The 144,179-nt window shown below is 37.9% G+C and overlaps 8 protein-coding genes and 2 long non-coding RNA genes across 13 annotated transcripts; 6 read left to right on the top strand and 4 right to left on the bottom strand.

Annotated features, from left to right (window-relative positions):
* The first annotated feature begins 45,282 nt into the window (after window positions 1-45,282).
* Window positions 45,283-46,479, top strand: LOC120769749. The gene has a single exon (XM_040096908.1). The coding sequence runs from the start codon at window positions 45,466-45,468 to the stop codon at window positions 46,465-46,467; it is 1,002 nt and encodes a 333-aa protein (XP_039952842.1). The 5' UTR covers window positions 45,283-45,465; the 3' UTR covers window positions 46,468-46,479.
* Window positions 46,480-46,532: 53 nt separating this feature from the next.
* LOC120769748 (cryptochrome-2) lies at window positions 46,533-48,403 on the bottom strand. Its single transcript, XM_040096907.1, has 2 exons — window positions 47,657-48,403; window positions 46,533-47,599 (listed from the first exon to the last, which is right to left on the bottom strand). The coding sequence occupies exons 1-2, from the start codon at window positions 48,318-48,320 to the stop codon at window positions 46,662-46,664; spliced, it is 1,602 nt and encodes a 533-aa protein (XP_039952841.1). The 5' UTR covers window positions 48,321-48,403; the 3' UTR covers window positions 46,533-46,661.
* Window positions 48,404-48,782: 379 nt separating this feature from the next.
* Window positions 48,783-100,929, top strand: LOC120769747 (SUN domain-containing ossification factor). Of its 3 annotated transcripts, XM_040096904.1 has the most exons (6): window positions 48,783-49,236; window positions 49,379-49,888; window positions 93,789-93,970; window positions 94,313-96,474; window positions 98,185-99,673; window positions 100,626-100,929. In XM_040096904.1, the coding sequence occupies exons 1-6, from the start codon at window positions 49,178-49,180 to the stop codon at window positions 100,634-100,636; spliced, it is 4,413 nt and encodes a 1,470-aa protein (XP_039952838.1). In that variant the 5' UTR covers window positions 48,783-49,177; the 3' UTR covers window positions 100,637-100,929. The 3 variants fall into 3 exon arrangements, with proteins under 3 accessions (XP_039952838.1, XP_039952837.1, XP_039952839.1); XM_040096903.1 differs by having other exon boundaries at window positions 98,185-100,929; XM_040096905.1 differs by lacking the exons at window positions 48,783-49,236; window positions 49,379-49,888 and adding an exon at window positions 93,290-93,545 and having other exon boundaries at window positions 98,185-100,929.
* Window positions 100,930-107,256: 6,327 nt separating this feature from the next.
* Window positions 107,257-110,438, top strand: LOC120767754 (splicing factor 3B subunit 2). Its single transcript, XM_040093969.1, has 5 exons — window positions 107,257-107,344; window positions 107,401-108,741; window positions 108,814-109,578; window positions 109,646-109,890; window positions 109,948-110,438. Exons 1-5 carry the CDS (start codon window positions 107,333-107,335, stop codon window positions 110,315-110,317), a joined length of 2,733 nt encoding a protein of 910 aa, XP_039949903.1. The 5' UTR covers window positions 107,257-107,332; the 3' UTR covers window positions 110,318-110,438.
* An 84-nt stretch (window positions 110,439-110,522) lies between these two features.
* On the bottom strand, window positions 110,523-113,381 carry LOC120767755 (eEF1A lysine and N-terminal methyltransferase homolog). 2 transcript variants are annotated; one of them, XM_040093970.1, is made up of 11 exons: window positions 113,199-113,381; window positions 112,999-113,121; window positions 112,697-112,933; window positions 112,406-112,619; window positions 112,219-112,348; window positions 112,030-112,159; window positions 111,778-111,958; window positions 111,536-111,716; window positions 111,289-111,478; window positions 111,090-111,229; window positions 110,523-111,025 (listed from the first exon to the last, which is right to left on the bottom strand). In XM_040093970.1, the coding sequence occupies exons 1-11, from the start codon at window positions 113,288-113,290 to the stop codon at window positions 110,616-110,618; spliced, it is 2,028 nt and encodes a 675-aa protein (XP_039949904.1). In that variant the 5' UTR covers window positions 113,291-113,381; the 3' UTR covers window positions 110,523-110,615. The 2 variants fall into 2 exon arrangements, with proteins under 2 accessions (XP_039949904.1, XP_039949905.1); XM_040093971.1 differs by having other exon boundaries at window positions 113,218-113,323.
* Window positions 113,382-113,702: 321 nt separating this feature from the next.
* Window positions 113,703-119,304, top strand: LOC120768012 (protein brunelleschi). The gene is made up of 9 exons (XM_040094448.1): window positions 113,703-114,304; window positions 114,361-115,188; window positions 115,251-116,333; window positions 116,399-116,952; window positions 117,026-117,555; window positions 117,611-117,804; window positions 117,878-118,069; window positions 118,143-118,350; window positions 118,406-119,304. Exons 1-9 carry the CDS (start codon window positions 114,112-114,114, stop codon window positions 118,674-118,676), a joined length of 4,053 nt encoding a protein of 1,350 aa, XP_039950382.1. The 5' UTR covers window positions 113,703-114,111; the 3' UTR covers window positions 118,677-119,304.
* Window positions 119,305-121,863: 2,559 nt separating this feature from the next.
* Window positions 121,864-124,186, bottom strand: LOC120768565 (cleft lip and palate transmembrane protein 1 homolog). Its single transcript, XM_040095312.1, has 3 exons — window positions 124,139-124,186; window positions 123,111-124,070; window positions 121,864-123,041 (listed from the first exon to the last, which is right to left on the bottom strand). Exons 1-3 carry the CDS (start codon window positions 124,184-124,186, stop codon window positions 122,121-122,123), a joined length of 1,929 nt encoding a protein of 642 aa, XP_039951246.1. The 3' UTR covers window positions 121,864-122,120.
* Window positions 124,187-124,676: 490 nt separating this feature from the next.
* LOC120768595 (ubiquitin-60S ribosomal protein L40) lies at window positions 124,677-125,575 on the top strand. Its single transcript, XM_040095358.1, has 2 exons — window positions 124,677-124,765; window positions 125,010-125,575. The coding sequence occupies exon 2, from the start codon at window positions 125,023-125,025 to the stop codon at window positions 125,407-125,409; it is 387 nt and encodes a 128-aa protein (XP_039951292.1). The 5' UTR covers window positions 124,677-124,765; window positions 125,010-125,022; the 3' UTR covers window positions 125,410-125,575.
* Window positions 125,574-126,737, bottom strand: LOC120768597. The gene is made up of 2 exons (XR_005704778.1): window positions 126,646-126,737; window positions 125,574-126,585 (listed from the first exon to the last, which is right to left on the bottom strand). It is a non-coding gene; the product is annotated as an uncharacterized LOC120768597 (long non-coding RNA).
* Window positions 126,738-127,347: 610 nt separating this feature from the next.
* Window positions 127,348-128,243, top strand: LOC120768598. The gene is made up of 2 exons (XR_005704779.1): window positions 127,348-127,698; window positions 127,874-128,243. It is a non-coding gene; the product is annotated as an uncharacterized LOC120768598 (long non-coding RNA).
* The last annotated feature ends 15,936 nt before the right edge of the window (window positions 128,244-144,179 follow it).

Below are 144,179 nucleotides of genomic sequence, written 5' to 3'. Positions count from 1 at the left end.
ACCTTGGTTAAGTAGCTGTTCACAAGAAATGCGGTGTGAGCCGGGGCGTTGTCTTGGTGCAACTTCCAATTGGTTGTAATATCTGCTCGGATCTGATTGACCTGACCCTTCGTTTGAGACTCTTGAGGACTTCCACGTAAAACTTGGGTCAAAAAAGACATCGTTTTCACTTTTGATTTGCTCCCTCCAAAAAGGCTTAATTGGAAAACTGTTATCAACTTACAAACTACTTTTCAACCAGTTACTTTTGTAACTAGTTTCTTTGAAATCAGTCACTTTTTAAACTAGTTACTTTTGGACCACTTACTTTGGAACTAGTTACTTTCGGACCAGTTACTTTTGGACTAGTTACTTTCGGACCAGTCATTTTGTAACTAGTTACTTTTGGACTAGTTACTTCCGGTTCAGTCACTTTGGAACTACTTACTATTAATTAACAGTTTTTTGATCAAGATTTGTTTCGCTTTCAATGAATTTAAAAACATATATTTCGCATACTTTTCCTTTCTTCTTCCTCTGCATAGCTTATTGGCAAATTGTTTCCACTGGCTTAACTGCTTATTTGGCTGTCCCGAAAGTAATAGACTGAGTCGATTTAAAAAAAATTTATTGAACCGATCGTTACAATTCTTTAAAAACTTTCAAAATGGGCTACTATCAATCAAAACAACGGCAGACCACACAATCGATAGAAACTCGCCAAAAGTTCCGAAAGCTTGGTTAGAAGTTGCTTATGCATCCAACTTCTAGTGCGGAAATTAAGTGACCCCTACCGGTTCCTGTCTATGAAAGTTAAAGAAGTTGGTACTAGTTCTAGTAAAAATTGTATACCGCCTGCAAACTAGCCATACATTTTCAAGAAACCATATTTATATTGCAGTTTTAAATCCAGTACTCCACCTACGCTAACCACCAACCCCCACGGGGGTTTGAGAACCAACTTTACATATTTCGTGAGTCGTCACATACATATATGGTATGTATGTAAACACTTGAATTATATTTTGACAAAACTCGCTAGAAAACCAACAAGGCAAGTGACACAAGTTCCTCTTTGTTATTTTAGCTCAAGCCAAGTGTACCTATGTGCATTAATACGCACAATCAAGAGTCTACGCATGAACAAAAACAAAAACACACACACACACCTACCCAAACTAAATCAATCATGCATGACTACGCTGGCTTTTCCCCCGAGCTCGACACCAACCCAACTTCCCTGCTTGAATTTATGGTATGATGGGTTTGAGCAAGGACAACATTTCAACACAACACCAAACCAGCTACTGATTGTCAATTATTAAGCAACAACAACAAAAGTAAATATAACAAGATTATATATATAATGTACAAGAAATATATGTGCATATATAAGAAAGTCTTTTGTTTTGTACTTCCCTGAAATGCTGCCACTATCGTCTGCCGAGCTGGCATTATGAGTCTACCTAACGGTGAATGTGTAAAAAGTCATCTTTGAAATACAACGCGTTCAATGGGGACTTTGTAACAGTAACTTGTTATCGCTACCTTACTGTCAGTTTCACAAGACACTCGAGCAAAGAAAAGGCTGTAATATGAAGTACAAAATTGGTGAAACTATCGGAGGGAGTGATGGCGGCCGGGAGAGTGGTTGGTTGTTGTAAGAAACATGTTGTGCGAAGACACAGCTGGTGTCAAGGGAAAATTAAGGGAAACATGAAAAACAAAGCGGCCAGGTGGTTCGAGTTCAAGTGATATGAAATTACAACAACAACATTAAACTTAAAGGCATTTGTAGTGAAAGCAACAGCGTGCAACAACAAATATTTATAAGTAAGTGAGCTATGCGATAGCTCGCAACGCGTAATAGCAAAAACAATGCAAAAGATAATAAATACTATAATATTTACCCAACCCAACGAATGCCGGACGAAGCTAACAAACAACAACAACTAAGTAAACAAGAAGCATACAACGTAAGTAAACAAAGCAAATCTTTGGAGGGATGAGCTACAAGAAAAAACAGCAAATTGTTAGGGGGAATCAGAGTTCAGAAGGCAAACACACTGACATCGCGACCTCTAACACGCCGACGCTGACGTCAAATCCCTTTGGTAGCAACGTCAAAAGTGTCTTGCGGCGCTGCGACATAACGGAAACGGAAGTAATCATTGTCATCAGCACGCTCACCTTTATACACAGCTCAGTTCAGCTCATTGCTCACCTCGCGCACTAACATATTTATTGGATATGTTTTTATTTTGAAAACTGTGTACTCCCAGCGGCAGTGCCGCTCTCAATGCCTTGGAGTGCGTATAATTTGTGTTGTTAGAGACAAAGGCGTATGTCGTCCGCCTCGGTATATTATAGCCTCCATAAGTGTTGACACACGCACATGCTTTGGTGGGCGAAATGATGTTTAAATGATGCATGAACTCATTTGAGTTATGCATTAGTGTTTAAGGCTTCATAAATATGTTTATGATGATGACGATGGAAAGTACCCCGTAAGATTCGGAAAGTATGAATATTTTTATTGATATACTATACATATCTAGAGTATCTAGAGTCAGTAGAAGAGGTCTGTGCACGAAGCAAACCTAAAGTTTACAGAAGAAGAAAGAAAATCATCAAGTCTTCGTCATCGCACACTCTTCATTATAATAATGGGCTGGAGCATTAATTAGATCCTGCCTTAAACTTAACTTAATGTTCGATTTTCAGATTTTGATAGAATTTTCAATTCTCGCAGTTGGACTATTTTAAATTTTATTACGTTAAGTTAAGTTAACTTAACTTAAGTAACTTACTTAAGTTAAGTCAAGGAAATTTTAAATTAAGTTACTGTTAGGGAAAATTAAGTTTAATTCCGTAAAGTCAATTAACGATAAGTTAAGTCAATTTACGTTAAGTTAAGTTCGGCCGAGGAAACATTAAATTAAATTTAAGTATAATTAAGTTACTTATAAACTTTGCTTTCTTACTGTCAGCCTAATTTAAGTTTGATTACGTTAAGTTAAGTCAACATACGATAAATTAAGTCAGTTTACGTTAAGCCAAGGAAGTTTTAATTTAAGTTACTTTTACGTATAATTACAATATAAATTATAAACCTAATTTTCTTACTATCTGACTAATTTAAGTTGGATAACGTAGAGTCAACTTAAATAAGTTAAGTCAATTTACGTTATGTTATGTTAGGTCAAGAAATATTAAATTATGTTTAAGTAAAACAAAGTTAAGTCTAACTAAAACTAAGTTAAGTTTAAGTATAATTAAGTTAAGTAAAACTTCATTTTCGCACAGTCAGACTAATCTAAGTTTAATGCCGTAAACTCAACTTTTTATAAGTTAAGTAAATTTACGTTAAGTTAAGTTATGTCAAGGAAGTATTAAATTAAGTTAATTTTGCGGAAAACTAAGTTTAATTATATTTAAGTTAAGTCAATTCAGTTTAAGTATAATTAACTTAGCCTAATTTAAGTTTAATTCCGAAAATGTCAACTTTTGATAAGTTAAATTAATTTACGTTAGGTTAAGTTAAGTTAAGTTAAGTCAAAGAAATATTATATTAAGTTTAAGTAAAACAAAGTTAAGTCTAAGCAAAATTAAGTTAAGTTTAAGTTTAATTAAGTTAAACGAAAAGCAAAGACACAACGCTCCAATTAATTTTTCTGACTGCATAAGGCAATCTCCAAAATTTTGGCAAAGGAATCCTGACATCGTAGAAACTCTAACCTAAACTATAACTCTAATCTAAACTGCTAATAATTATTTGAGGAACTGTAAGTACAAAAGGCAAATATTTTCATAATTTTTCCAATCGGGTATCCTCGTCTACAAGTATTCTCGTGATGACAAGTTAAACGTTAATGAGAGCCGAAAAGTTAAGGTTGTTTCAAAAGCTCATCAAGCATTATTTGCATGTATCATCAGTATGTTTTTGTTATTGACATTATTGTTTATATTTTTCAACGTGGCTGAGTGCGTGTCTGTATGTGTATGTGTTTGTTGAAGTATGCATAAGATATGCCATTTTATCGTGTAGAGGCTAGCAGGCGGGGTTTAAATGACAAGGTAATTGACGTGTGACACAATACTGTCGAGAGCAGGCAATAATTGCCATAAAAGCTAATGACAAATACAAATCACATACATAAATATGTACATATGAACGCACAACAGAATGAGAAAATTAATCAATTTTGTGTAAACCAGATAATTACTAGTGATCGAAATATTTTCATTAACAAACTGTGACGTCATTCATTCTCATTATGAGATTGAGGAACTATCAAGGTTCCATTGATCGAACTAGAATAGGGTATGGTTCAATGGTTACACTAGTGAATTTAGGTAATACTGGCTGAAAAATTCAATATATTAAGCGAATTTCAATTAAAACAACGATAATCAGCCTCGTTCTGCATGCTTTTCTGTCTTTAATTTAAAATTTTGAAAGTGAGTTATTCAAACCAAGAGGAGGAGCATATCCTTTACTCCATCCAAGGAGAGATGACTTTCGCCAACCAACGGAATATATGTATATGCTCCAGAGAGCAGCAAATCATAAGAAAATCTATGAGATGATGATTAAAATAAAAATATGCAGAGCGATTGTGGCACGCAATGACCCTCACAAGTTGAAGAAAAAAAAATCTTAGTGTAAAAGTTCTGGCCTCCAGACGCATATATGTAAATTTACAAGCCTCTCAGCTAGCTAGGCATAGCTAAAAGCTGAAATGGAACCAAAGCCAAAGCAGACAGTCAAATAAGCAGTTAAGCCAGTGTAAAGAATTTGCAAAGAGTTATGAAGAGAAAGCGAAAGAGGAAAAGTTGACGGTTATGCAAAAAACTCCTAATTTTTTATCGGAACTGTTTTCAAAAGTATCTGGTTGCAAAGTAATTAGTTTTAAAAAACTAGTTCCAAAAGTGATTGATCCGAAAGTTACTGGCCCAAAAATAACTAGTTTCATAGTAACTGGTCCAAAAGTAACCAGTTATATAGTAACTGGTCCGAAAGTAACTAGTCCAAAAGTAACTGGTCCAAAAGTAACTAGTTCCATAACAACTGGTCCGAAAGTAACTAGTTTCAAAATAACTGGTGCAAAAGTAACTAGTTGCAAAGTAAGTGGTTGAAAAGTAACTAGGTTGTAGTTGATAACAGTTTTCCAACTAATTTGCGCGTAGATTTCAAAGCAATTGTATTTAATTTTCAGTTAGTTTCAAAGTAACTAGTTACAAAAGTACTTGTTTGTAAATTGAGAACCTTTTTTAGTTTTTAGGTTTTCATCGGAAGTGTATTTGAAATTTCACCTAATTTTATAACAACAACAACAAGCAAAGTAACTAGTTTGAAAATTATGGAACATTTTGAGTGGTGCTAAATTGCTTTATTTTCGAAGTCATAGCCACATCAAGGTCAATATTCATTGATTCAAATAAGATATTCAGTACTAAAATAAAGGTTTTTATGCATGGCTGTCTCTATTAAAGAGTTTGATTTTAAAGCTCAGCTACAAGATACGGACTAGATATTAGTAAGCTCCATTAAAACTGAAAGATATAAACTTATATAATCTTCAATATTTCCGAAGTATCTATGCTGTCAGGATACAACTCTCTCTCAAGGACCGCACCAAATACCTTGGGCTAGGTTTGGATAGCAAACTGCTGCGAAAACACAATGTGGATGAAAGATTACGAAAGGTCAGCAATGCTTTATATGCGTGTAAGCACATGCTGGGGCCTTCCACTCTCTCGTGACCTGGTGCTACACAGTAATTGTAATACTCCACCGTGCAGTAGGATGGTAGACAGGCTTACCAAAATAAACCTACCGGAAAGCAATGGAAACAGTTCAGAGGCTCGCTGCACTGTGCATAACAGAAGCCTTAAAAACAACTCCGACGGAGGCTCTTGAACCGGTACTAAACCTGCTCCTATAGGCCTCCTCGCTGAAAACTGTGCAGCAAAATCGGTGGCACGACTACTGGCTGCTGGTGAACGTATGTACATAAAGAACCTTCGGTGGGTAATGGCGGTTGGACAAAACGAGACGAGATTTCCAAGGGTGGTGTACGGCTATCATCCGAAAATGTGATCAAAATTGGGAAACTCGTACATTGTCTTTACGACGATCTCGACAGAAGTATGGTTAAAAAATCACGACCCGATGGAATGAGCTACCTCGGTGCAAAACTGCAAAAGTCATGTGCAAAACGGTAGATCGGAAGTACACAAAATTTTTATTGGCAATCGATAGAAGAGACTGCAGGAACATGATGGGAATACTAACTGATCACTGTCTGTTGGCGACACACGCCCGCAGGATGGGGCCTGACAGAACGTGAAGACCGCAGAAAATGTCTAAAGCAGGGCACCAGGAAAACAATGGAACATCTTTTGTGCACTTATCCCGCACTGGCAAGGCTACGCTGTAAGCATCTGGGGTCTCCACAGTATGATACACTGGTGGAGGTATCAATAGTGAGGCCGCAGAGTCTATTAAAATTCGCGCTAAGCGCAGGCATGCTAAAGAATGACTACTCCTCTTGGTCCTGGCGAATGGACTCCATCTGGTATCGCAAAGGACCAAAACTGGTCTATGCGTGGCTTATTGGTCTACCAGATTATTATATAATATAATTAAATGAACTAATATCCCACTTTAAGCGGTCTGTCATTATTATTGAATGTTAAGGATTTTTTGTAAAATTATTTAATTGCACGAAATTGCATATTTTCCAGCTTAAGAGCTTAATTCTTTGCTAATTCGCTGCAATTTTGGAATGCCAACTAACGGTATTTGTATGCGAGTGCACGAGTGATTCATTGGAATTTCATGCGCTCATTAATTTCAATATTCATTATAATAATAATCGTCAGCATATGGATTACAGCAAATAAATGTCAATATTTATAAATCAAGAGTAGCTCACATAACCACAAAATGGTGAAAAGTAGGTAAAGAAGTAGTTAGATGTAAATGTAAATATGTATTACTCGTACATGCTTACGTTTAAACATGCTGCATTAAGGTCCCATTATGTAGAAGTGTTCTCGTAAGTACTTTTTGTGCTTTCTTCCAACTAATTGGTCAGTGCTGTTAGTCATATGCAGGCGCTTGAGTATTTTTTCCTGGAACTCATGAGTCCGAAATTCAATAACCATCAATTTGAATAGCGTTTTTTGCAGGAAGTACGAATAAGCACAAACATAAAAAAATATATAGCGAAATTAATTGAAGCTTCGTCTTAAAAAATATATCGAAAATCAAATTCATTTATTGGCACTTCGAAGAAGAAAAACGAAATTGCGTTACTTGATATTTTAGCAATTACGCCAATTCATAAATTCTCAAATCAATTCGCACATTAGCGGAAATTCTAAGAAAATATTAGCGCGCTCACTTTCAATTTGAATTATTCTTTTAAATACAACATACAATAATAAAGACATATTTCTGAACAAGTGGAACACCACCATGAAAAGACACATGGATTTTATGTTGGCTGCTACTAAAACTGACTAAATGTTGTAGGTCAAATATATATTATTTCTTAACAGCATTTACTATATATGAAGCTTTTAGCTGAGTCTTGGCTTAATATTATTTTACTACCATCATGGTTAAATCTCAGCAAATAGCAAAGCGCCCTGTTCATACGCTGCAAAATCATTTCCTGTTATTGACTGATGAATGACACTATCAATTTGCTCGTCTTGCGTATTTAATTAATAATCTCCGATTAAGTAAATAAATGATGGACTCATAGCCTTGGCGTTCACAAAGTCTATCAGCAGTAATGAGAATTTCACTACACACAAGTACCGTTGCTAACTTTATGTAAATTTAATCAGCAACCGAGTTCGCTTCAAAGCGCTGACTACCATTTACCACAGTGTTTTCAACTTAGGAGTGAGTGTGGGCGGGGGAGAGACCTTTATTGTGTTTGTGAGCATAATGTCTAGTTATACTAATTTCATACTAATAACCGTTGAAGTAATTAAAGGGCTAATTTATTTGATTAATCAACAAGCAATGCGAGGAAAATAAATTATTACTGTAAATTGTGTGACAACGAAAGCGGAAAATGCGCTTAAGAAGCTATGATGAGACTGCAGAATTATTTCATTAAATTGATATCGTTTCTTGCCGTAGTGAAGTGGTTAAGACAAGTTAAAATGGCAGACTTCTCCGTTCGCATGACTATTTATCAATCGACATCGAATGAGTGTCCTTAAGTTCTGAGAAAAACCACATGGACCAAAGGCTTTGTGGGTGAGGTCGTCTGCGGAACCAGCACTTTTGCGGTGTAAATATTTTAAATGTTTTAAGTGGGTTGTTAGGTGAAGAGTTACACAATAAATAAACTAGTGAGAACTGGGAAAAGGGGGTCTGCCAAAGAAACCATCCAGAAATCTATCGCAAGAGAAATGTTACATAAGCGCTTCTTAAGTTTACAATGGCCAGTGTAGAAGGAGGTAAGTAGCCTGAGTTTTCCCTTAGGATGTTGATTACATATTTAAACATTTTAAGGTTAACCACCGATTAGCAACTTGGTATGGCGCATGCCTAGAAGTTGTTGCCAATGCTTCTCTCTATCCACTGTTTCATCTTTTATGGTGTGAAGACCAACCGCAAATGAAAGATACCATATTGGTGGATGCTGTGGAGCGGGCGGGCTCATCAGCCAGTTCATTCCCGGCTATACCTTTATGACCTAGGACCCAAATAAGTTCCACTTGATTTCAATCTTATAGCGATTTGATCTCGTACTCAGAGATTGTTTTGAGTGCCGCTTGACTACGCACTGACTTATAGCAAAGACCCCTGCTCGGAATGTGCTCGGAAAACTACCCATAGATATGGAGTGTTTTGTGCATGGTCTTGAGACCCCTGTGCCAATTCCCTTCGACGTTTTCGAGCCGTCGGTCTACCACTTGATTGTACTTGAGGGTAGACTGTTCTCAACAAATTAAAGAATGACCTAGAGGATATTACATTTGCAAGGATTCAGCACGTCTTTTCAAAATTTTGATTCATTTTAGTTTTGAATAAATTTTATATTCTTACGAATTCAGTATTTATAGCCAATTTCGACAAGATTCTTTAAATTGCTCAGCATTTCGGCTGACAGACTTCAACCCCACAACCCGAAATCGTCCACTTCACTAACATTCTTTAGCATATTCTCGCACTATTCCGAGGTCAATGACATCAAAGCTAAATTCTAGCAACACCAGCACAATTAAAACCACTTTCCGTCCATGTGATTCACGCCATTTAGGTAAAGCCAGATCATTTTATGCATTAAGCTCGTAAATGAACTCATTACCTGTAAATAGCTTCATTACGCCTACCTATAGGAACAACAACAGAATCATTAGCAACTAGAATGTACGTGATTAGCATGGACAACAAAGCAACAAAAACAAGGGTGGTATTGAAATAAATTCATTGATGACTGTGTACGCGATTTGGGGCACGAATTGGTAAGATGAAAAGAAAGCAGCAATTTCGGGAATAAATGAAATATATGCAACCAACGTTGCTTTCAAATAATAATAGTAATATATGTACATATATTGTTGCGACAGTAAGGTCGCGCATCCATAGTTTTGTAGGTTAAGTTCGAATATTTTAAAAATTTATTATTTTGGCTCCAGTACATAAGTACTGCGTTGCGATCGAGAGAAAATCTAAAGATATTTGAATAAGTCTTCAAGAAAACGGTATACCCTGCGTATGTCTTTTATATTTCTATATTTGGCAACCCTGATGTTGCAATCTGGCAACTCACAACTTTATCGTAAAGTTTGATATTTTTGAAGTTATACAAACTCGGAACGCTTTGACGTACCAGCGCTATTTGTGCTGTTTACAGTATCTTAAAACATTCATCTCAGCCAAAAAATGGAGTTAATTCGGGAACATTTTTTACAACTTTCGACGTGGATTATCCCAACAGCATTACATCGATGAGCTTAATCCACCTTGTGCCGCTGAAGCTCCATCAAGAACCATTGTTTATCGATGCTATGTGGCATACAGTCGAGGTCGTAGAGCTTATTGTTCCGGAAACAATCGACACGGAGCGCAAACTGATATCGCAAGATCATCATGTCACTTGTCGTAAGATTGAGATATTGCATGAACATTTGATTGCAGACGTTTTTTCACGTTTTTTGAACCATTTAAAAAATGCTGGCTACAAAAAGAAGCTCGATGTTTGCATACCACATGAATTGTCCGTGAAACATTTAATGGACCGAATTAAAAAATGCGATTCTTTGCTGAAACGAAATGAATCCAAACCATTTTTGAAGCGAATGGTAACAATAGACGAAGAGATCATGGTCCAAGGGTGGTGAAGCTCAACAAATGGAGCCAAGGCCAATATTGACGCCTCGAAAGGTTATGTCGTGTGTTTGATGGGATTGAAAGGATGAGCTGCTCCAGCCTGGTCGAACGATTAATTCTACATTTTACTCTCAACATCGGACTACTTTTTCTTTCGGTCAATGCAGAACTCCCTTAATGGAGTAAAGTTGGCTTCAAGAGAAGCCTGTGAAAATTACTTGTCGCAGTTTTTCGCCGAGAAATCAGAAAAGCTTTACACTGATGGAATAATATCGCTAGCGGAAAAATGGCAGAAAATGGTAGACCACTTTCATTTCATGGTTCATTAAATTTCATTATCAATATAAAAAATGTAGAAGTTTGATTAGAAATACGAAAAGATTTCTTGCATTTGAAACTAGAACTAACTGCTTGCTGTTCACCCACTCCTCACCAACTTCATAAAGAAACCACAATATGCACAGCTCTTACATATACCTTAGTTTATTTGGATTATGATCGAACGCTCATAATTATTTCTTCCTCCCAATTATTTTCGTATTAATTTGTATTTTGTTTTTTGTTTTTTTTTTCTCTCTCTGATTTTATTGGGCATCAGCAATATTTTGCAATACCGAACAAATTACAAATTGATGCGTGTGTACTTTATTTTTCGCCAAATCAACAAATTCGAAGTGGAAGTGAATGGAAGTATGCGTAGGGGAACAAGTAAGTCGGATAACACAGATATATGCACGTATGTATGGAAAATATAATATGTGTGTGTACAAATTTTGTAACTCAAATCTACTTTGAAGGTAAGCGTGTGCATCTATTTATGTTGTTAAGCTTATTTTCCGCATTTTCGTATTTGCAAATATTTCGCTTTTCATTTCGCTTGCATTTCTGCTGCTTTCACTACGCAATTTTCCAGCATTTTGCGGCATAACACACAAAGCTGTGTAGACATTTTTGCAGCTAAGGATTTGGGGAGCGAATTCGCACAACAAAAACAAAAAAGAATTAAATGAAAATAAAAACAACAATAAGAAAAAAGAAATATAAAAATAAATTAAAATAATAATAACATAAGAGAAAAGGATTAAAATTTAATAAAAAAGCTATGACAAGTAAGGATTATACAATTTAAGAAATAAAAATAAAATATTCCCTCAACAACCACTCACACGCACACCCACTCATAACCATTAAAAATACATAAAAACCGCACTGTCATTTATATGCCAACACAATAGCCTTGCCTCTGCCGCCTCCAGCCACTTTTTGTGCATCATAAACGCACCGCTACTCCAACGTCGCCGCATGTTACTCATACGCACCGTTGCACAACCATTGAAATGCCAGCGCACAATTGCAGGCGGCGATTGAGTGGGGAGGAGGAGCGCGATTAATATACATTTGCACAAAATAATTGGCAATTTTTGCAAAATAAACAAGAATAACAACAGCAACAAACAATAACGACAATAATAGCAGCAACAACGCGTACATGTTCCATGTTACAGCAACAGCACTAACAACAGCAACAAATGTGTAACAATAAAATCGCGCACTTTGTGCTAATGGTGCAAATATCCATTTGAGACCATCATGGCTTGCACGCAAATAGCAGCAAACATAAAAAATTACAAACAAAAACAACAAAAATAAATAATAAAAAAAAACAATGAAATACAAGAAATTGGCCTGAAATTGAGTATGTGAGGCTAATGTATGTAGATGGGTACATAAATAGCAACATAAATGCACGAAAAGTCGGCAAAAAAGTGGTGAAAAAGGTAAATTGACGCGTACGGCTTTTTAGTTGTTGTTATTTTTGGTTGTATGCTGAACAAATTGTAGCGTTTAGGCGGTTTGCGGTTAATTCGGTCGAAGACATGGAGTCACACATATTTGTAAATAGTAGTGTAAGTAAGAAGATTTGCGCTTTAATGTGTGTGGTGAAAATCTGTGCGTTTGCATACAGTGGGTGTCAAAAAAATGGACTTTTAGAAATTTTTTTAGTTTTTGCGTTTATAATTTTGTTTCAACACTACTAGACCAGGGTACATAATTTTTAAAAACACACAAAATTTGGTTTCTTGAAACTCATTGGAAAGAAAAGATAGAATAACAGAAATAAAACTAAAAACTGTTTATGCACGATCTGTGGTGGAAAAGAGGTAGCGGAGTGGCTTGGTTGAATTTTTAAAAGTTAAGTACGGCAGGCTTATCTCCAATAGAAGAAATTGATATGACAAAGTTTGAGGCACTAAAAAGATCTACAACATAACCTCAAACTTTATGTAACAAAATCAATTAACGAGTTTTTGGATTTTTTTATTATAAAAATAATAATAAACCATTTAGCGTCATCTACCGGATATTTTAAAAGCATGGTCTAAATATATTATCCTTGGCAATTTGAATTTCAACCATTGGGTAGTCGAAAAAGTCTTTTCGTATTTCTAATCTAACTTCAACTTATGTATATTATTAATGAACTTTAATGAACCAAATATGTACCATTTTGGTCGACTACTTTTCCACTCGAGACATTATTCCATCATTGTAAAACTTTTTTGATTTCTCTGCGAAAAACGCCGACAAGTAATTTTCACAGGTTTCTCTTGAAGCCAACTTTAATCCATTAAGGAACTTTTGCATTCACTGAAGAAAATTGTAAACCGGTGGTTCAAGGTCAGGGCTATATAGTGAATGCATCAAAACTTCCCAGGCAAGCTCTTCCAGTTTTTGCCGATTCATCAAAGATGTGTGTGGTCTGGCGTTGTCCTGATGGAAGACGAAGCCCTTTCTGTTGATCAATTCTGACTGTGTTTTCGATAGCTTGCTTCAATCTCATCAGTTGTTGACAGTAAAATGTAAAATCAATCTTTCGATCAGCATGGAGCAGCTCATAGTAGATGATTCCTTTCCAATCCCACCAAACAATCAGCATTACTTTTCGAGGCGTCAAAAGCATGGCTTTGCGACCATTCCTTTAGCTTCAGCATGCTTAGACCAAGACATTTTTCAATATTATTGTCGTATTCGATCCATTTTTCATCTCCTGTTACCTTTCCCTTCCGAAATGATTCGATTTCATTTCGTTTCAGCAAAGAATCGCAGATGTTAATTCGGTCCATTAAATTTTTCACAGACAATTCATGTGGTACCCAAACATCGAGCTTCTTTTTGTAGCCAGCCTTTTTTAAATGATTTAAAATCGTTTGATGATGAATGTTAAGTTCCTTAGCGATCAATCTTTCCCATAATTTCATCGACTTTTTCAACGATAGGTCGACCAGAGCGAGGTACATCTTTCACATCGAAATTTTCAGAACGGAAGCGAGCGATACATTATTGTGCTACACGATACAACATCGTCTCTGTAAACTTCACAAATTTCATTGGTGGTTTGGGTGGCATTCTTTTCTTTTTTATACACAAATATAAAAACATAGCGAGTTTCTTCATTATTTTTACTCACTTTTAAGCAGCTGTAAATTTTTTAAACTACCCCGATTTTTTTTCTGATTAGGTGAAGCTTAAAATCTCACCTTTCCAACACTATATGGTATGACACAGTGTGATTGGTAGTAGTGGAGATATACGAGTGCAACGACATCTATTGACAAAATACGAAAAGCCTTTTTCGACTACTCAATATAATTCGATCGGAAAATAAATACCATTTTTGCAAATACGACACTAGCGTCATCTAGCATATTTGTACTATTTTTGAAAACCAAAAGTAAGTTCAGTTTGTTATATGAAGAACGCTCACTTGTGCGACGCAATTTTTAATCCTTTACATCAAAGCTATTTGAAAGGTTTTAAGCGAACCCAATTTTTATCACATCCTCTGTATCCTACAGTTCATAATCAGAACATACATATGTATGTACACCCACCCAAATACCTGAGCACACGCTTTGTCAAGTGCCCCATTGTATGGTAAACCGTCGCACGTGCGAACGCTGCAGACAAAAGGCGCAGTGTTGCTTGGCCGCTCGATTGGCACAATTCTGTAGACATTTCCGGCTCACTGCGCATTTCTTGGCTTCATTCATTTACTTTATTTGCGCTTTTACTTTATTATTTTTGCCGCACACATTCCTTTGTTTATTTATGGTATTACGCCCTTTATGTGCTCCTATGCCAGGATTCTACCTTTCGTTCCTTAAGCTTGCATACTTTTACGCGCGCACAACAACAACGAGCATACAGACGAGTCAATTCAAGCATTTTCTTTATTCCAACGTTAAATCTACAAAGAGCGCTCTTCCTTGTGTAAGGGATTTAGCATTTCGTGTTTCAATTGTGATATGGGTTTGCGTTAAGATCCGCTTTCACTGGTTACACATAGCCTCCTTGGCTATAATGTTGCTTTTGTTGCTGTGTACATTTTAGTTAGTCACATTAAATGGTCGAAATTAAATAATTCATCAAGTTACACAGTGTTTATTTTGTGGTTGCCTGTCATTATAGATGGTACATAATATCTGTGCACAAATAAAGGGTGTGTTTTCGGAGAAATATATATTTTCATTTAAAGATCTCACAAAAAAGGTCTAAAAGAGTTTCGGGAACTAGTTGGCCAACTGGCAGGTGAACTTCTTGATATGATATGGTCTTACGCTCTGTGTTTTATTCCGTTATAAGTCTTGAAATTGGAGTGATTCGCCAAGAGAGAATGACAGCTATTTTGCCAGCTCTTTCGTTTGTTATTCTTTTAGTTAACTCTATTTATCTGAAAAGTAAGCCCTATATACTGGTTCATTTCTTTATAGAAGAAACAAGGTTGATGTATTAAAGTAGAAAATTAGTTGCCATACCCACGTCTGTTTAAGTTTGATAAATTGCATTTAAACCGGAAGTCTAATTAAAGAGATTTAAACCCATCTTTAATTTAAATTTAAGACCTTAATCTTCTTTTTTGACCGCCTGTTTAATTAAAGCCATTACTGAAAAGGCTTCCTAGCCTAAAATAGCTTAGAAATTTGTATCAGCACAGTGAAAATTACTGCGAATACTTTTTACTATTTTCTTCGTAAGCCTTTGCAGCTCTCATACGGGTTATAAAACTTTGTGATATTTATGAGAGAACACTTTTTTCACTATTTAACTTATAAAATAAAGGATGGAGTCATATGTAGAAGTTCACGAAAGTGGGTGATTGCCATTCACTTGAGAGTGGCCAGAAACGATTCTTTTACATATGACTAAAGCATCACACCACTTCCGGCCTTAGACCAAGTATCCTCTGCTTAGCTAAAGAACATCCGTTGGAAGGCGAGCTAAAGTGAGAAGGCGAACCATCCCTCGTAAGGGTTGTGCGCTGAGTTTGGAGCCCACCACGTAAAAAACACCCCCAATGAAAAAACAGCCTAGGAAGAGAAATCCACTTTCTAATGACGACCACAGCAAACGTAATGTGGACTGCGATTTAAGGGCATGCACCTGGAATGTCCGATCACTTAATTGGGTGCCGCTGTCCAGCTGGTTGATGTCCTCGAGTGAAGGCTGACATCACCGCCGTCCAAGAAATGCGATGGACGGAACAAGGACTGAGGGAAGACAGTGGCCATATAAAGGAGCGCAAATTCGGTGTGGGATTCGTGGTGGGGGAGAGACTCCGTCGACGAGTACTGTCATTCACCCCGGTGGATGAACGTGTAGCCACAATCCGCATCAAAGCGAAGTTCTTCAACATATCGCTAATTATCGCTCAATCCCCGAAGGAAGAGAAGGGCGATGTGACCAAAGATACCTTCTATGAGCGCGTGGAGCACACCTATGAGAGCTGCCCTCGACACGATGTCAAAATCGTGCTTGGCGACTTTAACGCCAGGGTGGACAAAGAAGGTATCTTTGGCACAACAGTCGGTAAATTCGTCCTTCATGAGAAAACATTACCAAATGGGTTGAGGCTGATCGACTTCGTCGGGCACCGAAATATGTTTGTCTGTAGTACTAGATTCCAGCAAAACCGATGTATTAGCATAACCGATTTGTATCCGTTCTTAAGAATATTAACCAATTAATTATATTCGAATAGTCGTAACATTGAGACTATTCAAATGGTCGCAGCATAGCAATGGTTAATATTATTACGAATGGTTACAAACCGGATAGTCGCATAATTGGCCAATAACTTTCGTGTATTTCGTATTCGAATAATTTTAAAAGCCCTCCTTTTTACGAAGCGCGACAACTGGGAAAAAACGTGGCAAAAAAAGAACTTTTCATAAAGACCACATTATTCTTAACCGGCTAATGTTGGATAAAATAACTTGAATTGTAAAGCTCATAACACAGATACCATAGAGACAAACGATGCCGAAAACAAGCCCCGATTTTATTGAACAATCGTAATCAGAAACAGAGCATTTAGCTTAAAAACTCTAACATCTGCTTGCGATCCCTGCTCTGAGGATATACAATATCTTCTCCTTTAACATTATTTGGTACAGAGGAGGAGAAGTTGATCTCTTAAGTAAACGAGGTATATTAATACAGTTAAGATGAACTACATGGGAACAAAACTATTTGTTTTAATTATTTATTTGCTAAACAGAATTACATCTCTCTGGTTACTTCTACGGTATATATCACTCAATATGTACGATGTATTACGAAGTACAGAGGGAAGGTTTCCCTTGGCATTATATGATTTTGCACCGAAAATGGACGAAAGCGAGCAATAAACCTAAAATACTGGCTGGCTTCATACGCTCAAGGTGCACGTATCACCCTAAAATGAGATATGTATTTTATATTGCGTATATTAGGGTTCAGTGCGCAGTTCCCGTCTATCCGTCAATCCAATAAACATTAAAGAATATATATAAGATATCAAATGACAATGAATACTAATTAAAGGTAATTTGTTCTCAAAATGAACAGAAAAGGTAGACCACAACCGCTGATATGGAATACTGAGATTCGTGGCAAAGTTAAATTATTGAAAACAACTTCGGCTTCCTGAAATATTAACGATTCCTCTTCAAATATTTACAATCACGAAAAATGTAAAATATTCGCTTCGCCCGAACTTTTTCTTACTAACATCTTAATGAAATTTCTACAAGTACTTCATACCTGCGCGCCGAGAAGTATGTTAATAAAAATATGAGAATGGCAATTTGAGTATATGCAAACAACGTACACATGAATATGCATATATCTCATAATGTATATATACGTAATACAAATATGTATATATGTATATATATATTTACAAATGACTGCATATGCAAGTGCCAGGCAAAATTCACTTTCGCATACTCGACGTACGCACATGCGACTGAAGGACAGCAACAACACACTTTTCGATGGCTGAAATGAAAGTGATGCTGCGCAAATGGCGAACAGCAGCCGGTGAACAGCGCACAGCTTGAGCGCAAAAGTGCTAATTGGATTTTTTCACCAGCGTGTTTTTCTTTTTTATTTATTTCACTTCGTTTTTATCAAAAAGTTCAACATGTCACGGTTGAGGTGCAAACGCATTGCAGCTGCAGCTTAAACACTTACGCCCACACCAACATACATATGTAAGTGAAGGCGGAAAGAGAAATTCTGCGCAGATGTCAGCAAGAATAAAAAAAATTACAATAATAAGGCGGCTGTTTCCGAATATGAGCACTTGCTCATAATATGTATGCCCAGTGTGCGCTATACATACACAAATATATGGTACATATGCATATGTACACATAAATATACATATGTATGTACATGTGAGTAAGTATGAGGTGGGTAACTGTCCGTAGTAACCGTACAGCTTTTGCTTAAGCGAATTATATCATTTTACAGTTGAAAAATTAACGCAAATTCCTTTCACCAGACATCGCATTCTTTAAAAACTTTCAAAATAGGCTCCTTCTGCGTCGATGCAGCGCTGCCAGCGCGATTTCCAAGCATTGAAGGCATTCTCCGGAATAGCCTTGAGAGCCGAGGTGCATGCTGCTTGGATCCCCTCTGTCGTCTCAAAATGCTTGCCTTTCATCGGCCTTTTAAGGCAAGGAAACAAAAAAGCTTTCGGCTGCGAAAGCGGAAGCCGGCCTTGGTTAGGCACATGTTTACAAGAAGGGTGGTGTAAGCCGTGGTGTTGTCTTGTCGGACCCGATTGAAATGCGGCGCTTGAAAATCTTTGTCCTGACTCTCCAGGCCGCTCGTTCGTTAGCTATTAACGCCCTCTACCGAATCCAGTCGGTGCGCGCACGCTCCGAAGTACAGTCGCGGCGGAAGAAAACCAGTCCTATCACTTTCCGAACAAGCCTTGTATATTATACGGAAAAGAATGGACTAATCTTGCTCCCAACTTTTAGAATCCCATAACTGGAGCCAGCCCAAGGCTAAGCTGGGTTTTCAAATTCGCTTCTATAACATATTTTTATCAAAAAGAAGATGACTGTGCAGAAGAACTCAAATTAGGCAACCTCCCTACCTGCTTTATTAATCCTAATTCTAGTGAAGGAGAATGCGGGCATAATTATTAAGGCTCGGCCGAAACGTTTTACGCAGACAGAGCTGATCCAATGCAGTACAAATAGCTAATAACAGTCCCAGAAGAGGGTTCTAATTCCGACTATGTCGTTCGTAGCTGAGAAAACGGGTCACAAGAGGTTGTAAAATAGCCAAAAAAAACTTTAAATAGCTTCTGACGTACTGAAGCCTAACCATAAGTCTAAATTTTCTGGATTTTCATTCGAATCATACAACGACCTAACAAAATCCTTCAAAAACCTCAAACAATTTTCACGATTTTTTTTTTGTCTTTAGTGGTTAAAACCTATGTTCTTCCTTCCCTTCTGAGCCTTTTTTAAATCTATACAAAAGTAAACTAGTAAGCCGTACTTTTGGAACAACACGGTTTTCAATAAACAAAAGGCTCAGTCCAGCACCGTCTGCTTTTCCAATACTCTCTATACTTAATAGAAATTGGTCCTTAGTACAATATTCTTATTTGGTTTTAGAGCCGACAAACACGACTTTCTTAAACTCATTAGGAACTATGCGTCTAAAATTATATTTCGCCACTGCGGTCTCAAAACGAAACCCCCTTTTCGGTGCATGATTCGTTTGTTAATTCGCCGTCTCACCATATCATATTTACGCAACTACAATAACACTTGACAGAAATGGAAACGGTCGCTGAGCGCTGACAAATGAAACCTGCGTCAAGTAGGCGTGTCATTAAGCGTGTGAGTGTGGGGGAGGTGTTGAACAAGTGATGGAGTAAGTGCAATGTCGACTGCCTGCGCATAAGTTAATGAATAAATCGCTTGTCTGACGCGTTTGCCTGGCAACATTGCTTTGTCGTTGCCATAGGTCTAGGCGCGTAGGTGTTAATTTCGTTCATTTTTTTGTTTTTGTTTTAAATGCGTCGTTTTAATACTTTCTTTGTTTTACTGTTGACGTTCTTCTTTTAAGTGTTTTAATCGTATTTCATTTTCTGCTGCTTCTTCTTCTTCCTTATGTGTTTTTTGCGCAAAGTTTGCGAAGCACTCGTTTACGTGGAAACGGGAAAATGCTGGCATTTAATGGATGATGTCGCACTTTTGAGTTGAAAATTTTCTTTTAAAGTGCGATAAAATTTATTTTTGTTGTGCAACAATAGAAAATTAAATAAGAAAAATACGGAAAACGTGATATTGCCGTTATTTAATGGGTTTACAAGGAAGTATGCATAATAAAGTGGGTTAGAGACGCTTTATGTAAAATTTTGGTAGCCAGTTTTAATATTCATAAGTTTATCAACACTAATAATCGAGAATCCGTGAGTTTTCGAAAGACAGCTGTTTTGCTGAGGTTTCTGCACCAATTGTCTTGATACTTTACAGTTATTTTTCATGAGTAGTGCTCTGAATCGGGTTTCGAACTGCCAGAAGAGAGATTCTGAGGAAAGCAGCGGAAAATATAGCAAATGTAGGAAAAAAGTTTCAGTCATAAAAACTGGTTGGCATAACATTACGATAGGGAGGGTAATCGGAAACATCCAACACATAACTCATCGAATAAACTTAAAATAACGGAAAATGTAGAATTTATACTCAGATACATCCAAGGCAAAACTCCAATCTTTGAATATATTGGGTAGTCGAAAAATTCTTTTCGTATTTTGTCAATAGATGTTGTTGCAGTCGTATATTTTCAGTGCTACCAATTAAACATTGTGTCAACCATATAGTGTTGGAAAAGTGAGATTCATATAAGCTTCATATACCCAAACCAAAAACTATATTCAGGGAAGTTGACAAAAAATGTTACAGCTATTCCAATATGCGTAAAAATAATGAATAAATTCGCTATATTTTGAAATTTTGGTATAAAAAAGAGAAGAATGCCACGAAAGCCACCAATGAAATTTGTAAAGTTTACAGAGACGATGCTGTATCAGTTGGTGTAGCAAACAATGGTTCGCACACTTCCGTTCTGGAAATTTTGATGAGAAAGATGCAACTCGCTCTGTTCGACCTATCGTTGAAAAAGTCGATGAAATTATGGAAAATATTGACCAGGACCTTAACATAAGCAGCCATAACATCACTAAGGAACTTAACATTCATCATCTAACGGTTTTGAACCATTTAAAAAAAGGCTGGCTACAAAAAGAAACTCGATGTTTGGGTACCACATGAATTGTCTGTGAAAAATTGAATGAACCGAATCAACATCTGCGATTCTTTGCTGAAACGAAATGAAATCGAACCATTTCTGAAGCGAATAGTAACAGGAGACGAAAATTGGATCAAATACGACAATAATATGCGAAAAATATTATGGTCTAAGCGTGCTGAAGCTAGAAAAATGGTCGCAAGGCCAGGATTGACGCCTCGAAAGGTTATGCTGAGTGTTTGGTGAGATTGGAAAGGAATCATTCACTATGACCTGCTCCAGGCTGGTCGAACGATTGATTCTACATTTTGCTGTCAAACAACTGATGAGATTGAAGCAAGCAATCGAAAAAACACGGCCAGAACTGACCAACAGAAAGGGCTTCGTCTTCCATCAGGACAACGCTAGACCATACACATTTTTGACGACTCGGCAAAAACTGGAAGAGCTTGGCTGGGCACTTCCGATGCATCCAACATATAGCCCTGGCCTTGGACCATCGGACTACTATTTGTTTCGGTCAATGCAGAACTCCCTTAATGGAGTAAAGTTGGCTTCAAGTGAAACCTGTGAAAATTACTTGCAGCATTTTTCGCCGAGAAACTAGAAAAGTTTTACACTGATGGAATAAGGTCTCTAGCGGAAAAATGGAATGAAGGAAAGTCGTCGACCAAAATCGTACATATTTTAATCATTATAAATATAAAAAACACTTCAACTTAATTTTAGAGATACGGAAATACTTTTTCGACTACCCTATATTAAGCAGATTAGACAACTATAGCCTATAGTTGCCATACAAACTGGCCAATCGAAATCGAAATCAAGATAAAGATATTTGTATATCATGTTATGCTATAAAAAATGCAACTGTGATGATCGGCTGCACCGAAGCTACCATTTTTTTGTGATTTTTTTTTCAATTTTTTGTTGCATTCCCATTAAGCTGGTAGCAAAAGACAACACGTGTGTTTGAAACTAAAATTTCAATTATTTCAGCATTTTTGGTTGTGTGTTATTTTGCTGTGCAAGTGGTGCTAGAGTAAGCCATCAAGTCCTGCATATCTAGAGATATACATATTGTGCTTAGTACTTTCGAATTTTAGATGTTATATGTTATACCTTTATCTAACAGATATACTGTTATGTGCTACTGCAAATGTTATTCGAATGCGAAACACTTGAACGCATACAAAAATGCCAGCTTAGCTACAGACATACACACACACACAGGCACGTGCACATAGAAATGTGTCGTAATAAGCGCGTGTATGCACATTGCACACAAGCATTGCGTCATGTATATTGTATGATTTATGCATGTGCGGCACGCTCATGTGCTGTATATAATTGTAGTAGCTGCTGTCCACCCAGGCGTATACGTTACTTTTGTGCACACAGAGTTTTTGCGACACTCTGCATGAATTCATTTTGCAGGCGCTTATTTTTTTATGCAAACTTATTTTTTTATGCAAACCTGCACTTAATAACTGATGCGTTGCTGCCACTTTCTCACCAACATGATAGACATATCCACACGCTTGTGTGCGTATATGTGCTTGGGTGTTTGCTTATGTTGTCAAATATTTTTGTCACACCAAAACAAGTGTTGCACTCACTTTTCACTTTGCAGCGGCAGTTGTTTGTTTTTTATTGGACGCCAAAGTTTTGGCTTTGTTGACAGAAATTTTGAAAAACTATTGCGATTCAGCTTAGTAAAGCTTAAAAATATAAAATTGAGCTTCCGAAAATTTAACTGGGACCAAAGCTTAATATTTGATGCACACATGACATTTGACAGCTGACAGATAAGTTCTAGAAAATTTAACATGATTTTTCACAGATAAAATTACATAAGAGAGAGTTAAAGGTTTTAGTTCAAGGATTACAGCGGACAATTGACTGGTGAAGTACATAGCAGATAAGATACAAGTGGCCTCTGACAGACATCTATGCATGCATGACAAGTGACAGATGACAGATGACAAGTAACAGATGATACAAAGTGTCATGTCACAAAGTTAAGCCCACCGCATCAAACACTCCGCATCCCACAAGGGAGTTTCTAAAAACCGCCAAACTACACCTCTTCACTAAACTACTATCAAAGTCTATACAACTCAAGTCAACTGAACTGAGCTCAATACGACATAATAAAAGCAAATGTCTGTGAGCAAGAACCACACAGTGTAAATCCCAAACTTCGAAATAATCGCCACACGAAACACTGCGGCAAATCATCAACTTGTTTACTCGCTCAACCTTTTTTAGAAATCAAACGCAGCAATTGAAATAAAATAAACCAGGGTTATGAAAAGACTAACAGCTCTGCATTTACTTCTAAAACACTTCAATGGACTTTTTCAGAATTACCATAATTCATTCATAAATGATTGTGTAAACCAAAAATTCTCGTCGATATGAGAGTTTTCTTTGTTTTCATTCCGTTTTGACATTCGTTTTTTTCCAATCTCTTTGGCGGCATCATAAAAGAACATCAAAACTATCCAAGTATTTTACCAACCTAACTTAACCTGGAACTGTTTTTAAAAGCTAACGGGAAATAGACAGTTACTGGCAGTATGGACTTGTCTTCCTCGATAAAAGTTTTTCTGTTATCAACTCAATCTTTGAAAAGCTGAATTACCTGTCCAGTTTAATAATTTCAGGCCATTTTTTTCCAATTAAAGCTTCCTTTAAAGAAATATACCTATGGATACATTAAAGCTTTAAGGCATTTAAGGATCTCCAATATTTAAGACAAGATGGCTGAACAAATTTTTATGGAGCTTGCAGGACCCATACACGACATCCTATATCCATCCTTACAAATAGTGGAAATCGAAGTAGTCACAAACGAATATCAGGTGAAGGACTGTGATCTAAGCTCCTTTCATCATAGCTATAAAGTACCAACATCTCGAGATCGCTCATTTACGATCCTATGTAAATTCAATAAAAATTTCCATCTAATCTTCGAACCATCTTCTTCTTTATTTGCGTATAACCGCGTAATAGTCGAGTTTTCAAGAGCGCGCTAGTCGTTCTTTCTTTTCGATGTTTGGCGCAATGGAAGATTCCAAGTGTAGCCAGATTCTTTTCCATCTTATCTTTCTAACGGTTGGTGGTCTTCCAACGGAATGGTGGTCTTCTCCATCCTCTGCTTTCCCCGGCGGAAACTGCGTCGAATACTCTCAGAGCTTCGGTGTTTTCATCATCATTCATAAGGAGGATGGGCATCTGTAGAAGTTCACGCAAGTGAGGATATTTCTCTGAGCGCCATTCACTGGGGATTTTACATATAGCTGAAGCAGCTCACGGCTTCCGGTCCTAGACCAAGTATCCTCTGGGTAGCCAAGAAACAGCCCTTTGAGGCTAAGCTAAAGTGAAAAAGCGAAGCATCATTCCTTAGAGTTATCCGCTCCTTTTGGGACCCGCCACGTAAACAATACCCCAACTGAAAAGTAGAAAACATGCTCGAATGAGAGACCCCCCTTCGAACCATCCGTGCATCTTGAATTTTAACCTTTGAATGACTTGTATACCAAATTTGAATCTCTGCCGACGCGATTTTAATTCGATCACAGATTCTTCCCAGTTCAATGGGAATCTACAGAATTCATGATTATCTATAATAGACACTCATCCGTCGAGTAGTGAGTAACGTTCGCTACCGGCTACCACAGATTTTTAACTAATTAGGAACCCTTTTCCTCTAAGCAACTTATGAAAATACTTCCCTTTTAATATAGATAATTAAGTTAATGTGCATTATAAAGAGGAAAAGGTCCTCCAGATCTACTGAATGTGAAGGTTGGATGACCTAGTATACTAATGGGTCGAGTACTAAATTCATCAAGTTACAAAATCTGTATCACTTTTCTCAGTAGAGAGAGAGAAACAAAGCGAAAATCTGGGGAGAGTAAAAATTCCCTCCTAAGGCTGAGATATAAAAGTCAATGTTGCTCTTCCTTTACACATTAAGGACTCAACGCGTTCCTGCTCACTTCGTTTGAACGGTAAAAAGTAAATTGTTCAAGCGAATATTAACCGCTTGGTTGCAAATCAGACCCATAACAAACAAGTCTTTCACCATGCCACACGCCGAGTTGGCGTATTGTATAGCGTCAATAGCTGCTTAAGCTTCAGCATCAGCGGGTATTAGCTAAATCATGCGCCAAATTAAGCAGTTCCAATGCAATAAGCAACGCGCAACAAAAGTCTGGTGAATGCTGCATTGTTGCATCGTAAGCCAAAGGGAGAATGTTGCAAGCTGAGAGAGTAGAAAAGGTGTCGAGTGGAAATGACGAAGTAAACACATGTTCAGCGCACATGGACATACAAACATAGGGTACATACATACAGGCGCTGACAGGCAACAGACAATGCGAGTACAACAAATAGCCGAACTGGATTGTTGGGTTGAACATAATACCTGGTGTGACGGTGAATTGGCAGAGAGGGCTGCTGAAATGTCAATAGTGCATACTTGAATGTTCTTGCCACAAGTACCGTTGCAAGCAGCGGCAAGGTAGTCCGTTCTATATGCGTGCCGTTAACCACCGCAAGAGACCAATTTGTTCGGCAGCTTACAAGAAGACGTTGTTGCAGCTCGCATGTGACCAATTCTTGTTCAGTTCTTGCGGTTGTTGTACAAAACGGTGCATTGTGTGCATTGAGCAAATCAACGTAAGTGCTGATGTACGTCAACGTACAAACGTACACTCGTCGAACAGCGCCCAACTACTTTGTAACTACTTTGTGTAAGCCGACCAAGGGTTTGAGGTGCAAAGAAAAGAGGCACTGGGTCAGCGAAAGACATTTGTGCTATCGCGGATGGACGTTTAAGATAAATGAAGCTTTTAGTGTTATTAAATTTTTGGAAATTGTTTTCTTTGCAAAAATACATCGCAATTCTAAAGAGATTTACGTTTGCTCGGCTTGGCTCACTTCAGCTGTAACGAAGGACGGCGCGATTATTTATTAAGTGGCCGGTTTTTTCAAAAATCAAAACCGCTGTAAAATATTAAATCATTGAGAAATTGCTTTTCCTTCCGCTGAGCTCAGAGAGCGTCAAGTACTAACTTTCAAGTTCCCAACCGAGCTTCAGTAGACGTTTCGCGCTGGACGCCCCATTCGAAAAGTGGTTAAGAGCTTACCTACGCAAAGCAAGGAACGCTACTTTCCTTTGAACTATTGGTATGATTATTCATAATTATTGAAAAGCACTTATAATCTCATCTATCAGAAGTCTAGAGTAGACCGAGCCACCGAATCACTTTATTCCGCATTATTGTACGATTTCCTTGAAGCTCAAAGAAGAAAGCTGTGACGTCTACAAGTGATAACTTTCTGGCATACTGCTAAAATACTTCTTTAGTGACTGGTCTGTGCCTTTCATGAACTGGTAACCTGCGACTTGCTTTCATCTGAGACTCACAGTATTTACCTGATAGACTTGAGGCTGTCTCCTAAAGGTGTATATTCGCAGATAAACCTTACCTTTTACATAATTCTTATTAATACTAAATGTTTAAATAAGTAGCCGAGATTTTAGGCCCAAGTTGCTTTAATAGAAAAAAGGGTAATGAGGAAAAGCTTCCCCGTGCAGACGTTCACTGCAAATGAGCTGCCTGTTATGTCTATTTCATTAATAACCTGAAGTTGAAATGCATTGAGTGTCTCGGGAACGGTACGAAAGTCGAAATGCTCTTTGTTCCACAAACTACTGAGGGAAAAAATTTGAATTAAAATTTTTCTCGAAGACCCAGTTGTCAAAATATTTTTATTTCTAGGTTGATATGACTACCATTGAAATCTGTGCCACATCAAATTAATCATTAGTGTTTAGTATACGCTTGTCTTTCTGAAGTACATAAAGTGCTTGCAGCGATTTTTAGGATGAGTGAAATTATGCAACAAAGAAGTTCCACTAAATTTTGTGCGCAAAATTAAATTTCTCGTGCCGAAACGTTCAGAAAGTTGAAACAAGCCTTTGGTAATAATTGTTTTAGCGAGTAAGTATTTCTGAATGGTACAAATTATTCAAAGAGAGTTGAGAACGCGTTGACGACTAAACACTTCCAGGGCAGCCATCAACATCAACTGATGATCAACACGTCGGAAAAATAAAGAAACTGGTGCTTGAGAATCGACAATTAACACTTACAGATCTTGCTGGCATCGTTGAAATATCGGAAGGATGACTGAAAACCATTCTGAAAGATCATTGGGCCTAAGCAAAGTGAAAGCACGATTGGTTCCAAAATCACTCTTTTTTTCGAAAAACAGTGTCGCATTAACGTCTGTGAAAAAATATTTTCCGAATACCAGGATATCTTGAAACGTATTATTACTGGTGAAGAGTCTTGTATCTATGCTTACGACCCAAGAACAGACGATTAATCGGTCGAATATCATGGCAAAGGTGAGCGGAAGGCGAAAAAACCACGTCAAAGCAGGTCAAAAATCAAGGTTATGTTGACAGTTTGCTTCGATTTTAGAGCTGTGGTGCACTCCGAATTCTTTCCGACCGGCTAAACTGTCAAGAAGGAATACCATGAGAGTGTTATGCGTCGTTTGCGCGATTATTTTGACATCCCGAAATTCATATCTAATTACCTTTTCGAGCTCTATGATGCTTTCAGATACATGTTGCCACCGCTAAAAGTCTGAATTTTTGTAGACAAGTAAACTAAAAAAAATTCGACAGCATTTTTAGTTCACAACTTTGAAATCCCGTTATTTCGGTATCAGCAAAGTGAAAGCAATTAAAAGTAAGACTTTAGTATTCACACCAATCATGCTCCTAACTTCCGTTTTTCAGATTCATCACCACACAGTCATCCGAAAATTTTTCCAACTAATGACACAGAGTCTAAGCAGCTTTACACTGTACAACAAAATATATGCCGCAAATTGGTTGAATGGTAAATTGCACTTTTCCAGCATCAAAGGATTACCAAAACCAGAAAATGCGGTAGACGATGCTTAAAGCATGCGAGTAGACAACACCTGGCGAGTAGAAAGGTGATAATAATGACGACAACAACAACAACTAGCATACTCAGTCAAAATTTAAAACCAAAGCAAATGAAGAGCTGAAAATGCTTAACCGTACAAATTGCAGACTGGCAACAACAGCAATAAAAAGCTATAGGAACAACAAAAAGAAGAAAACTGGAACAACAAAAAAAATACAACAGGAACACCAACAACGAAAGTACCGGAAGAAGGAAACAGGAAGCATGCATTTGAGGTTAAGGAAAATTGGAAGTAACCAAACATTATGCACAGTCATTTGGTCATCATCAAAAGGAACAAACACACACGAACACACGCACATTTGTGCACCTGTGTGTGTAAATACATACATACATATGTACATGCATGGAGTATGCTTGCCTTCAACTATCTACCTTAATAGTACTTTCAATTCACCAGAGCAACATTAGCGTAATTTTCACACTCCATTTTCAGGTTGCCACTGAGCAACAACAACAACAACAACAACAACAATACAAAAGTAGTGAAAATTGCAAATTGAAATGAATCTGTTTGGCAAAGGAAATGTGTTTATTTTTTTTTTGTTTTATGATTTGTCTTTCTTGCAATCTATTTGCCTTCTCTTAGACAGTAAATAGCCCACGGAGTATAGGTTTTGAAATAACGGAGTTGATTGTGCACAGATTCGTATAAAGACGCCGCACACGAAGGCACATTATTTGGTCAGATTTATTACACTTCACTGTTCATTGGACACAATTTGCTTGACTTTGGTTTAACGTTTGAACTTTTTTTTTACTTCTCAATCTTTATGCCCTAAACAAGGCCAGTAAGAAACATCAAAGACCATAAATATCGAGTTGAGTCGAATTACCATGTTCGTCTGTCCGTCTGTCTGTATATACGAAGTTTTTTGGAAAATGGAACTGAAATTTGGCGCAAGCCCATTTCTCCCCAAGAAGCTGCAAATTTGTCGAAACCAATGATATCGAACCGCTATAGGTTACAGCTGCCGTACTAACTGATCGATAAAGCTCGAGTCCCTGTATACAAAAGTTTTTAGTTTGTAAATATATCCTTACAAAGATTGGCATATTTTATTTTTCACGACAGCGCTAAAATCCCCGAACAAATCTTTTAGATTTGACTATTACAACGGACTTTTCAATGGGATGCTATAAAAGTAGGCCGACAGGGACAGCAAACGACGACATATTTTTTTCCGCTCTTTTGACATTTCTCTTCAGCAAGGTTTGCCATTTCATCACGGAAAGATATACGATCCAACAACAAGTCGAAATTATTAACATTTGCTACCGAAATTCGGAGTCAGTGACTTTAACTTTAAGAGCGCGACGTCCAATTTATGGACGTCTTTACCGTTCTGTCAGATCAGCAATTGAGCGTCAAGTGGAGCAATTTCAATCCACAGGCACATTGTCGATAATATTGCTGCCGCCAGTGCATCAATTGAGGAAGACCCAAATCAGTCTCTCACACCTCATTCACAAGTATCTCTCTGACGTCGATGTGGCGAATTTGCGAAAAGATCCTTACAAGATCAAATTGACGCAAGAACTGAAGCCGGTTGAAAACCGGAATCATCGTATGTTCCTGAATGTGAACTTGAAAATGGTGCGATTTTTATCGAAAATTTATCTTCAGCGATGAGGCTCATTTCTACCTGATTGGCTTAGTCAATAAGCAAAATATGCGTTATTGGTCAGGCAGCGATCCACAGATACTCCATGAGTTACCATTGCATCACGATAAAATTTCGGTTTGGTGCGGTTTATGGGTCGGCGGCGTTATTGTGCCGTACTTCTTCCGCGATGATCAAGACCGGCTACCGCTCAATGATAACTAAATATTTTTGGCCCGAATTGGATGATATGGACTTGGAAAATATAAGGTTCCAACTGAACGGCGCTACAAGCCACACAGCGAATGTCACAATCCATTTATTGAAAACCAAGTTTGGTCAACGTGCTATCTCATGAATTGGCCGCCTCGGTCGTGCGATTTGTCGCTGTTAGACTATTTCTTGTCGGGCTACGTAAAGTCTGTGGTCTATGCCAACAAGCCAGTGATGATTGATGAACTTCGTATGAATATGGAACGTGAAATTACAGCAGTAACGACCGAATTAAGCTTGAAAACCGTCGAAAATTGGGTTCAGCGTCTGGACTTCTGCAAGCGTGCCCTTGTGGTGGCAATGCAAAAGAAATCGAGTTGCATACATAATGGCATCGAATATGCTTTCACAAGAATAAAGAATTTCATTGGTATCCCAAAACTTTTTTGTTTCATTTAAAAAAATCTTTTGAGCGCTCTTATTGAAAACCCCGATAGCTTATAGCTGCCATTCAATCTGACGATCAAGATAAATATATTTTTACACTATTTTATTCTACAAGAAATGAACCTATGAAGGATATAATTTCGGTGTAACGAAGTTAACGTTTTTCTTGTTTTATTTCATTTTTCTTCAGACTCACAGGAAGCTCGTTAAGTACAATAAACGTAATCAGTCGTGTATGTTTTGCGACCTTTTTGTGAACACTATTGTGAACAATTCAAAAACCTGGCTGCACTTGGTATCTCGAATTGGCGGCAAATAACGAAAAGAAGAAACAACGGGCGCACTGTTCTTAACTCGGCTATAACCGTGTAAGCGGTGTCTACGCCAGTAAAGAAGAAGTCAAACAATATATTTGGATTATCAATTTGCCTTTGCAAAAGCCTTCAAAACTCCTTGTCTGCTAGACTTCACTTAAAAACACTGAAAAGTTTATCTGACCTACTGAGGAAGAACTGAGTTCCACGTGGGGATATGTCGATGTTCCTGAATGTATACAGCAAGCCAAAATCGTTGTAGTCTTGCATTCGCCAGAACCTATATTCTACATACAATATTATGTTTTCTCTAACTTGCGAAGTGAAAGATGTGCCTATACTAAGAGGCGAGGAAGAATGAGGAAAAAAAACTTGAGAAAAACAACTCGAGCAGAAAGATCTCACGACATCGTTGAATATCTCAAGATATCGCAGGATATTTTTTAACCTCAAATGGTCCCTACTCTAACATTGTAAGCAAACAAACAGACAGAGTTACTAAAATTGCTGGAACCATGAGCTGGCTAATAACCATTGAATAGGATCTCGAATAGCTGAAGAAGTTTATCCATAATTAAATAAAAACAAGAAAAAACGTTAACTTCGGCAGCACCGAAGCTAATATAGCCTTCACAGGTGCATTTCTTTTAGTAATTATGTGGAGGATGGAGTCATGTGTAGAAGTGGTCCGATATCGGCCGTTCCGACAAATGAGCAGCTTCTTGAAGAGAAAATGACGTTTGCAAAATTTCAAAACGATATCGTAAAAATTGAGGGATTAGTTCGTATATATACAGACAGACAGACGGACGGACAGACAGACGGACATGGCTAAATCGACTCAGCTCGACAAACTGATCATTTATATATGCACTTTATAGGGTCTCCGACGATTCCTTCTGGGTGTTACAAACTTCGTGACAAACTTAATATACCCTGTTTGGGGTATAAAAAGTGTTGCCACCATCAATTACGTCTCTTGTAAGAGAAAGTTTAAGTGCACCTTAATTGAGAGTTTGTTGTACCACATAATACTAAATTAAATTTAAAAATACAACTTTTTTAATTAAAACAAATATATGTACATAAAGCATTTTCATAAGTTAACTGACAATTGATTGTTTATTTGATTTTTTAAAAAACTCCTGTCACAATTTCAGCTATTAAAAAATAATTCCAAGCTGCTAAAGCACACACGCGTCAAAATGTTTTCTTCCGTAAAAATAACTTTCATATCCGCTTATGTTGTGACAGGAGATTTTAGACTTTCATCCAATTTTTTCTCTCTTTTTGTTGTTATTTCAAACATAAAATCCATTCATTTGCTCAAATCAACGGTTGACAGAGGACTTTTGTTTCGTAGCAAGGAAATCACACATATTGTAGACGGTTACGAGGCAAGTTTGAATAGACAGGAAATTTCAATTTTCTGTTTTATTAATTCGGAAATAAATACCACAGCTTTAACTGCGCATAACTAATCTTCTGCGAATTCCTGAAATGATTTTTGTGTGATCGTTTCGATTCATTGAGCCCTGTTCTATTTGACTAGTAGAACGGATTTTTATTTTTTCCATGTTACATGTCAAGTTGGAGGTAGTGAAAGTCAGATTTTTCCCCTTTTGGCTAGGTTCTTTACTTAATTTTAGAAATTTACTTCGTGAAACTTGGTAAATCTGCCCCAGGGACGTTTGATATGGTCGAGCCGGCTTACTCAAATGTTGCTTTAGCAAGAAGTGCTGTGTTTCGGTGGCACCAGGCCTTTTTGGAGGGCCGGGAACAGGTCGCTGATGAATGAGCAAATCCAAATTGAAAACGATGCTCATTGTCTTTTTTGAGATCAGAGGTATCGTCCACCATGAATTTCTTCCTCCGGTTCCTCCAGTTTTACGTAAAAGTGCTCAAGAGACTGAAACGAAGGGTCAATCGGATCCGACAAGACATCGCAGCCGATTGGAAGTTGCACCACGACAACGCCCCGGCCCACACCGCCTTTCTTGTGAACAGTTACCTAACCAAGGCCGGCATCCCAACGCTTCCGCAGCCTGCCTACGGCTCAGATGTGGCCCCTAGGACTGGTCTAAAAGAAAACTGGTCCAAAAGTAACTAGTTCCAAGGTAACTGGTCCGAAAGTAACTAGTCCGAAAGTAACTGGTCCGAAAATAACTAGTTGCAATGTAACTAGTTCCAAAAGTAACTAGCCTAAAAGTAACTGATTTCAAACGAAACTAGTTTCGGAAGTAATTAGTTTCAAAACTGGTTGAGAACAGGTTTCCAACTAAACGCTTTTGGAGGGCCTTAGTTTTAAAAAATTTACCAGATTCCGGCTGAGGAAGTAGCTAGAAAGAAGAAAATTAAGTCTAAAACACCTTAGCTCTCAAAAATAACTTGATGTAAAGTACTAGTTTGTAAGATGATAACAGTTTTCCAACTAATCCCTTTTACTATTCCGACCTATAAATGAATGTGTTCACAGATTTGGATCTACTGAGACTTGACGATTTTTCTACTACTTTTTTGACTTAAATATAAAATTTAACAAAATATATAAATATTTCCGAGGAAAAGAAACGAAAAAGTAAAAAATCACTGATTTATCAAACAAACCTAACTCTTAAACAATACAAGCAGTTGTGAATAGACTTTTGTATATACCCACATTTGTTTATTAAAATGCTAAATTTGTTATTTCAATTATCAGATACATATATAGTTAGGCCCACATACCATATATGTACATACATATATGTATGTATATGTATATACTATATGCTAATATGCAAACATACTGGCAACGCTGTTTAACAAATCGGCACATAAAAGCTGCCGATATGCGTCTGAAGGAAAGATGGTGTGAAGCACTGGCAGTTGGAAGTGGCGTGAAATCACACATTGCCGCTAAAACGCTTGTTCAACAAACACAAAGGAATATATGTATGAACATAAGTACACATAAATACATACATAGTATATATGGAAGTGTAACGTTACAGCTACAATTGCATATAGCCAATCCGTTACTTGTTTAAGCGTCACTGCGAATGGCGGACTGCAGTTGAGCCAATACCTGTGGGCTTGTAGCGCCCAAAGGTATACCTTGCGCTTTTGTAGTTCGACTGTTCTGCCTTTCTTTTGAAATTTTGGCAACCCACACCCACCTGACAAGTCCCTGGAGTACATTTCCAAACGATTTAAATGCGCGAATTTTACATTTCCCCGGGTCTGCAAGCAAAAATAAAAAAATTTAAAAAAAACAAGAACACAACAAAATCACACAAGCTACACTTTGTGGGCACGTCGCAATGGAACCACAAAATGAGAGTCTCTCAGACACGTTGAGGCGCTTACAGCATCTAATGCACACACAAAGGGTGTAATTTCATTGAGGTTTGCTGCGTGCGGAAGTGAGCCTGCAGCGAGGTGTGTGTTGCTCTGCATTCGTGTAATTCAATTTATAAAAAGTGCTCAGGTTCCTTTGAGATGACTGCTAAAAATTTCGTTCCCCATAATTATAAGGACGATGATGATGACGACGACTCTGTGCGCAGTGTAAATTAAATAAATGTCATACACGCCGAGTAACTGTAGTTAGTGAAATTATGAGAAAAGTGTAATAAAATTTTAATGTGCACAGAGGATATTTGTTTGAATGACAAATATTATGTTCCGACGCTCTACTTGCAACAAGGTGTTATGAAAAAAATCAGGCTACAAATACAACCCTGGATGTACGCAGAGTTGTTTTAAGTAGAATCCAGGCAGCTCTTTATATTAGCATTTCATACACCGACAAAGGGCCTTAAACTTATCACAAAATGTCTGAGGCGATTATTTCTATTCCCGCAAGTTCACCTGACTGAAAGTGTGAGGCCTGAGGTGTTTTTAGACTTCATCTAGTAAAGAAAGAGCATTTAAAAAGGTGATGTTCAAATTATTGTACATCTTCTTCTTCCAAGCTACTTCCTCAGCCGGAACCTGGCAAATTTTTTAAAACCAATAGCAAGTTCACTTAGAGACATATAGAAGTTCAAAAGATAGCCGTTGCTATCGTAAGGAGGCTGCGGAAGCGTTGGGATGCCGGTCTTGGTTAGCTAGCTGTTCACAAGAAAGGCGGTGCTGTCGTGGTGCAACTTCCAATCGGCAGCGATATCTTGTTGGACCCGATTGACCCTTCGTTTGAGTCTCTTAAGGACATCCACGTAAAACTGGAGGAACAGGGGGAACAAATTCATGGTAGACGATGCCTTTGATGTAAAAAAAGCTAATGAGCATAGTTTTCATTTTGGATTTGCGCATTCTTGCGGCCTTCATTAGCGACCTCTTCCCGGCCCTACAAAAGCGCCTAGTTGGAAAACTTTTATCAACTAGTTACTTTTGTAACCTGTTTCTTTGGAAGCAGTCACTTTAGAAACTAGTTATTTTGGAACTAGCTACTTGTGAAACCAGCTACTTTTGGACTAGTTACTTTTGGACTAGTTACTTTCGGACCAGTTACTTTGGAACTAGTTACTTTTGGACCAGTTACTTTTAAACTAATTTCCTTGATACTAGTTACATTCAAAAATTAATTAACAATTTTTTGCATAACCGTCAGGATTTGTTTTGCTTTCAATGAATTTAAAAACATTTATTTTGCATAAATTCCCTCCTTTGCTTCTTCTTCCCAGCTCTGTGTCAAATTGTTTACACTGACTCAACAGCTTATTTGGCTGTACGGAAAGTAATTGGACTGAGTCGATTTAAAAAAAATATATATTTATTTATCCAAGTAAAGGACTTTAATATCCCTCGAAGATTAATTAGTACAATAACTAATAAAACATTCAAGACCCTATTCTATCATATAACTATACTCAATAATTTCTAATTTAAATTTTTGCAATTCATTTTTCATCACTGGCGCATTTTTGTAACGCAAATAATTCGCAATTTATTACCCAAGGTCACGGCAATCCCACTACCGTTATGTGTATGGCATTGAAATCTTTGTGAATGGTTATCGATTGCCAATGGCAATTCCGAGTCCACTTGCATAACTATAAACACCTACACACAAAACACACACTTACGTACACCAATATAATCTGGTACGGTATATAAATAACTTATATTTACCCTCACTTGCGAGAATTGCTATGTACACCGTACACCGGCGTGTGGAATTTTCTCAGAAAAATGTCCCAAGTGTTCGCCAAGAGTTTTATAAATGCATTTCTTTCGCTTTTTATTAACGCATTTGCTGGAATTTTTCATTACACGCTGACAAAGTGCAATTTATGTAGCCTACTTCAAGGCGTTATTGGCTACCGAATATGAATGCAATCCCAGCGTTGTTGTGAGCAGAAAGAGGAGAGGGAAATTTGTAATCTTTAAATGGAAAACTTAGAAAAAATTGTGAAAATAGTAACTGTGCAACATTATTCATTTTTTCACTCCATTCAACGTAATGTGTTTGGAATTCTCAATAGGTTTATGGTACATTTTTTATAAAGAATGCTTTAGTTAATAACCTCTAGCACGAACACGATCTAACAGAAAAAGTTGGTTGTCATTTAAATTGTTAGGAACAACAGTTTTGAACATGGCCTCCAGACGAATATATATAAATTTACAAGCGTCCCAGCTACAGCATAGCTAGAGGCTGAAATGGAACCAAAAACAAAGCAGATAGCCAAATAAGTAGGTCAGCCAGTGTAAACAATTTGCCAAAGAGCTATGAAGAGGAAGCAAAAAGGGAAAATATGTGAAATAAATGAAAGCAAAATAAATCTTGACGGTTATGCAAAAAACTGTTAATCGTAACTAGTTTCAAAAGTTAAAAAATACTAGTTTGCAGGATAACTAGCCCAAAAGTAACTGGTTCAAAACGAACTAGTCCGAAATTAACCAGTCTAAAAGAAACTGGTCCGAAAGTGACTAGTCCAAAAGTAGCTGGTCTGAAAGTAACTAGTTTCAAAGTAAATGGTTGAAAAATAACTAGTTTGTTAGTTGATAACAGTTTTCCAACTAATTTGCAAGTTTCTAGTAAGTATTTAATTTTCAGTTAGTTTTAAAGTAACTAGTTACAAAAGTGCTTGTTTGTAAATTGAGAACCTTTTCAAGCTAACTTGCAATTATTTCAAAACTGTGATATGAAGATATAGACCTAAAAGGAGGATAAAAATCCGGGTCCGTTTCGGTACTGTAAGCCCGATTGCCGTGGGAACGGCAGATACTTAAGTATTAATTAAGGAGATGCGATTCGTAAGACTAACTACAATGAAACTTTTTGTACCACTCACCCATTTTATGAGAACAGATCACCAGCTCTTTTCGCCTTGCATGGTGTAGTATTTCACAAATTTCAATTTTTAACCACTTTAACACTTTTTAAAAACACTTTAAGTTTCGAAATCACAGTTAATCTGAAAAATATAGAAAAATATATATTTTAAAACATCTTTCTAACTGAACGCTCAACAAACTGAACCAGAAGTTTTTCTATAGTTCGTATTATTCAATAGCTACATACATATAAATAAAAGAACTTTTGATCACGATCGGAAGAAAAGAAAAAAATCTGAGAAAAAAGAGATTTTGCAACAGCTTATTGCCGTTTCCATCGCAACCTCTTCTAATAGACTACGACTGATAGATTTTGTCAGTCCCTGATGCCAGATTGGCTGCAGAAAGAGTTTCCAGCTAGGAAAAGAATTAAGTAGACAATTTGGTTTTTTTTTAGATTCGATACTTAGGCTGGTGACTAACGTTCGAAGAACTGTTGAGAGCACATCAACAATTCAAGAGTTGAGTGAAGCATACAATGAACCAAATACTAAAAGGATTTCAGGGAAGCTTTTGCAAATCTTTTATCTTTTCGAACTGTAAAACCATTCGGTGAATAAAAATCTGTGTCTGTTCCGATTATGTAGAACCGATTCTCGTAGGAAAAACAAAGAATTTTTGAACCGTAATTATCGAAGCGCTAACTGGCTAACTTATAGAACCTTTACAATCGTTGGAAGCTTTCGATAAATACTTGGATTTCAGCCAGCCATAGCAAAATATAAGAGAAAAACATCTGCCAATATCAAAATTCAGCTTTGTCGCAGTTTTCAGAAATAGTGCTTTAAGCATTGGATTTAGCATGATAATTAAGCTCTAATAATTATTTGGTAGACGCCAAAAAGGTAAAATTTGATTCGAAAACATTCATTTATCAATCACTGCTCGCTCTGGAAATGGCCTTGACACATTCAAAAGTAGTAATTTCCATGGGCCGCTCAAGTGGATGAGAATTTAAGAATTTATAGCCAGGAGACTGAAAGAAACGTACAAAAACAATACAATGTGGGCCGGCCTTTTTGGCACTGTGTTGTAGCTGCTAATTTCGTATGATTTTATGCACCTTCTGGGCAATTTATATGCGTTGCCAATATCCGGGAGCAACGTACAAATATACGGGCATACGATAATTCACCGACCGACCAAAGGATACACAATATTAAGCACACACTCAAAATGGCCGAAAATAAAAAAATGCAAGCCAACTCCGTCGGTGGCCCGGTGAAACGTGATTTATGCTGCGCAGGAAGTAATGAAAGCTAGCCGGACTGCATGTCGAGCAGGGCCAGTCTGGACTGGCCAAAGGCAGAGGGCAAAGGAAATCAACGGGTACAAAAGGTAAAGTGTGCTGTGGCAGCAGAGCGAACCCAACCGGCCGGTAGTCAGTCGATATTAATGGCCGGTTAGTGAGCGGACAACATTAAGATAATCCATCGCTGTGCCGTCAGACGGATTCCGACGAAAAAGTGAGTATGCACAAGGACATCGCCGAACGGTGTCTTTTGGTGTTCTTTTGTTATATTTTTTTTTAACGGTGTTTAAGTAAATTTCCTTGTGTGTCTGTCCGAAAAAACTGTAAAGTTAGCAATTCAAAGGCAATATTTATTGCACTTCTTCCGAAGTCCATGTGCGTTAACTGTATTTGATGTTGGATTGGCATGAGTCTATTACGTATACTGTGAGCTTATGAGGAAGCTTCACAAGGAAGCCGAACACAATTACACGACATAATAGTAGAAATATGGCGAAAGTTGTTTGAATTAAGAGATTGGAATTTACAGGAATTTATGTAAAGCAGCACGCAGAGTTCATGTATTAATTGGAAGTTGGGTTGACTAAAAGGAATTTCGGGGCATTTCCAACAAACTTAGGGACAGGCCAGTTTTCGAGCGTCATTAGCCTGGCAGATTAACCGAACCTAAGCTTTTGTGACAGCACTCTCTTACTCGATCTGTACTTCAAGGGACCTTGCGTTGTTACACGAATATATGTACTTATGTTAGAACAATTGTTAATTAAATTTTTATCGTAACTAGTTTCAAAAGTATCTGGTTGCATAGTAATTAGTTTTAAAAAACTAGTTTCAAGGGTAACTAGTCTAAAAGGAACTAACTGGTCCTAATGTAATTAGTCCAAAAGAAACTGGCCCGAAAATAACTAGTTGCAAATTAACTGGTTTAAATGGAACTGGTCCGAAAGTAACTAGTAGCAGCTAACTAAAAGCAGCTAATTTTAAAACTGGTTGAAAAGTAACTAGTTTCTAAGTTGATAACAGTTTTCCTACTAATTTGCAAGTTTTTAGATTTCAATGAGTTATATTTAATTTTAAATATATGCAACTTTAAACCTTTTCAAGCTAACTTGCAATTTTTTTGGGTTTGCATCGAGAGTGTGTTTCACCTAATTTTATAATGACTAAAAGCATAGTAACTAGTTTGAAATTATGGAACATTTTTAGTGATGCTAAATTATTTTATTTCCGAAGTCATATACACATCAAGAGCAATATCTATTGATTCAATTAATATATTCAGTACCATAAAATAAAAATTTTTAGGAATGGCTCTCTCTATTAAAAAGCCTGATTTAAAAGATAAACTTTTATAATCTTCAATATTTCCGAAGTATCTATGCTGTCAGGCCAAGATATCTGAATCAAATCCCTTGCTAGCGCTTGAATGTGGTAAACGGTTCATAAAATTAAGAGAATACTATAAGTATATAAAAATACAACGGCTTGCTTGTGGAATACAACCAGGGAACCGTCCCAAATATCTTGGGGTAGGTTTGGACAGCAAACTGCTGGGAAAACACAATGTGGATGAAAGATTAAGAAAGGTCAGCAATGCTTTATATGCGTGTAAGCAGATGCTCGACACAACCTCAGAGGCTCGCAGGGCTGTGCATAACGGTAGCTCTAAGAACCACTCCAACGGCGGCTCTTGAACTAGTACTAAGCCTGCCACTTATAGACCTTTGCGCAGCAAAGTTGCCGGACAACTATATTATATACACACATATTTCATACAATTTTGCTATTGCAAAAGAAGCGAAGCTGGCCTCTTATGCACCTGCAGGCAGCAGCAATCAAAGCAGTAACCTCGTATCGCATATCGGACAGAAGTATCTTGGAAAGCAGGAAGCCAGAAGTAAGCAACTGGGTCCAAGGTCACAAAGGCATCGGGGGAATGAAATAGTAAACGAAAATGCCAAGAACGGTGTACGGCTAAAATCCGAAAACATGATAAACATTGGGAAATCCATGCATTGTCTATTCGACGATCTCGACAGAAGCATGGTAAAAAAATTAAAATAAGATGGAACGAGCTACCTGGGTGCAAGACTGCAAAAGTCATGTGCAAAACGGTGGATCGGAAGTACACAAAATTCCTATTGGCACTCGATAGAAGAGACAATAGGAACATGATCGGAATACTAACTAGCCTACTAGTTTAACCTAACCTAACCTACAGAGCAGAAATTTCCAAAAACTACTTTTGTCTGCCATATATGGAGTCTATGTAAGTCGGCAAAGCGACAATGTCCTATGATCGCCCGCTTGAAGTGCTTAAAAGAAATATTCTGCAAAAGAAGAGTTTATGGGCCGCTTGTGGATGTTCTCGGCCTATTTGCAACAGAACGAGAAATGTCTTAGCAGTTTTAATTCCAAAAACAATTGGCTAAGTCTTAAGTTAATCCCAAGGATAGAAAACTATCCTTCTATTTGGAATGAATTAGGAAGATTAGTGCCGTTTGTCTTGTTTTCAGGCCAGTGGTCTCTAGTGGAGAGCTCAGGAGTGGTGTTAAGCTTTCTGAAGCTCCACGGAACACAGTGACGAAGAATTGACAGTCTTCGAAGCAGTGCTTGCAGCTCCGGGTTACTCAGGACTCAAGTTACTCAAGAGAAACTTACGAAAAGTAAAAAACGACTCGTCGGGTATAGTTGATGGAGCGGAATGAGATGCAGCTTAGTTTTAAAGTATCATTGTTATTGTTATAGGAACAGAAGCACTTGCAGGACTGCGATACTCTACTGGCTTAGATTACAACGAAAGAGTTGCATTGAAGTAATTGATCTCATCTGAATCATGTTGAAGAAGTTGAGATAACAGTAGCGTCACACTTTCCCTTTGACTATCCAGCTTTCGCTAAGACTTAATTGTGATCAGACTGAGCCGTCTCAATAGATTAAGGTAGACTTAATCGACTTCGCCGATACATAAAAACCTATTGGTCCACAACAGGACGGGGTCCCCGTGATTTTTCGCCTAATATATCATATAGCATACATTCAGGCGCCAATTTGTTGGACCTAATTGCAATTCCAACTAATTAATACAGGTAAATTTCAAGTGGATTCTTAGTGGAACCCGTTATGAAAATTGTGTATTTGTGTAAGTAAACAGGAGGATAAACATATATGCATAATATATATTAAATGTAAATATGCTTATGTAAGTGTGTGTATGTGTGTTGTGATAACAATCACAAGTCGAGTGTAAAATGTAAATAACAACAAAATTTTACCACACTGACACATAAATATTGTGGCATAAATACATTATAAGTAAATATGTGTGTATACAACACAAATATAAATAAGTGTACGTGTGTATGTATGTGTATGAGTAAACATGTGCTTAGTTGAATTCCTTTCAACACATGCCACACACACACATACACACACAGCATGAATAAACATAAAGTAGCAAGCTTGTGCGCCTAAAATTATGCTAACTCGCCTTAAAATATGCAAACATGCGACGATAAACACTCGGCACACTTCGACAGCAAGCGAGAGAATGTTCCTGCATAAACAGACACAAGTATAAATAATTACGAATTATTGTCAGCATGCTTGGTACCTTGTGCTTGCAACATATGATTTGCAAATGAAATCTAGTAATAATTAATGCAATGCAGCACAGTTATGAAATGGCAACAAAAACAAAGACATATTTAGTAATTTTGTTGCACGTGCGACGGTACACATAACTTTATATGGAAAACGGAATATGAGTAAATAAGGAAGACCTAACTTCGAGTGGAATCGAACATAAGATACCGTTGCAAAATGGAAGAACAGTGATCTTCAGTAAGAAATCCAGATGTTTGAAAAAAAACTGTTTATAAACGTTACACCTGCTCAACCTATCTAACGCGTCTGAAGAAACGTTTTCTGGATGTCTTCTAAGTATGTCTTCTCAGCGGCGTAACCTTCTCATACTACTCATTTCTGTCCGGTAGAGCGTTTTTAAAGTTTGCAAACAAGAGGAGGACGAAACGAAAAGGATATAGTGGATGAGGCAGCAGGTCGTAGCTTAATTCAACCAATTTGACCGTGACGGCCTCGGAGATGTGACATGACGCGTTGACATGGTGGATGTTTTGGTGCTTTTTCAGCAATTTAGCTTTGAATGAGCCCAAATATTTCGCTTTATGAAGTCCTGTGAACCCCGGAAAACGGCAGTCATCAACTTTCGGTTCGAAAGACAAGGCTTCGTCTTCTTCCGAGCACTTTCGTTGTGTGAAATCCACTATTTCAGCTATTCCTTGGCCTTTGGTTTCTATACTACGTCGAAGGTCACGCAACTAAGCAAAAACTTCTTCGTATCGCGTCACTTCATCAAACGCTGCCGACAGTTGGTCTCAAGAAGTGAGTCTAAAAACTTTTCGGGCGGTATGAATACATTCTGTTACAATTTGAGACAGATCGACACTTAAAAACAGCTGAGAAACGTTATTCTGTACAAATCGGACCGGTTCCGATTACGTAAACCCGACTTTCGTGGGAACGGTAGACAAATCGTTCTTCTTCCATCATATATATTTCGGCAAAATAACTGTGAGTCTAGCACAATCTCACTTTTCTCACTGGATTTTCAAATAGAGAGACAGAGAAGAAAGAAGAGAGGTGTACGAATCGGTTAAGAACCTAACCTCACCTCGGGAATGAAAGGAAGACATTTACCCAGCGCCTACTATTACTAAGCCAAATTACTCTAGCGAAATATGTGCGAAAGACGCTCTTAAAGCCTCTTTCATATCTCATTTCACGTTGGTACCAAACTTGAACCCATTGCCGCCAAATTGAACTAATTCCATGCCATCGATGGAAGCTCAGTACTAACAGCAGCATTTCGGCTCCAACAAATATTCGCACAACTATTGAGGAAATTAGAAAATGTCCGGCATTTACGGGCAAACTAAATTACAACACCTCCAAGTACCAAACAACACACACAACTGTACATAGGACCGACTGTGTTTTGTTCGGATTATACAAGAAATTGATAATTATTAGGTTGATTGGACAGCTGTGAAGCTGCAACAATTCCTTCCCCCACTCACCGGGCGCTAAGTGTGTGTAAGTGTGAGCGCCTGTGCTAATGCAACAACAAGTTGTTTATTTGGTTTACCTCTCATATTCGTGGGCCATTGTTATTCGTGTCACCACGAAAGCCTCGAAGCCTACCACCTCACCGGCCGCTTGCCATTCGGCTCGGCATGTACGTTGTGTTAATTGATTTTCCTCCGCAATGCTTGCACTTTTGTTGCAGCTGGAGGCAAGAAGTTGAGCTGAGGATAACCACTTTCTGGCTTCGATTGTCGCCCGAGTGTTTGGATTGTCGGTGCCGTTGGATGCCTAAAGCTTTAGGCTCACGGATACGTAAATGTATATAGACATGTATGTACGTATGTGTGGGTGTGTGTGTAACGACATGGTAATGTAAGATATTATTATTCTTGTCGATTATATTAAGCTGATTGGAGCGTTGCGAAGTGAGATAGAAATTTCTCAACACTAGCATGCATTTACTCTTGTAACTAGCTTGCGGTTTTAGGCCAAGAATAAGTTCCAGCTTCATTATAGCAAATATCCAACATTTAAAGTGTAATGGAATGATCAATGAGCTCAATTACGATAATTTCGGATACCAAATAAAATACAAGAAACGAACGCTTCAAGATTGTTGAAGGAACAAAACAGTGTCAAATTCGATAAAGAGATTCCAAATTTAATCATCATCAGAACCAAGCAACTTCTTGTTGGAAGGCTGGACGACACATGTGGAACTTTAGTTCGGGAGAGAGTATCTTGCGAGAAGGTGATGGTTTCAAAGCGAATATATCTAGTGATAGACCAAAGGGCTCAGCGAAACTTAAGAGCAAAGCATTTGTCTAACGAACAGAGGTTGAATGAACAGAAATTGAAATTATTATTGTTATTGTTGTAGCAGCAGAAAACATTCCTAAAGTAATTTCGAGGAATGATGCCGAGTTCAGAGTCTTAGGCCGGATAAAAATCGGGGACCGTTCCGATTATTTATACCCGACTGTTATGAAAACGGTTACTGTTGTTGTTTTAACGGTTTCTCAGTCCCCGTTAGGATGGTAAGGGTTATCTGTGTTGTCGTCGACGCCATCTAACGGGAGGCCTAGGAAACGTGCTGTTTCGACGGGGTCTCACCAAAGGGAAAAGGGTGTTAAATGAGTAGGGTTGGCAGGGGATGCAAAGAGGTGGTCAGTGTCATGCAGAGACTCATTGTATGTAGGACATACATTGGATATGCCGGGGTCTATTCTGGATAAGGAAGAGTTTAACCTGCTACAATATCCATGACGAAGCTGCGCTCTTCGTCTGCGATGGGTGGTGGTTTGTCTCCAAGAACGCCATTCACGGGAAGGGAGTCGGTGAAGGTGTTGAAGGCTCCACTGTGAATGGCGGTCAGTACCTGTCGGAAGTCAGTTGGCGTTAATCGCGGTCGTATGGGGAGTGAGGGAGCAAGAAGACAACTACTTGCGTGATGTACAAAGATGCTACAACGCTAAGACCTCCTCTGAATTGAAGCCCCCAATAGGAGACGAACATAACCTCAAAATGTATTTAGAAAAAAAGCTATCTTGAAAGGGAAGAAACGGCTGGAAGGTTATAGTGTATTGGACCGAAATCGTTTAAGACGTTAAGGTGCCAATCGGAGACCTTAGTGGCGTTGCCAGACTTTGCACTGAGAGCAAGCTATTACATATGCCGCTCCCACGACAATCGGGTCTACGTCACGTTTTCTTAGCAACATTACTTCAAATTACTTCAGAGTTGTTTTCCGACCCTAGAAAAGCATAAAAAAAGATATGCGTAAACTGGAAAAGAATATTAAGCAGCACAAAGACAACTTGGCGATCTTAAAGCCTTGTTTCAAATAAGTCAGTCTATATTCCAGAATAAATCTAACCTCAATTTATACATACATACATATGCATTTTAAAGCAAATATTGTACACATAACTACTTTGAGAAAATTACTTTTCTCTTTTGAATGCTTTTCATGTTAAAGTAAAAAAATGCTTTTTTGAAATGAAGTTTTCAAAACATAGAAGCGACTCTCAAATCGTTCATTTACATATACATATATGTACATAAATTTCAAGTTAGTATTATAGCGTAAAAGAATTACATTTAAAATAACAGAATTTATAAAGAGAAAAACACTAAACCTCCTAATAGACAGCGACAGAATTACAAGGAATTAAATATATTTTTCAAATTTTCAACGAAAAAAAAAATCAAATAAATGTCACGATTAAGCTACGCTGCGAAAATATGGATGCAACCTCATCGATTGGCGAACAACTTAACAACGCTGATGCGAGTCATTTCCACCACGGCGCCAAAACCGAACTTCAGCAGCCACGAAATGCCGTTAGCCAACGAGGCGGCGCACGTTTTAGCGAAATCCGAGGCGGTTGTGGATAGCAGTGGACCCAACAAGAACAATAGTAATGATTTGAACGACGTTGCGCCTATAGACGAGGCGAAACCGACTTCAACCAAAGAGGATAAGCTACCCGAAATGACAATTGTGGACATAAATAGCGGCTATGGACGTATGGACTTCGAAGATCGCATGGCACATATGGATCTGGAAGAACGCATTAACGAAGCCAAGCAAAACAATAATCCAGTGCTGCCTTTGATGCGAACAATGCCGACGGTTGTCAATATCGATGGCTACGGCGACGATATGATGTATGAAGACATGCCTGATTTGATTTTGCCGCGGAAAATGTCCACAAAAGTAACTGAACAAACTGAAGATGCAGCAGCTGCGAAACCACTCGGTGATGGTGCTGTAAGTGCGGTGCCAATGCCGGCTGAAGCAGTGCCAGCTGCAGAAGGACCCAAACAGGAGACCATAATAGACGCTGAGGAAGCAATTAAAGCAATTGGGGTGGATAATGCAAACAGTGAGCAGAAATTTGTGGCAGTCAGTTCAACGAAGGCAAAAAATGCCATCGATGATGTGGAAGTGATTTGCGAGGCACCAGTGGACATAGATGCCTTCGCCAATGAGCAGGAGAAAAAGCAGGGCACTGTCGACATTGACGCCTACGGCGATGATGAGCTCTTCAAATTGCCACCGATACCGAAGGAGCGTAACAACGTATTCGAATTTAAAGGCATCAAGATCATTATGCCCAAGCGTATGCTGCGTGATTCAACTTATCGCTACCGCTTGGATCCAAATGATAAGGACAAAGCAGACGATATGCAAATTTGCGTTTATGAGAAGTGAATTTACGCATCTTGCAAGGGATATTTAATGCATTATTTTTTCAAATTTTTATGTCACTTTGTAAATATTATGTCATTGGTAGTGTATTTTTAATGAACTTAACTGTTTAATAAACATAACAAAGCTCTGCAATATAGTAACTTATTACTACAAAAAAAGACTACACTACTATATACTACTACGTCGTATGCGTCTTAGGTACGTAGCTTCTTTGTCAACTGTGCGCTACTTCCTACCTTTTTACGTTTGTCCTTTCCACCTCCGTCGGTTGGACTCTTGCCTTCTTTCACTTCACGATTTATTTTGTAAGCCGCTGTCATGCGTTTTATATTCTCCTTGTGCACAGTTTCGTGAATAACTATACGATGTGGATAATCTTTGCCCAACACACAGCTATATTCGCGTTGTGCACTCAAAGTTGCCTTCCAAGGTTCATAGATACACCCTGCTGGGTACTTGGCAAGTTCAGGTACATATTTCCTTATGTAAGCGCCGGTTGGATCAGTTTTCTTGCCGAAAGCTACCGGACTGTAGACACGAAAGTATTGATAAAAGAATGCTGAGGCTGAGAGCCACATCCAATTGCCGGCATTCAATGCCCAATCCTGATCGAGCAGTAATTCTTCGAATACTTTTTGGCCCTCCTCCCAAGAGATCCATAAATCACCACGTGTTAGAAAGCATGCAACAGCGTGACGCGCTAAATGATGTATCCAACCCTCCTGACGTAATTGACGCATTATGGCGTCTATAAATGGATAACCCGTACGCCCATTCGTCCAAGCGGATAAATGTACTTCGTTGGTTTCCCATGGTATTTGCATGCAGAATTTATTACCTAACATACGATCGAAATTTGGCTCTGACGCAGCGGCTGTGTAGTAAAATTCACGCCAGAGCAATTGTCCTAACAATGATACGGGTGGTTTGGAATGTTTGGTTTGACGCTTAAGTATCGACATTAAACGCTGATGAAACAAGCGTGCGCTGAGGCAACCAAACTTCAGGTAGGGACTAAGCACAGTTGTGCTGGGTTCAAGCGAATTCGGAGCAGTATTTGGTTTCTCAAAAGCAGCAACCCATGATTCGTTGCTCAACGAAGCATCCAAACGACGTAAACCTTCCGTCTCGCCTGCAATAAAATGTATAAGCAAATTAACAAAGACTTCCAAGCCCTGTAAGTACTTACCGCCAACGAATTTATTTTCACCTAACTCATCGGGCCGCTTCACGAGTTCATCTAATGTTGGATATGCATAGCAACTACTGTTTTGTTGCTCCATACTATCCTTTGTTGGCCTTTGTTCATCTGACAATCTCTCGGGGTTTGCCACCGGCAATGGCACATTTAATTTTTCGATAACGCTTAAAAATTTCTGATATGTTAGTGGCGCATTGCCACCATTTCTTTGTATTACTAATTCTGGATTATATATGGTATGCGAGCAAAATACATCCACTTTTACTCTAGCTGCCTTAGCCAAACGTTGAATCTCTGCATCACGCTTCAATGCATATGGCTCAATATCACTTTCAAAGGTTAGTAAACTCACACGCCACTCCTTAAAGATGCGTTGAAAAACTGTAGCTGGTGTACCGCGCACCACATATAATTGCGTATTTAGTTTCCTTAAATTTGCATCCAAGTCTGCTAGTGTTTGTTGCAAAAAACGCCAACGGTTCGCGCCAACACGCAACCATTCCAATAACGCAGTATCGAGTATAAAAATCGGTCGCACGCAATATTTTGTGGGTTGGCTTACTGCTTTGGAGAAAACAAGAGTCAATGCTGGGTTATCATGTACACGTAGTCCTTTGCGAAACCAATGCACCAATGTAGTTTTCGACTCCATGGCTCATTGCCGGAAATAAATTCAAATTTAAAAATTTTACGCGAGAAAAATGCACTTGAATCAGTCAAATAGCGGAACATATAACAGCTGTTCTTATAAATAACATTACATTTCCAATTGGAAGTATACATGAAACTTGGCAGCACTCTTCCCATATCCCCGACTTGTTTCTCAATCAAAACGCACTCGTTATGATATCTAAATTATAGCATACTTTTAAACTTATTAACTTCATTTCGCCTCTTATTTAATGGTTTTTTGTTTACGTAAAAAATTAAATTAACATCTGATTTTGCATCTGAAACCTCTCGGAAAATTGGAAGAAACAACACTGTTTGTATTTACTCGCGTTTGCTTTAACAGCTCATTCGTGAATTCCAATCAGCTTTGTGCATTTTGACGTTTGTCTTCCGATTTGACAGTTCTCTGTTTTTTACTTTTTCTTTTTTGTTTGCAGATTAATTTTCGTTGAACGGCTTCCAGTTGATTCTTGTACAGGTTCTTGTTCCTGCAGCTCATATTTCATTCAAAAAATTACAGTTTGCACCGTTTAGCAGTCGAATTATAGCAAGATAAGACGAAAAATCTTGAGCAAAAAGTTTTATGCAAAAGAAAAGTGCCTAAAATTCGCCTTTTAAATGTTTTTATTAGTGAATACAGCAACGGTTGCAAAAGTGTAGTGAAAGCGGTGAGCGTGTGTGCCCATCGTACTGGCAGATACTGGAAAACAAGAAAAAAATTGCAAAAAGTGACGCGGGAGCAAGCCGATAAAATATGTGTTTTAAATGAAATAGAAGTAATTACAAAATTATAATATATACTTGGCAAAGTGCGTATTATGTGTGAATGCATAAAATATGCGTATAAACTTGCAATTAGCTTATTTGGGTCTGCTATCGGTGACGTGTATTTCGAGGTGAGCGCAAAATTTGCTGACCATACACAATTGCATGCAATACATGCATACATATACTTTTAAATGTATATTCAAATATGTTTTACAAAATATTTACATGTCTGGTTTACTAATAAAATAAATTAAATCTTTTTCTTTTCAGTTGTTTTCTTTTCTTTGTGTTTCTCACAGAGAATGCTAAATTTGTAGCTGCATGTAGTGATGAATCGACAACGCTTCCTGCTGAAGCTGGCGCAGCTGTTGAGCACAAAGCAGCTGCTGCACCGCCGGCAATAGTGGCGCATGCAGAAATTATACCGATAAATGAAGAAGTGGAAAAATTAACAAAAAATGAGGGTGAACATATTCAAGAGTCACAAACAGCTGCTCCAGCTGCTGCTAATGCGCCAAACAATGTTGTCGACGACAGCACAACAGAGCCAGTAACAGAATCGGCTGAAGGTTGGCTGTTGCCAAGTAGTGTTATGTATAGTGCAAGTGCAAGTGATAATGATATAATACGTGAAAAAAGTGCAGTAATTATAAATGAAGCCGTTGAACCAGCGCATCAAAACGAGAATGAGGAAATGATTGCTGTGGCAGTTGAGGCACCTGCCTTACTCGATGATGACTTGCAAAATGTGCAAGTAGAGCGTGAGAGCGTGCAGGAAAGGTAAGTAATTCTATGTATAATCTATTTCTATTTAATTTCTGAAGAGTAAACTTGCATTTAATCATCATTTCACACAGAACTTTCTGATTACTGATGAAATTCGTTCAGAAATGTTCTTTTATTATGAAATGTATTATAACAACTTATTTTTTATATTTTTTTTTACAAACGATTTACTTGCGTTAAACGTTTTAAATAACCATTTATGATACATGTTAAATAATACTTAAGTGGTTGCGTATGAAATTAATCTAAATACTTGTTTACATTCCTCATTAATAACTTTGTTGTGGTTGCGTCGTGACTGCCTTACTGACGCCCATTGTTTATGTAAAACTACTTCCCTCAATAATTGAATATAATTTTTCGTCCAATAATACATTTATGTTTGTAAATGCTTGTATGTGCGCGATATAATATTAATTCCACACTCTGCCCTCTTATCAAACTTACAATTATAAAATTAATCCCATAACTTATATTTAGAACACTCGTGTCGCGTATCAAATCATTGAGGAAACTACTACAATTCAAGCTTTATTTCTGCAGACGCTCACTCGTCGACTTATTCATGCCTTGCTAAGAAAAGTAAATATGAATGTTGTATTGTTAAATAGTAATTTCCAGTATGCACTGTGAACTTCTGCTGATAAAATGTAATAATAACACTAATATATGTATACGAATGTAAACATATTTACTCATTTATCTTTTGGCATTGTAAACTTCACTACACTTTGCACTCAGCTAATTTAAATTAGTATATATGTACATACATACCATTCATAAGTATACATATACATACATATGTACCTTCGTACTCAAAGAGGGGCGTTTGGAAAGAAAAAAACACATTTGTTCAAAAATATTTACGGCCACACTTTAAAATTGCATTATTTTTTGCACAAAACAACTGGCTGGCGAGCGGCATCTTTGTAGTATTTAAGTACAATTTGTAAATATACACACATGTTACTACATATGTATGTATGCACGTCTCGCAATTATCGACAATTTCTTAATGCGGAATTTCGTTCAAAATATGCAAAATCAAAATAAAAAAAAAAAAACAGGTGAAAAGTTAAATATGAAATGCAAAAATGACCATTAACAAGCAGGGGTGAAAACTAAGAGGCCTGCAATAAGGAAAATACTATAAATATTTCTGTTGTTGTTAATGTGTGTCAGAAAATCCTCAATATTTATAGATTGACACAGTTCATTGGCGACTAATGAAATTTTGGCGAATATTTTACATGCCTGTGTGCCAAATATTGCTTTTGCCAAAATGGGGTAGCTTAATAAACTATTATTTTTCATGTCTTCTTATTTAATTATTAATATTTTCCGCAATTTCGTTTGAATGCTACTAATTAACGGTATAATCAAAAAATAATAATTGTAAAAGCTTGTGTACTCCTAATTGCATTGGCAAATGAAAACTGAATAATAACAATTTTTGGATGAAACAGCAAGTTAAATGTATAAAAAGCTATAAAAAAAAAGTACTCATGAATTAGTAATTCCAGGGAATAATTTCATAATAACTCCGGCCGCAATGCCCAAGTTCAAAATTTGCTTGAACCCAACAATAATAAATGTCTAATGACGTGTTTAAATAAATTACAGTGAAAATACTTTATGTGTTATCAGGCAATCAGTCGTTTTAGATTGCCAGTAGTAAAACAACATTATTATAAAAATGTGTACCTACTAAACAGATACATATTTATGTATGTACAGGTGTAACTTGTTTAGACTGAATTTGAAGCAACCTTATCAACGCAATGTTTCTTTTTCACATTAATTGTATTGTGTTATATTGTTTTTATGTGCAAATGGGAAAAACTGTGCGCACGAATACTTTTATAATTTATTCCAGATGGTTTCCACAACTATTTTAAATTTGTAGTTAGCTGTAAAAGTTTTATGAAAATTTGCGCTTTTAACTTTCGTGATTTAAATACTTATAATTTTTTATTTAAATCAGCTGTTATCGCTGGAAGTAGAATTGTTAAAAAATAATAAATAAAAAACAATGCGGAACGTTACTTTTAATTTTCTTATAGCTTTTTGTTATGGTTGTTTTATGTGCATATGTATGTATGTACGCACATATTTTCAAATACTCTATTTATTGTGGCTTGTTATCTTTACAAAAACATAAATGTAACTAAACGCATTGTATTTTCATTCATTGAAACACATCTAGTCTACAATTCTGGTGAGTACAACGCACATAGAAAGCTTTACAAAAATGTATACGTAATTATATGGTGCCACTTTAATGGGTTTAAAGCCTTCTTATCATGCTATTTTTTGTTTGCTCAGCGTTGACACGCTAATCTTTTATTTGCATTAGCTTTTACCGTTCTTGCTATCGGCGGCGGTGGCAAACAATGCCTGTCGTCGAGCACATTTTTGCACACACCCATTTAAAAAAAATTTAAAAAGTAAATCTATGGATTGTTTAAAGTTTCTTCGCAACTTACGTAAAAATATTTCTGTTTATTCTATTTAATGTTCTATTTATTCCGCAATTCTATTTCTTATCCACCAACAACAATGCAATTAATGTACGGTAAATAGCACTCAATTTTCCCTTGGTTTGGTGTTAAGTTCAAGGTTGCCACATTTGGCTTTCCGTTCGACTTCATGTCTGAACGAGTTAATGTGTATCTCGCTCTTTCGAAGGTCGCTGCTGTCACCGAAAACTTTTAGAAAGAAGCGTTTCATATTGTTATGCGCATTTTAAAATAAATATATATAGTTGTGACGAAAATATTTGTTTGTACTTTGCTCTAAAATATAAAAAGCATTGCGAATATTTTTTTGTATTAATATTTTTCTTTTATTTAACAATTTTTTATTGAAATTGACTACATGTGCTAATTGCTAGCTTAGATATTAGTTTTTTTATACAAATTATGGTATTTTACTAGTTGCTCATAAAATTCGAAAATATTTTATCAAATTCTTTTATATATTATTTTTCCATGTGAATTTTTTCTGTATAAAAATATAAATTTATAAATATGTATGTATAAGTTATAAAAATATTGTATATAATAAAATATTTGTAGGTATGTAATAAAAATATTAGCATATAAACTATTTTAAAAATAACTACAAATTAATTTATATTTTTTTGTTTATGCCACGTGTTTGAAAGTATTTTTAGCATTCTTTGCTCTAAAATTCTTGAATTCTACATTTTTTTTAAACTATTTTTATGTCATACCTTGTATCTTTGTTGCTAATTCCACCTAATTGTTGCAAACTTTTTTCATACTTTTTATAGAAATCTAATTTTATATCAAAACTGTTTCACATTTTGTTTTTGGAATTTAGTTGTGCAGACATTAATTTAAATATATGCATATGCTAGTGATTTGTTGTTGTTGTACCACAGAAAACATTCCTCAAATAATTTGAAAGTATGATGCCGGATTGACCGCCCTTGGTTGAGCCGACTATCTTGGCAATAGGTTTTGTATTAAGTACTTGTAGAGTTTTTATTTTCGATAGACCCAACAGAATTTGGCGATATCTATTTCTGTATTTACCTTATTGCTTTATAAATCCTTACTGGAGATACGACTTTTCAACGATGTTGTATTGTGGTTTAATTCTCTACTTTTGTTTTTTGTTCAAATTCTTTCTTTGTACACCGACTTAAGTTTAGTCACATAAAAGTGCTAAAAATAAGCACCCATAGTGTCATCAAAGATTTCTCGGCGACCTATTGGGCTCCCTGAAAACTTACCCTCAGGTCCTCCAGAAAAAATATTCGAAAATCCCAAACCACCTTAAAAAACTATGGCTTGTCATCTAAGATAGTCCGGAGACCTCTTGGGTTCCTTAAAAACCTGCCCTCGGGTCCTCCAGTGAACATAATCGAAAATACCAAACCACCTATGGCTAGGTTAATCGTTTTCACTACCTTCCAAAAACAATCTCGGCAAGCGCTGCGTCCTGCTGTCTGAATTTCTCTTCGATTAGTTCACTGACATCTCAGCGCTATCGTTCAACAGCTTCCCACACCATGTCACCAACCGAGAAACAATTAACATTTCTACCTAAAAAAACACAAAGTTTTGGAAAATCGAAAGCAAAATCGCCTTAATGCGCGCGCATGTCCATAACAATTTATCAGTCTGCCACTTGACCAGTAACGCCTGCAATTACTCGACGTTGCGCATTTAAATGTAATTTTTTATGACAACGAAATTAAAACGGTGAAAATAAAATATTTTGAAAAATACAAAAACAATGAAACGCTAGCATGAAATGAATTGAAATTGCTTAAAACCGCCCGCATTGATGGCGCGACGCATATGTGAATTGCCAACAACAGCGCGCCTCCGCTGGGAAGGTGGTGGCGCTGAGCGAATTTAATCGCGCACCATTTTCACCCCTTAGGGATAAATGCATAATTTTTACAGCAGCATTTTTGCGCATAAACAATATGTGAAAAGTTAAAAAAAAGTACGCTATTACAAAAACATATACTATATATATATGTGTGTGTATGTTGCCAGAGTAAAGGAAGAAATCTGCGCTTATAGCAACCCACATAGCGCGCGCGCTGCTTATGCGGCCGTAGCGCGCGGCCGCCCGCACTGCTACGCGGCGCGCAATGGTGCTCCCACGATAAATGGCGGCTGCCATGGCGCACACAATTAAACCATGCTGCTGATAACTAACTGTACGCCAAAACATGTATGTATGTATGTCTGTGTGAGCCTTTGTTGCGCGCCGCGTGCTTTAGTTCCAGTTTTGCGCTTCCAAACGTCAGCTTCTACAACATGCCACTAGACTGCCAACAAAGCGCTAAGCAACACCGCCACCAACTACCGCCCCCACCCCACCGCGCACACACAATAACCTCTACTACAGTTTTACTTTCTAATTTTCTCGGTGTGGGCATTTCATTGATGCATAAATCGTTTGCGTTGGCTGCGCAACGTCGCCGCCGTCATCAAACATCCTTATAAAGGCATTTCACCAAATGTCAGTCGTACGTAGCGGCTAGATAGCGCGGTAAGGGTAGCGACGGCCGTCGTCCTCATTGCGGCCACGTGAGTTAGTAAATCGCCTGCCGTCGCGCTGCCGTCACATTTAATGGGAAAAATGTCAAACGCCAACGTGCCGCGGTTAAATGAAATATTGAAAACGCATTTACAGTCGACACCTGGCCTGTCCAAGCGCAGCGCACGCGCGCGCGCCCGACCGACCGCTCTCAATACGCTTAGCGCGGCCGCCAACTGCACTCGTCTGCTTCTGGCTGATAAATTTAGAGCTCAACTAGCTAAGCGCGTTAGGAATATTACTTAGTATGGATATAAGCCGCGACTTAACTACTTTGCGTGCACACACACACACGGATCACGCTCAGCCACCAACACATATACAGATTCACCCACTTAAGCTAATGCACATTTCACCTCTAGGAGTTATTGTGCTCGCGCTTTAAGCTAATTTAGAGTGCAAAAAAGGAAGAGAGGAAACAGCAGCAGCAGCAGCAGCAACAACAAATAGAAATCAATTTACCCGCAGAGTCAAAGGAATAAATCAAAAATATGCACACATTTGGCAATAAAATTGTGTGATCACTTTCAATTGTAATTGATTGATATGGCACGACGCGGTGCTCGCGCCTGTGTGTGTGTGTGAGTCTGGACGAGCGACAAGCGCAACAAGTGGTAGTTAACTAACGATAGCAGCTTTAACGGTAAATAGTTGTATATGTTACAGCCGCATTGATGCTTGTTTTCTATGCTGATATTGTTGTTGTTGTTGATCCTGCTGTTGTTAATTTCCACAAAACATCCATTCATGTATTCAAATGTTTATCTTTTGTGATTGATGTTGCTTTTAGTAGTTAATTTTAATTCAACGCTATTTGTATTGCACGCCACACACACACACGCATACACATACTATCACTTCATTTATTATATGTATGTATGTATGTATGGAAGTGTGTTTTAGAAAGGGGTCGTTGGGGTGTTCATCCGCATGTCCTCTGGCAAGTGCTTTCGAAAGTGCCATTAAACCACAAAGTTGTGTGAGAAATCGTTCAAATTTTGGGGAAAAAGTGTGTTATTTGCTCCACTTCTCCCTTGTATCCTAGACAGCAGCGACTTCTCGCGTGATTCGACTCATTATGCCAACCAAAATATTGCAGGAGATGAGAACACGAAAGAAAGTTAGCCAAAAAACAAATTCAGTAATAAAATTGGGCTGATATTCCTGCCAGTCGTTCTTACTTTTCGCTGTTTGACGCCAATTGGAGATTCCAAGTATAGCCAAGTCCTTCTCCACCTGGTTTTTCCAACGGAGTGGAGGTCTTCCTCTTCCTCTGTTTCCCCCGTCGAGTACTGCGTTGAACACTTTCAGAGCAGGCGTGTTTTTATCCATTCGATGACCTAGCCAGCGTAACCGCTGTCACTTAATTCGTTGAACTATGTCAATATCGTCGTATATCTCGTACAGCTCATCGTTCCATCGACTCCGGTATTCGCCGAGGCCAACGCGTAAAAGACCATAAATCTTTCGGAAACTCGTAACGCCGACTCAACAGATGTTGTCATCGTCCATGCCTCTGCACCATATACGAGTAGCAGAACGGGGATGATGAGTGATTTATAAAGTTTCGTCTTTGTTCGCTTTGTATTTGAATAGATCGGCCGGCAATCCATAGGCCCCCGGCGCTTTGCTCTTCAAACGGGTTAGAGGTTAGAGACGTGTTCTCTCCAGCATTTTAGTATGCTCTGGGTCAGTCACTAGAACACCTCTGGGGGATTTAAAACAGTATGCTCCGGTCTTGAAACCTTCGGCAATCCATAGGCCCCCGGCGCTTTGCTCTTCAAACGGGTTAGAGGTTAGAGACGTGTTCTCTCCAGCATTTTAGTATGCTCTGGGTCAGTCACTAGAACACCTCTGGGGGATTTAAAACAGTATGCTCCGGTCTTGAAACCTTCTGTTAGTCGCCGGTTTTTTCGTACAATTTTCTAGTACTTCCCCTGTCGGGCAGCTTGGCAGGCTCTTCGTACTGACGCATTTCGGCCTCTCTCCTTTTTTGACTGCAAAAACGAAGAATAACCTGCACAATAAATTTCAAATCGAAACTTTTTAAGCCATAGACGAAGTTTCAACCGACTGAAGTCTGGATATTCGGCAAGCGTACTGCCGACTCCATTTTACCAAGTTTATGAAGTTGTTGTTGTTCATTTGCCATTCATTTCATTCATTCATTTGTCGACTAATCGCTCAAGCAAATTTGAAAATGTAGTTTCGAGAAAAACCTTCCCAAAGATAAACTGATGGAGCTGATTGACTAAGCGATTACACTTTAAAGGACTGTAACTCAAACACTTTTTGAGATATCGATTTAAAACTTTTTTTTTATTTCCATAGACATAAACTATCGAAAGATGCTTAAAAACTATTTTTGAATTTTTTTTTTATGGTAAGTCGACATTTTGTTAACCTGTTACTCCGTAGACTTAGAATGTCGAAAGTATGGATTCCATTTTTCAGTAGATTGTGTTAATTATAGCCTTTTTTCATTTGAATATCTAACCTTCGGAGGAAATTCCATCGACCGAATCCCGGTCTTGACGATATTATTGAGTATGGTAAACGAGCTCATCGGACAATTAGAGTAATCTAATTGCATTAAATGAAATCAAAAGTTTCTTTAAAACCCCAACTATCCTTCAGAGAAGATTAGAATATATCCGTTTCTCGCTAATAGCTAAGATTTTCGTTTTTATAATATTATAACCTACATTATTCTATTCGCTATTTTTCCAAATTTCCTACAGCCATGGAACCTGTCATATTTCAACCGCAGCAAATCATAATGTTAACACTCGTAACATTTATAAATGGTCAAGCCGCAGGCGTTGTGACCCTAACAACATTTTTCAATTAAACCCTTACTTTAATGCCTTCCTTAATACAATTTGTTGGCACACAACGGCATGGAATCACGTGACCTCCACCGAAGTGGCGCAGCATGCGCTGTGTTTGATCTTCAAATATGTTTGTTGCTGTTGTTGGTCTGATGCGGCAGACACAACATGGCTTTTGGCGCTATTAAAATCGCTAAGCGAGAAAATCCTACAGACACAAGCGCCTTAATTACAAGGAATCTATGTACGTCGCGGCGTCGTTTTACACATTTACAGTTATTTATATGCCAAAAACAATTTTTATGGTTGTCTTTATGCTACCATTTTTCATGCCAAACTGAAAGACAGCAGCGAAGAGGTGAAACATTTAATGTTTCTACGAGTGGATGCAAACACACACACACACATACCGTCATGTGTGCACATGTGGACAAAGAGCGTGTGTGTGTGTGGTTGTTATTTATTTATACTCAACGGACATGCATTGACCTTTTACCAAGCTGCAGCTCCAGCCACATAGCAGCCGCGGCAGTTGTTGACGCAGAGTTGCAATTTATTACACGCATAAAGTGTACCGACGCGGTCGCAATGTGTGCTTGTGTGTGTGTGTGTATGTGTGTCGGCACATCGAATTGCCTGCAGTATTGACAAACACCGCTGCGGGTTGCAACATTTCCAAATGATGTCAATTAAAATGTGCAATAAAAACCAACAACAACAAATCAATGTTTGTACCAACATAACAACAACGAGTCAATAGTGCTCCCCAGTAGTTTAAACAAAAGCAGAGCAAGTGAAATAGTCCTGTTTAGAAAAAAAAGTGCAATCAAAAACAATTAAAGAAAGCGAAACCAACGACAAACAACTACAAAAGCAACTGCTTAATTAAATTCGATAGAGCAGGTTAAGTGAAACATACGAACGGAGTGACAGAATTGAAACTTGGGATGCTCCACCGAAGCTATGATATAGCGTACAAGGGTATACAAAGTTAATACATCCTGTTCAGGGCATAGATAGATAGAAAGAAAATAATTGGGTCGTTGCACTGCGATCTATTGTCCACTCTCCTATATAACATATGGACACAAAGGTCCAACACTCTGAACAATTCCAGAAGATTGCTGGGCGTGACTGAGGTGATGTGATCCCTGTCCACGTAGATGGAACCTAGGACCTTGAACCTGCTGGGCAATCTAGAATCATGTGTTCTAGAGTTTCCTATTCCATGTCGCAAAACCGGCAATTTGCGCAAGAGACTATGCCCATGTTGGACAAGTGCTTCCTGAGCCTTCAGTGCTCTATATATAGCGCGACAAGGAGACGGAATTTGTCTCGAGGAATGGTGATCATATATCTAAACCTTGCATGGTTGTTCTCCCAGTAGTAGCTTGGCGTGGCGCATTCCTGCTGCCAGTACAGTTCTCTCCCCACTCTCTGCTCCGTGTGGAGCAACTCCTTTATGGTGTGGGGCTCCACCGCAATGCACGGTTCTGGTCCCATCAACCTGGATGCTGCCGCATCCAGCCACCTCTTTCCCCACTATCCCTTTATGCTCCGGCACCCAGACCAGGTGTACACGGTTGCAAATTGATAGGCGGTTCAGCTTTCTTTCACACTCCTCCGCTAAAAGCGATTTGATCTCATAAGCTGAGATAGCTTCGCTTTAATGCGGATTGTGGCTAGACGTTCATCCGCCGGGGTGAATGCCAGTACTCGAGGACGGAGTCCCTCTCCCACCACAAATCCCACACCGAATTTGCGCTCCTTTATATTGCCACTGTAGTAAACGCCACAAGGACCTACTCGCCTCAGTCCTTGCCCCGCCCATCGTATTTCTTGGACGGCGGTGATGTCAACCTTCACTCTAACGAGAACATCAACCAGCTGGACAGCAACACCTTCGCAATAAAGGGACGGGGCATTCAATGTGTATGCCCTTCAATCGTAATCCTTAATACGATTGCAGGAGTCGTCGTCAAAATGGTGGTACCTCAACTGAGGCTGTTTTCGTCTTTTCATAGGTAGTGGTTTTTGCGAGGCGGCTCCCAAATCTGGCGCATAACCTTGGGAAGGGAATGTTTCGCCTTTAAACGGATGTTTTTTAGCTACCCAAAGGATACCTGGTCTAAGTCCGGAAGTCGCGAGCTGCTTGAGCCTTATGTAAAAAAATCGTTTCTGACCACTCCTAATTAAATACAGAAAGTTTTATAGTAGCACTAAACATTTGATAACTCGCAAGTTGAGTGACAGTCATTTCAGAGGAAATGTCAAAAAGTTTATTCAGAGACCTTGCGGAAACTTTATTCTTATTAGACTATAGAAATATTTTCAGAAGCCTTTCTTATACTAGCAAAGCTGAACCCTAATAAGGTTACCGGGGTTATACCGAAGGACATCATCGAATTAGTAAAGAGTTCAACGCATTTGCAACCAATTTTCTTACGCTATTGGTTTGACAGCTGTCAAATTACAACCCTGAGATTTCGAAACCACAAATTAGGCGACACATTATGAATGAACTGAATAACAAAGAGGGGTGTAAATTGAAGACAATTAAGCTATTATTTGATTTATAATGAGCAAGTTTACATTTTTGTTATTGTAAATTGCCTGAGTGGCCATTGTACGCATACAGAGCTGGCGGTAGGAACAGACGAGTGAGCAATTCGACATAGCCTACGCTTTAGCTGAACTTTTACGATTACTTAAACGCGCCAACAAAAACATACTTACATATGCAGCAGCGGCGAAGGCAGCGGTACTTACGTTTGCACTTGCTTACTTAATATACCCACATGCGAGTACAGGGGCCCGACACTTGCCTATAAGCCGCGCTAGTACTTTCACTTTCATTATCAAGTCGCAGACAAAACAATTTTCGCACAAATACCGCAGCAATAAACGATGATCGTTGCAAATAACAAGCGACGATAATCTCACAAAATACATATTTGCCATCACCGCCGTGCCGTCGTTGCAACCGCCGACGCCGCACACGACACATGTGTGATCTTGTTTATTCAACGAAGCGCGACTTTTGCTGCTGCTGCTGCTGCCGTTGAGCGCCGTTATTGTGTTGTCAATGGCTGCTAAACAGCGAAAAGTCATGATCATGATGACGAGATCACAGTTTAAATGCGACAGACAGCTAGACAAGCGGGCAGCCGGCACATCGCGCGGGAGTATACTTCGCTTGGCATAAAAAAGTCTGCAACTACCAATCTACAATCTTATGCGTGAACTGACGTTTTCGAGATGATTTGATGCTGCTTTCATTGTTGTTGTTGTTTCGATAGCATAAGCGCCGCCGCGCAATCATTCAAAATTTGCAATTACTCCGATTCGATCGCACAGCGCACGGAATTGCCGCAACGCGCTGCGGATTGGAAGGCGCTTGATGGCAGTGATCGCGATCGCGATCGGCGCAGCAGCAACCTGAGGCTAAACGTGTACGTGTGTCGCGCTTTCATACCGCGCCAGCGCATTTTCATTTAAACTTCGCAAATTTGCGCTTAATGCAAATGAGCTCGAGCTCGGCTGCCTGCCGTCGAATTCAACTTTATGGTGCAGCGATCGCGATCTTACGCGCCGATCGACCGGCGTATAAAAGTGAATCCCAAGCGGTCGATACTAGCTGGCTGGCTTCGCGCGCACATAAGCGGTGCGCAATGCGCGATGTAATCAGTGCGTTGCTGCAATTGCTGGCAATTCAGTCTAGTGATTGCTGGCAATAATTGCGCTGGGAATTCGTTGAGTGACGCATTTTTCACGTTCGCCATTGTGGTACGATCCTTTTTTTGTTTAATTTTTAATTTTAATGTTTTTATTTTCGGCGTTTTCTGCCAGCTGCATTATTTATGGCTGTGTTTGTTGCATTATTTCCTCCATACAACACATTTCCACGCTCTTAAGTCATGGTGCTGGTGTTTTGATCTACGACTGTGGCGCATTTTCCTGACTTGTAGATACTTAACTGCAACTGTCCAAGTGTTTTTGGGCTGCGTCGTAAGCCACTGAAGGAGGCGGCAATGCATTATGTATGTGGCGGTACTTGAGCTGGCAGTAACTGATTTTTGAACCGTTACTTGTTTTTCGTTTTCCGCTGCTGCCATTTAAACTCGACTCGTTGCCGCGCCATTCGCCATATACGGTGAGTTCACAGGCGCTCTGCAAAGCCAAACATTCGCAATTGATATGCGCAAGCTTAAATGCGGTGGAAAAAATCAATGAAAAACTTCGTAAAGACGCGATAAAAAATAGTCGAAAATACCCACCTTTCGTTATCGCCACACAACATTGCAAAGTAAACATTTCATTCATTTGTAAGTCGGTGGAAAGACAATCTGAAAAACTCACAGGCCAGCAGCCGGCAGTCGGCAGTCGCAGCAGCGCCATCCTCGTAGCCACCGTCACAGCCTACCCACTTTGTATTTCAAAAGCTGCTGAATGAACTGGACGCGACAGCTATGTACAAGTAGACGGTTAACTACACGACTGGACGGACGGACGGACGGACAGAATTGTTAGTAAGGTTTGTTGCCTGCCTGCATCAGCCGGTTGCTTTTTTCATGCCAATTTTTCCTACCATCATCATTTGCTTTTTTCGCCTTTTTGTTTCACCTTATTTGTTATGCGCACTTTTTGTTGTTGTTTACTTTTCAACTCTTCTCTAGCAACTCCCGCCTGACGTAGTCGCGCATTTAGCGGCGACTTCACTCTTTGTTTGTTTGGTATCTACATTGTCGGTTTGTCCGTCTTTTCATTTGACCGGCATCTGATTAGGTTCGCATACTCAGTCACCGGCGTCTGCCGTCACTGCCGGACTTCAGCGGACAGTAGGTACTTACTTGACTAGCCGACTGGCCAGACAATGCGGCGTGCCATGGCGGCGGTACACAATAAAGCCGCAAATAAATTAATAAATCAACATGCAAATGTGGCCGAAAGGAAAATTCGTTTTCATTTGCGGGAGAAATACGACCAAACTACTGTGACACAGCGCCACAATTCATTCCAATCCAATGGGAATACACCTACGGCCGCCCACCACTTCCCTTATCCGAACTTTTATGACTTGTTGTTGGACAGTGGTGCAGTTTCCAATGGGTTGTCTGTGTCATGATGTCTTGAGTTTAGAGAACTTTCGATTTTTAGACTTTGTATGGTAGTCTTCGCATATGAAAAGATGATCATGCAGTATTATCTACTAAATTTTTTTATCCGAAAATCGCCTCGAGAGAAGTAGACTATTTTCAAAATTCTCGAAGATTATTTTTTAATTGGGACACCCGAGTTTAAAAGCCAGAACACAACGAAACCCAACTGTTTGGTTAACACAATCTCCTGTCACGTTTTACTTTGTCGGAATATCGATTTATTATATTTCAACTCGCTCACGGTATAGGGAAAGCGATATACATACTTATGTACACGAAGAGAGAGAATGCAATTCCGAAGATAAAAAGCCTTATTGTTGAACGAAATTTTCAGTCTAATAAGAGTAGAAGGATATTTGTAGTTAGCATCTAATACTGATTTGTTCTCCTGCAGTCTGATTTACTGAATTTCCGTTGTTTCTCTTTCGCACTCTGCTTTGGACCAAAAACTCAATGGAACAAGCCATTCAGACCGACATGTTTTACTTAAATTAACTTAAATTTCATTTACTTTTTTTTTATTTGAAAAAATCCAAAAGTGGGACCGGAGTAAGTGTAGTGGACACCGGTCCCACTTTCTATTGGAATCAATATTAATCATTTACCAAGGTTTGCCAATAAAGAGTCTTGTGTTTCAGGAACTAGAACATGCAAACCCAAGTAAAATTGATCGCTGACTCCGAAACCCTTCACAGCCTGTTTCTACCTTGTCAGTTATGTGATATAGTCAAGTAATGGAGTTTCGAATGGATATAGAAAGAGTCGATAGTTTATTAATTAAGTTACTGATTTCTTCATTTTCCAACGAAACGATAATTTTCACACACTGTATTAAGTAAATACCGTACGACCGCCAGCATGCTTCGTCACAGATTGCCGTGACCATTGCATTACGTTTGGGGTCCAGCGTGGGTATATCGACACTTAAACCCACACTTACGAACACACATAAGTACATTCGAGCATACATGAGTATGTGTATATATATGTAGATAGAAATGCCGACAAGAAAGTGTAGCTGTGTGTGCTGGCGTTGCAATTTGGTAACCTTTGCCGTTAGCATAGCATTGGACAAATTATATTGTTGCATTTATTTGTTTTATGTTGCCCAAAAATTTATTGCCAACAATTTCACTTTTGTTCAACGCATACGCCAGCCGAGAGACCGAGAAAAAACAAAAACAAACAACGAATAAAAATTAGACACTCCAACGTTGCCTGGATCTGGCCGGTCAAGCAGGCAGCCAGCGAGCCAGCCGGCCGGCTCAAATGCCAGGCATACATAAGACATTGTTATCTGCACTCGTCTGTCGCTTAACAGCCGACAGAGTCGTCGTCTTCGTCGTCATCGCCATCGCCATCGTCGTCTCCGCCGTCATCATCGTGGCCGGTATCTGACTGCTTGTGTGTAAGTCTGTCACAATGCGGCTTGTTGCTGCAATTCTTAAGATAAATGCACTCAATGACACCAACAACAGCAACAACTGCCAACAGCAGGCGCAACAACAACACTATATCAGCAGTGACATCGGTTGAATAGAGCAATTGTAATGCAACAATCGGTTCAACTGTAGCTGTCAAGTCGAAGTCAAACGTTTCGGCGCTTACATTTGCATTTGAACAACTTCCAACTCAAACGCGAATTCAAATTCACATCGAAAATGCAACTTTTAACAGCCGCTGCTGCTGCTGCTGCTGCCGCCAATAGCGATAAAACAGCATGTTAAACTAACAAAAAACTATTATGTAAATGTTAATGAAGTGGATTTGTTATTTTTACCGATTCCGATCGCATACGAAATGAGCAGCACACGAAGTGCAACACTGCCAGCGAACAATTTTCAACGAGTATATTTGAGGTCAGTTGAGCACGGCGACCGTTGAGTGCCTGGACTTAAGTCTTAAGTATTCAAAGTGTCCGAAAAGTGCCTAAAGTCACTCTTTGCTTTGTTTATCCATATTTCAAGTCGTTTGCAATTATAGAAAATGTCTTTTTCAAGTGTGTCTTGAGACACTAAGCGCGCTCACGTGTGACTGTGTCGCTATGTGTGTGTGTGTGGAGGAAGTGTCGAGTCGCAATGGGGAAGTAATACATACATAGATGCGCATTTTTCGACTCATAGGCACGAACTTTAAGCGCCAAGTGCACTTATTCGTTATGTAACACGCGCGTCTAATTTGTTATTGCATTACCTAACGACTTAAAAGCGCATTAAAATGTCAAAATATTGCTACAATTCCCTTAGGTCCAGGTACTCAGTATGAGCAATATTTGTAGATTACTTAAATGTGCCCGATTATTTTAAGTTTTCTGTATGAAATAAACAAATAAATTTAAGTATCAATAATAACTTGGTTATATAACGGTAATGCAATTTCAAAATGGCACTTCATGAGAGTTTGTTGCTCACACTAGTTCAATTTTTGTTCGAGCAAAATGTGTGTAATTTAGAAAAAATGGGACCATGGGGTCACAATTCAGATGGTTATTAATATATTGCAAAGTAATTTAAATATAGTCGAAGTAAGGTAATTAAGTATTTTTGTAATATTTGACCTGAACTGATCCATACAACCAGCGCGCGCAAGAGGAATCGATATTTTTTTCTTGATTGGCATAACCTTTATTTATGAGAGATAGCAGAAGATCTTAACATCTCTTATATGTAGATAGACACAACCCATTTTTTATTTTTTATTTTTTTATTTTGTTGTGTATGAATCTTTTACGAAAACCACGTCGACTAGATTCAAGTAAGAGATATGTACTTGACGACGTAGTTGAGGACTACACATTCATAAAACGCCTCATCACTGGTGACGAGACGTGATTTTCTGTATATGAAGTTCACAGTCCAATAGTCAAACGAATGGCACTCCAAAAATGAGTCGAAACCGAAAAAAACAAAATTTTCTTAGGGGATGGCTTTCAGATCCCAAGTACACGGAATATTGGAGTAGGCCTAGGCTTATCTGTTTTGAAGGCGATAATACCGATTAAATACATGAAAATATAGTTTCTGTTTTTTTTTGTAAATCCAGTTCATTTCTGATCATAAGGCATAGGTACTATAAGATATTTTATCATTTTGCTCCGAATTAACTGGGAGTGACATCTTTTAGAAAAACCTTGTTTATTTACCGGTAACTTTCATTGAACCCAGAGTGCTTGATATGACACTTTTTGTGGGTGTAGACCGATATTGGAATATGTATATCTAAAGCAATTTTGCCGATTTACCTTTGCAATTTGAGAATTAACCTCTTTTTTTAAGATCTTTATAAGTTCTGTTTGATTTTCGAACTCTTGGTTCTTTTGAGTAATTATTCTTTGTCGATACCATGAAATGATATATGATTTATGTTATGATAGTTTGAAAATGAATCGCAAAGATCTGCAATTTGAGGTTTTTGGTTACAGTAGGTCTCGAAGTAGGCCACTATCCACTCGAAAATCACAACTTAGTTAAAAATTTAGACGAGGAATACAGAATATAGAAAACAGTGAGGGTAACTTAAAATAGCTCTTTTCGAAGACCTATACTTTGAAGCTATAGAAATCCGTAAAAAATAAATAAAAAGGTTCGCAAAAGAAAATTACTTCATATTACCGCGCTTCGCTTAATGCCCACACATACCACGGTCCGCACGCAGAAACTCACAAAAACGTCACATTTAATTCCACATTTGCTATTGCGCTGTAGAAAAAGCAAAAGTAATGATTACAACTATCGGAGCAATGTTGACAGTGACTCATTAATTTGACGCAGCACTTCCTTGGCAGTGACGGTGGCCAAAACACGAGTCATAGCCACAACACGCCTTTGCATACGCCGAAGTTCCTATAAAGTAGCTGCCGTTGCATTTTGCCGGTGTCGGGTTGGGTGTCATTAGCTGACAATGCGCAGCAATACGCATTCGTTTCGTCGTTGGACTGAGCTGGGTTTCGACTTAAGTTGTTGTTGCTGCTATAATACATTTCAGCCCACACACGCTGGAATGTGGGCTTTAATGTTTACTTATTTCTTACTTCACTATCTTTATTATTGCGATTTTATAAGTTTACAGTAATTTTTAACTTTTGTTGCTGTTGTAGTGGGATGGGGTAGAGATTCCATTCGAAAAATGTTCTCGTAAATAGATATTTTTTCTCAGTGCTCATCTCTGAGTTCGAGATTTGAGGTGACCTTTCAGTGGCATAGTCAATTTAAAATTTCTTGAAGGAAACTTCAAAGAGTCACCGATGCAGCAGACTTCTTTGTCTGCTTGTGTCAGAGACTCGTTTGACTCGTGTTGATGGACTCGTGCCGCTTGTATGAAAGCACTGAGCGACTCTAAAAGCGAATTTCCCGATAATGAGCAACAGAAGTTCTCGTGTGGAAATCCAGTCTGACAAATTATTGAGGAAATGATTTAAACTAAAACTAAAAAAGCCGAAAGAGCCCCGAAGATTTGTTAGTAGAACGCAATATGACAGTGATGTTCATAAAACTAAGTACACTACAAATTTCAGCTATCCTTACAAAGATTTCTGGTCCATTGTGTTCAAACCAAAAAGGATAAAGCTGCTTTGGTGCCACATTAGATCGATTTCAACAGCTAAAGGACCTGCTGGTACATATTTTTTCATAATGCTCGAACTAAATCGTTCACATTAATTGCCGTCAGTAAATTGATTGACCATAATAGGAGCGTGCCCATGCCTATTATCGAAGTAAAATTGATAATAACTTTTAATTGCCATTTACTATGGCCCAGAGGCAATTTTTTTGCAGCCGCTCTCAGTTAGTTGGACAATTATTTGATTTTTATTGATTTAATTACATATGCGTGTATTTGTTGTACATTTTACTTTGTCGCACATTTCTTTTGCCACGCATTATTTTTATTGCTTTAGCTGACAGCTGCTTTTCAACAGCGCCTCAAGCGGCATTGTTACGTTGTTGTATTTATTTATTGTTTCTTTTGGAGTCGTTTTCTTTATTGTTTGTTTTTCTTTTTGTTTTTGCGTTTATGACAACGGGAAGGCGGCCGCATCGAACGCAGGCGCTGCACCTGTGGCTACATGTTTGTTGTGGTTAATTTACTTGTACGCATTACGCTTAGTTGCTGTTTAGTTGTTGGTGTTATTGTTGTATATTTCGTTGTTTTTATTGTTTTTCTTTTATTGTCGTTGCGCTGCCGATTAAATATGACAACATTTTTTCGCAACAAAAAACTTATACGCTCTGCGCTCTGGAATTTTCCCGAGTTTTTCTCACTTTTCCACCTGCGCGCGAGAGCAAAAGAGTGCTCGCTCTCACACACAAGCTCATCGGCCGCTGCTGAGTGCTCTTATCGATTCTGCAACACATGTTGTTGCTGTTGCCGCTTTACAGTCGGCAATCAGCTGCTATTGCTTCGCGGCAATTGTTGCTATTGTTGCAAATGCATACGCGCCGACTTTGCAGGCATTGCTGTTGGTGTTTTTGTTGCTATTGTTGTTGTGTTGTGCATGTGCAGCTCACATTCGATTCGCTATATTTGTTGTTATTAATGTCGCCCACTTTTTTGGTTTGGTTTATGCCTAGTTGTGTGTTGTTGCTGTTGCTGTTGTTTTTGGCGTTATTGCTTTTGCGGCAACTTACTCAAAAATGCATTGGCTGCTCAGCAGCGGTTGTTGTTGTGTTTCTTTATATCTATGCCTTGCATATTTCTTGTGTATCGCACTTTTTGCCGCGCCGCTTGCCCCCTTGCGGTTTTCTCCGCCGCCGCCAATCTGTCAACTCGGTGTTGCCACTCACTCGCAGACAGCGCTGGCAATTTGCACACTTGTGGCGCAGCGCGCTCCATAATTATTACAATTTCATTGGATTATCGTTCAGTTTCCACTGAGTTTTCCACGCGTTCGTATCGAGCGGCGCTCTGGTGTCGCGTTAAACCGCGTGACGCGCGCGTTGCATTACTGCACCATACGCCTCCTTATTTCATTTAACACTTATACACACATACACACACAAGTGCCATTCGAGGGACGAGTGGACGCTTTGATGTCCTGCCATATAAATTAACTTATGTTTACGTCTACATTTAAGGACGCTAAGTTTGATTTTTGTTTTGCATAGAAGACGATAATTGCAAGTGTTCACGCGTTCGGCTTCGCAGAAAGTGTGTTTGTGTTCGTTTGTTTTGTTTTCGTGCGTTTCCGTACGCATCCTTTCTGTGTGCTTCTGCGCAGAGTTGCAAAGAAATATTTTTTTTTCGTTTCTTCAAATATTTTTATATTTGTTAAGTGATTTACAGTGCCGGCAGTGCACTTTCACGAAAGCGTAATGGATATTTTTATTTTTTAATACATTTTGTATTTAAGGAGTGATTAAAATATATAAGGATTTTAATACAATGGATTGCTAATTTAAAAAAGTTAAAAATAAAATTAAATATGCGTAAAATAAATAAAAAAATTAAAATAAATAATATCAATTTGTGTGTGTATAATATTTTTAAAAAAGTTACGCTCACTAAATTTTAATTAATTACTGATAAAAATATTAATATTTAATTTATAATTTTACTTAATATAGATCGGAAAAATATTCATATAGTATAATTTATAATTTTTATATAAAAATTATTAAATATATAACTGTAAAAAATATTAAATATATAAATGTAAAAGTATTCATAAAAACATACAAAATTTTATTAAATATAAAAAAAAAAAATTTTTATTTTTAAATTAAAAATGTGATGAAAATAATATAAATATTTATTTTGAAAAGAAATAACTAGACTAGATACCTTTCAAAATTTATAAAACAAGTGAAATTAAACATTATTTCAAAATGGAACTTTGAGAAAATTTTATAAAAACAAAAAGACGCGAGAAAAAATAAATATAAAAACTTGAGGGTTTATGTAGATGGGTTTCTCCTTTCAGGATCATCTAAAGTGAAAAAACGTGTTTTAGTTAAAACTTTAACTTAAAACTTCAACGAAGGAAAAAAACTGAAAATTGGATTTTTGGCAGACATTTTTCAAAAAATTAAAATTTTGCGACATTTTTTTTCAAATAGTTGTAATCGAAGAAAAAACATCCTTCGTCTAAGTCCTTAAAAATTGTATCTCAAAGGCTTGTGTAAAATTTCAAGAATATCGCTTCAGTAGTTCTAGAGAAATCTTGCCAACCGACTTCAAAAACACAGTTTCGAGACAAACGCGTTTACGGCGCACTTAGCCTGGCTAGCCTCGAGCGCACTAGTTCTCAAGGCTGTATCTCCGAAACTATTACTCCAATCAACTTGAAAATAGCACAATATTCTAGAGGTGCTGTAGAAAAGAAAGGCAATTAAAAAAATTCGATTTTTGGAAACACGTAAACCCATATAACCGCTTAAATATTCGTACAACGAAGCATATCAAAACATACATACAATAATTACTCAAATAATTAATATTTAAACTTTTTTTGTGAAGCTCTGAAACCTTCAAAATATTTTTGTGCCAAAATAGGTAAAAAACTATTCAATTTGAGTTCTTATGAAAATGAAAGAAAACGTTAACTTCGGCTGCACCGAAGCTAATATACCCTTCACAGGTGCATTTCTTTTAGTAACTGTGTGTGTTCAGTTTGTATGGAAGCTACATACATATATGCTATAGTAATCCGATCTGAAAAATTTTTTCGGACATTATATTATTACCTTAAGCAGTAATTCATGTCAAATTTCGTGAGGATACCACGTCCAATGCAAAAGTTTTCCATACAAGCCCTTGATTCCGATAGTTCGATTGGTGTGGCAGCTTTATGCTATAGTGAGCCGATCTGAATATTTTCTTCCTATATTACATTATTTCACTGACCAATAACTCATACCAAAATTAGTGAATATATCTTGTCCAATGCAAAAGTTTTCCATACCAGCACTAGATTCCGATCGTTCAGTTTGTATGGCAGCTATATGTTATAGTGGTCCGATATCGGCAGTTCCGACAAATGAGCAGCTTCTTGAAGAAAAAATGACGTTTGCAAAATTTCAAAACGATATCTTAAAAACTGAGGGACTAGTTCGTATATAGACAGACGGACATGGCTAAATCGACTCAGCTCAACATATTGATCATTTATATATGTATGTATATACTTTATAGGGTCTCCGACGCTTCCTTCTGCGTGTTACAAACATCGTGGCAGACTTAATATACCCTGTTTAGGGTATAAAAATAAATAAATTAATTAAACTTGAATTTGTTAACTCGAAAAAAATACCAGCAAGTCAAAAATAATAATAATAATATAATTTGCAAAGTAAATAATTCAAAAAAATTATATAACTCATAATATATATATATTTTTTGTAAAACTCAAACAATTTATGACAAAAAGTTAACTGTTTAACACTGAACTCACAAAAACCTTATAGGAATTTAATTGAAAAGTTTGCTTTATTATTGAATTTTCACAACAATAATTGCTACTGAATACGTTTAGTTACTAACACAATTTACAAATGAAATCCCTTGAGCGCTTTAAGCTCGAATTAAAGCAAAAGTATTTGAAAAGTAAAATGAAAGAAAATCGCGACAGCATTCCAACAACTACAACATTTAATTTGGTTTAACACTTTAATTTGCCATATGGACGTACTTAGCTACATACGTTCATACACATACATATACATATACATATATGTACATTTATACTTACATTCGAATAAAGTTATATACTACAAGCGTTGGCCTTCAAATCTGCTTATTAACCGGCTTATTGCCATTGCCACTGCTTTGTTATTGCCGCATTTGTTCGTGCAGTAGCCTTTGCGGCAGCCACCGAGCCAGGCAGGCCGCCATATGTTGCCACTTGTTGCATGACTGCACACGCCGCATGGCAACGTTTGTTTCCACCATTCATGTCATTGTTGTTGTCATACATATTCTTGTTGTAGCTGCATGCCGTCACAAAGCAAAATGCCGCATTTAAACTCATCTGCACTCCGCCGGCCCAACTCACCAATTACGTATAATAAATGCTTTAAGAAAAAAAAAGCAAGAAAAAAGCTTACAACTTACACTTTTTACAACACTTCATCAATTTGCGGCGCCGCGTATGCCAACTGAATTCATTTCGTATGTATGTCTGTATGTGTGAGGGCATGCTTATTCACAATTAAATAGTTTTAGCTAAATAATTTAGCTAAGCGAAGCTTTTATTATGTTATCTAATTTTAGCTTTTGCTTTCGCAGAACTCATAAAACTCAATGATTCAATAAACTCTTAAACAGATGAATAAATACGTAGAAATGTTTGTGCAACAACTTCCTTTTATATAATTTGATCAGCTTTTGTTAGTCGACGAATTTCGCCTTCTTTGAAAAGACTTACCACACTCAAGCGAATTGACGAATTTTAAAGTATGAAATGTTTAAAGTATGAAATTTCGTCAATTCGTTTATCTTCCATTGAGTTAAGTAAAGACCGTCATTCACCAGGGATTTTTCTGTGTGTTAGACCTCTATTTGTAATAGTCTTCTTTTTGACGTAGACACCGTTTACGTAGTTAAAGTCGAGCGCAAGGCTGTTGCTACCTTTTCATTGGGTCGTTTTTTACCTGGTGGGTCCCAAACCCAGCGCACAACACTGGATACAGATGTTCCGCCTTCTCACTTTAGCCCGCATTCAAACGGATGTTTTTTGGCTTCCTAGATGATACTTGATCTGAGACCGGTAGTCATGAGCTGCTCAATTGATTGTTCTGGCCACTCCCAAGTGAGTGGAATTCAGAGAATTTTCCTCACTTGCGTGAACTTCTACACATAACTCCATCCTGCAATTTGTAATAGTCCAATAGTAGTTTTAAAGGTAAAGCGTCAAAAATCTAAAATTAATTTTATTGCTTCAATTAAAACCACACCCTAAATGTAGGCCACATTTTTCTCTATTTAAAGGTAATCTGACTGATTTTATTATATCAATATTTTGATCTTAACAAACACGAAGACTTATTCATTTTGTTTCTATGAATCTATATTAAATTCAAGCGTTGCATACCATTAGGTGCCATGTTTAAATTTTTTTTTTAACAAAGTAATTAGCAGAAATGAAAATCTTAAATCTTGAGAAACAGTTTGTATTGAAAACATATTTTATGAAAAAAATGTTAGGTGGTGAGGCATATTTTTATTTTAAGGAGTTACATGGGTTTCCTCGGGTAAAAAACAGCCTTTTTTCAACAACTGTTTTCACATATCAAAAATGAAATATTTTATTAGAATTTTTTATTGTTACAAACATACACTATTAACAAAGAAATTCTGAAATTTTTGGAAAAAAATAATTTAAACTCAGCCATTGCGACGCCATTTTCGGTGACCCCTCGAAAAAAAGATGCACTCACGTTGGCAGGATAACTCCTTACAGGACAGTCTAAAGTGAAAAAATAAGTGTTTTAGTTAAAACCTTAACTTAGAACTTGAACGAAGGAAAAAATAATTGGATTGGATTGGACAGACATTTTTACAAAAATATTAAAATTTCGTTGACAATGGCGGCATTTTAGTTAAAATATAATAGTTGTATCGAAAAAGCGTGTGTAAAATTTCATGGAGATCGGTTGAGTAGTTCTCGAGAAATCTTGCCAACCGACTTCAAAAACACAGTTTCGAGCGCGTTTAAAGGCGGCACACTTAGCCCAGCTAGCCTCGAGCGCACAAGTTCGCAAGGCTGTATCTCCGAAATTATTACTCAGATCAACTTGGAAATTTAGGACAGTAAAAAAAATCGATTTTTTGAAACCCCTAAACATACGTAAGCCCTTAAGTTTGCCACGATGTTTGTAATACCCAAAAGGAAATGTCGGAGACCCTATTAGTTATATTTATAAATGCTCAGCTATAGCCATTTCCGTCCGTCCTCTGTATAAGGTATACGCGAACTACTTTCTCAGTCTGTGAGATATTGGTCTGAAATTTCGCATACGTCCTTTTGTTTTTCGTAAAAAAATTTGGCATAAAAAACGAAATTATGATCATATATCTTAGATCTCGTGTGAAAGTTTCAAATCGAACGGTCCAGTTGTTTCGCAGAATTTTTCTTAGTCATCTCCGAAAATAGCGTTTCGAAAAAACTCTTTTAAAGTTTTGGAAGTCAATTGTGCTAAGTTAAAAATTTCTTACAAATACCATCATATCTGCTAAACTATTTTCCAGATAAATTCCAAATTTTTTATTTTACGAAGCGTGGCATGTTTAAACTTATAAAGTGAATCGGAGTTCAACATAGCTATGAAGTTGACAGTTGCGTTAAATGCTTTGAACTTTCAGTCCGTAAAATTTAATATAAAAGAGACTCCATCATAAAAGGCTAACAGGAATAGCGCGAAAGAATCAAACAATGTAGTACTGCTGCTTCTTGTTGAATACAATGTTGTAGTTAACTGTTCTAAAAGCCTATAGATTCCCACTGATAGACGTCGAATAAACTTTTAAGTATATGCTGATTCATGTATCATATTTTTCATACTTGTTAGATAGTCAGAAAATTAAATAAAAAGTGTTAGCTACGGCCTACTCTACTTCCACCTTCCGTCTCATTATTATGACTTTGCCTAACTTTCGTTATCTGACTTTTAGGGATTTTTGATAATGCTTTGGATTAAGTTTGCATTACATGTGGTATGTGCAATCGCAGTGCCGGCACTATTTGCTGCCAAAGTTCGTGGAGGGTAAAATAATAAATGTCACTCATACGCCCCGGAGACGCTGCGTTGCAGAAATCATATAATTTATTACCTGCTAAAAGCATTAATTTTCGCTGGCGTATATTGTTTATCATGCTCACCAAATAACATTTATTGGCGTCGCAGCTTTTTCTTCATTATCATAAATTTTCCTTCAGCTATTAAGCTTTTCCTATCTTTTGCATCAGTTTTTCCGTGATTTTTTTGCATGTTCCTTTGAATTTTTGCCTACCAAACTCTCGCTAAACTTTTAATTATATTTTCCAATCAACATTTCTTATGCAAATGCATTTCATTTGCCGCAATAACACACATAACTAATATATATGTACTGTTATTTATCGCATAACAATACGCTTAATTTTACAATCACCAAATTTCTCAAGTTTGCGAATTTTATGCGAATTTTCCCACTGTGAATATTCATAAAGATAATTGCAGACATTTTGGAGCGTCAAAACATATTGATTCGAACACACACAAACACACTGTAACAAATATAGCTATAACAAATCATACACAATTGAAAATCATTTACGTGTATTTATGTCTATTGCAGTGTGCTGTGAAAGCTAACAGTAAATGGACAGAAAGGAAGCTTATCTCTTCGTTTTGTTTTTATTTGCGCTCTCACTCTCCATTTAATATTTTCCTTTTCCATTTTCATTGCTTCTTTCTAGTCGCCTTTATGCTTTTCGAAAAGTTAAAGCCGATTCGAAAGATTTATGTCGGAATTTGTCGGTTTTGCCGTAACATGCATATTGTTTAGATAACTGCTCACAGTTTATCATTATTCAACTTTTAAGTGACACGCTGCTTTATCGTAATTGCGTTATTTGCATATAGAGATATAATAAAGATTTATTTTATTATTCATAAAAAGATTTTCGAGAGTTTTGTAGTGTTGACAATGGAATTAATTTGAAATGAAATGTTTACAGTTATGAGAAAAGAAGAGTAGTGGCAATATGTTAGTTAGTTAGAGTAATAAACCAGCGAACGAACTATACAAGATCGGGAGGGTTCATAGTTAGACCACTTAAACGGAATAAGGAAGAAAAAGCATATTAACTAAATGTGCTATGTTCCATTAGAACATAAACCAAAATGTGTATAAAAATTTGTGAATGAATATTTTGATACAAAATGTCGGATAAAGGACCTCTAAGGGCGGGCTTTATTCTAAAAACATGCGTTATTTCAAAACAAATGAAAGGCTAAGTGGTAAAGTACTAATGTTTCTAGCTTTTCAACAATTATTCGAAAAAACGACTTAAACTGGCCTTAGCCTGAAAACCTCGTTATAGAAGATTTTAGTTTTCTTTTTTTTTTTTTTAAATACCACATGCCAACACTCGTGGGAAACTCGATATAACCATTTCATATCCTTATATCCATGCAATTTTTATATCTGTAAACGGAATTCCCATAAACAGTAACTAAATCAGTTTCGAGGAAGTTATGAACTCACTGCAAACACAATTTTACAGTTTATTCAGTGGAAAAATTATGAAAATTCAGTTAAACACACACAAATATAACCACATACCAGAAAGGAAATCGTAAAGCGAAAGGTAAAACTAACTTTTCCTGGCATTTTATTTCACTGTGCACTTTTTTATACCAATTTTCCTCATATTGGCCACACACACACATACATTCAAAAGCGTATGCAAAAGCCGTTAATTAAAATTCTTTCAAACAGTCATAAATTTGGCACTTAAAGCGTCACGAAATCATATCTACTGACAATATTTATGCACCGAAATGGTTCACCTTGCGGGTGACTGTTAAAGACACGCTTATTGGCACATTAAAGTTCAGCTTAACATTGAATTGAAAGTAAACAAGGCAATCTCAATTTTCATGAGTACCATTTCGAATGTCTGCGAATTTAATTGCACTCGAATTTTTTTTTTGTTTTCCTGTTTTGAAGTCATCAAAAATGGCTAACGAATAAATTTTACATTGCATTCAAGGCAACCCATCTGAGTGAGCCTGAGTTGTATATGTATGTTGGTGAAAAATAGGTTATAGTAGACGCCCACAGAAGCGGTATGCCAAGTACGATTTCTGCATAACCTATAAATGTTATGCTCATACTGGCGTTTAACTCACTAAAATCAGCTCGATGCCCAACGAAGATAGGTATGGTGAGCTCTCGAAAATGTTAGCGTTCTCATTCAAGCTGTGAAATTTTAATCATGAAGTAGATGAACTCTTTTTTGAAAATCTAAATATGATTGCAGAGGTTTTTGCAATTCCAAAAACTGTTGTTCCTACCGGTCGATTTGGTTCGAATCACGTGGATTTCAAAACGAAACTTTCCAAATAATTATAGAACTGTCTTAACGTCGAGCAGTTTATTATATCAAGGGAGACCCGAAGGATGCTACATTGAAACCTCTCTTAGTATTTTGTTCTCTACAGAAGATGATAATTAGAATGGAATTACTTTAACAGTGGTTAGGGAAAGTGGTAATTGAATTTTTCCTTTTACTAACCATATTGAAACCCATGAGATTACTTTCTGATACCTATTTCTAGCACTAATGGTTATAAAGGTTTAGGTGACCGTAAGTCTAATTGGTCCGCAGAATATACCATTAATAATAATTTAAACAATTACGCACAGAATTGCTAAGTAAATCTTTTTTTACCCTTTGCAACTTCAGCGCCACCTATCGAGAAATATAAACATAGCTACGTATAAGATAAGCACTGCTCTTTGATTTTGCGCACCACATACTATCTGCCTTCAGACCCCTCTCTTCACACATATAAATATTGTGCCTATCCATTAATGAATTATTGTTCGCATTTGTTAGTTTAAATATTTTCACGACTTCCATCCAAATACTGGCATTGCCATAAACAAACGGCAGCCGGTTGAGCGTCAAATAAATGGCTCAAAAATCCGCTAACGGCTCGACTACCAACAAGCACGCCTGTGCATCGACGACACGGTACCTCAGTGTGTTGCGTTTGCCGCTCACTTTGCCAATATCTTCATGGCAATTAAGCAAAAGTCTTGTTGTTGTGATTGTTTTTGTTTTTAAAGCGTTTATTTAATATCATCTTAATTGTGGTAATAAAGGTTTGCTTTCTGGCCTATTAATATGCAAAGCATTTTGCCGCAGCCAGACATTACCGCCAGCGATATTCAATATGAGTAATTTATGTGTTTTCACAAACATATGCCGAGATCACTTTTCCTGAACGTTTGTATCATTTAGGCGCTCTTGTGCGCGACGCAGTGCTTTTTTCTTCTGGCATTTCGTGTGCACATTTTTATGGCCACTTCGCTTTTTATGGCGCATTGCCGTTACTTCTATCACTTTAGTCGCACCCACTCACCACCCGACATCGTTAGACGCAGACAGATCCTGCAGCCGACAGCTCAGAGCACACATACTCATATGGGTTTATATGCGCCGGACTAGTGTGAAAGTGAATGTTGAGTTTACTTCTTCATGATTTTTGAGACGCCGGCAATGAAAAGTGTGGGATGTGGCACTAAAATCCATTCAGAAATTGCGGTGAGATTGCTGTTCTATTTTTTATTCTCTTCAAAAAGTTTGGAGTTCGTAGTTTGATCCGTTTTGAGTATGTAGAGTTTTTGATTGGTTGATCGTTCTAGATCGTCGCATATGCAATGCCTGGAATTTCCAATATTAATCACGTTTTCGGGTGACAGCTGTACACCACTCTTGGAAATATCCTGAGATAGTGATAGTACCCAGTAGAGCTGAAGTCGCTTGGTTCTGGTACACTCTCCACAGCTGCCCTGCTTTCCAAGACTCTTCAGCGTCTACTGACACATTACAGGCTAACTCCGTGACTTTACTAATAGCAACGGCCTCTGCTTGAAGTATAGTGTAGCATAGTCCGGTAGTATAAAAGGCTGCCTTATGCCTAAATCAGGATAGTATACCACAAAAACAACTCCGTTCTCGATTTTCGAGCCATCCGTATAAATGTTTAATATGTTCTGTGCAGATAACATGTTTTTATGTCATATTTTTCTATGTTTACTCTGAACCTTCTTTTCCAACTAAAAAGTGTTATGTAGAAACTAGTTATTTTGCAACTAGTTACATTGGGACTAGTTACTGTTCGAACTAGTTACTTTTGGACCAGTTATTTTCGGAACAGTTACTTTGCAACTAGTTACGGTAAAAAATTAACAGTTTTTTGCATAATCGTCAATATTTGGTTTGCTTTCAATGAATTTAAAGACATTTATTTCGCATACTTTGCCTCTTTGCTTCCCCTTTATAGCCCTTTAGCAAATTGTTTACACTGATTTAACTGCTTATTTGGCTGTCGGACCCGATTGACCCTTCGTTTGAGTCTCTTGAGGACTTCCACATAAAACTTGGCGTTGACGGTTTGTCCATTGTGGACGATGCCTTTGCTGTCAAAAAAGACAATGAGCATCGTTTTCACTTTGGATTTGTCCATTCTTCATCAGCGACCTCTTCCCGGCCCTCCAAACAATGTTTTATTTCTTCGATCATTACCGGTAGGTGGCCGAAGGTCGCATGAAAAGTTCGAGTCGATAAGTCCAGCCGTTTTAACGAAGTTTTCCTCAACGGCTCTGAAATCGCGCTTAAAATTCTAATAGCCGATTACATTAAGTATATGAAAAAAATAGATTTGAAATTCACGTATAACCCATTAATATATAAGACCTCTTTCAGAGTTTAAGGTATATATGGAGAAAACACTTCACACATCTGCTAATCGGCAAAAATTTTTACACAAATAATCCCGGCGCTGTCAGTGTGAAATATCTGCATATCATTTAGTTGGTTAACAATAATTATATACTTTTGCATGCGGTCATAATTTGTGATCCCTTCAATGGTAATTATTTCGAAAAAATCTTCCCACACAATTTTCCAACTTTTCATTGCTAATCACTTTTCATATTTTTCACTTTTAATAATGCTTTCGTGTCGTGTCTGCGTATTTTCTACACGTTTTCTGCAAATTTATGATGCAATTTAGCTACTTCCTTGTACAACCCCAACAACAACAACAACAAAAAAGATAAGCTAAAACAACAACGCATAGCTACTGTACAGAGCAATGGACCGGACCACACACACGCAGCACTTGGTATAACTCATTATTGTAGGTGCATTATCATCTGTTGTTGTTGTTGTTGTTGCAGAAACTTGTTATACACCGTAAAGACTTTCTGACCCACTTAGTCGCCAGCCCGCAGCAATGCCGGCCGTTGCCGGTGGCGGTCGCTGGAGATTGATTGGTCTGGGCTAGACAGTGAGGCAGCCGGCAGCCGGCAACCAATGTGTCGCTGAATGATTTACATGCTACCCACATACATACTTACATGCGCTTGAGCGTGCGTATACTGTTGCATGTACACTTCCTTGGAATTCGCAACGCGTGTGCGCATGTAAAATATACAGCTTGTGCGCGCACTCTTCACACGCGCATGCGCGGGTATGCGTGCGCAAGTGTGAACGCGTGTGCGTTTTGCATATCACACTACTGTTAGGTTTATGCACTCTCATGTGCGTGCAAATGCCGCATGTCACCACAATGACACGCGCCCACTAAACTGTGCAATCCCGAAGTACATTTATGTTTGCAAGTCGGGTGAAATTGGTTCCCGGGATTTCGTTGTTGTTTTTTATGGTTAAAATATTTTCGATTTTCATATATGTAAATAGTTCTGGAGTTGTTGTTATGGAAAATTAAAGAGTTTTGGAAAATTGTCGAAAGTGCCAGTTCTTGGTCAACCGTACATTTGAAATTCCTCTACGATTTAATTATAACTTAAGACCTGTTTGTTTGATTAATCCTTGTTCTTGAACCAGGAGCTGTTGAAACCCTTCCTACTTTCTTTTGTAACCTTAACAACTCTTGCTTGTTGAAAATATTAGTGGTTGTTAATACTATCTTCCAGCTCTAAAACGGGAGTTGGAACTCGTGAAGTTCAACAATAGCATGTCAACTTCGAAATCATCATCCCAATCGAACTTCTTTCATATCTTTTTTCATATTTTCGGAGTCATCAAACTAGTCGCCGATTTGTGTCATCGCGATGAAACGCCGTAAATTTTCTCAAAGTAATTTCATTGAACTTTCTTCTCTGTTTTAAATAAATATTAGTATCGGGGGTTTCAAAAGGGACGCTACAAAAGTGATACTGATAGGGACAGCAAATTATTTTTCCCTATTTTGATAATTTTTTTGCAATAAGGTTTGTTATCTTATCATGGAAAGATATACTATCTAACAACGAGTCGAAATTATTAAAATTTACTGCCGAAATTCGGAGTCGGGGGCGTCAACTTGAAGAGCTAATTAAGAGTCCCGAGTTTCAATTTTTAGCGGCCTAGCATTGAATACCTGATTGTCTACTCTTCGGGTGTGCAGCTGCAGCTGTATAATCTTGTGTACCCAGCATGAAAAAAATGAGAAAGATGATTGCGTGTTGTTGCTTATTGTCTTACAAGGCGTATTAACCGCCCTCTGGTGGTAATTAAGCAAAATTTGTTGTTATTTCGCTTTTGCTTTTCACTGCTTGTGAATAACTCTCCTTGTACGCATTTTTCTTTTCTATTTCATCTCCTCTTCACTGCATACGCAATTAATATTTTAAAATATGTAAAGATAGTTTTTCACGAAAATTATCTACTCGGTGTCTTCCATAGGGATAGACTCGAAGCTCCTTCCTTATATGGTAGGGAATAATGTTAAATATTATCAAGATATCCTGTGAGGAGATATCGATTCGGTGTCCTTGATACTTTTAAGAACTGGTCGTGATGACAGTGTTATCTTATTGTGCCATCCGAGCAAAACTTGAACTTGAATTTGTCTTTTTTCAAAAATAGTATATCCAAATAAAATATTTAATAGGAGCAGTGTTGCATTTAAAGCCCTTATTCCATTGTGTTAAAAAATGTTTGTTCTTTTTATCATATCTAAAATTAGAATTCGAACTTTCTAAGATCAGGTAACAAGAAAAACATTTTAAATTCTTCTGCATCAAAGCTATAATGTGCTTCACAGGTGCATTTTTTATTGGAACTAATTGGCCAACGGTCTAAGAGAAAAAGTTTTATTTTATGAAAATCTTTCCCTTGATTTTGATATTTATATTGCAGCTATATACGATGGTAGTCCGATATGAGTAGTTCCATCAACTGAAAAACTTCTTGAGAAGAAAACGAAGTGTGTAAATTTTCAGATCAATATCTTGAAACTAAATAAACTGTCATAAGACATTATGAAGTCAAGATGGTACTCAAAATCATACCTAGCCGTATTTGGTCTATCATGCGAAACTCTCAAGGAATGCTAGATATGTACATGTTAACAGTTTTCTAGTGGCATTTTAACGACTATTTCCGGATCCTAAATAAAATTCGGTTATATTTCCAAATTGTTTATTTCCTCATTCAACTATTAATTTTCTTTCATTTTCATTTCGCTAATAAATCTCTCTATCTACAACGAAAACTCGCAGTTAAATATGTAGGTTTTCATATGTACAGCTGTATATATGTTTATGATCCGCAAACAATATGTCTGAAGGCGTGTGTGGCGCAGCTGTTGCTCTAAATAACTTAATTTTAGCTTTATTTGCGTCCCTCCAGCGCAGGCGTACCATATTCCGCACAAGCAAACACACATACATACATATGTATGTGCATACGCTCACATTGTTAGCTACATTATTACCCCGCTGCTGATTGCTGATTTACGTAGCAACAATGCGCTAGAGGCGCTAAAGAATTTCACGCGACCCACTCAACGACTTTGCAGCTTGAGCTGAATTTTTATCGCAAATCGTGATTTTAGGTTTTGAGGCAAATTTTTTGCCACACATTGTTTTCGCTAATTGTTTCCTCATTTACGAGTCGTTTGTGTATACTTTTTTCCAACTTTATTTCATTGAGATTTCGTTTATTTGCAAGCGGTGGGCTTAATTGCAACATCGGTTTCGTCTGTCTTTTTGTCCCGCATTTAGTATAGATTTGGTGGGGTCTCTTGTGGAAGATTCCCATAATATGCAGCACATAGCTAAATAAGCTTGCTAAATTAGACAAAGTCACTTGCCATTTGTACAGTCCCTTTCGGAATGTAAAAAAAGTATGAAGACCTTAATCTACATCTGAACCGATAAGTTCAAGAAACACAAAACAATTTCTCACACGACACTTTCTGTCAATCTCGACATTTTAAGGACAAAAGTATTGGAAAGATATCTTTATGTGTTTGACTTCGGCTATAGTACCAATCTCTGATCCAATATCACGGACTATAATGCGAAGACTGTCGACCGAAAAGGTGATGACTACCAATGGTTAAGGCAAGGCCGAATTGCATAAAAAGGCCTATTTGGCGAGGAAAAATGCGCTCTTCTACCATAACAATGCAGAAGCCGAGGTAGTGGTTATATAATTTCTGATCAGCCTCTGAAGAATATCATTTCTTCGATAAGGGAAGTTTCGTATACTAGAGTAAGAGATAGACAACCGCACACTTCAACCGAGATAAGGGATTCTAAAGAATCTTAGAACTACCCCAATGAAAAAAATATAATTTGAATTTTAGTTAAATTTTGAGTGAGTTCCCTTGACGCTTACTCTTCAGCGCATATTATGCAACAAAAACTTTGCGTTTGTCGCTCCACCAACCTGCAATAACCGCTGCACAAAATCAACAAATGTAGACAAGTGTTTCGCTTGCTGCTTAAAGGTAATAGTTTCATGCTTATTTGCTGGTGTAGAGCATGCCTAAGACAACACAACTTCGCACCACACCACAAATTTCCCAACTACACAAACAACTGGCGTTTTCAACCGACAGCACCAGCATTATCTGGTTTGTACGTGCCGTGACGCAGCCACACTGCACGAGACGCCAGAAGCGCAGCTGCTTTGCTTTAATGCCAATTGTTTTCTTAACACCAACGCAAATTGTTTACCACTTGCACTTGCGCCGTCTGTCTTTCGGGTAAAATCAGATCAGATTACACTCAGTCGGTTTGTGGTGTGAAGTGGCACAACCGCCGCGCTGTAGCAGCCAATACTTTACTTGACTCCAAAAGCCAACCGAAGATCGAAACTCTGGCTAATTCAAATATTGTACCATTTGTATTGTTGTTGTACTCGATTTGTTTGTTGTTCCTTATTACCTGCTTGGCGCATTGGCCTGCAATTTGCATATTACAGGTGGCTCAAATAATGCAAATACGATTATAGTCCTCCAGTGTTAAAATCAGTGACTCTGTTGCCTCTCCTCCTGCTCTCTCCGCTTTGTGTCGGCTTTAGGCCTAGCGGGCTCCAGCTGGAATGTTGCCGAATTGGCGGTTGTCATTTCCTTTCTATCAACATTTGCGAGATATGCAAATATTTTTACGCCGAAATATATGTACTTACGTCGGTCTCTGTCTGTCTGTCGTGGTTGTTTACGTTGTCATGGTGTGCTCAGAAATCTGGGCGTAAATCTGTAAATTAAAATATTCAAAATTACTGTAATGGAATTCCATATTTATTGCTTTCAATTTCGGGATTATGTAAAAGCCATTTAGGAGGAAATATGTTCATATTGTATTGCCTTACTTGACTTATGAATGAAATGGACTAGCACCATGAAGGAATAACAAATTTTAGCTGTGGGTTAAACCCAGATGTATTTTTTCTCTAAGAAGGTCATAAAACTTAGGAACTAAGCAGGAAAGTTGGATAGGATAACGAGAAAATAAAGAAGTCCGTCACGGAAGGCATTCTCCCGAATAGCCTTGAGAGATGGGGTGCATGCTGCTTGGATCTCCTCTGTCGTCTCAAAATGCTTGCCTTTCATCGGCTTTTTCGGGCAAGGAAACAAAAAAAGTCCGCTGGGCCACATCTGGGCTGTAGGGCGGTGTAAGCCAGAGCGTTGTCGTGGTGCAATTTCCAATCGGTTGCGATGTCTTGTCGGACCCGATTGATCCATCTTTTGAGTCTCTTGAGGACTTCTACGTAAAACTTGGCGTTGACAGTTTGTCCAGGAGGAACAAATTCATGGTGGACGTCGCCAAAAAGGTGATATCAAAAAAGACAATGAGCACCGTTTTCACATTCGATTTGCTCATTCATCAGTGACCTCTTTCGGGCCTTCCAAAAAGCTGGTGCCACCGAAACATTCCACTTCTTGCTAAACCAACATCTGGGTAAGCCTGCTTGATTATATCAAACGTCTCTGTCGCAGATTTACCGAATTTCATACAGAATTTAATCGCATACCTCTGCTCTAACTAACGCTGCATTTTCGGCTTGCACCACTCACAGAAGCGCGTCGCGCGAAAATTTTTGTACTGATTCTCCAGGTGCTCGGAGACAATTGACCAGTCGGTCGTTCGTTAGCTAGGAACGCCCTCTATCGAATCCAGTCAGTGCTCCAAAGTACAGTCGCAGGGGAAGAAAAACAGTTCTACTACTTTCCGGACAAACCGTATCCCCTCAGCTTTTGAGATACCGCTCTGTAATTTTGTAGACATCTTTTTTTCTCCAAGAAGTTGCTCTTTTGCAACCGCCAGTATCGAACCACTGTAGGATATATGTAAGTATGTAGCTGTTGGAAAAATTGATCGAAAAACATGGGAAAAACATGTTTATTTGACAAGATATCTTCTCGAAATTCGGCTCATACTAAGTATTATTGTACAAAGCAACACATTGTGCAGATCGAACCACTATGGTATAAATACCGACGTACAAACTTACCGCCGTCAAGAAGAACATTTTTTTATACCCTAATGTTAAAAGAAATGTACCTTTGTAGGGTATTAAAGCTTCGGTGCAGCCAAAGTTTATGTTTTTTCTTGTTTCTCAAAATTTTAGTGTTATAGTTTCATCAAGAAAATATAACCTCAAATATTATTCACCTAAATATTTTTAAGCGCATTTGTCTGTCTTTGTTTGTTTGCTATTAGTCAAGAACAACTCAAGGAAACACAAAATGCCATATAATTCATATTTTTTATAAAACCATATGTTTATGCTACGTGATTATACTCAAGCATGTATTAACTCAAATTTGTGCAAATGAAAATATTACGCAATTAATTTATAATTAAGAGACAAAACAAAAACGCGAAGTGTGCACAGTTGCAGAAATGGCGTGAGGAAAAGCAACTGCCGAGAAGCACGCCATGAAATCGCATTATAATGTCGCCCCCCTGCTAGGTTGCGCCTCCTAAGGCGCCACCTGTTGCTCTGCCAACACGTGTTTTGGCCTTTTCATAGCGTTTGTTTACGTTTACACGTTTTCTTTGATTTCATTTTTCGTCACATGCGGTCAATGCCCCAAATTTTGCCAACAAACATACATACTGATAGATGTACTCGTATATGTGAATGAATTACATATATTTGTATTAAAAAAAGCGTGGATGAGATAAAAATATAGCAAAGCATGACAAGCGAGTATAAATTTTCAATTAAGTAGCCGGCGCCGTAGGTCTAAATGCAGGCCGAAAATATATATTATTTGTTATTATATTTATTTCTTCGTTGAATTTAATTTGTTTTTTATTTATTTATTAATTTTTTGGTTTGTTTTGCTTGTTTCTTCTGACTCGCATACTATACATAGTTACATAGTTTTGTTATACAATTTTCTGCTGATTCCATTTTGATTACGGTTCTTGTCTCAAAGATAACAGTTTAAAAATTAATTGGTACTGAATATATGTTCAGTTAGACAATTGGCCGAGTGTCTAAGTCTTTTTCTGATTTGTTAGGTAAAATTATTTCGACTTATTTAGAAACTAAGAGCAATGGAAACTTCGGCTCTGCAAGTTAACAGTTTATCTCTGTTTATGTGTCGATAGATGAAATAAGCGATTGTTAATCCCTTAAAATTGTTTTTCTGAAAGGTTAGAAAAATTCTATAGCCGCCCTTATCTCGCCGTGAGTCCAGCTGATCAATCGTAATCGGTGTATCAATATAGATCTTTGGCTAGATATAATCCCATAAAAAGTAGACCATTGGAGCCAAATTAGATTTTCACAATAGTCAAAGTTACCAATTGACAGATCCTCTTTTTATAGTTTCAGTCACTAAAAGTTCGCCCTTATAATAGATTGTTTATGGCTCTTGTTACACCAACCTACTAGAACCTTTACTAACTTGGGCTATTAATTCGCATAAACACATAGCACTTCCAAACGAGGAAACAGTGGCTTAGTCTTCTGTGTTTGAATTTACATATGGTCCAGTAAAAAGGAACCATTATTTTTTCCAATAAATTTATGTAGTAATCTATACACGTTGTATAAGTGTGATCGGTTGGTTACGCTATATGACATTACCAGATAAGATTTCATACTTACGAAAACAAAAAAGTAAGAGAAAATACTCAAGATAATCCACAGATTTTCTTCGATAAATGCAAAAATTAATCCTAAAAATGAGAACAGTTAAAATTCAGATAAAGTTACAGCCAATCACGCACAATTTTGGTTTCGTCAACACCGTGCTGGTAATTTTGACGTCACAGACGCACCAGTTTCTCGAAGACTAATTAACGTAAACCTTTTGAACCGAATTTCCAACTGCGAATCGACAGATGGTCAACAAAGTTTTGCGATGTGTTTAGTGGGATTAGCAGTCATCATCAGCGAGCTGCTTCTCTACAACCAAACTATTAATTCGAAGCTGTGCTGTCAATATTTGGACCGTCTGAGAAGAAGCAAAAAGACCCAGAAGGGGTCAATTTTAACCAACAGGAGACGAATTCTATTCCATTAGGACAACGCCAGGCTACACACACCGATAGGGACTCGCCAGAAGCTCCTAGCATTCACCTCATCTATAGTACGGACCTGGCATCAAGTTCCTGTGTAAGACGAATAATTTGCTGATTAAAAATTCACCTCAAGATAAATTTGTGAAAATCAATTGTGCCAGTTTTTTTGTAAGAGTTTGAGGGAGCCTACAGGTTATGTTAGACTTTGTGAAGCCATAGAAAATTAGAGCCTACAGAGTTTCTTCAAGATTCTTTGCGCTTCAAATACATCAATTAGATATCTATTGAAACAGAAATGCGGCAGATCGCTGATATGTATTAAGTACTTTGTAAGTACTTACGTGAGTTTGAGAATATTGTTAAGCACCTTGTAATTGGAAAAGCAATAAGGAGTTCTTCTACCGATTAGTTACTTAACATTTTGTTTCAACGAACTCAAACCACTTTTTATAAAGAAAATAGCATTCTTGATTCCGTTGAAAAATATCAACAAAAGTAATAATAAAGTTATACTGCAAGTTTCCGATGTCAACAATTCATATTTAAATAACTTTGTCAGTAGTTTTTTTTCTATTCATGCATTTGTAGTGACTTTTTCAAACAAAACCTAACTCATAAAGATTGCAGGCTTGCATGAACATACTAGTAGGTATGTATAGTTTGTATGTAGCTTCGGCAAAAGCTATTAAAAATTGTAACACTAAATGCAAATGACAACCGCTGCGCTTAATTGGCGCTTAGCCGTCTCAGGTGAGGCGACGGCAGCCACGACGGGCAGGCAATTAGCCGTGCGTGTTTCGAAAAAAAGCGACGCTTTATCTCGGCTCTTTATCTACATACAAATTAAATGCTTTCGCGTTAAAGCTACTTAGGCAGACAGCATTCACCAACAGTGTTTTGTGCATGCACGAATGCAAATCGTTAGCTGCGAAGAAATGTCAAAATGCAAAATGCGAAACTGACAAACTAGCAAACTGGCAAGCTGCGCGAAGTGTGCGAAGTGTGGCCATAAAAAGTGCAGCTTAAGATAAGGTGTCTGTATGTAATTCGTGAATGCACAGCAGGTGATGCTGCATTGTGGTGTGGTGTGGTGTATGTTGGTGAATAAAACAAAAACTCGTAGATTAACATATTTGTCATTCAGACACAAGTAAGCAATCAGCTGTGACTCGGAACAAAACTAAAAGAAAAAACAAAAAACAATAAAGCAAACAAATTGCGAAATTAGAAAAAAAATTCTGACAAAATTTCATTGTCAAATACAAATTGCAAACAATAGCGAATAATTTACGTATTTTATGCACAACAACGCTTCTAAGAAAATTTTACAAAACACACAATTTCGCTTTGACGCATTTAATGACTGTGTAACCAATGTTGCATTCTTGCTTGATTTTTTTTTGTTTTCCACCGCTCTCGTCGCTACCACTTTTTTATGGGTGAAAATGCGCAAAAGTTGGCATTGTGTGGGGAAATGTCTGAGAAAATATGTAATTATATGTCAACACGGTTGCGACGATTGTGAAGGCTGCCGAAAATGTGTGTCAAAACTGTTTCACATACCAGCATACCAACATACACAATGCGCTTTTGACGTGCAAATGCGAAAATTTCACAAAAATGCTATAAATAGTTGGAATTAATGTCACGCTTCATATGCGCAGTTTTGCAAATGCGTGGGTGCATATTATTAAAGGACACAGAAATATTTTAAACTAATTTATAGTAGGTGTAATGCGTGTAAATATATATGCAATCAAATGACGAATGTAAATTCTTGTTTTTGTGTTTTTCGAATTGAACTGAAGTGAGCTCTAAAGACCCTCATTATGAAGCCTAACCTCACATAGCTATATGTAAGCTATATTAAGTATATGTTTCAAATGTATATATATACATATTGCTTATCGTTCGCATTGCGCATTCTAACCTCACATGACTCCATATACATACATAGTTTTACCCTTATAAAGCAGGTGGAAAATGTTCACCGTGAGTTTCACCATAAAAAATAGACGGTGCAACCGGTGACACACCGTATTTTTATACTCTCGCAACAATGTTGCTAAGGAGAGTATTATAGTTTTGTTCACATAACGGTTGTTTGTAAGTCCTAAAACTAAAAGAGTCAGGCATAGGGCTATATATACCAAAGTGATCAGGGTGACGAGTAGAGTCGAAATCCGGATGTCTGTCTGTCCGTCCGTCCGTCCGTGCAAGCTGTAACTTGAGTAAAAATTGAGATATCATGATGAAACTTGGTACACGTATTCCTTGGCTCCATAAGAAGGTTAAGTTCGAAGATGGGCAAAATCGGCCCACTGCCACGCCCACAAAATGGCGGAAACCGAAAACCTATAAGGTGTCATAACTAAGCCATAAATAAAGATATTAAAGTGAAATTTGGCACAAAGGATCGCATTAGAGAGGGGCATATTTGGACGTAACTTTTTTGGAAAAGTGGGCGTGGCCCCGCCCCCTACTAAGTTTTTTGTACATATCTCGGAAACTACTATAGCTATGTCAACCAAACTCTACAGAGTCGTTTTCTTCAGACATTTCCATATACAGTTCAAAAATGGAAGAAATCGGATAATAACCACGCCCACCTCCCATACAAAGGTTATGTTGAAAATCACTAAAAGTGCTTTAACGGACTAACAAAAAACGTCAGAAACACTAAATTTTACGGAAGAAATTGCAGAAGGAAGCTGCACCCAGGCTTTTTTTAAAAATTGAAAATGGGCGTGGCCTCGCTCACTTATGGACCAAAAACCATATCTCAGGAACTACTAGACCGATTTCAATGAAATTCGGTATATAATATTTTCTTAACACCCTGATGACATGTACGAAATATAGGTGAAATCGGTTCACAACCACGCCTTCTTCCAATATAACGCTATTTTGAATTCCATCTGATGCCTTCTCTGTATAATATATAGTACATTAGGAACCAATGATGATAGGGGAATAAAACTTTACAAAAATACGGTATTTGAAAAATATGTAAATGACGTATAATGAAATCTCGATTATCACTTTATCATGCGAGAGTATAAAATGTTCGGTGACACCCGAACTTAGCCCTTCCTTACTTGTTTTTAAATGGTTCTACTCTCAAGTTACATAGTAGATATTACTTGCCGTCCTTAGTTTGTTTACTTTTTCAACATTTTTTCAGAAGAAAAAGCAAAAATATAAATAAAATAAAATGATTTTTTGTAGTACTTTGAGTACAATCTCCATATATCCATATATTGTCTCCATATACCTTTCTCAGACAAAAAACGACTAGTTATGGCTTAAAACGCGTTTAAAGATTCTTCATTTACTCAAACCGATCTACGGCTGTAACTTTCAAAATATTGGCGGAGACACCGCTTAGATTCCTAGTGTACGCAGGACCTTCTCTACCTGGTCTTTCCCTCGACGGGTACTGCATCGAATACTTTCAGAGCTGTAGAGTTTTCACCCATTCGGACGACATGACGTAGACGCTTAATTCGCTGAACTATGTCAATGTCGTCGTATATCTCATACGAGTATAGCTCATCGTTCCATCGAATGCGATGTTCGCCGTTGCCAGTGCGCAAAGGACCATAGATCTTTCGAAAACCTTTCTCGAAAACTCGTAACACCGACTCATCAGATATTTTCATGGTCCATGCCTCTGCACCTTATATCAGGACGAGGATGATGAGTGACTTGTATGGTTTGGTCTTTGTTCGTCGAGAGAACACTTTATTTATCAATTTCCTACTCAGTCCGATGTAGCACCTGTTGGCAAGAGTTATTCTGCGTTGAGTTTCTAGGCTGACATTGTTGTTGCTAATACTGATTCAAAAATAGACGAAATTATCTACGACTTCGAAGTTATGACTGTCAACAGTGATGTGAGAGCCAAGTCGCGAGTGCGACGACTGTTTGTTTGATGACAGGAGATATTTCGTTTTGCCCTCGTGCACGACCAGACCCATTTGCCCTTATCCAGCCTGGTTAAGGAGGAGCTGAACTAATGGCGCGAATAATGAGGCCAATGATATCAATATAATCTTCCACTATTATGCCGTTTTATTTTTTACCACTCCATCTGCTTTGTCGTTTAATATCTCAGTTCTTAGAAGGCGGCTTCGAACTTGTTCCACCTTTCATTTGGTGAATATCAACTCGAGCTCGGAAATTCGGCAAAACATCTAAACGAAAGTTAGTGACGTTTTTAAACATGAAACCGTTACCTGTTCGAATTAAAATTAAATGCACTCAGTATTTTTGTACTCGTTCTCCATTCGCAACACCTGATAATATGCATACTTACATATATATAGTACATCTATAGTATTATATAAATAGGTTCCGCTTTTAAATTTAATTAAAACTTTAATTTTGCACCCTTCTTTCATTTTGTAGTGTCAACAACATGTGTATGTACCTACATAAAGGGTGATCCATTTCCATTTTCCCTACTTCTTTAAAGAAAAAACACAGAAACTTCGAAAGAACATTCTTTGGCATTTATTTTTTAAAGATTAGCTCTTTCAAATGTTGGCCGCGGCTACGTCTCAGATGGTCCATCCGTTGAGTCCAATTTTCCATGACTCGTTCGAGCATTTCGACTGGTAACTAGCGAATGACATCCGTGATGTTTTGCTCCAAGACCTGAATCGAAGCGGGATTGTCCGCTTCATATCCCCACAGGAAAAAGTCTAACGGTGTCATATCAAACGATCTTGGTAGCCAATCGACTGGCCCACAACGTGAAATTATCTGCTCACCGAAGTGTTCTCTCAATAAATCCATTGATTGATGCGATGTGTGGGAAGTGGCGCCGCCTTGTGGAACCAAATATCGCCGAGATCACGAGCTTCAATTTCAGGCATAAATAGTCGAGAATAACATGACAGCTTGCAACGAGTCACGTGTGATCTGCCAAAAAAGGCTAATGACAAAAGTACCTCTACTTGGATCACCCGTTATATGTACATCGGCTTGATGTTATGTGCATACATATGTAAACACTAGTACTAGTATAAGTTTACAAGTGCTCGCATATAAATTACTTAAGATCTTTTGGCATTGTTTTTTCGTAATGCACTGCCGCAGTTCGGCTTTGCAAGTTGTTATCTTGCACCAAGAACAGTTGTTGCTGGTGCATTTTATCATTGTTTTGACTTCTCAATGGCCCAATCAGTGTAATGCGAACATATGCATGTATTGGTACGTTCATATATTTTACATTATTATTTGTAGCGTGGACTGAAAAGCGTTTTGTACTCGAAATTTCGTTTACTCAATTCTTATCTATTCAGTAGGTTGGCATTTAAACAGTCACGCTGACGTGTTTCAAAACTACTGCTCGGAACGTCCAAAGCGGGTTTTTTGAAACCGATAATCATAATTGACTGTGATTATTATTATTTTTTTCATTGATTTATCGGTTAATATATAGTAATTGAACGCTTTTCTAGTGCTGATAGCAACCTGAGTAGTTTCTACAATTTTCTCATGTGAAATCTAACGGTTGTATTTGCTAATGAGAACCATTAATTTGATTTATTATACTGTAATTGCTTTGTTTGCCAAAGTGTGGGTGGATATTATTGCTCTCCATTTATTTTATTTTTTTTGCATGTAATCATTAAAGTAGTCAGCCAACCATGTATTGGTGATTACATCGATTCACAACTACGCGCCGTAACCCGAATTGGGACAAATTAAATGTTGTTGCTGTTGAGTGATAATTTTTTAACTGAATAAAATATAAAAATTAGAATAGACGGCTCCAAAAAGTGTTTTTTTTTTATTTAACACACTTAGAAATATATTTTTTCACTCCTACCCGGTTACCATTGAATTGAAAACAGTGTGTAATAGTGTTTGTGTATATGTGTTCCCACTTTGCTTACTTAGAATCTGTGCAAATTAGCAATCAAATAATTGAAAAATCATTATGTTGCTGAAAATCGTAACGAATTTCGTTTGTGGTGAAGTGAAGAAAGTCAAAACGAATTTGACGATGTTCTTGGTCTTCTTCTGGGTGATTTGGTTCTCGCAATTGATTGCCATATCGACGATGTTTCTCAGGTAAATAAAAATTATGAATGTGTTATAAATGTAAATACTTTTGTACATAACAACAAACATACAGAAATTATATGTATACGTGGATTGCAGTTTTTATTTCTGAGTTAAGCACTGAAAAATTTTTAAAATGGTTTTATTATTTTTTCATAATATTCCCCAAAAAATCCATATACTATATATTTAATAAAGTTTTTATACCAATATTAAACTAAACTCTTACTTTCCTATTCTTCTTTCTTCTAGCTTGCCGGATATCACGGAGATTCCTACAATCACTGTGACAGAATTGCCATTGGAAATACTGGAGCCCACGCGCGGCAATATTGAAGCACTCATCATTGATGCTGCCAAAGAGACCATTGCGCGAGAGCATGAAAATCATACAATGGACGTATTGGAGAACAGCAGTGAGGCTATAAGAAAGGGTGTGTATCAAATGTTTTTCCGCTTCATTTGTTCTACAGCCTCTTTAGGTTGTGTAAACTCTGAGTCATTCGCTCTTTTATTTGTTTTCCTAACACTTCTTGACTTTGCCCTTGAGGGATGCAAGTTTTATTTCGCTGAGATAACATCTAATAGGTCATCCGTTGTCTCTTTTATTTAATAATTGAGAGATATATCCTTGTACTTTTTCTATTTGTAGCCAGAGTCATAAAGCTATAAACTTTCCTCTTTTATCAGTCCTCACTTATTTTACCCTCTGAGGATCTTTAGCCTTTGAAATCTATAACAAAAATTTTTTGTATAATATTTAAAAATCTTTCCAGACGAAGAAATCATCAAATTTGACGACTCTGGCGGCGGTGAACATACACAACCGACGCTGACGGACGCTGATCTCACTTCCAGCGAAATTCCATCAAACATTCCAATTGTTAATGCCACCAAAGCACCAACGAGGACAACACAAAATGAAAGCGATAGTCCAGCCACTGCCACCCCTGCCGAAGAAGACATCGCGGCTGGTGGTAACAATGACGGTAATACCGTAAATCTCACTGTCGAAGAGGTGCCCATACCGGTATTCTCCGAATGGGCCCAAAAACAAATGGAGGCTGCTGAAAAGCAGCAGGCAAAGGAGCAGGAGGTAGTAAATACCGCCACACAGAAAAAGAATCACACCAATGGGGATGGCAAACGGGCAGCGCCGCTCAAAATGCGCAACAAGAACTATGCATCACCCGATTGTGGTGCCAAAATAATCGCATCCAATGCAGATGCAAGCAATACGGGTGCAGTGTTGAGCTCCTCAAAGGACGAGTACATGTTGAGCCCCTGTGGCAATCGCATTTGGTTTGTCGTCGAACTCTGCGAGGCGATACAAGCGCAAAAAGTCGAATTAGCCAATTTTGAGTTGTTCTCTTCGTCGCCGAAAAATTTCACCGTTGCTGTCTCAAATCGTTTCCCCACACGCGATTGGTCGAATGTGGGTCGTTTCATAGCAGAAGATAAGCGGAATGTGCAAAGTTTTGACTTACATCCACATTTGTTTGGCAAATTCGTACGCGTTGACATACACTCACACTACTCCAAAGAGCATTTCTGCCCGGTGTCACTTTTTCGCGTCTTCGGCACATCAGAGTTCGAAGCTTTCGAAACGGAGGATACACCGCACATCGATTTGGATGATTTTGACGATGAATTCGGGCAAGAACAAGTTCATGCGAAGAGTCCTGATATGAATCTGTTTAAGTCCGCCTCCGACGCCGTACTCTCGATCGTCAAGAAAGCGGCCGAAGTGCTTGTCAAACCCGCAAACCAACAGAATACGACACTCACAATCACGCAAACGCATACAACACAGTGCCGTACACCGGCCACGGGACCATATAACTGCGTCGATTGTAGTCAACCGTTAGTGGCGCGCATCAACAATGCGCTCTCCTGTGAGTATCAGTCTCTGCAAGCGTTACTTAGAGTGCCATGGCTGCTGAAAGATCTACTGCGCACGCGCATTTGTGCCAAGGATTTCGGCATTGAACTGAAAGCGAAATCTAACGGCGAACTGGGTATGCGCATGCAAATGGACGTGAAAAACAGTTATTACCTGAATTTGTTGCCAAGAGAATATGTAGGCGCGCTGTGCCAAATGCTAGCGACACAAGCAAAAGCAAAATCACCAACAACAGCTGCAGCGGACGACACGCAAGACGAAAATGCGGTTACGGAACCGCCTCTAAATCTAACTATCGACAAGAAATTGAAAAAAGACGATTTTCGAATCATCGACGGCACGCAAAAGAAGCTAGTTACAAGCGAAACCACAAACCTCGGTGACGACATTGCAACTGAAAACGCTGAAGTAATATTTAACGGTGAAGGTGCACCACCACCAACAACAGCAACAAGCACAACAGAAAGTGGGACAGCGGAAGCAGAGCAAATTGCACGTCCACCGCAAGCGAACATAGACGACGCAGCGACAACAACACAAGCGCCACACACAAGCGGTGGCAAGGAACCAACACCCGATGTAAATATATTCAATGTACCTGCACATAACGAACAACAAGAATTGCAAAAACCATCGCAACCCAGCGAACCAAGCGCTGGCAGCCACACAGAGGAGCAGCAGAGCAGCGGTGACTCAAGTGATGACAGCAGCGCACCAAGCAGCACAACAACTTCGATACCGCCTGCAAACGGCGACAGTCTAAAAGTGCTTGCCGACAGCACGAGCAGCGATAACGCGCCACCGGCGGTGCAGCCAACACCAACCACTACCGTTACACCCACATTGGGCTCACGCAGCGAAGAGGATGCCGCCTCTTGGGAGAACATCGATAACTTGATTACTTCTACGACAGCAGCGCCGAGTGGCGGTGAGGCGAGCGCGCATGGCAGTCAGCCTGGCGTGAATCTACAGCAGAAAATACCCAGTGGTCCACAATCGGAGAGCGTCTTTATACGCCTGTCCAATCGTATTAAGGTATGAGTAGATTTTTTGTTAAATAATTACTAAGGTACATCTGATTATTACAAAAAAAAAACCTTCATTTCAACCATTCGATCGTTTACATCGATTTAAAGTCTCTACTTTTTTACACTTTGAATTGCGCAAATAAAGCGGCTCTCAAAGCTTTACTTTAAAATTACCAATATGTTATGCCTAACTGTGTGAATGGTGAAGCCTTTCTTTATAAATCCTACTTCTGCCTTCCGAGTGATCTATTTAATGGATTACAAAAAATTCAGCGCGCCAGTCGCGTCTTCTTTTTGCAAGGTGGCACCAATTGGAGATTCCAAGTGAAGCCAGGTCCTTCTCCACCTGTTCTTCCTAGCGGAGTGTAGGTCTTCCTCTTGCTCTGCTTCCTCCGGCGGATACCGCGTCGAATACTTTCAGAGCTGGAGTGTTTTCGTCCATTCGGACGACATGACCTGGCCAGCGGGTCTTTTAATTCGCTAAATTATGTCAATGTCGTCGTATATCTCATACAGCTCATCGTTCCATCGAATGCGATATTCGCCGTGGCCAGCGCTCAAAGGACCATAAATCTTCCGCAGAACATTTCTCTCGAAATCTCGAAACGTCGATTCATCAGTCCATGCCTTTGCACCTTATAGCAGGGCGTGAATAATGAGTGAGTGAATTATAAAGTTACTCTTACTCAGCGAACTTGTTACTTTGTTGTTATCCTGTCAGACAAATAGTACCTACTAGATATTTTCGCATTTAAAGGGTTGGCGCTACTCATTTACCTAACTGATTGGCTCCTGCTTTTCACTATAGTATCCTTCAAAGTTTATTATTGTTTTAGTCATGTTAGCTCATCGACAAACTGAAGTAAAGAGGCAGACGTCTCTTTAAACTAGTAAGCCTGTAATTTTGATGTATACAAGGTGCAGCAGCAAGCGGTTCGTCCTTCTATTGTCATGTCTTGGATGTGGCTTCAGTGGGTGGGCATTAATAATGGCGAATTTGCGTGTTCGACATTGTTGCTCCGTTTAGCTTAACTAACGCAAGGTTCTTTGATTTCTTCACGTAAACCTTTTTTTGTTTTGGTTGCTTATTGTGGATGTATTTTTGTTTTCTTAGTATTACGCAGGTCTAGAAATTAATCGGTGTTAGAGAACAGTGGGTCAAGTTAGCAAATGTCCTTAAACTTAGTATACAAATTAAAAACGCTGAGAAATTCTTCGCCCCGGAAATTTTTTGTCAATACAACAACAACAAAAATCACAAAAGATGGTATATACAATCTAAGCTTGAGCTTTCTTGAAAGTGGAGTAGGATAACGGCAGTAATTTTTATTATTGGGATTTTTTTTTGAGAGTATCATTGAAAACTCTATCCTAACAACCCTTAGTTTGAATAATACACTAATATCCCACAATAAATCTATATAAATAAATTGTTGCCTACAATTAGGCGCAATGCCAAGTGGCTCATTTGACATCGCAGTCACACTAAGAAAATCTCTATGTAGAAAATACATTTTGTTTTAACAATTTGCTACACTGTTCCTTAGTTGATTGTGAGTTCAAACTTGCTTTTCGTCGAAAACACACTCTAACTTGACTGACTCTATCCTTGCGTTTTCAGTTGTTAACCGACTTCAGGTGCCTTTGTACTATATTTAACTTAATTTATTTCTAACACGTATTCAATACATTTAATATTCACTCTTTTATCCTGCAGGCTCTTGAGCGGAATATGTCCCTATCGGGTCAATATCTGGAGGAACTATCACGACGCTATAAAAAACAAGTGGAAGAGCTACAACTCACACTCACGCAAACAGTGCAAACAGTACGCACGCTGGAGGAACAGAATCGCCGCCAAAGCGAGCTACAACAATTGCTCGCGCAACGCAATACCCAACTAAAGGAGGAACTGGACGACCTGTCGCTGCAGGTGCACGCATGCATCGTGGTCATCATCTTTGTAGGCGCCTTCGTCTTTCTCGTACTCATGGTCAGTATACTCTTCTATCGTTCGATGCGTCGCCAAACCAAGGAAGTGCTAGCGCTCTACACCAGCACGAATCGCAAAAAGACAGCTAGCGCAGTGGCTGCAATGCAGAAAAAACTCAATCGACGTAAGTCATTTGAAGATTTCTCAGATCATCAGCAGAGCGGAGAGAAAATGCGACGACCCAGTGAGGAGGCGCTTATGATATTGAAGGAAAGCAGTGATGGTAAAGGTGTAGAAGCTGTTGGCGATGCGGCGAAAAATGCAACACAGCGTGAACGGAAAATGTCCGTTTGTTACAGCAACAGCATGAGCGGAACGAGTCTCTCGCATGATGCAACTATCGTGCGTGCTGAAGGCGACCCAAGCGCTCAAAATATCAGGCAGCGGCGCAAAGGTGAAAAACATTCCTGGCCAAATACCGAACATGCGCAACAGCAGGCACGCCGTCATCTCGCCCAGCTAAATGCGACAAACGTTGCTGGTGCAGATCATATGGAAAATTTCGACAAAGTTAGTGGACGACCACCGCGTGCACCACCACTAGTGTCTGGTGGTGAAAACCACAATAAGTCCGCTGGCAACAAATCGAGACGAAAAACGCAACTGCCGCGCCGACAGGCCTCCGTATCGCATGACTTTATGGGCGGCGCGAATTCAAATAATCCGGCATCGCTGGATATAGACAGTGCAGCGGAATACGATGAAAGTCTACGTCTCGAAGAGGATGACCTCGATAATTTCATACCCACTTCTGACTTAGCATACAACGAATTTATGCCTGAAGGTCCGTCTGGCTATCAAGTGGACGATGGTGTGGAGACCGTAGATGGCGCCAACGCGGATAGCAAGAAGTCGGGCAAAAAGCTAAGCCGTCTAACAGCGCCGGCTTTCTTTAAATCACCATTTGGCAAAAGCCGCAACAAACTACGTAACAGTAAATCGACGAAGCATCCGCATGAATCCACGTCCTGGGAATGGTATCGCTCGAAAAATGCCGAGCCAAAGGCGTTAAGTGGTTCGGTGTCAGCAAGTGGTGGTTTCATGCGCGCATCGCCTACCGTCAGTTTGGACTCATCATCACTCTCGGAAATTTTACTACCAAACAGTCGTACAGAGAACTCATTTCGCATACTCGAAGAGGCCATACTTTCATCGGGCGAAAGCATAGCCGCGAGCAGTGTGGCAACAACTGGCACGAGTGCCACAGATAACGGTAATGGTAATACAAACACTAATGGCAGTCATAGCAATGGCAGTAGCATCGCTAGCAATAGTAATCGCAGCTCCACTTCATCCACATCGACGAAAAAGAAAAATCGCAGCTTCAATAAAATATTTCGCAAAGTATTTTAGACCGTTTTGATGTGTATAGTATTTGCGTAGTAATTATTTTCTTGTTTGACTAAAGACAGTGCGCTTAAGAGAACTAGAGAGAAACCATTAGAAATAGTAACGTTTTGAAAATCAAGCGCCTGTTTAAGTGCATTTAAGCTGTGTGTATTTAAGTGATTACAGAGCGTCAAGTGTTATCAGATAATTATCTAAACACACGAAGTATTTATTGTCGAAATTCAGTCACCTGATATTGCATAATATGGTTAAAACCAGGAAGCCCAGTAAAAACTATATTTCTGATATAATTTCTACATAAAACGCAAAGCTTAAAGTCTGAAATTTTACACAAATTTACAAATATGAAATAACGACCACTTCGTGCATATTCGTGTAGTTACAGAAGGAGTTTTAATAGGGTGGACCAATTATAAAATTGTTGGTAATTTTAGCGAACTCTGTTGGTAGTTTTCAAAAAACAAAACATTCAGCATGTTGGAGCGTTTGTTTGTAAAATTTTTTAGGTTAGAAAAGGTCAGAAAATCTATACCTTTTTTCAGAACGAAATCAAACGCTTTTAAAATTTCAGCTCGGCACATTATTTTGTTTAATTTAAATATCTACATTTATTTTACAAATTTAATTTAAAAAAATTATATATTTTGAAGCGTTTGCATTGCTTTATACGCACATTTTCTTCAGTTCAAGCTTGTTCACTTATTAAACACTTAATATACGACATTTTATGCTTGCCTGCCGTTGTTCTTGTAATAAATTTATTTCTTTAAAAATATTCAACATTTTCATACAGAATAATTTTGTTTCTGATTTAGTTTTTAGTTAAGAGAGTTCAAAATAATTATATGGCTACGATCAACAATTTTGACAATTCGACGGATTGCAATAAATAAGAAAAATTACTACTAAGTCAACGATTTGATGGAAAAGTTGGGAAGAGAGTGAGAGAGGAGAGTGTAGCTTCAAAGTTGTACTGCATAAATTTAAGATTTCTTATTATACAAATGCTCGTAATTGAACCAGACAACATGTAAAATTTAATCATTTGAAATTTTAAACAAAAAACTAATGTAATTTTGTCATTTAAATATTTTTCTAAAGTTTTCCAAATCCCACTTCAGTCATATTTTTAATATATGCCATGAGTACTTTAGTTTTGTATATATTGTATGCATGTACATATATGGAGGAAATATTCTATTTATATGAACTGTTGTAAGTAGCCATTGTATGAGGCGAAAAAATTGTTATTATTGTAAAAAGATAGTACATTTTTGAAACTTATTTAACAAAAATTTTAAATCGCCTGATTATTGTTATTTATAAGCAAATTTATGTACATACCAATATGTACCTGTGTGTATCGAGTGGTTAAAATCTGCAGTACATTTATGTACTCAAACATATTTGTAGGCTGTTAAGTAAAAAAAATCGAAAGTATCCGTTTCGGCAAGACTTACATACATATGTACACCTTGATATTGAGTCATCTAGATACTTAAATATTGACTGTTATTGCAAAATAAATTTTCAATTTAAGTAGTTACGCATAGAATATTGAATTAATTTGTATTTAGAGAAAGAAACAAGAGCGATTAATCGACACATATTTTCATCGAGCAATTGTGTTGACAACGCACGTAGAATTTTCTTCATTTACATTTGTATTTTTTCATAGTACTTCATTTGCTTTACCGGCATACACACACAAGTGCATATAAATAACATACAAATATTTGGAATAATCCCAACTTGTACTTGTTATTCATACACAGTTGCCATTTTGGTAGCTTGTTCAAATTCAGTTTCTCATTTTTCTCATTGTGAGTTGTATTTTCATACTATTTCTAAGTTCCTTTATTGCATTATTCCATACCATCAATAAATATTGTTATATCATTTCATTACAACGTAAATATTTCATGCATTCACTAGTTCGTAAATTATATTCTAATATTATTCATATGAAATGTATTTTAAAGCAATTGTTATACATAAGTACATATAAGCTTATTTGTTACATACATACTTATTTTGTTCAGATATAATTTTTGATTCATTTGCAAATTCAATGGCTAATTTACATATTTAATGTTGCTATTGAGTGTAAGCTCTTAAATATTCTTCTTTTGTGTGTATATTTCTTGCTTGTAGTTGTATTATGTGAGGGCGCGTACATTTATATATTTGTAAGAGATATTTGCGTTTATAGCATAAAATAATGCAATGCCATAAAGCTGTTTTGTCTATAGGCGTTATTTATTTAATAAAAAAGGATGTAGTAGTATTTTAGGTAAAATAAATATACATTGGACTTTACGAAATTGCCACATTCATATAAGACTATAATAAAAATAAATAAATTTCGAAAATGTATTTTTTTATTTATCGCCATATGTCAACAATGGAAAGTTTTCCTCTAGGGCATTAAAAACTTAACTTGAACGGAGAGCGCTGTTAACCGAGAATGAATTCGTTAAAATTTTCTGTTGTTAATTCAGTCTAGGACCATCAGGCGGAAAAATGCTGCTTTTAGTGTAATTCGAGCCTAACTTTATCTTGATTTTGATGTATCAGTTTGTATGATAGCTAGGTACAAGCAATAAAGGTCTGATCTGAACAATTTTGACGGAGATTGTAGCGGTGCATTGGATAGTAGTCTGCAAGATTTTTCGGAGAGTAATAGGACTGAGTCGATTTAAAAAAAATTATTGAACCAATCGTTACAGTTCTTTAAAAGCTTATAAGTTCCTTTTGCGTCCAACGCGATTTCCAAGCATTGATGTCGTTACGGAAGGCATTCTGCGGAATACACTTGAGAGCCTTGAAAAAAAACAGCGATTAATCGGCACATGTCTTCATCGAGCGATTGTGTTGATAACAATAATGCACGTAGAATTTGCTTTCATTAACATTTGTATTTTAAACTTTTCATAGTACTATATTATCTTTATGTACATATCAACTTATAAACTAGCTATTTTTCAACTAGTTACTTTTGGAGTTAATTTGGAACTAGTTACTATCAGACCAATTACTTTTGGACCAGTTACTTTGCAACTAGTTACTTTAGAAAGTAGTTTTTTTTAAACTAATTACTGCAACCAGATACTTTTGAAACTAGTTACTATTACTTACTAGTTACTATTTTTTTGCATAACCGTCAAGATTGGTTTCGCACACTTTTCCTCGTTAGCTTCTCTTCATAGCTCTTTGGCAAAATTTGGTCGATGCAGCGCTGCCAGCGTCACAGAAAGCATTCTCCGGAATAGCCTTGAGAGCCGAGGTGCATGCTGCTTAGATCCCCTCTGTCGCCTCAAAATGACTCTTTGTCTCGGGATCATTCTCAAATATACACGATTCGTCACCTGTGATTGCGTTACTCAAAAATTAAGTCACTTTCACACATGTTCAAATTTTCTTGGCACACTTCCACTCGCCGCAATTTCTGGTCGTCAGTGAGCACTTTTGGGACCATCTTGGCGCAAACCTTGCGCATGTTCAGGTGCTCCGTCTCAATGTCATGAACCACAGATTTTGATAAACTTAACATCTGGGCAATTAAACAAATACTTATTCGACGGTCTGAGTTCAAAACTTTGGGCACATTAAGGGTGTTTGTCGAAGTCTCCCAGCACGTTCTTCATCAGCGACCTCTTCCCGGCACTCCAAAAAGGACTTGTTGGAAAACTTTAATCAACTTACAAACTAGTTACTTTTCAACCATTTACTTTAATAACCTGTTTCTTTGGAACCAGTTACTTGTGATACTAGTTACTTTCGGACCACTTACTTTTGGACTGGTTACTTTTGGACCACTTACTTTTGGACTAGTTACTTTGGGACTAGTTACTTTCGGACCACTTACTTTTGGACTAGTAACATTCGGGCCAGTTACTTGGGAACTAGTTACTTTTGGGCCAGTTTATTTTGACTAGTCCGAGGAGGCCACATCTGGACTATAGGGCGGCTACGGAAGCGTTGGGATGTCGACCTTGGTAAGGTAGTTGTTCACAAGAAAGGCGGTGTGAGCCGGGGCGTTGTCGTGGTGCAACTTCCAATCGGCTGCGATGTCTTGTCGGACCCGATTGACCCTTCATTTGAGTCTCTTGAGGACTTCCACATAAAAATTGGCGTTGACGGTCTGTCATGGTGGACGATGCCTTTGATCTCAAAAAAGCAATGCGCATTGTTTTCACTTTTGATTTGTTCATTCATCAGCGACCTCTTCCCGGCCCTCCAAAAAGCTGGTGCCACCGAGTGTAGCGAAAATGGTCGTGGTCGAATACCGGATACCCGATAGTAAAGACTGGCGATCAGGAAGGTGATTTTTGAGGCTATTTTGTCCTTTTCAAGGAGTTTTTATTTACGTGGCGGGTCCCAAATCCAACGCACAACCCTCGAAAGGGAAGAGGAAGGGCGAGTTCTCCTTTTAGCTCGCCTTCAAACTGGTATTATTTGACCACCCAGAGGAGTTATTGGTCTAAGACCCGAAGAGGTGACATCGATATTATTGGCCATAACAACCACGCTATTAGTTCGCGAAGCAAATGGGTCTGCTAATGAACAAGGACAAGACGAAATATCTCCTGTTATCAAACATACACTCGTCGCACTCGCAACTTGGCTCCCACTTCACTGTTGACAGTCATAACCTCTAAGTCGTAGATAACTTCGTCTATCTTGAAACCAGCAACACTTGATGACTGGACGTTAAGAGTTTTCGAAAAAACGTTCTGCGGAAGATTTATGGTCCTTTGTGCATTGACCACGACGCCATTGACATAGTTCAGCGAATTAAAAGACAGCGGCTACGCGAATGGTTGAAAACACTTCAGCTCTGAGAGTATTCGACGCAGTCCTCGCCAGGTTAAGCAGAGGAAGAATAAGGCTCAACCAGGTGGAGAAGGACCTGGCGGCACTTGGAATCTCCAATTAGCGCCAAGCAAGTGTTGTTGCAAACTCGGCTATGAAAGCATAAGGGGTGTATATGCCAATAAAAAAGAAAAGCTGTTTTTTGACGCCAAACTTTTAATTCGAAACTGTACAGTCAACTATGTATTAGACAGTCTGAAAGAAGCATCGGCTCAGAAGCGCCGGTTTGGAGAGGAATCAATCAGAATAACGGCAGATCACACAATCGGTAGAGACTCGCCAGTTCCTGAAACTGGAATTTCCTGAAACGGCCTTGGTTAGGTAGCTGTTCACAAGAAGGGCGGTGTGAGCCGGGGCGTTGTCGTGGTACAACTTCCAATTGGCTGTAATGTCTGGTCGGACCTGATTGACCTGACCCTTCGTTTGGGACTCTTGAGGACTTCCACGTAAAACTTGGGTCAAAAAATAAATCGTTTTCACTTTTGATCTGCTCATTCATCAGCGACCTCTTCCCGGCCCTTCAAAAAGGCCTAGTTGGAAAACTGTTATCAACTTACAAACTAATTACTTTTCAACCAGTTGCTTTTGTAACCTGTTTCTTTGGAACCCGCCATTTGTGGAACTAATTACTTTTGGACCACTTACTTGGAAACTAGTTACTTTTGGACTAGTTACTTTCAGACCAGTTACTTTTGGACTAGTTACTTTCGGACCAGTTGCATTGAGACTAGTTGCTTTTGGACTAGTTACCTTGCAAATAGTTACTTCCTTCGTAAAACTTGGGTCGAGTCGGTGCGCGCACGCTACGAAGTACAGTCGCGGCGGAAGAAAATCAGTCCTATTACTTTCTAGACAAACCCCGTATTATTTATATATATGTAAATAAGACAGAGGCGCTAATGAACTGTTAGATAAATAAAATTGTTTTGGAAAAAAATCTCGAAGACTTCTGCGGTCGAAACCAAATCTAACCTTTATCAAAATGGATAGAAGAGCCTGGAGCCGAACTGTCTTGTAAGATTATGTTCAGACGAGGATGTTTTTTGACGCATAAACCGTTTTTTGTAGGCGACGGGACGATGAGGGATGTTAAAGGGACCGTGCAGCTTCCCATAATTGTCAAACTAAAACTGCTTTTTGTCATTACAAAATTAGGTAAAACCGTCAAGATTGGTTTAGCACACTTTTCCTCGTTAACTTCTCTTCATAGCTCTTTGGCAAAATTTGGTCGATGCAGCGCTGCCAGCGTCACAGAAGGCATTCCGCGGAATAGCCTTGAGAGCCGAGGTGCATGCTGCTTAGATCCCCTCTGTCGCCTCAAAATGAATCTTTGTCTCGGGATCATTCTCAAATATACACGACTCGTCACCTGTGATTGCGTTACTCAAAAATTAAGTCACTTTCACACATGTTCAAATTTTCTTGGCACACTTCCACTCGCCGCAATTTCTGGTCGTCAGTGAGCACTTATGGTCCCAAAAGTGCGCAAACCTTGCACATGTTCAGGTGCTCCGTCTCAATGTCATGAACCACAGATTTTAATAAACTTAACATCTGGGCAATTAAACAAATACTTATTCGACGGTCTGAGTTCAAAACTTTGGGCACATTAAGGGTGTTTGTCGAAGTCTCCCAGCACGTTCTTCATCAGCGACCTCTTCCCGGCACTCCAAAAAGGACTTGTTGGAAAACTGTAATCAACTTACAACTAGTTACTTTTCAACCAGTTGCTTTTGTAACCTGTTTCTTTGGAACCAGTCATTTGTGGAACTAGTTACTTTTGGACCACTTACTTTGAAACTAGTTACTTTCGGACCACTTACTTTTGGACTAGTTACTTTCGGCCCAGTTACTTGGGAACTAGTCTAATCAACTTACAAACTAGTTACTTTTCAACCATTTACTTTTGTAACCTGTTTCTTTGGAACCAGTCACTTGTGAAACTAGTCACTTTTGGACCACTTACTTTGAAACTAGTTACTTTCTTACCAGTTACTTTTAGACTAGTTACTTGGGAACTAGTTACTTTTGAACCAGTTTATTTTGGCCCAGTCCGAGGGGCCCATCTGGACTATAGGGCGGCTGCGGAATAGTCAACTATTAGACAGTCTGAAAGAAGCATCAGCTTAGAAGCGGCTGTTTGGAGAGAAATCAATCAGAACAGCGGCAGACCACACTATCGATAGTGACTCGCCTGTTCCTGAAACTTGAATTTCCTGAAACGGCCTTGGTTAGGTAGCTGTTCGCAAGAAGGGCGGTGTGAGCCGGGGCGTTGTCGTGGGTCCAATTCCAATCGCCTGCGATGTCTTGTCGGACCCGATTGACCCTTCATTTGGGTCTCTCAATTCTTTCTATATTATTTATAATATATATAATATTTACCCTATATTATCTTTTATATACATTTCAATTTAGCGTTATACATATAAAGGATTTATAATATAAATTTCATCATGGTATTTACCATTACCCCACCATACCACATTCACTATCGATTTTTGATGTTTCCATTAATCGATAACAAACATGAGAACGTAAATGCTTAAAGCGACTTTCTCATCGTTTGTTTCTAAAAGGTTTTTAGCTGCTGTGCAAAAATCATTTGCTGTGTTTGAAAAAGTATTAAAAGTTGTTAATTAACAAACAGATGGGTGATCAGGTATTTCTATTTCATTCTGTTAAATAGGAGTCACTTATAATTATAAAAATTCACAGCCTCCACAAATGTCTATGCCGCCAGGTGCCGGACCCATGCAAAGCGGTCCACCACCATTGCTTGGCATGCGGCCACCACCAGGTTTGTTACCTGGACCACCGGCACCGCCAATATTTCCACCCGGTCTTAATATGCCGCATCAACAACTGCCGCCACCACAACAAATGCCCCCACCACCACAACAAATACCGCCACCAACTCAACAACAATTGCAGCCACCACCACAGCAGTTGCCACCGCCGCCGCAGCATTCTTTACAACCGCCATTACAAATGAATCCTCAGCAAATATCCATGCAACAAATGAATCCTCAACAGATGCCACCACCACCGCATCAACAAATACCGCCACCACAACCATGGAATCAGGGGCCACCACCATCTCGTATGGAGGTACCCAATAATGAGCCGGTCGGTCGGCCCATTCCACTCATGTCAATGCAGGTTGAGAAACCTAAGAGCGGTAACGGTAGTAATACGACTGGCAGTTCCACAACATCGGATAACGTAGGTGAAGCTGATGAAAGCAGTGAAAATGTCGATGACGACGAGAAAAATAAAAAGCCTACCGAAGTGGTACTCCCTAAAGTGTTGGAAGATGTTTTGGCATTAAAAGATCAGCGCGCGGCTGAATTTCATGTGAATGCAGAAGATTTTACTTCGAATGAAGCGAACAGTGGTGGCGTTGGAAATGCTGGTGTGATAGGTAATGACTATGGTGATGCTGGTGATGACTCAGATGATGAAGGTGAGGTCCAAATGAATGGTGGCATAATTGGGAAAGGCGGTAAACAAAGCCGTGCCGAAAAAAATAAAAAGAAAAAACGTAGAAAGAAGCAAAATCGCAAACTTAGGCAGCAACGTGACAACGAGCGCATAAATGACGCTGACAATGATCAATCAGCCGAAGTTGATAATAAAACAGATGAGGCAGAAGCAGATGACGACGTACAGGCGGCACGGAATGAAAAGAACTCGGATGATGAAATTGAAGACAAAGATAAAAATAAATCGAGCAGGAATAAGAAGGACAGAAAGGGTATGGATAGGGATAAGGATAAAGAGAAGCAAAAACAAAAAGAAAGCGCTGTTGAAAGGAAAGATAAATCGGAGATTGTCGGTGATGATGATGTGACCATAGAATATATACCGGAACGCATAACTATAGCCGACTTAGCGCCAATGTATAGGCAATTTTATCGCGTTTTCGAAATATTTAAATTGGAGAACAAACCCAAGGTCACAGAGAAGGACAAAACCACTACGGAGAATGAAGGTGCAGCTGTTCCCAAAAAGCCAATAGACAAGATGCAAGATGATGATGATGACGAAGATAATGAGGTATTTTCTTCATATTTGTGTAAAGCCCATACTCTTTTATATTATTATTTATACTTTTTGTGATTGTTACAGGATACCAAAGAGGACAAGGAGAAATTATCTAAACGCAAACTGAAGAAACTCACGCGTTTGAGCGTTGCTGAGCTAAAACAATTGGTCTCACGCCCCGACGTTGTGGAAATGCACGACGTCACTGCGCGTGATCCCAAATTACTTGTACAACTAAAGGCTTATCGCAACACTGTGCAAGTGCCACGTCACTGGTGTTTCAAGCGAAAATATTTGCAGGGTAAGCGTGGCATTGAGAAGCCGCCCTTCGATTTGCCAGCCTTCATCAAAAAGACTGGCATTATGGAAATGCGTGAATCGCTTCAGGAAAAGGACGATGCCAAGTCATTAAAATCGAAAATGCGCGAACGTGTACGTCCTAAAATGGGCAAAATCGATATAGACTATCAGAAGTTGCACGATGCCTTCTTCAAGTGGCAGACCAAGCCGCGCATGACCATACATGGTGATCTATACTATGAGGGCAAAGAGTATGAGACACGTTTGAAAGAGAAGAAACCAGGGGACTTGTCCGAAGAGTTGCGCATAGCACTCGGCATGCCGGTGGGCCCTAATTCACATAAAATTCCTCCACCATGGCTTATTGCCCAACAACGTTACGGGCCGCCACCATCATATCCTAGTTTGAAAATACCTGGCTTGAATGCACCCATACCCGAAGGCACCTCGTTCGGCTACCATGCAGGTGGTTGGGGCAAACCGCCGGTAGATGAAAATGGCAAACCATTGTACGGTGATGTATTTGGCACAAATATTATGGACTTGGATGTAAGCTTCAAGAAAATATCTCTATAGCTTTTCGTTTTTAATTCATGTTTATTTTCCTCAATTTCAGAGTGGCATTGATGAGGGCGATATTGAGCGTAATCAATGGGGTGAACTTGAGTCCGAGTCTGAGGAATCATCTGAAGAAGAGGAGGAGGATGGTGAAGATCTGGCTAATCAGCCAGACGATAGCGGTCTCGTAACACCAGCTGAAGGTTTGGTAACACCTTCGGGTTTAACAAGTGTCCCAGCCGGCATGGAGACGCCAGAAACGATTGAGTTGCGTAAGAAGAAAATCGAAGCCGAAATAGAAGAGTAAGTACCATAGTATTTTTTTTCCTCAAACTATTTAATCATATTTTTCTCTGGCAGCAATGACACTCCGGTTCTCTATCAAGTACTGCCCGAAAAGCGTACCGATCGTGTTGGTGCTTCCATGATGGGCTCCACTCACGTCTACGATATAAGTGGCGTTAACAAACCTGCCGCACGTGCCGCTGTCACGGTCGATCGTGAGGGCACCGTCGAATTGGCTTTGGATCCCTCCGAATTGGATTTGGATAATGAGGCAATGGCACAACGTTATGAGCAACAGATGCGCGAACAACAAAGTCATCTTCAGAAGGAGGATCTCTCCGATATGTTGGCTGAGCATGTGGCACGCCAAAAATCAAAACGTAAACGGCAACAAGCCGACACAACAAGCAAAACAACAAAGAAGTATAAAGAGTTTAAATTTTGAATATTTCCCAGCAATCATTTGTATAAGCCAAGTAATATGAGCATTGTGTTCGACGGCATTTGTCTTTGGCGTATAAAGCATAAAATAAACCACAACAAATTACATCTCTTAGCTAATATTAGAGGCATCGTTGAATTAATACTCTCACTGAATTTGTACCACCCAAAAGGAAACGTCTGAAACCCTACAAAGGAAAAGAAGCGAGTTCATTTCATTTTTTTTTTATTATAATTTATAACAAACTTCATCAAAATGTGAGGTCTTACTTTATAACCAATTTTGTTTTAAAATATTTAATTTAAATCTTTAATTCATTTAAAAACTCCGTAACCTCCAACATATCGTCGTTATGCAAACTCTGCTCTTTTGCCGCATTATTTAAACGCTGAGCTGCAGCGCCCAAATCTTTCTTCCATTCTACTATACTTTTGTACTTTTCATTATTTGAACAATAAATAATCTCATTTATATCCTCGTCCAGCTTATAACAACAAACCGCTTTGAAAGCACTGCGTAGTTGTAGTAAAGCTTCGTCTCGCAACGCTTCATCACGACAAACCAAATTCAATATGAATAAACCTTTATCGCCAATAATTGACTTAATGTTATTTAGCACTGCCGGTTCAAGAAAACTTTTTGGCGGACAACTCATGCCAAGCGAAAGATCTTTGCTGTCAACATCGAACAGCACGGCGTTGAATTTGATCTCTATAAAAATATATTATTTCAAAAAAAAAAAAAGGGATGCATATTTTATCAAAGTCCAGTTTACCTTCATTTCTGCAAGTTTCTAAAAAAGACAGGCCGTCATCGATTATTACATGAAATCGATTATCTTGCTTTAATTCAAAATACTGTTCTGCCACTTCCAGCATGATGGGATCTATTTCAACTGCTGTCAACCGCACACTCCTGTTATAATTAATCATTTTACAAAATATGAATAGCGATTATTAAAACCCCTAACTTACGGCACAGCTGCATGTAGAAAACTGCAGAGACCACCACCGCCTAGGCCCACCACTACCACATCTTTGACCTCATTGGCAGCATTTTTTTGACCAATAGCCAATTGTACACCGGCAGACATATATAAGTGATGTTGACATGCCAAATACCCGAAATCAATTTTCTTACGCTCCTTTTTACCCTTCAGTTTTACTGCAAACATAAAAAATAATTAATTAATTAATTAAACAGTACAACTTTTGCGCCTACTTGTCTTGACCAAAGCTTCTGATTGTACTACAAATTGATTACTGAGGAAGATCAGACGCCGAAATAATTTTCCATCGTTACCCTCCACCTCCTCAATTCTAAATTCGCCGGATATTTGGGAAAAACCACTTACTAGAGTTTCACGTTTACCAACATCAGCGCCGAGCGATAGGAAAGGAATCTGTAAAGCAGAGCAATTAGTTAACTATAAGTATATTTTATTATTCATATTGATTACCAACCTGTTCCGTTAGACCAATAGGCGCTAGGCTCTTGATGCTGTCTGCAAGTTCACCCTTAACGGTGTCCAATGACACATATTCCTGATCTCGATGAAGTGTCACAACTGCTAGGCGCTGAAATTTCGCGGAACTCTGTAATTTTTTGCGGCCCTGAGTTGTGGCAAAGAGCCATTCAATCTCTCTGTAAAGCAAATGATTGGAAGGTTTAAAATGGTAAAGCAAGTAAGTTTTTGTATTACTAGTGGATTTTACCTGCCCTGAGGTACTATGAATGCGGCAAATTTACCTAGACCCCTTGCCGCTGGTTGATCCAGGACATGAACTGTATAACGTGGCGTAGATTCGCCAGGTTGACACAAATCCATTACAACCTCATCATGTCCTATAAGACATTGCGAATAAATATTTTTTTGACTCAACAACCTATATAAATTAATAAACCTGCAATATTTGTGCGAGCTAAACCATTGCATATCAACGCCGCTCTTTGCACAGCTGTCACAGCATTTGTCAACTCCTGAGTATTTGGTAAACGTTGCATTTTGTCCTTGCCCAAGCTAAATTCGAGTATCTAAAATTAAATAAGTAAATAAATGGACGTAATTTCAAAAAAAAAACAATTGTTTACCGGCATTGGTAATGCCTTGAATTTGGTTGCTATAACAATAAAGACAGGCATTGCCATGACTTCAGGATTATCTGCATTCTTTTCCTGATTGGCACGATCTGCATCGGCACAGTGTACCACACGTAACATAAAACCATTACGTGGGAAATAATCTAAAATGTATTTCAATATATGTTCTTGTAATAGCGTTATACACAAGTAACGCCCACCATTGCTAGAGTAATGAAAGTAAAAAGTATATACGTATAATGTCCAGAAAACATGTTTGTATATCAAAGTATATATGCTTACCGCATTGTACGTTTGATTTCATTGAAGTAGCGTTCCACGGTTGCGTGTACCTCCGGCGTGTCGTCAACAAAAAGCGCATCCAATGTGCCTTTATCTAACGCAACGGAAAAATATTCGTCCTCAAAAGTCATTTGCGTCGCATCCATTTGCAGAAATTTCATACTCGCACGTTTTTGCGCATTTACCTCTAACATTTTTCTAATTGCCACCGTTGATATATCAATGTTTATTATATTTCTAAAAGAAATCATACAAACAATTTATGTTGGCTCGTACCATACGTAAGCGGAAGTCACACTTACCTAAAACCTGAGTCGTACATATCCATACTAAGCTGTGAATTACCACAACCCAGCATTAGAATTTGATCTGTATTCTTTACATATTTGTGTATTTGCTCACATAATTCCAAATATTCGCCATACCTACACGTGTAGAAGAATTATGAAAACCCATTAATTTTACTTGCAAACCGGTGCGCGGTTAATTCACGTAAACAAACCATTCAAAGGCCTTCTCACCACGTTTTGTGAAGAAGGAATTCCAGTATTCTGGTTGCGCGAATTCCTCGTGCGATTTTGGTAACAAATTCATTGCAAATTTTTTAAAAACTGTTTTTTGTTTATCTCACGTGCTAAAATAAAATGTTTAATGATAAAACTTACAACCGAACATGCACAGAAAATCTAGAGCAGCTGTTAATGGAGATGTGCCATAATCGATTAATTCCCACTAAGTTACAGAGTGATGCTTCAAATAAGCGCTAACATTTAAATACTTACATACGTAGTTGTATAGATTTTAAATACAATCAAAGTAAATCACAGAAAGGGCGGATGCATGAGAAGGTATATAAAAAGATTTTATGCATAAATTCATGTTAAGGATCAATGTGGAAATAATAAAAGATACAAAAAATACAGATTCCTAGAAAAGCACACCCTATGTTAATCGAAATTTTATTAAAAAAAAAATTCACATACGACAACAAATATTTGACGTTTAGTGGCAGCGGATAAGAAAAATACTGATTGGCTAAATAATTAAAATTTTAATTAATTAAACTATTGCGATAACGATGGTACATAATAGGATACAAAATAATACTTTTGGTTTTCTTAAGTGCAAAGTTTAAACGAAAATATCCATCTAATTGCCGTACCACATAAAAACAAAAATACTCTTTGCTAGTGAAAGTATTAAAGGGGTGTAGGTGCATGTGTGTGTTTTCTGGAAGTGGCACTTTGTTCAAGTGAAAAGTGCCAAAGCATTCCTTTTGTGGACTACCTTCTTTATTTAAATATTTTGGGCGTATACAACGACATTCTTCTATTACTATATTGACTCCCACATTATCATCCTTAGTACTACAAATGAGTTTCGTTAGACAGAGATCTGGAGTAAAAAACGGATAAATGCGTGCAAATGTGAGTCTGATGTTGACGCATGGAGCTAGTGAACCGATTATGTCGCGTCCGGATTACGAGCAAAATGCGCTACATCACGGTTGTTTGTTGGTGCTATTGCGTGGCGTGGGTCCATCCAAGCCACGATCGCTGCAGAAGGCGTTTGATAAGGTTCGCCGCGTCAGCAATGTGAAAATAAATGGCAAGTTACTGCAGTATACAAATGTAATGTTAATATAATTAGCAGATTATTTGCAGACTCGACAGGTATTACACGTGATATTTGGGTACGCTACATACATGACCATCCGGTAGAAAATAATGATTGGGGTGATTTTCAAACACACCGTCGTCTTCTAGGTTTAATTACTATTGGCAAATTTGAAAATCAAACAGAATTAAATGAGCTTTGTAGGCAGCATGAATCGCTCAAAGTTCGCTACAGTGGTACGCTGTACGACTCACGTGCAATATTTTTCGGTCCATCATCACCACACGTTGCGGAAAACATTAATTCCGCCGGTGGCGATCAACAATTCACGGATGCAAGCAACCTTACCTTTCATGATAGTGTTAATTTAAATTCTAACAGTGTAACGAATCATTGTCCTAGACTTGAAGAGGAATATACTACACCCTCCAATTTTAAGGCGCAAGCGTTTTTCTATCGCGAACAAGATTCTTGTAGTGATTTAGAATCACACATAGCAGAGTTCATACATGCGCTATTCTGGGTGCTGGAATCAAAGCGTTTGGATAGATCGCGTGAAAAAGTAGAAAAAGTTAGTTTACTATTAGCACCTTTTGAAAAACGCGATTTTGTTGGTCTGGATATGGATTCACGCAGTAATCGCAAACGCTGTGTTGGCCGTGTCACTAAGAATTTGGCGGATCTATCGTTACAAGCTGGTCTAGTAGTAGACGCGCTAGGTTTATACCATAGCGCCTGCGAAACTTTACGTGCCATAGGCGATTTATTATGGGTGGGCGCTTCGGAAGAAGGCTTGTGTTCAGCATCAGCAATACTTTTATATCCACATTTACGTGAAAGCGAAACGTTACATCGAAACATTTCCTTACAGGGTGGTAAGTGTTTATTTGTATGAACTATCGCTTTACATATCAATAATACATGATATTGATTTTAGGCCCATCACCTTTGCGTAGCACACCCGAAAAATGGCGAGCCAGCGATGCAACAGTCAAAGTGCATGCGCCCGAACATCAACATAATTCGCACCCAGACGCTCAAGGCATGGCATCTACGGTTCAAATGACCTCGGCATCGTCGTCTTGTTCTTCAGTATCTTCCCTTTTAACAAATTCCTCAACTTCCGGTACACCATCATCGTCATCTTCTACATCGACTATCTCCGCGGCGCAGCATGGTGCGCGTGCAAGTGAATTGCCAAGCAACATACTGAAACCAGACGAACTTCACAGTTATTACAGGCGTGCAATTATAAATTATAGTAAATATGGTACTGCCGCTGTAATCGAGACTGAGGCGGCGTTAAAGGCAGCGCGTATTTCGATTGAGCAAAATCGGCCATTAGATGTGGCTATGTTTCTGCAAAATATACTCTATTTAAATGTGAGCATGAGCGAACAGGAGCGTATAAAACTTTTCGAAGTGCTTACCGATTTGTATAACCAAATCGGCTATCGACGTAAAGCGGCCTTCTTTCAGCGCCGAGCAGCACTTAAGTATGTACAACAAGGCAATCCGAATCCCGATTGGTCGCAGACATATCGGTTAATGTTGGAAAGCTTTTCCGGGTATTTACTTTCGCTCGATCCAATGGAGGTGATCGATAATGCCGCCGGTTGGCCAGCTTTACAAATAGATTTGCTGCAAGGTGTTATCGCAGCGGCGCGCCGCCTAGGCCAATCTGCGTTAGCTACACGTCACATGACTTTCTTGCTGCAAACACAGTGGGCGCATATGACTTCAACGGAGCAGAGTGAATTGTCTGTGCAATTACAGAATTTAAGTGCGCAATGTGAAGGTTCACCTGTGCCTCTGGTGCTGGAAAACGGCACTGTCATACCGCCAGCCAATCTAACGGATTTACCCTATTGCATGGACTTGGTTGTGCGCGATTTGCCGGCACATCTGCGGCCGCAGCGAATAAAAATCGTCAAAGCAGATAGTGGACCTTTCCTATTCACACCCATACATCTAAATTCGATGGATAGACGTGAAAAGAAAAAGGAAAAGAATAAAATATGTGAGTCTTACATAATAGCCTATTTTTAATTTGGTATATATTTCTGGTAAAACATTTGTTTTTAGCTTTTCTCTGGGTGCAAAACAATCTAAGCGAGATAACACTGCGGTTGCGCAATCCATTGCCATTCGAGTTGACTGTCAGCGATATGCGTCTGTTAACCAACGGCATAGTTTTTGAATCGCTACCACAAACGGTAATCTTACAACCGCATGTACCAACCACTGTGACTCTACATGGCACTCCTATCGAAGTGGGCCAATTAGAGATACAGGGCTACAGCACGCATGCGCTGGGCGTCAAGTCCAATTGTCGCTTGAAAAACATGCGTGGACGTAAATTCCCGCCCAATTATCTAGTGGATGTGATACCGGCATTGCCGCGAATTTCCGTAAAGACCTCGTTGCCACAAACGGCGACATTTAGTCAATTAGCAAGTTCCGACATTGTTATAACATCCGCCAGTTTAACATTGTACAACGGCGAGTCATCAACTTGCATTGTAACCATTACAAATGACAGTTCGCTACCAGTGGAACATTTGGAGATAAGCATCAATTCGAATGTGGAACAAGAAGTACAGAAAAAAATTTTCATTATCGATGAAAAAGACTTGCAAGTGAGTATACACATGATTAAATACGCAGAATTATACCAAAAGCATTAATTTGAAACAAATTTTCAATCAACAGTCAAAACTTCCCATACAACCCAATAGCTCAATCGATTTTACGGTGCATATATATGGCGAAGCGGACTTCATCTGTCCCATAGTAAGTCAACGCGCCGCCTCAGTGCATTCTAATAGCACAGTGACAGCTGCTTTGCAAGCAGATTATGCGGGCGGCACAATGGGTGCTGGACCGTATTCATTGCAATACTCGACACTTTCATCATCGGGTCACGCGAGCTTACCTTCACGTGTTAGTTCGCCCAATCAACAGCAAACGTCATATAATCGTCGCAATGATCCAAATAATCTAAGTTTTCGCTCCTCAACGTCGGGCGGCGCACCGTCATTGGCAGCGTTGAGTTTGCCACCTGCAGGTACACAGGGCAGCACTCATGGCTATGGACAACATGTGGAAGCACAGTTTCGTGTGAAATATTCCGGTGGTGAGGCCATGCAACAGGGCTATTGTCGTCAATGTGCAATATCGTTTAACATTGAATTGTTGCCGAGCGCGCAAATAACCAGCTGGGATGTGCTACCTGCAGAAATGTAAATATATGTCCATTTTAATATGTTTATAATATATAAAACACGAAACTTTTAGTCCTTCGCAGTTCTATTTAGTGCTGGATGTGTCCAATTTGACAGCACAAGAAATGTCACTCAATTACACTAACAACAAGAGTATACTGATTGAAGCCAAAGAGAGTTGTCGTGTGCCAATACCAGTCGACCGTTGCTCATTAGAGCAAGTAGTGGCCGCACGTGAAGCTGAATATGCTGAGAATATGGAGAAAGGTACGCACGTGTATTTATAAAATATGCTCAATGAAATGTAAATAACCAAACAACGTTCATCTACAATTTGCAGACCTTTGCTATCGCACCCAACTGCTCTCTTTCAGTGACAGTATTAGTAAATTATGTTCGGAACACATAGCAGAGCGTGTGAAAATCAGTTGGTTGCTCACCGGCACCGACATACAGGGCATAGCATCATTACACGGCATCGTGCTGACATCAGCCATGATCGATTTGACAACCGTGTCACCGCTTCAATGGAGTAAGAGTGAAGGCGTTTCTAACACCATAGAAGCTAAATTAAATATATATAAATTTTTTGTATATTTTTAAAGCGGTGTCATTCCAAAACACACCCGTCCAACCGCAATCGGAAATTGTCTGCGCCGCCGGGCAGAGCGCCATTTTGAATGTTAGCGTAAGCAATCAATCGGCGCAACCGCTACGTAACCTTGTGCTCACCATCAAATTCTACCAAGATTACTTAAATGGCATGGAAAATTACAATTTAGATACACGCGTTGCCATATCCGGTCCGAGCAGGTAAGTGGAAGCTTTGGTTATATGAAAGTCATGACTACCCTTTTTTTCCCAACAGAGTCTCAATACCGCTTCTACAAAAACACGCACAAATTCAACACGAATGTACCGCAATCTTTTTCACTCCTGGTCGCTTCAAGGCAAGCATCCAATGCTGCTCCAAGCCACAACAGACCTCAACTCAATCAGCTCGTGGCCAATTGTTAGATCACAAAATGCCCGCTGTACAAGTCAACGACATTGTTGGCAGCGCAGCTAGTTATCATGAACAACAGGAGCACATCTGGAAATTCATACCGCCTATTGAAGTTACCGTTATCGAGCAATAATGCAATACATATATGCATAGTTAAAATAGTATTTATAGGTAAAAAGTCTACAACGGTTGTGCCCAACAACTGGATGTTGCTGCGTTGTTTGTTGGCTTTGCGCGCTGTTCAGACAGTTAAGCTTTCGCATTTGCACGCAGAATTACGATGAAATATGTCATCATTTGGATGCGCTGCTTTAAAAGCGCATCTTTAAAACCCGCTTATTGTTTATATATATATATACATATGTACATATGAATTTTTTTCTTATTTCAGTTGAAAACGATTAGAAAATTAAAATAAGCGAGCTATACGATTATCAATATGCCTGGATGCGCGTAGAAGTAATTGTCTTCATAAAAAACAAAAACAGTTAAAAAATATATAGAAAAACTACTACTGCTCTTCATTTCTTTTGTTATCAGAATTGTGATTTGGTTAACGTTAATTTAGTTATTTGTTACTACTATTAATAGATATTGAAATTTCGGTTTTAAGCTGTAAAATTTAATTGAAAAATGTTTGTGAAGCGCGTCAATTACTTGTCCAGCAGTAGTTTAGCTCGTAGAGAATAATAACCAACATCCAATTGTTAAAACAAGGCTTGTTTTGTATATATTAAAAATATCGGGTGATTTTTTAAGAGCTTGATAACTTTTTTTAAAAAAAAAACGCATAAAATTTGCAAAATCTCATCGGTTCTTTATTTGAAACGTTAGATTGGTTCATGACATTTACTTTTTGAAGATAATTTCATTTAAATGTTGACCGCGGCTGCGTCTTAGGTGGTCCATTCGGAAAGTCCAATTTTGGGCAACTTTTTCGAGCATTTCGGCCGGAATAGCCCGAATTTCTTCGGAAATGTTGTCTTCCAAAGCTGGAATAGTTGCTGGCTTATTTCTGTAGACTTTAGACTTGACGTAGCCCCACAAAAAATAGTCTAAAGGCGTTAAATCGCATGATCTTGGTGGCCAACTTACGGGTCCATTTCTTGAGATGAATTGTTCTCCGAAGTTTTCCTCAAAATGGCCATAGAATCGCGAGCTGTGTGGCATGTAGCGCCATCTTGTTGAAACCACATGTCAACCAAGTTCAGTTCTTCCATTTTTGGCAACAAAAAGTTTGTTAGCATCGAACGATAGCGATCGCCATTCACCGTAACGTTGCGTCCAACAGCATCTTTGAAAAATACGGTCCAATGATTCCACCAGCGTACAAACCACACCAAACAGTGCATTTTTCGGGATGCATGGGCAGTTCTTGAACGGCTTCTGGTTGCTCTTCACCCCAAATGCGGCAATTTTGCTTATTTACGTAGCCATTCAACCAGAAATGAGCCTCATCGCTGAACAAAATTTGTCGATAAAAAAGCGGATTTTCTGCCAACTTTTCTAGGGCCCATTCACTGAAAATTCGACGTTATGGCAGATCGTTCGCTTCAGTTCTTGCACGAGCTGTATTTTATACGGTTTTACACCAAGATCTTTGCGTAAAATCTTCCATGTGGTCGAATAACACAAACCCAATTGCTGCGAACGGCGACGAATCGACATTTCACGGTCTTCAGCCACACTCTCAGAAACAGACGCAATATTCTCTTCTGTACGCACTGTACGCATTCGTGTGGTTGGTTTAATGTCCAATAAAGTAAACTGAGTGCGAAACTTGGTCACAATCGCATTAATTGTTTGCTCACTTGGTCGATTATGTAGACCATAAATCGGACCTAAAGCGCGAAACACATTTTGAACCGAACACTGATTTTGGTAATAAAATTCAATGATTTGCAAGCGTTGCTCGTTAGTAAGTCTATTCATGATGAAATGTCAAAGCATACTGAGCATCTTTCTCTTTGACACCATGTCTGAAATCCCACGTGATCTGTCAAATACTAATGCATGAAAATCCTAACCTCAAAAAAATCACCCGATATATAAATCTGTATATCATTAATACATTATTATTCTGGCTGAACTCTATAAATTAAACAAATTTCTTAATTTTGCTGCGAATAAACGTTTTGTTATTAATTTGGTTTTTGTATTTTTTTTTTGCGCATACAATCTTGTGACCAGCTGGCAACTGCAGCGTTACCAGACGTCAAGTTAATGTCAACTATGACAGAAGAGTTTAAGCAAATCATTAAATAAAATGTATGTTATCACAACCTCATTCATATATGTACATATGTATGTATTTCCTTATATGCAGACGAAAAATTATGTACGGTGGTGTACTAAACGGTAGAAAAATTAAAATTCTGACAGATGAAAGTGAAATTTTGACATATTTCGTGGTGAATTTGAATGTCAGAACTTTGCAGCTCAAGAACTGGGTAAAAATTTTAAAGTCTATAAATGTGAATACAGAGATGCGTTCACGAAAAAATTAATTAAAATTAATCGCTATAAAAAAAAAAACAAAATTATATGTAACTCTTAAGTCGGAGATTATAATATTAGTTAGTAAAAATTAATGTATTAATATTATCTTCAGAACGAGAAAGGCTACTGTTTGTTAGAAATTGGTGTAATAATAATGCAGGACTAAGCATTAGCTGAATTTCAATTGTCAAAATTTTACTTTCACTTTCCATAGTAAAACTTTTTACCATATTTGAACACAGAGAAAAAAGTGGCCGTTTGGCACACGGCCTAATGAAACAAAGAATATATTAATACTTTATGATAGTAACAATTGAAGATGAGGAATATTAATATATTTATGTAGCAAATGCTTTTAGACAGTATATTATTTAAATACTATTTGAACAATAAACAAATTTTTGTTTAGTAGGGGCAATCAAATGCAGGGTGACTCATTTTTTTGTTTGTTTTTGACACATTAATAAAAAATGTTGTAATAATAGGAAGTTTGAAAAAATTTTTATAATTAAAGTATTCTTAATAAGAAGTTTAAACTTTCTATGGAACTTTGTATAATTTGCAACTAAAATAATTAATTTAATTAAAATGCAATGTTTGCAAAACATTAAGTTTATGCAAAAGAATATTTAAAACATTCATTTAGTATTGTGTAAATCGTTGTTTAAACAGTCGATAAAACTAATCTCCTTAAGTAACAACGGTTATTATCTACAAGTGTCTTACACCTATTACTTACCCAACAACTTAATCTTGTTTATCCAGGCGATAACTTCTGGAAGTAAAACTACTGATAAGAAAGTGAATGGAGGAATATCAAGTATTTAAGAATAGTACATATGTATGTATGTCTTTATTAAATGATTATAATATTTTGCCTTTTGCGTTTCAATATACAATTGCGAATAGCAACTTATCCCTAAATCAATTTGCTAACATATAGGAAATGAAATTTTTAGAGAACACAAAGATATGACTTTTTCACAGAAAATCTCATTCATACATGAAATATCCACTATTGTGTGGATTTGGAAAACTCGGTTTAAATTATCTAACATCTACAGATACGCGACAATACTTAGTCCTCCTTCTTTTCGGCTGCCGATTTCGGCGTATTTTCGATAGCCGCCTTTTCTGCTTGTTGCTCTGACGCAGGTGCCGCAGCTTCAAGTCTCTTTTTCGACGCTTCTTCCTCCATTTCTCCGGAGAAACCAAATTCATTTACACGCTTGTAATCAACGCGATATTGCCAGCGCTGATACAAGAATACGAAGAATATAATATCATCACGGAAACACCCCAACCTATACATAGTAGGCATTTTGATCACAAAAGCAAATATATCATCTATAAATGTGTTCAGGAATTTATATGTCATCATACGCCACGGCAAATGTGCTACGGACTTTAGTTTATAGTTGATGAACAACTGAGGCGTCATCATAATGAAGCCAAATGTTAGGAGGTAACCATACAGCATATTCAGCACAAATGAATACCATCCCTTGTGCTGGTTATACACTAAAGAGTAGATGAAATATCCAATTAGCAGTGGGAAACATGCCCAGCCTAGATATTTGAAGGCAAGATTGTCATATTCCTTTGTATTACTGTCCGCATATGAACCTTTGTCTTGGAAACTAATTTTCGGGAGTATGCCCAAAATTTTCTGGTCAGTGTTGTAATCGATATCGACAACCTTGTGGATTTTCCAAATTTCAATGCCTAAACCAATAAAGCATGAAACTCGAATCATGAAATTGGTTTCATTGTCCAGAACGTAAAGTAGCACAATTAACGACTGAAATACTCCAAAGAAGACGGAGCGCACTGAAAGGCCTTCCAGCGACTTACGGTTGTTCCAGAACTGTATATCGTTTTTGAAAGCCAACAACTCGAACACTGAATGCAAAATTGATATAGCAATAGTGAGTCCCAGCAAATATATATTTGTGTCAAGGAGTGTTTCTTTCAATGAATCTTGATCTTCATCCGACTCCTAAATAATTAATGTTTATATTATATATGTATGCATATATGTATACAAATTTTTAATTTGCAAACTTACCTCAGGAGCACCAGCTGTCATAAGTTCTCCGAGCATATTTCCACCCCATTTGTTTTTCATCTGTTGTGCGGCATATAATTGCCATTTGAACATACTCAAAGGTTGGAAAGTTATATGTAAATCTAAATCCGGAGTGGTTTCATTTATTGGGAAATATTCACGTTGCAAATTCCAGTAATCATTGATAAATACAATTGGCAAATACGTTTTACCACCATCTACAAACTTGACGTACTCATCTAAAGGTGGTGGTACCGTACCCGCAGCCCAATTGGTTTGATCTACCACTAAGTTTATAGTTATATTTGGATGCCAATGTGAGACTATGGTATCTTTAAGGTTTGCTTGTTCCAGCTCTTTAGCCAATCTTTCCTTCTCTCCTCCCAGAAGATTATAGTTGCGATTAACGCGTATCCGCTTGTATTTATTAAGAATTTTGTGTTGGTAACCCATCATTCCTTTTTTCGCATAATTATCTGCGTCCGGGTTAGGACTCTCTCCAGCACGTGTAACAAACGTATGCAAATAAATGCTGCCATTGTTCATCAACGACTTGGATGCTTTTACTTTTAAGCTATGCGTATAAATACCATCATGTTTTGGTCCCGATGACCAATCGCCATATACTAGATCTTCTTGTAACCATATTAAATTCGATTTTTGTTTGAAGTCTACATCATCAGAATGTTCCGACAGCCAAACATGCAAATCAAAAAGAGTACCGTTTTCGAAGTAATTCCATGCGTTCACACGCGGAGCAAGATTTTTAGCTTTTTGCTCACTTGCTTCATTAGTTGCTTGTTGAGGTCGGCGGAAAAATGAACTTATGAAATAAATTATAAGAGCACGTAATATCAATGATTTTGTCATTGCAAAGAAAGACTCCATTTTAGTGGGTTGCCGTTGTTGTTGTTGATCTTGATTGTTGGGGCCAGCAACACCATCAGCTGCTGGTGCCAGCTAAGTAGGTTTCCAAAATTATAAACCATTAAATAATATATAATCTTTAATTAGTACTGATTTCTTACCTCGCCATTTCCCTGCGCAGCTGGTTGCGGCTGTGCGTCAGTTGACATTTTATACAAATAAACTTTTAAGGCGAAACTTCTAAGATATGTGTCAGTAACGGTGTTCTTCAATTGGAGAAGTTCTGAACAAATGCCTCCTCTGGATATTTGTGTACGATTTTCTTACCACATGACCTTTTAAGTTAATTTTTTTCAATCAATTCTCACGACTATGCAAAAATGATGTGGAAAAAATTTGACTTTTATAATGGGCAGTGCTACCAATTTAAAAAGGCAAAGAATCTTATTAGAGTTGCCATCCATTTATGTAAATAAACTTAACTGGATTCTTCATAGCTGTTACATATTTGCTCTGTTGAAAATTAAAAGGTACAAATTTAATTACAGTAGAATAATCTCTAAAGGTTTCTGCAAAAATATATACAAAGAATTACAAAGTTAACACAACTCATTCAAATAATTGTTAAGACGTCGAACAATACATATGTATATCAATAGTAAATTGTGAACGAGACATATTTTCATTAACTTGGCAGCACTTGGAGTAAAGTGTCAGAAAATTTCCTGCCATATTAAAAAATTTCCCTTTTGATTTCTTTTCTAGCATTTCTCTACACGTTTCTGGAGGTAAGCTCATTTCTGTTTGGAAAATTTGTGTTTTAATATTAGATTTTACACAGTAATAATAAATTATATATTTTTCATACATTCGAAAATCGCGTGAGGAGATTGTGTTTTGTTTTTAGCATTATTTTACGTATAAAGTGAAAAAGTTTGCACGATTCTTATTCTAACCTATAAACTCACACGTCACAACTCGTTTTGCCATGATCCGAAATCAAGCCGCAATTCTTTGTTAGTGTTTTTACAGATAGACGAGCAAAATGCAGATTTTCGTCAAAACCTTAACTGGTAAGACCATCACCTTAGAGGTCGAGCCTTCTGACACCATCGAAAATGTCAAAGCTAAAATCCAAGACAAAGAGGGTATCCCCCCAGATCAACAGCGTTTGATCTTCGCCGGAAAACAATTGGAAGATGGTCGTACCTTGTCCGACTACAACATCCAAAAGGAGTCAACCCTCCATTTGGTTCTGCGTCTTCGTGGTGGTATCATTGAACCTTCCTTGCGTATCTTGGCACAAAAATACAATTGCGATAAGGTAATCTGCCGCAAGTGCTACGCTCGCCTGCACCCACGTGCAACAAACTGTCGCAAGAAGAAGTGTGGACACACCAACAACTTGCGCCCCAAGAAGAAGTTGAAGTAGACCACTGGAATATGGAAAATTTCGTCGTTTGCGGAGAGTGTTGGGGGGAGAAATGCGTACAAACAAACGCATTCTCCTTTTATTTTTTCTATGTGTACATCAGCTATGTATGAATTGAAGTGAAAATTTTACTTTGAAATTTGCGAAATAAAACAAAAACCACGAATATTTTTTTTTGTTTTTATTCCGAGAGTTGGAGAGAACATTTGTATTTGTTTGCCTCTATTTCCTGATTTTGTTGTGCTCGAATTCATAACTCCGAAATAGGAGCACTCAAAAATACAATAATAGAGACCTGAGGTTCGGCGATACTCTGAAAAGATGAGGGGGCTATAGACGCAGGGTAAACCTTGCTTTTAAATATTTCGATTTAATAATCTGGATCACAAATATCCATTTTGTATAGTATGTATGTATGTATGTATGTATGTATATAAAGCTTTTAACTCCAAAACAAAAAATTTGTAGAGTTAGTTCTACCCATCTTCCAAGAAAAATAAAATCTAGTGTTTGGAAATCGCTGTACTACTTCCTCGGTTTTTCTCGGTGAGGATATTTCGTATAAATATTTTTATCCCAAAATCTTTAATATTTCGCCGGAACGTCCTCAAACGACGAGCTGAGTCCATTAACCATGTTCTAGTCTCTCAGTTATTGAGATATCGATCTGATATTGTATGCAAGTCCTTTCCTCCCCAAGTAGCTGCTCATTTGTCGGAACCGATATCGGAGTTCTGTAGCATATGTATATGTACATACATAAGTACAAGTATGTAGTTGTCACAAAAACTGATCGTTCAGAATCCACTTGTAACCAAACATATACATTAATATGTTTGTATGTATGTATGAAATATCCGCAGGATGACTCATACATATATGGTACATACATGTGTATAAACAGGAGTGCAGCATCCAACTTCTACACAAAAAGCTCGAGCTATCTATAACACAACGCATCAAGCTTCTACAATAAATAAACAATATAAGTAAACATAATAAGAAATTTGCTACTTCCCAATTTAGTAATCAAGCAATTACACAATCGCAGTGCAATGGCGTTAGTCCAACTTGAACCGCCATACTCAATGCTCGAGTGACGGAAAAAGCTGTTCCGGTCTACCTTTCATGGCCGCCCATTGACGGAAGCTAAAATGTTGCTCCTACGATATACGCCTTAAAAGAATTTGGTGACTTTAGCCATATTTGAACGCAGGTGAATTTTTGCATATTTACTTTTATAATTATGTATTTATGTTATTTAAATAAATATAAAATATTCCAGTTTTCATGCTCATTTTACTAGTCATCAGCTAACTGTCGTTCATGCCAGGTTTTCTGAGTTGGCAATACCGACGGCAACTGTCATTTTCAGCTGTCCCGCTTTTGCATGGAGGGAAAATTGCATGTTGTGAAATAAACAGACGCAAATGAATGTGAAACATTTGTGAAAATAAAACTTTGGCCAAATGATGGTGCATATAGTATGTATGTTTATGCGTACATATACGAATATGTCGTATATATAATTAAAATAAGCAAATTATTATTGACATTTAAACGAACAATTAGTATCCGCGATTTATGGGGAATTAGAAAATTTGAAAGCATTTCCTTTAATTTGTTGCATTTTTAACGAACGAAATGCATGAAAGGCGTGCATTATTTATAATATAGTACTATAAGTCTTTGCACTGCTTTTAAGCCCCCAGCGCAGCAACGAAGAAGCGTCAAAATATATGTAGGTAGACCTGTGTTCAATATCGATTCGTCAAATATATAATACATATATTCGTCCTGTCAGAAGTCCTATTAGACAGAAAACGATCATATAAATGAGAGAGAGAGAGTTGCTAATGGGCAATTGCTCTACAAGCCAACAAGCCTATTCTTCGAACTGGTTGGGGTTCTGAACGAAATCGAAAGCGATTATGGATTTACATCTACTTATATGATTTATACATAAGTACATATTTACAAATAAACCTAAGTGCATCGTCGAACTCATACAAATGCCCCGATATACATACATATATACATATGTGTGACCAATGATCCAACAAATCGATCCAACTTTTCACAATGGTTTCCAGTACGTGTTCCATCTCTTTCACGCATTTGCCTGAAAGCAAATCCATGGCGGCCATAACCATGCGAAATTCGGTATTTCACAACTTCAAATTTCGGCAATGATGAAATTGTGTTGTATAAGTCCAAAGACATGTCAGCAATGGAACCAGTACTACTAAAACGGTTCATAGTTCACTTTTGGGAAAAAGTATAAACGAAGTAAGAAGTTTTAAGATTTTCAAGATTAAAAAATAATTTCAATAGAAAATAAAAAGGCTGTGAAACATAAATTTCCGTTATTAATATTATTTAGTGTCTTAAATGAAAAAATTAAAATAAAAAAAAAATAAATATTTTCAATAATTAAATATAAAAAATAAATTTTTCATCACAGAAAGAGTTTCACCATGAGGTTTACACGGATTGAGCCCAATCTTGTTGCTTTGGCCGAGAAATATAATGTGAATAAAATGATCTGCCGCAAATGTTATGCTCGCCTGCCGCCGAGGGCCACCAATTGTCGGAAGAAGGACTGCCATTCTAGCGATCTGCGTCCTAAAAAGATATTGAAGGATTACAAATAAATGCTTAGATATACTGTGGCCAAAACTACCTCTCTATATTTATGAAATGATATACATATGTACATATGTACATGTATAGATATGTGTAAATATCATGTGTAAAATTTGATTGTAAATCATACTACCGTAGATACCACTGGAGGTATTTTTTTACTTTTTTAATAAAATCTTTTAAAATAATTTTTGTTTTATATTTTATATTAAAGAAAGTGTCTATAGGTAGACCCTAAAGTCTCGGGATTTTTAAAAATTTGTAAACTGTAATATTAGCTTTGGTAAATAGGATCACAGTAGCGAGTGGCAGCTGTGGTAACATTTTTCTTAGAAGTGGGCGTGGCTCTACTCCTTGATAGATTTTATGAACATACATATCTTACAAACTACCAACGCAGCCAAACGTGCTGGAAACATTTCTTTCTATTACTTTATAGTACGGTATGAAAATGGATGAAATCGGATAAAAATCACGTGCATAACGCATACAAAGGTTATGTTGGAAGGACTAAAAGTGTATCAAATAAATAAATATAATCGGAATAAGTCATTTGTAGCAAGGAAAAGGTTGCAGCCGGTATAAAATTGCATTGGGCGTGGTTTCATAGTTTGTTTTACAAGTACAAGTAACTGTACTTCGTTAGTATAGATGAACTAAATACTAGATAAGACAAGTACCAGATAAGTATGAATATCTGATATGATTCATGTGCAAGCGCATATGATATATAGTACCTGAGGCGCTTTTTGAACAAAACTAACAAGTTTCATTGAATTTTGATCTCTCCGATTTCGATCCAAAGCTTTTAAATCTATGATTTTAAAGAATCAACAGAATCAGAATTCCAGTTTCGCGCTCCGAGGAGTTCGGAGTTGGCAATACTGAGAGCTACTATCACTCACTAATTAACACGCAGCAGCTGTCTCGCTTGCGCATGGAGGGAAAGTTGATGTTGTGAAATAATGGTAGTATAAAATTTCGTAAAATAATTTGGTATATTTGGGAAAATAAAATTTGGTTCTGACCAAATAAATAATACTTACACTCGTGATACTTTTTGCGGTACAGAAATTTTCTATTTAGAAATAAGTTAATGACATATTATTAATGAAAAATATTAAAAATTAAAAAATCTATATCTATAGATAAATCAATTGAAAGATGAGTGTGCTTTACAAAATGAGCTCGAAATGTAAGAGACTGACATGCGATGAAAAAATTATATGTTTTGTTTTTTTAATTTAATTTACTTTACACTATATTTGGAATTAACATTTTATTTTATTTTATTTTTTTTGATTGAAACACGAAGTTTAGTAGGTGTATCACTTTAAAAACAATAAAATCGGCCGCTTTTGCATAAGCACAGAAAAGCTAATTTGTGTTTTACTCATTAAACGTAATAAATTAAAAACTATAATTATAATTAGATAATAAAATTTAATTTACCTTTGCTTACTAAAAACATAAAAAAATCACAAATTAAAAAAAAATCCCGAACGAACGAAAAAGCCCGAAAAAAAATTTAAGAAAGTATAGTGGTAAGGTTTGCGTGGCCACGAGTGTATATGTTGGCGCTTTTGTTTTGTCTTGAAACCGGTTTTAGATCCATAGTCACTTAGGTAAAATTGTTCAGAATTGTCCGTATAACATTTCCCGCATACTTAATTTTTCCGATTGTTTGGCTCTCTGTAAAACGATCCGTTCTAATATAGTCGCACTATGTACCCAGCAGAGATAAATACCGATCTGGTTAAAAAATATACAATGTACTTTTGAGAATTATATACTTATAACTATAAATACTTGTCTGGAATCCAATTTCACAGAAAGAATTTTTTGTCTTATTTTTAAACCGGTCTTTGACAATTTTCATTTGAAAGCATATCAACACGTTTAAAGTAGCAGCTGTTTGAATGGCAAAAGGACAGTTGGCTGACCAGTCCAGTTTCATACTAGTCGAAAAGTAGCTTATAACTAATTGACTCGTTGGTAGAGAGTCATTTAGGGTTTCACAATAGTCTTCAATACATTTTCCATCTCTCACTAGCATTTGCCTAAACGCCAAACTATGAAATCAGGTATTTCACAATATGTGTTTTCAGTAATTGCGAAATAATATTGTATAAATCTGAAAGCATGTCAGCAATGCAAACAGTACTTCAAAACGGTTCATACCTAATTAAAAAAAAAAATAAAAATAAATAAAAAGCTTTAAGATTTTCAAGAAAATAGTCTAATATTCAGTGTGTTAAAATTAATATTTTCAATAATTAAATATAAAAATTAAATTTTCAACCTATACAAAACTTTCACCATGAGGATCGGACGCATTGAACCTAATCTCGTTGTTTTGGCCGAGAAATATAATGTGAATAAAATGATTTGCCGTAAATGTTATGCCCGTCTGCCGCCGAGGGCCACCAATTGTCGGAAGAAGAACTGTCATTCCAGCGATGTGCGCCCTAAAAAGATATTGAAGGATTACAGACCATAGACCAATGCACACATAGCTTATAAATACTGTGGACAAACCACCATATGGAATATGGAACGGTACATGTTTATGTATATGTACATACATATGTATATGCGAGCGTGTGCAAGAGGAGAAATTTATATTATTACTGCGGTACTTCTAGTGGCAGTCTCGGACATTCAGTACCTCTTTAAAATGAAATTTTAGTTTTTGTGCATTTTTTTCAATAATACATATGTACATATATGCAGTTTTTCTTTAAACACAAGAATATTGTAATGTTATATTAAAAGTTTTAGTGTATATCTGGTGTATATCTATATATTTTATTCTTTTATTAAAAGCATTTACAATAAAATTTTTTGGTGTTTTGATTATAACGGGTTCTTCAATAAGAGCGTTCCAAAAAATTCTTTATTCCTGTGATAGCACATGCGATGCCATTATGTATGGAGCTCGACTTCTTTTGACCACCACCATAGGCACGCTTGCAGAAGTCCAGACGCTAACCCAATTTTCGACGGTTTTTAAGCATAAATCGGCCGATACTGCTGCAATTTCGATATTCGAACGAAGTTCATCAATCGCCGCTGGCTTGTTGGCATAGACATAGTCTTGACGTAGCCTCAAAGGAAATAGTCAAACGACGTCAAATCGCACGACTGAGGGGGTCAATTGACTGAGCCATTTCGTGAGATAACACGTTTATCCATCTTGGTTTTTCAATAAATCGATTGTGACATTCGCTGTGTAGTTTGTGGCGCCGTCCTGTTGGAACCACATTTTGCCCAAGTCCATATCATTCAATGCGGGCCAAAAATTTTGAGTGGTAGCGATTCGCAATGACAGTAACGTGCCGGTCTCGATCAACAGCGGCTTCAGTTCTTTCGTCAATTGGATCTTGTAAGGATGTATGCCAAGATCTTTTCGCAAAATTCGCCACTACGACGTCACAGAGATGCCTTACTCTTGAGAACGATGTGTGAGAGACTGATTTTGGTCTTCCTCAATTGATGCGCCAGAGACAGCAATATTCTCGACGCATGGGCACTTTTTGGTCTCACCGGCGTGGGAACATTTTGTACTATGCCTGTTCGGGGGATACTGCGGAGGTGCTCGAAGCTTATACATTAAAAGCCACAAGTGAACTACCATGAAAGCATTAAAGCTGTATTCACTCGTGAGCTCGAAGGGCTCGTTTACATCACGCATATTTGTGCATATGCATGTGTTAACTTTGTGGAGCTTTATTAAGCGAAGGAGTCATAAGCTTTTACGAAATGCTTCTTTCATGTACACGAACCGGATACACATAATTACTACATACCAACCCTTTAAAGCTTTGCTCATACCATAAAATTGCTTTTATGGTTTATTTTAAGAGTACTTCTATTGATTTTATGGTTAGGTGCGAGGTTGAATTATGTACATATAAGTGGGAGGTAAGTTATATATAAGACAAATATGATATGCGCATGACATCCTCATATAGAAAATTAAAGAAATTGTAACAAGATCAACAACATTATTTCGTGTCAGTAATACGAGCCTGAAACAATTATCGTCCTTCGGAGTTCGACCCACGCTTTTTAAACATACATACATATGTATTATGTAGTTTCGAAATCCAACGAAATTGTGCTATGACCGAGGTCTATGTTTTTACTTTGTCTCTATATTATACCGAGCATTGGCAGCTGATTTTAAAATAATTGTCAAGAGTTCAACTCTTCTCCAGATAAAGATGAATAAGATTTTTCTAAAATAATATGATCCTTTACGTAAAATACTGCTTCTACGCGCCTATTTAGCGATTAATTGAGCTTTCACTAAAGCTTGCCTGGAATAGCTTTCAATTAAATGGAAGCAACATAAAATTTGAAACGGTGACTAATGCATTGGCAATAAATAAAAGATTGCAAAATATAAACAACATAAAAACGAAGGTCTATAAAGGGCCGAACGCAATGCACAAACATACACAAATATGTATAACGGTTAGCTCAGTAAGCGTACTTATGTACGCTCGTTTTTGTACATTGCTTGGATTTGTGTGCCCATCACCGCTGATTTCGCGGGTATCTCACTCGGAAGTAAAAAATACAAAACGATTAATTATCGCAGCGCTCGAAGAGTGTACAGTGTAGAAGAGCGCCACGAGACGACAGGTGGCATGTGGGCGTGTCTTGGAGGCGTGGCGAGCTGAAAGCTCAACGGAAATTAATTAAATATCTCCGAAGCAACGCAAACAACAACGATACACAAACAAAAATATTTTTATAACAACAAAACACCTTTATTGGGCAAACAGTGTGAAATTGTGCAAATATCGAGAAACAATGAATTGATTGCAAGCGAGGAAAAAACAAAAAAAAAACAATAAAATAAAACTGAAAGTGTGGAAACGGTAAAGTAGAAAGCACAAAAAAACCATAAAATGATAAAAACAAAATCAACACGTTCCGGCTGTACGTGGTCCCGGTCAATTATACTAATGCACTCATTAAGAAATTGAAAACAGCGGCAGAGAGAAATTAATGAAAGCAAAAACATAAAAAAATAGACATAAAAAATTGCCAGCGAAAACTGTCAGATAGAAGAGGTCAAAAGGATTGCCATATATTTCCTATACTCGACGAAGTTCTTAGTGAAGAAGAAGAAGAAATATGGTCATTGCGCTAAGTGCACTACAACAACACTACACCCCAAACGTAGAGCGGGCCGCATTGGGAAAAAGAATGCACGAACTTGCACACATCCATACTTTGCTACCAAAGCTAAGTAAATTACAAAAAAAAAGAAAACAGTAGAAATGGAAAAATGAAAAAAGAAGGGAAGCTCTGGTTGTAAATTCCAGCTAAAATAGGGGAAGAGGTGACAAAGAAGGTTTAAACTTGCATTAATTTTATTTTCTATAAATTCTGTGGGTTTTCCTGCCTCCCAACTGTGTCCCAAAGACGGTTGTTGTTGCCGTGTAATGAATCAGCTTCGTTTTGTTTAAAGTTTCTTTGAAAAAATTAAAAAAAAAATCGGTAGTTTTGTTTTGGTATATAATTTTAAAATTTTTCTGTTAATACCCACTTGAATATTTCTTTAATTATTTTTCGAAAAATTGCCAAGACTTTAACCAGTTCTTCTACCTTTCGGCTGCGCATAAAATCTAAGTAAATATTAAGCTTTTTCCAATATTGAAGAGCTGCGTTGAAATCAAGAAGGAGTAAGCAAGTGAAAAGTGTAGAACACAATTAAGCACTAAACAACAACAACAAAACATGTAGTAGCAGTAACGCTTCGTCGGCACTAACGGAAACTAGCGTGGCGTTTTTTGCTGCTGTCAAGCACTATTGCCACTACTATTACTAATGTTTTGCCAATTCTGCTGCCATTCGCTACTACACTTGCAACGTGCAACGTGCAATTGCTAGTGCCACTGCTATTAGGTATGGTACGCTGCTGCGCCAGCTGTCACGCGCCATTCACTCAATCGATTAGTGCAGTAATTAGTTGAGCGCGGATTAAAAGTTGCACAACAACAGCAAAGTGCAAGTTTGTGTGAAGCGAACAGTTGAAGGAGCAAAAGAAAAGCGCAAAAAAGAGTGCTGGAAAAAAACTCCGAAATTACCGTCTAGTTGGCTGGGCGTTTGCTGGCAATATTGAGCGAATCGGGCGCGTGGAATTGAGCTGAGTATTGGGTATTGAAAAGTGCAACTATCAAATTACTGAAATTAAAAATGCTGCAAACGCAATTGTCGCTGGCAACCGATAGCAAGAAAGTAGCAAGAAGCATTATTTACCTATTTTATGCATTATATAGACGAATTTCACTTTTTTATTTATTTTTTGTTATCTTCCACTTCTTTCCTTGACTCGCTTCCAAATATTGTCGATTTTCGTGCAAATTGAGGCATTTTATGGCGCGCAAATTGCAATTCATTTTAGTTTAACTCAGTTCAGCGCAATTGAATGTTCATTGATTTCGAATTGGCTACTCGATTCGGCCACTTCATTTGTTCACTCCAGGTTGGCCGACTCAGTGCCCTCCTTTGCAGCTGTTGAGTTTTTGCTTCGTGACTTCGTTGGAAAGAAGTTGCAGCGATTTCATAAACATATTCGTCTTCAAATAAATACATATTTATACATACACACAACTTTACTTTGTTTTGTAGTCACAGCTGTTAATGCAAATCATTTCCTAGTTTAGCCAAAAATTGCCTTTTAATGAATGATAAACACGTGTCATTGCTGCTGATCGCTGCTCCTGCAATGATTACCATATATGTATTGTTTACTACAAGACTTATTGAACCTTGCATAACCAGAATATGCTTTATATATAAAAATACGTGAAATTCGGTTTATAACTGAACATGATCATTAAATAAGAAGCAAGAAAAAATTCAATTTAATATCCCTCACAAATAAATAAGTTTTCCATACAAAGACTTGGTTTTGATTGGCCGTTTGTATGGCAGCTATATGATCTGGTGGTCCGATATCGGCAGTTCCGAAAAATTGCCAGCTTATTGGAGAGAAAAGAATATCGATATTTGAAAAACTGAGTAACAGAAAGAGATAGGTAAATCGACTTACTCATTTTCAATGTTTCCTTTTCAGTTTTACAAACTTCAGGACAAACTTAATACACCCTGTAACCCCAGGGTAATATTCTATACAGGATACAAAAAGTTAGGTAATCTCGATATTCATAATATACTTACACTATGACGTAAACATAACAATCGTTTATTCTCTAACTAGTGTTTAAATGTTCTTTAATATATGCTCGAAGACTATTTGCTTAAATTAATATTCGAAGATGTTTCTTGCTGAAACATCACTGAGACAGTTTTTTGTAACCCTTAAATGGTTTTTTCAGCATTTACTTATAGCTTGCCTGGGTGCGTCGTCAGTTATGATATTAAACCCAGCTACTGTGCGACTTGAGTCTCTTTGGTTTGGTATAAAATGGGAACATACTTCTCAATAATGAACGAAACTTGTTTAAAGGCTTATCATCGCACAAAAAGGGTTGCCATGTGTTGAAACACTATTGTGCGTTTCAATTCGTTCAAATATGTTACTCGTATTGTTGATTCGCTCATTTTATATACACTATTTTCACTAATAATTACTTTTTTATGTTAAAAATATTATTAAGCCAGATAAGCGTGGCTGTACATCCAATACTTTAATTCTCGTCTAATAAAATAATATAATATATAATATAAAATCTGTTATAGAAAAACCTCCATCATTCACCATGTAACATTATCCAGCAAATATAGCCATATCAACTGCCTGACATCCAAATTCTTTCAATTAAATTTTTTAATCCAGTCCATGCAAGCCAGCGTTTTTAAGCCCCAATTATCTTTTTTAACAACATTATGCTTTTTATATAACTTTTTTGCGTTTTTCTTATTGTATAATAACAATTATGTTGTTATATATTTTTATGCCGACGCCACCATTTTCATTTACTATTATCATTGCATATTTGTTTTTGCTAGTCCGTTATGATTTTTAATTAATTTTGCAACCGCATATTTGCGCCTTAACAATTGTGCTTTGTTGGCACATTGTTGTTGTTGTTGTTTTTTTTTAATTTTTTGCCGCGCTTATTGAGTTGGCAGCGTGGGACTCCTCCGCATATTGTTTTTTGCCGCGAGAATGCCAGAAGAACACGGACCCGAAAATCTTCGTTTGGCTACAATAGGCATTGTTTCCTTGGCGGCATATTTGCCACTTTGTTTGCCCCCTTTTTTGTCGTTTCTCTTTAGCTGTTTTTCCGTCCACTTTTCACTATTTTTCGTCGTTGCTTTTGTTTTCTTTTGTCGGTAAAGTTTTTGTTACTGTTGGTTTCGAGCGCAAGTTGTTGTTATTTTTTTAATTTGCCGCACACTTTTCATACTTTTGCCGCATTTTATGACCTTTTGCATTTCGCTTCTGTTCGTTGTTTTGCGGTGCCTCTTTTTAGCACGGAGTCTTTTCTATACGAATACAGAACCCTTTTGTCTGCTTACAATTCTTGTAATCTCATAAAAGCGGCCATGTTGCCGCTTCTAATTTCTTTTATTCAGCATTTCTTTCATTCCTTCTTTTGCTCATAACTCTGCACTGCCTTAATTTCGACTTCGCACAGCTTTTGGCACACTAAGCGCCAATATGTTTGCGCCGTCATTTCAAAATGGCGATTCGTGGCTAATCCCATTACGTGTTTCGCTCGCCTTCTCCACTCCCCTTTTGCTGTTTGTTGTTTATATAATACAACATATTGTCACCTGCAAGTTATTAGAAAATTAATAAAGTTGCCAAAAATCTGTCCGCAGCCGGTCGACGAACAATCGCCAAGGCACGACGCACAAAGCCATGCTCACACATAGTCGGCTTATCGCGGGGATTGGCTGTCGAAAAGGGTTGCAATACCCCAGATCGTAATCTTAATTGAAAGTTTGTCTGCAAGGGAAGTCAATTTGTGGCAAGCATCTTTATTGCTATTATTATTGTTATGTGAACATTTTTCTCAAGCCATTGTATTCATAGTTGTCTTGTTATAATTTTAAGGCGAATTCGCAGGATTACTGCTTGATATCTTGAAAGCAGATGGAAATTGTTAGGATAATGTGCGTAAAAAGAATGAATTTACAACAAAAATATTGGAAAAAATTATTATTTGGTTAGTCGAAAAAGTCTTTTCGTATTTCGAATATAAAAAAAATAAGTTGAAGTTTGATTAGAAATACGAAAAGACTTTTTCGACTACCCATTATATGTATTTTTTTTTAATATTGTAAATTCACCTCAATTTAAAAAATTCACTGTTATAATAAACAAATTTTTAATTTCTATTCTCAAACTTATATCTCTTAAGAACCACTTAATATAATTGTTATTATTGAGTAGTTGACGCTCTCTTTGAACGCATATTTATGGAGATCTCATAATTTTTATCAAACTACTTAAAATATGTTAGCTAAATAGAAGTTTTTACAAAAACTCCTCAAAACAACAAAAAAGTAAACAAATAAAATAAAGATATTAAACTTCTCTGTTTTCAATTAAGTGAAGAATCAGTGAAACAAGAACCACGCTGACGCCACTACTTCCCCGTTCTAACGGTATAGTTGGCTGTAATTAACACTTTGTCTTCCAGTTGAGAGCACAACAAACAAACGGTGGTTTTGATGACTTGGACAGCTACAAAACTTTGCAGACAAGCATTATATAGCCGAGTGAAAGGGGAACAGGTCGAATAGTTGTGAAAAATAAGATATTCCATTGAAATTTTGCAGAAACTCTCAAAGATAAAGATTGTGTTTACACTTTTTCAAAATCTAGCGATTATATTAAATTTAAGTACCCGAAAATCGAAGAAAAATTTAAGAATTTATAAATTTGGTTTTAATTTAACAAAAATTGCAAGTTTCCGCTTGACCAATTGCCCTGACATCACATACACATGTTTTTGGCGTACAAGCCAAAGGAAGTCCTTTGAAATGTACATTGGAACAACAGCAACATTGACTTCAAGTAAACAGTAGGGGAGCGCTTCCACTCAATGGAACCGAATATTAGATGCTCTCGTAATTTCGAGGTATATAAGGAGTAGGAATTTCTCTACTCTCTTTCATTGTGATATTCGTTCTAACTTATGAGAGTTGTTTGTTCGATTCGCTACACATCAAATTTTAAAGGATTGAAGAGAGCTGGTTTTAAACTACTATGAAAACAGACATCGGTACGAATGTAGGTGTTAGCTGGAGTTAATCATTAGCTAACAAAATATTCCAATGGACATTGCAATGGGGATTGTTATCGAGTAGTTTGCGAGTTGAAAAATTTCAACTAAATATGTCTCTCACTTCTACCATAATCGGAACGTTGTACGTTTAGCCAGTGGAATTTCATAGCAATATGAAAGCTTGACTTAACTCCTTTTGAGGGAGTGGCAACTTTCACTAAGTTGCAATACCAACCAACCTGTTGTACCCTACGCAACATGGAGCGAGCGTATAAAAAAAACAGCTTGCGTATTAACTAAATTGCTGACTAAGAATTAAACTGAGGCTGCAGAAAATGATGAAAACAGAGTAGTCGGAAAAATTCCCTTAGAGAATTGCAAAAGTACCAACTTGGCTGCTACTAACAGCAGGTAAACAAGCGAAACTTAACAGACATTTCTGGTAAAGAAAATAAAGTTGAGCAAAAAAAAATAATATTGAAAAGTATACAGAGGGACGCAGCAACCAGGCGGCAGTGTGGCTGCAAGTCTTCGTGGCACCTTAGGTAACTGAGAGGCTAAATAAAGACGATGTAACGGTAAGAGTAGAATGGGACTCTCACAATGCGTTTAACAGAAAGAGTATGTATGTGTTTAAATGTGTGTTAAGTTTGTATATGCTTATTATTAAACTGGTATAAACATATGAAATCGTGGCTTAAACTTACAGGTGTATACAGTGAAGTACCCTGGAAGAAAGCGTCAAAATATTTAAAATTAGAAAACTGCAATTTCTTATGAGATTTCTTAAATTTTGTTTGAAAAGATTCTTGTTTGAATTTCAGTATTAATACAGAACATTTTTTGAGTTGTGGCAAGAATCTCAATATATTAGCTTAAAGTCTAGGTATGTGTCCAACAAACGTGATCGAAGTGTATGTTAGGAAATATGTATATACATATAGAATACTATTGCTCTGAGGCTCGAAACATTTCTGATAAACGGCTCCCTAAGCCTATTAAATGCTTCTCTTCGCATGTTCCATCTTTCCAGCGAGGTTAAAGCATTAGAAGAAAATGGCACGTACAAAAACGTGAAACTATGTAACTTGTGCCGAGTCGACAGGAAGCTACTAAAAACTAAACGACAGCATAAATATGCTGTAAGGAAGGAATAAAAAAGACATTTCGAGCAAAAATAGACACACAAGCAATAAAGACAGCCTTCCATCTTTGAGCAACTTTGGGAAAGACGAGGCAGATAAGACATGTTGTGTATCAGAAAGGGTACGAAGACTACAATTGTAGGACCTTGATCGAATATATGTAAGTGTGAACATATGTGAATTTGAACATATAAATGTTGCAGCCCACATTAGCAGCCATAAATTGCCTACCGTGCAATATAAAACCGGTCAGTTAAACCCTAGCTTATAACCAGACCTTTTTTTGAGGATTTATTTTATATTTAGAGATATTTTGAGGCATATAATTAAAGCTGACGTTGGATGTAGGAGTTTAGGGTAGTATAAGTTGCTTGCTTATAATGGGAGGCAATAATCAGGTGCTTCGTTGGCCGGCTTAAAGTTGATCCAGGTACTTTCCAACTAGTTGTGAGGTGGTTTACTGCAATATCATTTGACTGCCGGGTACAGAACCAAATGCGCAAGTACATGAGCATGTCAGCTGTGATGGCAACTTTTTATTGTCGGGGTTTGAGAAGTGAGAGACATTTAGCCTGCGAACGACACACCAACGGCTGGCCAGTTAAGTTTTGCAGCAGTTTGATATGAAAGTATACAAAGCAATAATCAGTTAGAAGTGCACTTGTAGTCGTGTATGTCTGCTCTTAAGGTTCGACGTCGTGCCGCAACGAGCTGTGACTTTCATTTCTTGACCGGCTTGGCTGGCCAGCTGCTGCCTGTCATCACTGTCCGAAATCTGCAGTTTTGTTGTTGCATTTGTGTTCTGTGCTTTCAAGTTTTTAGTTGTTGATTAGCAGTGTCTGTATGTATTGCGAAATATTGTGGTTCTTCGTCTAGCACTTTTCTAAACTCGAAGTTAAGTTACTTTTTGTTTGTATGCAATTTGAAATGTTGTTGTAGCTAACGTTTAGTAAAGTTTTTGCAGTAAAATTTCTATGTGTAAATTATTTATGCTACATATGTATGTACATATATTTCTAAAATATTACCCGCTTGCATACCCCGTAGGGAAAAACACCAGTGCGTAGACAGTTGTGATTCGTGCTGTTTTCCGTGTAACTGTGTCAATCGCCACCTTATACATCACTTTTCTCGAATATAGAACTACATATTACAAAGCGCTTCATTCCTAAGAGCTCTTGAAACTTTTACGAAGTTACATATGACTAGTCGTATTTTCTACCGGGTGTTTTTAGTATCGGTTTAGTTTCCTTGTTAACAATAAAAATTGACATTTTCCTGCAGTTGACACTCTGGCTTGTTGATGAGGTCACTTTTGAAGGCAGTTAGTAAGCACATCGGACTGTACGTCAACAAGTCAATCATTCTGTTTGTTACCGCTTACGCGGTTATAGCCGAGTTAACAACAGCGCGCAGTCGATTCCAAGCGAAGCCAGTTCCTTCTCCACTTGGTCTTTCCAACGGAGTGAGGGTCTTCCCTTTCCTCTGCTTCCCCCGGCAGGTATTGCGTCGAATACTTTCAGAGCTAGAGTGTTTTCGTCCATTCGGACGACATGACCTAGCCAGCGTAGCCGCTGTCTTTTAAATCGCTGAACTATGTCAAAGTTGTCGTATATCTCATACAGCTCATCGTTCCATCGAATGCGGTATTCGCCGGGGCCAGTGCGCAAAGGACCATAAATCTTCCGCAGAACCTTTATCTCGAAAACTCGTAACGTCGACTCATCAGACGTTGTCATCGTCCATGCCTCTGCACAATGTAGCAATTCGGGAATAATGATCGGCCTATAGAGTTTGGTTTTTGTACGTTGAGATTACTTCTCAATTTCCTACTTAATCCGAAGTAGCACCTGTTGGCAAGACTTATCCTGCGTTGGATTTCCAGGCTAACATTGTTGGTGTTGTTTATACTGGTTTCAAGATAGACGAAATTATCTACGACTTCTAAGTTATGACTGTCATCAATGGCGTGAGAGCCAAGTCGAGAGTGCGACGACTGTTTGTTTGATGACAGGCTATATTGCGTCTTACCCTCGTTCACTGCCAGACCCATTTGTTTTGCTTCCATGTCCAGTCTGGAGAAAGCAGAACTAACGGCGCAGGTGTTGAGGCCGATGATATCAATATCATTAGGTTGAAGAAGTCGCACGATAGCGAGTCGCCTTGTATGAAACCTCGTTTAGTATCGAACAGAACGGAGAGGTCCTTTCTCATCCTGATCGGATTTGGTATTGCTCACACAGCCGTATTACTTTGCGGGCATACCAAATACAGTCATCGCGGCACAAAGGCAACTCCTTTTCGTGCTGTCAAAAGCAGCTTTGAAATCGACAATCAGGTTGTGCGTGTCAATTGTCTTTTCTCGGGTCTTTTCCATGATTTGTATTATGATGTATATTTGGTCAGTTGTTGATTTGCCAGGCCTAAAGCCACACTAATAAGATCCAATCAGTTTGTGAACGGTGGGCTTTAACCTTTCACACAATATGCCTTAGTACCTTATATGCGATGTTGAGGAGTCTTATCCTACGGTAGTTGGCGCAGATTATGGGATCTCCCCTTTTGTGGATTGGGCAGAGCACATTTGAATTTCAATCGTCGAGCCCGCTATCGCTCGACCATATTCTATAAAGAAGCGGATGCATGCTCCTTATCAGTTCTTCGCCGCCGTTTTTGAATAGCTCCGCGGGTAATTGCTATACGAAATTCACACAAATTTTGTTAACATTGTCTGAAATTCAGTGCACATCGAGAAGTAATATCGGTTTTTTATGACATTATACAATTTCTGTGTGGTTTTCGGTTGAATGGTAAAAAAGATAGAATGAAAACAATTTTTTTTCAGGAAACCTTTTAATAAAAAATATATGAAGAATATTTCAACTCATTAATTTTCAAATACTCCCAGAAGCCCCTTAGATATACAATTCAGAGAGTTGCGGGAATATTGAAATCCTCTAGAAATTTATTCTATAATTTTTTTAGGCAGCTTTTATAAATTAGATATAATGTTCACTAAAACACAGAACCCAAAAATGTACACCAAGAGCAAGAGCAACCGCACACAGCCAAAAAATGTATGAGCATGTTCCCCAAAGCCTCAGCGGTCAGTAAATTCACTTTGCGCCTCGACCACTAATATGTTAACAACTACAACGTTGGTTATGTCACTGAGCAAAAAAACAAGAATCACCCTGTGTATGAGCATATGATATTGGAGCTGTCTAAACATAATAACTAACAATTAGGCCGATTGCACTGGACCCATGTCAAAGTTCTTTTATATTTACGAAATCATTATAATTGGAAAAACTTTTGTACTCCAATTCACCAAACACACAACAGCATACATCTGTATATGTGCAGGCATTGTACCATATTTATGTATGTGTGTTCACTCATGCTCGTACATATGTGCCTCTGTTGTCTACCTTTTTCCCCACACAACTCCCCTACTGGGGGAGACACAGGAGCAGAGGTCCTTTCAGCCAAACAGGGCCATTAAACTCACATTGGCGCATCAGCGGTTGCCCAGCAAATTAAAAGCGGACAACCCAATTCGACATTTATTGTAGCGACCCTCCTTTTGGTGTGTTTAGCGGGCGAGCGACACACACACACACACGCGAAGCAACAATGCAATTAAATTAAATAATACATTAACATTCCGGGCATGGCAGCGCTTAACAGCGTTCCGTTGGTTGGGAATTCCGGCGTCCAGTGTGCTGTGTAAATTGCGTGTGTATACTCGTATAAGTGCCGTTCGAAAAATACGATGACATCCAAACGGATGCGATATGCAACAATAGCAATGAGTTTGAGTGGGCGCTAAAAATTTGTTGTACTCACACCGCCGATTTTCGGCTACGAACTGCTGTTTATAAAATCCTGCCACAAATACATATATTTGCATGTACATAGGTGTGTATGCGTGTGTTGTTTGTATCTATGTGCATATATAGTATTCAATTGACGACGTGATAGCCCATTGAAAATGGCCCCATAGAATACATGGCATTGTGTAGCATAGTGTAAAGCAACAATCATTACTGTTGTTGCTTTTGTTGGCGCTTGAACCAATATTAGCGAGCGGCGTTCGGTCGTTGACAGCAATAACAACGCAACTACATATAGACAAATTTATTGCCGGGCTCTTATTTGCTTAGCAAGTTACATAACTTACTATTCGCATGTTTGTTTGGGTGTGTGTGTGCGGGTTTTGTTCGCTGGAAGTTGGTACGAATGGTTGTCGTTGCTAAAAATCAATTATTTCAAGCGACCACAGAAACAATAGCAAAAGTAGTAATTGACATTTGTAGTAGGCTTAGAGAAATCGTTGAGTGCAGCGCTGACATTACAAAGCAATACCGTTAAAAGTATTAGTGGAGTGCTCGAAAAAGCCCTCTAGGAAAATCTTCTGCAGCTGCTTTGCTAACAATTCTTTTGTAGTAATTATTACGCACAGTTAGTCTCAATTATTTTTCCAAAATTAGATTTTTTGACTTAGGACATTTCTCAATTCAAATGTTTTTGTGATTTAATATTTTGAGTATTATATAAAAATTATTGTTTCCACTTTTTCTCATAGGGTCTCCAGCCAATTTATTTGCACTAAATGACTCGAAAGTTATTTCAGTTTCAGAAGCAGAATGCAATTGTTTTCGAAATAGTAACGGCATCAATTATTTAAAGCAATTATTTAAGAATTTGTTTCGGTATAAATTAAACCTTTAAATATTTAGTTTGCAGTCATGAG

The sequence above is a fragment of the Bactrocera tryoni genome, chromosome 2 (assembly GCF_016617805.1).
Source record: "Bactrocera tryoni isolate S06 chromosome 2, CSIRO_BtryS06_freeze2, whole genome shotgun sequence".
NCBI classification, from domain to species: domain Eukaryota; kingdom Metazoa; phylum Arthropoda; class Insecta; order Diptera; family Tephritidae; genus Bactrocera; species Bactrocera tryoni.
Note: the sequence above shows the minus strand (reverse complement) of the source record. Positions and strands in the feature narration are given on the sequence as shown.

What these genes read in the sequence shown, in the direction of transcription:
- LOC120769749 (XM_040096908.1), top strand. Translation starts at nt 45,466, where the DNA reads ATGTCACGATTAAGCTACGCTGCGAAAATATGGATGCAACCTCATCGA.
- LOC120769748 (XM_040096907.1), bottom strand. Translation starts at nt 48,320, where the DNA reads ATGGAGTCGAAAACTACATTGGTGCATTGGTTTCGCAAAGGACTACGT. An exon ending in TGAAAATAAATTCGTTGGCG is followed by an intron (nt 47,600 to 47,656) that starts GTAAGTACTTAC and finishes ATTTTATTGCAG; the next exon opens with GCGAGACGGAAGGTTTACGT.
- LOC120769747 (XM_040096903.1), top strand. Translation starts at nt 49,178, where the DNA reads ATGCGTATAAACTTGCAATTAGCTTATTTGGGTCTGCTATCGGTGACG. An exon ending in CGTGAGAGCGTGCAGGAAAG is followed by an intron (nt 49,889 to 93,788) that starts GTAAGTAATTCT and finishes TCTTTCTTCTAG; the next exon opens with CTTGCCGGATATCACGGAGA. An exon ending in GCCTGTCCAATCGTATTAAG is followed by an intron (nt 96,475 to 98,184) that starts GTATGAGTAGAT and finishes TTTATCCTGCAG; the next exon opens with GCTCTTGAGCGGAATATGTC.
- LOC120767754 (XM_040093969.1), top strand. An exon ending in ATGATGACGAAGATAATGAG is followed by an intron (nt 108,742 to 108,813) that starts GTATTTTCTTCA and finishes TGATTGTTACAG; the next exon opens with GATACCAAAGAGGACAAGGA. An exon ending in ATCGAAGCCGAAATAGAAGA is followed by an intron (nt 109,891 to 109,947) that starts GTAAGTACCATA and finishes TTTCTCTGGCAG; the next exon opens with CAATGACACTCCGGTTCTCT.
- LOC120767755 (XM_040093970.1), bottom strand. Translation starts at nt 113,290, where the DNA reads ATGAATTTGTTACCAAAATCGCACGAGGAATTCGCGCAACCAGAATAC. An exon ending in GGTGAGAAGGCCTTTGAATG is followed by an intron (nt 113,122 to 113,198) that starts GTTTGTTTACGT and finishes CTACACGTGTAG; the next exon opens with GTATGGCGAATATTTGGAAT. An exon ending in GAAATCAAACGTACAATGCG is followed by an intron (nt 112,620 to 112,696) that starts GTAAGCATATAT and finishes TCATTACTCTAG; the next exon opens with CAATGGTGGGCGTTACTTGT.
- LOC120768012 (XM_040094448.1), top strand. Translation starts at nt 114,112, where the DNA reads ATGCGTGCAAATGTGAGTCTGATGTTGACGCATGGAGCTAGTGAACCG. An exon ending in GATGTGCTACCTGCAGAAAT is followed by an intron (nt 117,556 to 117,610) that starts GTAAATATATGT and finishes CGAAACTTTTAG; the next exon opens with TCCTTCGCAGTTCTATTTAG. An exon ending in TGCTGAGAATATGGAGAAAG is followed by an intron (nt 117,805 to 117,877) that starts GTACGCACGTGT and finishes TACAATTTGCAG; the next exon opens with ACCTTTGCTATCGCACCCAA.
- LOC120768565 (XM_040095312.1), bottom strand. Translation starts at nt 124,186, where the DNA reads ATGTCAACTGACGCACAGCCGCAACCAGCTGCGCAGGGAAATGGCGAG. An exon ending in CTGCGCAGGGAAATGGCGAG is followed by an intron (nt 124,071 to 124,138) that starts GTAAGAAATCAG and finishes AAACCTACTTAG; the next exon opens with CTGGCACCAGCAGCTGATGG. An exon ending in TGACAGCTGGTGCTCCTGAG is followed by an intron (nt 123,042 to 123,110) that starts GTAAGTTTGCAA and finishes TTAATTATTTAG; the next exon opens with GAGTCGGATGAAGATCAAGA.
- LOC120768595 (XM_040095358.1), top strand. Translation starts at nt 125,023, where the DNA reads ATGCAGATTTTCGTCAAAACCTTAACTGGTAAGACCATCACCTTAGAG.